Source organism: Taudactylus pleione, unplaced genomic scaffold (genome assembly GCF_031769625.1).
Source record: "Taudactylus pleione unplaced genomic scaffold, aTauple2 ptg000043l, whole genome shotgun sequence".
In the NCBI taxonomy this organism is placed as follows: Eukaryota; Metazoa; Chordata; class Amphibia; order Anura; family Myobatrachidae; genus Taudactylus; species Taudactylus pleione.
The window spans coordinates 12,072,035-12,211,514 of record NW_028284445.1 but is presented as its reverse complement, the minus strand read 5'-3'; the positions used below and the strand labels follow the sequence as shown (position 1 = coordinate 12,211,514).

At 45.1% G+C, this 139,480-nt stretch overlaps 2 protein-coding genes and 3 non-coding genes across 6 annotated transcripts; 2 read left to right on the top strand and 3 right to left on the bottom strand.

Annotated features, from left to right (window-relative positions):
* The first annotated feature begins 36,409 nt into the window (after nt 1-36,409).
* USPL1 (ubiquitin specific peptidase like 1) lies at nt 36,410-71,937 on the top strand. 2 transcript variants are annotated; one of them, XM_088460257.1, is made up of 10 exons: nt 36,411-36,505; nt 38,728-38,842; nt 46,481-46,651; nt 48,274-48,402; nt 48,523-51,430; nt 54,527-54,613; nt 62,509-62,638; nt 63,916-64,041; nt 67,656-67,810; nt 68,955-71,937. In XM_088460257.1, exons 3-10 carry the CDS (start codon nt 46,526-46,528, stop codon nt 70,571-70,573), a joined length of 5,280 nt encoding a protein of 1,759 aa, XP_088316383.1. In that variant the 5' UTR covers nt 36,411-36,505; nt 38,728-38,842; nt 46,481-46,525; the 3' UTR covers nt 70,574-71,937. The 2 variants fall into 2 exon arrangements, with proteins under 2 accessions (XP_088316382.1, XP_088316383.1); XM_088460256.1 differs by lacking the exon at nt 38,728-38,842 and having other exon boundaries at nt 36,410-36,505.
* A 13,219-nt stretch (nt 71,938-85,156) lies between these two features.
* On the bottom strand, nt 85,157-85,229 carry TRNAV-AAC (transfer RNA valine (anticodon AAC)). The gene has a single exon. It is a non-coding gene; the product is annotated as a tRNA-Val (tRNA).
* A 496-nt stretch (nt 85,230-85,725) lies between these two features.
* TRNAN-GUU (transfer RNA asparagine (anticodon GUU)) lies at nt 85,726-85,799 on the bottom strand. The gene has a single exon. It is a non-coding gene; the product is annotated as a tRNA-Asn (tRNA).
* Nucleotides 85,800-86,079: 280 nt separating this feature from the next.
* Nucleotides 86,080-86,151, bottom strand: TRNAE-UUC (transfer RNA glutamic acid (anticodon UUC)). The gene has a single exon. It is a non-coding gene; the product is annotated as a tRNA-Glu (tRNA).
* An 8,054-nt stretch (nt 86,152-94,205) lies between these two features.
* On the top strand, nt 94,206-121,753 carry ALOX5AP (arachidonate 5-lipoxygenase activating protein). Its single transcript, XM_088460155.1, has 5 exons — nt 94,206-94,350; nt 109,749-109,848; nt 119,102-119,172; nt 119,789-119,870; nt 121,469-121,753. Exons 1-5 carry the CDS (start codon nt 94,281-94,283, stop codon nt 121,629-121,631), a joined length of 486 nt encoding a protein of 161 aa, XP_088316281.1. The 5' UTR covers nt 94,206-94,280; the 3' UTR covers nt 121,632-121,753.
* Nucleotides 121,754-139,480: the final 17,727 nt, after the last annotated feature.

The window sequence follows — 139,480 nt, the reverse complement described above, 5'->3', positions numbered from 1 at the left end:
ATGCTCAAAATGTCCATCTCTGGTATTAAAAGCGGTCTTCCATTCATCGCCAGCTCGAATACAAATGAGGTTGTAAGCCCCTCTCAGATCTAATTTAGAAAAAATGACAGAGCCCTTGACCCTATCAAACAACTCAGTAATCAGGGGAAGAGGGTATCAATTCTTTACAGTAATGTCATTAAGGCCTCGATAATCGATACATGGTCTTAGACTACCGTCCTTCTTGCCAACGAAGAAAAACCCAGCTCCGGCAGGTGAAGTAGAAGAACCCCTTTGCCAGGTTGTCCCAGATGTACTCGGTCATGGCTTGAGTCTCAGGCAAGGACAGCGGATAGGTACGACCACGAGGTGGTATCTTATCAGGTATCAATTCAATTGGACAGTCCCATTCCCTATGAGGGGGTAAGATATTTGCTTGTTGTTCAGAGAAAACGTCGGCGAACATCTGATATTCCTTGGGAATGGCAGAAGAAACTAATGGAACTGTCTTTCTCACAGGTCGAATTTTTGGAAGACAGGATTTCTGACAGTCCATACCCCATGACAGAATCTGCATAGAACTCCAATCAATCCTGGGATTATGTTGACGTAACCAGGGTAGACCAAGAACAATTTCTTGAGAGGCCTCTGATATCACCAGGAATTTTAAGGACTCAGAATGAAGTGCCCCAATTCGGACCAACACTGGTTGAGTCTCTTTGGTGACTATCCCGTTAGTTAGAGGGCGTCCGTCTATAGAGGTCAGAGAGATGGCATGGTTGAGAGACAAACAAGGAATCTGAAATTTATCTATGAAACTAGACGTTATGAAATTTCCGGCTGCTCCCAAGTCGAGTAGAGCAGTAGCAAAGACAGGTTTGTGTTTAAGATCCAAGGCTAGGGTAATCGTGAAATGTAGGGTAATCGTGAAACCTGCATAGGCTCCTCTTCAGTAGGAGAAGGAATGGGACGGGTAGAAATGGAGGGGGTAAATGACCTTTGCCGGTCAGTTCTGTTTTTTTCAGCCTGACGTTCCCTGAAGAGTAGGTCAACTTTGATACACAACAAAATCATGTCGTACAGATTAGTAGGAAGCTCTCGAGTGACTAGATCATCCTTTAGTCGGTCTGACAACCCATGCCAGAAGGTCGAGGTGAGGGCTTCCTCATTCCATTTGAGCTCTGATGCTAAAATTTGAAATTGCACGGCATATTGACTGACAGGACGGACCCCTTGTCTCAGTGTCATGATGTTTGATGATGCTGATACAGTACGCCCAGGTTCATCGAAAATCCTCCTGAAGGATGTCACAAAGCCTGCGTAATTATCCAGCAGCGGATCTGAGCGCTCCCAGAGTGGGGAAGCCCATTCCAAGGCCTGGCCAGATAACAGAGAGACTATATAAGCCACTTTAGTTCTTGCAGTTAGAAAGTTGTCAGGCTGCAGGGTAAAATGTATGTCACACTGATTTAGGAATCCTCGGCAGAGTTTAGGATTGCCGTCAAATTTATTTGGTAAAGGAAGATGTAAGCGGGGAGATGATCTGCCTCCTGTATTCCCAGACACTGATACGGATGTAGATGCTGATACTTCAGGGGTAGAAAAGGAAGTTTGCAAACTATCCTGTCGCTTGGACATCTCTTGCAGAAATTGAGCCATCTGATGCTGCCTGTTTTCCATATTTTCTAAACGCCCAGAAATGCCCCGGAACAAATCCACTCCTGACTCCTGATCCGTGGCCGGCTCCATGGGGCCAGTGCAAACTGTTATGTTCTGGGTTGTTTGTGCACCCGGGGTGGTAGCAGGAGCGATCACAGAAGCAGATTTGAAAATAAAACTAGGATTTTTAATAAGTGCTTGAGTAGACATATAGGCCCTGATTCAGAGCCGGACGCTCTGACCAGAGCGCTCGCTCTGAATCAGGGCCCTCCTCCATTAAAATGGAGCGTCCTCCTGGACGCTCGTATAGCTGTGGGTCACCACCCACAGCATATACGAGCGTGCAAAAAGATGGTCGCGATGGTCTTGACCATCGCGACCATCGGACTTGCGAGGGAAACCCTGCGGTCGGGTTTCCCAGCCACAAGCCCTGGAGTGATTTTGGCTCTATCAGAGCCAAAATCACTCCCACTGACATCACTAGTGATGTCAGTGGGCCGGCTTCAGACGGTAGGCGTTGGGAACGCCTCCATCTGGCAGGCACGCCCACCAAAGGGGGCGTGCTGTCAATCAACATCGACAGCACGCCCCCTTTGGTGCGAGACCCCGAGCGATGGAAAGCCCGTCGCTCGCCGGGTCTCGCGCATGTGCACGACGGAGCTCCCTCCGTCGTGCACATGCGCAGTGGGGAACATCGACCCACTTGCGAGTGTACTGCCGCTCGCGAGTGGGTCTGAATGACCCCCATGTGACAGTAAATAAAAGTCCAGGAATATATAAATGTGCACAAGAGTTCTGTGGAGGGAGTAAAGGGTTAATGTCCAAGTAGAAACAATTAGAGCTGTCCAGGTGTGCAGGTAGTGAAACTGAAAATAATCAAACCAGGTATGCAGGTAGTGAACTGAAAATAATCAAGCCAGGTATGCAGGTAGTGAACTGAAGCGCAGGATGTCAGCAGGCTCAGGCACTCAGGTATGAGCAAGGGTGATGGAGGAAGCGGGGTAGTCCAGTGGGAGCTAGGAGCTGACAGGCAGACTGGCAGACAGCAAATTCACAGGAACAGGATAAGCACAGAGAACTCCCTCTCAGCTAGGCTGAGAAACATGTTGCACTGGCAAAGAAGGAAGGCACTGACCCTTCCTAAATACCCTATGCCATGCTGTTACTGCCCGGAGGGAACATGTGACTCACCAGGATTGGCCAGCCGCATCACCAGCGCAGAGTGACAACAGGCCCGCACAACAACGCGCGCAGCCAAAGCCCCCCGCCAGACACCAGCTCCGCCACCAGACAGCCCGCGCCACAATGACCTCACAGGTAACTCTCGCCTAGCGCCATGCTGAAATACCCTGGCCGTGACACTGGTCCACCACAGCTTGTCTTAGTCATGCTTCCCAAAATGTTATGTGTGTGCTTTCTGCAGAAAAGGGAGCATGGTAAGGCGGAATCGGTATGAATGACCGGCAGACGGGATGCCGGCGGTCAGAAGACCGACAGAGGCATCCCGATGTGCAAAATACCGACAGGGGCTGGTAAGTAGACTAACCCTCCCCCTCTCCCCCCCTAATGTTCCCCTAGTGGTGCATAACCCTAACCCTCCCGTGGTAGTGCCTAACCCTAACCCCCCCTCCACGTAGCCTAACCCACCCCGGTTGGTGCCTAACTCTAGCCCACTCCGGGAGGTCCCTAAACCTAACCCACCCCATCCCCGGGCTAACCCTAACCCGCATACTTACCTTTGGGATGCCGGCGATAGGGATGCAGATGTCGATATATTGATCTCTTCGAGATAGCGGTGTCGGCATTCTGACGGACGTCAGGATTCCGTCGTCTGTATCCTGACATCCGGCACCCCATTCGCCGGCATCTTAACTGGATCCCGCTAAGGCAAATAGGATCATGGCTGTGCCAAGGGGCGTACCTAGTGCTTCCTGAGCACTAGGCTGTCCATAAATCCCCAATGTACCCTAAAACGTGTATTGCTGCCAGCACATGCCTACTACCTGTCTGTGTGTCCCAATATAGTAATAATTTTATACCTATATCAGTGATTCCCTAATCTTGCCAGAATTGGCTTTATAGGTATTTGCTATTAATAATGACACCAGTGGGAATACTACATAAACCCTTCCTCCTGTCCATTAGTGATATAACTGAGATGTAATTGATAAGTTTGAAAGTGGATATGGCCCATCTGCAAATCAGCATTATTCAGATTGCATATTTAACAGCACTTTTAATTAATAATTACACAGGTCTGCAATGAAAAAAGCTTTTTTAACGAATGTATGTGATACTTACAGATTTTTGGCTTCTGAACACGAAAATGACTCCCGATTTTGCATATCACATCACGTTTTTCTGCAAAAACGTGTATTTATGAATGTAATTTTTTTCATATTCTTTTAAGTAATCAATGTATTCTGCCTAGATTTATTATAAAACATTGTCTTAAATGAATTCAGTTCGCTAGTATAGAACGTTGCAATTCAGTTCTCGTCATAAAACTTCCCCCCGTCCAGTGCCAGATTAAGGTTCACATGGTCCAGGAGCTGAAATTTAGAAAGGGCCTAAACCCCATACTGTCTAAAGGAACATTACATACACACAACAGTCTACAAGGTGAGCTGGCGAACGAGGAACCAAATACAACAGATGCAACACAGTTTTGCCCTGTGCCGGCTAATTTTAACCCCTACCACCACATATACACACACACACAGTACACACTACACACACAGTACATATACAGTACACACCACTCATACAGTACAAGTGATTTCAACATTTTTAGGCAATGTCAAGGATCCAAACTACAAATAAATTGTCAGGGAAATGCTTAATAGTTACAGAAACCTTGGCTGCAATATGAGTTTAAAGGTACATTTTTTGAATTCCTATATTGAGCATTTCCCGAATAATATCGGAGATTACAGTGAAGAACAGGATGAACCAGTGGCGGAACTCCCGGAGACAATGGAGTCATTTGCCGCCGGGTGTCAGCCCTGAAGGGGGCACCTGGCTCCATTGTCCCCGGGAGCTACATGGAGAAGGAGCGCCGCTGATCGGCGCTCCACCTCCATTGGCGTAACTACGGAGGGTGCAAGGGGTGCGGTCGCACCCCCTGCACCCTCCATTTGCCGGGCGCCCGCTGAGTGTGTTACCAGCGAGCGCCCGGCTCCTATTCAAACCCCCGGCGGCAGTCGGAGGACGGAGCTCCCTCCGTCTTCTGGGTCCCGCAGTGTACTATGGGAGTGACGTCATAACGTCACTCCCATAGTGCCAAGGAGCGGATGCCGGGGACAGAGCTCAGGAGTGAGCTCCGTCTTCCGGGTCCCGCAGTGCACTATGGGAGTGACGTAATGACGTCACTCCCATAGTGCCGAGGAGCGGACGCCGGGGATGGACGGCAGCAGCACTGGAGCGGGAATAAAGGTAAGTGTTTGTTTTTTTTGTGTGCGCGCGCGCGGTGGGGGCCATCACACTGGGGGCAACTACAGGGGCTCACTACTGGGGGCAACTACAGGGTGCTCACTACTGGGGGTAACTACAGGGGCCTACACTACAGGGTGCTCACTACTGGGGGCAACTACAGGGGCCTCACTACTTGGGGTAACTACAGGGGCCTTACTACTGGGGGCAACTACAGGGGCTCACTACTGGGGGCAACTACAGGGGCCTCACTACTGGGGGCAATTACATGGGCCACACTACTGGGACAACTACAGGGGGCTCACTACTGGGGGCAACTACCGGGGGCTCACTACTGGAGGTACTGCATAGGGTGACCATTACTGGGGAGCACTACATAGGCGGGCACTGCATAGGGGGACCACTACTGGGGGCATTATACAAAAGGAACTGCATAAGGGGATCGGCGGCAGCTGGGGCTGGCATAGATGCTGGGGGTGGTACATTTTAGTTTGGGGGGGGGCAACAACATTTATCTTGCCTCCGGGCACCTGGGATGAAGTTACGCCACTGGGATGAATGGTTCCACCAAAACGTTAAAGATGTAGAAAGAAGATACCAGAGTCGTTGGAACGTCAGCATGATGGCTGACTACTGCTGGATGATACACAGAGAGGACAAAGAAAAAGTTTATAAGTGAAAAGCGACAAAATTAAGTTTGAAGACAAAAAAACAAGATATTAATGATTTTTTCAATAATTATGGTTTTGTTTCTATTATTGTTTGATTTTATTGTTATTTTGTTATGTAATTAAAACAAAAACAGTGATATCATCTACACTTATTCGTATTTCACAATAAATATGTCAAAAACAATTAAACTTCTTGTTGTTTTTTTTTAAATGTATGTAACCCCTTTACAGGTAAATGTGATGTGGTCATTTTTTTTAATATACTATTCTTCATGTACACAGGAGTATAATTAAGAATATAAAAGTATTATTAAAAAAGCTTTCAATACCTTAATTTTACAGACCTGTGTTATTAAACCTTTATTTGCTATATATCTACTATACCTTAGTTACTCTTTGTAGTATATGAATAACATGCTGATACAAACCTATCTGAATATTTAATAGAGGGTGTTACCTGGGGTACATTAATTATGTACAAATAGTCCTGTATGTAAATAGTTTATTTTCTGTGGATTAGCTGCATGCACCATTTTACTTGACTCCAGGATATTGGTAGGCAAAATCTGTATTCAATGTATTAATTTTATCTGCTTACATATTAAATATTAATAGCAATAATAATAGGCAATTTATAAATAAGACTCTGACAAGATTTTGTTTTAAATATTACATTGATCATTTTTCTTTTCTTTTTTTAATATAGTAATTTTTATTGGAATTTTACAATGAAATCGAATAAGCAGTTATAAAAAAAAACATACATATTGAACATGGATATTACACAGATATCATGTATGTAGACATGAATGATGATATATTATTCAAAATATTCCAGATACAAGGGTGATACATAAAATTGGCACAGAAAAAAATGTCCCAAGATAATGAATGCCAATCATGAGAATTGTAGGCATACCATTACAAATGGAAATACATCATATAGTATGTCGAAGCTGGATAATTGGCTGAGACAAGATCAGCTTAAAATTAGATCGAAACGACGCCATCTTGCGACTGGCCGCAAGACAACATCTTGAAAATGAGATCTGCAAGACGCCATTTTGCGAATGGCCGCCCAGCGCCATTTTAGCTAAACTCACACTTAAGTACATATGGCGATGCTATTATTATCATCAGGTGATCGCATCTTTTACCATACCACATACACACATTAATACACACAGTTGCACTGTTAACATGTCGCACATTAGCGAATGCATAATACCCCGCATGCGAACGCTGTTTATTAGCTTTGTGCGTACGCTTCTGCCCCAAGTTAACCAGCGTCTTTTCCCAAACCCCTAACACTCACACACTGCACATTCACGTAAAAGGTTCCATAGTTTGAAGTGTAAGATTCAAGCTTTGTTCATTTATTACAAATGCTGTGAAGTAAAGGCTATTTAGTATCTAAGGTTTAATACATGATAAATAAGCCGTGTTTGGTGTTATACTGATCTGCACTTTCTCAACAGCTTCCTGGTATCATCGGTGTGAAGATCGCAACATGCATTCTCAACTTATGGACCGTAGAAAGTTAAAGCACCAAAATGTACTTTGTAAAGCCAACAGCCTAGATTTGCATGAGGCGGGAAAACGGAGATAACCAGCTGTCGGAGGCTGGTCTGTGTCTATTTGAATCAACCTGTTAAATGTCCTGTAACAGAAGCACCGTGATGGGGAGCCAATGGGATCCCAACGACCCTCTCTATTGTGTAGTCTATTTCTGTGGGGGTATAAATATGTGTGTTCTGACCCCAGTCTTCATGCTGATGCTGTTGATGGAGGTTTCTTGCTGATGCCGGAATCTGGTCCCAGAGCGCGTGCGTATGTATAACTGTATCATGGGTCTGTGCGTATGTATAACTGTATCTTGGGTCTGTATAATTTCTTTGTGCTAAATTGTACTTAGATCACAGCGTGTAACTAACTGTACTTTGCTTGAAATAATACTTTGTGCTTTGGAAACACATGTCCAAGGTCTAAGGTCTTTATTTTACTGTATGACTGCGTACGCAAATAGCATAAATGTAAGAAGGTATAGGTAGGTTTTTAGAAGGTATAGGTAGGAGCGTACAGAGGTTCAAAGTCAGTATCCTTAGTTGGGGGCTCGTAGAGTGAGGTCACTTACCTATTCACATGATAAACATACGGTTGTCGATATCTCACCAAAGGGTGGATAGTGGCCACACGCAGTTTACCTGCAACCACTCGGTGCTGAGAGATCGCTATCCGTTATCGTTTGAGTCAGGGTACGCTGACTAGAATCCAGGGACAAGAAAGGAAGAATTTCACGCTAAAAAGGGTGCTGCTGTATTGCGCACGTGTCTGAGTCGCATTTTTGCGCGCGTAATAGATACGCACTTCTGCGTACGCAGCTAACGTTAAGTCATACGGTTGTGTAGTAGTCGCATTATTGTGTATGCGACTAGTCGCACAATAGCGTATACGTACTTCCGGTTGTGCTGCCACGTGTTTAAACAAAGCCGTTAAGGTTACATTATCAATTGTTGCCAATAACTGGGTTAACGTGTATTTTTCTGCGCAGGAAAAAAGTGTGTAACTGTGAGTACTTGTTTAGGGTGTAACACGGGACCTAAATGTTAAGGGTATCGCAGGACCCTTAAGTGCTAGGCGCAGGAAGTTGGCCTAGTGACTCGGTAGCAGCTTACCGTTTACTTTACACAAGGCAGGTGTATGGGTTGTTATTTTTGTTAGGGTTCGGCTCCCAGCGTGATTATAGTGTTCAGTAATCAATGTGTGTGATCTGTTTTGAACACTATAATTGAACCGCATAATTTTGGTTAGATTATGATTGTGAGCTGGTGAGAGGGGGACGAAATCAACTGGAAAACAAAGGGTACTTTGCTGCCCCCTAGCGGTTAAAACGTAGTCAAAAAGGGATTTCTGCGTGGGAGCTGCTTTTCTCCCATAGGTGAGTGGAGGCGTCTAGAGGTCCTCCATAGGGTTCGTGGATACACCCTTTTACAAAACCGTCCGCAGGTAAGTGAAAGTATCTTGATTGTCTTTCACCAGTTTAAATTTTTATTGAAAAACGTAGGAGTTGTCCCAAGATGGGAGCCACGCAAACAATAGAGATGTTAGACAATGATGTGCTGCTAATGGAAGCGCCGCTTGGATCGGCCCGTCGTATTATGCATACTAAGTACGGTGCTTATGCAATAAGGTATTGTGACATATGGTTTAAGATAACGATGAAGAGTGTTAGGCCGTTTCCCAGAATTGGTAGTTTTGATAAAGATGTATTGGATAATGTCCGGGATCACATCAGTCTGATGCGTTCTCGATTGAAAAAGGTAAAACATAATGAATGTTTAAAATTGTGGAAGCATGAAGGGGATGCGTGGCTTAAAAATGTGCAAGCGACGCAAACTAGCGTTGCGAACGCATTGCCAGAAAATACACCCGCGGCGCTAAATTGCAATGCGTGCGAGCTGCAAAATGGCACGCAAGTGCGGCAAGGTAGCGCCGCGGAAGGTATTGCCAGTAGTTCACGCACCGTTATTATATAGGATTAGTGGATTATACCCAGGCATGTTTACCTGTCTATAAAGTATGACATTACCATAGACATTTTTTCATTCCTATGAGCCGTGTCTTACTCTTCATAACAAGTTTAATATATATTGAAAATGATATGCGGCAGATCTATCTATTATATTTCTCATACTCATGTAGCATATGTGATACTCCTATTTAGCATGTGATATTAGAGCACTATCATCTAACAATACAGACCACACAGAGTGGAAAGTATATGTATACACACTCATTTTCTATATTATTGTGTCTGCTGATAAACAGACATATGAAGATATTATATGTTTAGATAGGATATTTGTATCTAATCATCTGTATCAGGACTGTATCCTGTTGCTACAAGTGACTCACAGTGTTTTTCAATATATACACTATAATTGTCGTCTATTAGAAGAGTGTAAACTGTAGACGTCTATAGAGACACTCTCATTGTATGTTATATATTTACATTTTAGTTGTAAGTATTTGCCCTTGAAAGTTATAGTGACTATTGATTACATACAGTACCTGTGATTGTTATATGTCAATTATATGAGACGCCTAAAGAGACACTCTCATTATATGTTATATGTTTTAGATGTGAGCATGTGCCATTGAAATTAACAGTGGCAACTGACTATTTACCGCATCTGTTTATCTGTGATAAATTTACATTCAATAGACCTGTGGATCAAAACATACAGCAAATGAGGAAGGTCCTCCCAAATTATATGAATAATCAGTTAACTGTGCAAACAGGTGGTTGTGATTGGTATCATCTTATCAATTATCAACCATGTGGTGATTTACTGTGACATTCTATTCACTTCATCTGCTTTTCTGAATTTTCTATTAACTGCGGGCTATCTCAATAAAGTAATTCTCTCATTGTGTGTCCGATGCTTCATGTATGACACTCAAAAGCAGAAACGAAATATGAGCAACGTCCCTGTTAGTCTGTTGCAATTTGTCCTCCGGTAATCTCTCACTCCTTATAGATAGCCTATTGCATAGGTAAGGAGTAGCAGAATGAGGAGTGACAACTCTATGCCTGGACTTTACTAGAATTTTCTTATGCCCACGATCCATATTGAATTTAAGTATTAATGGGTACTACTGCTATAAGATTATATATATACTACTGAATTTAGTCTTATTACAACATACACTTCGTTTGAATACTTCGCCAGCCTCAGGGTGTTATCAATTTTTAATTGTGATTAAAATAATATGTATTGTCCTATGTACTTTGTATATTGTATATGTACATGTTTTTTTCTTATTTGGATATCTATCAGATATTCTAATGATTTTTCTTTTTTAGACAGATGTAATAAAAGTTAAATTTTAGGGACTCACTTGTATGTCCTGTCTTCAACAATCAAACATAAGAGTGCTCGCACAACAGAGTTTCTTTTTCTGTTTCCTTTTCAATTGACTATTACATGACTCTAGTGAGCACCGCCACTTCTCCTTTATCTGATTTACTTTATTTGCAGTATAAATAGATGAGATTAGTGGTTCTCATGTATATGTGCAAATACTTGTACATATAGGTACTGTTAAACCGTTAATTATACTAACAATTGTTCATTCTTGCCTGTGCGACAAATCCTCCTGTCCCTTTTTCCCTTTGTTACAAACCAGCAAATATCCAAAAGGGACCAGCTCCAATTGTGCCCGTTAATGCTTTATTGGAGAGTGGGAGCCAGCGCTAGGGGTCAGGTCATACCTGTAGTCTACAGATAGTCAGGTTAACAGGAGGTACTAAACTAGGGAAGAGCCAGTCATGATGGTTGATGTAGCTGGTACTAATTATCCTTTTCTTGTAGACACAGGGGTGACCAGGTCAGTGATAAAATCTCCCGTTAATTTACAGGTAACCAATGAGACAGTCCCAGCAATGGGCGTAACGGGTAAAGTGCAACATTATCCTTTAACAAAATCCATGGAGGTTACTATCGGGCCACTGCATACCAGGCATTCTTTCCTTCTGGCTGCAGCGGCTCATACTAACTTACTGGGGAGAGATTTGTTATGTAAGATGGGATGTGTCATATATTGTACCCCTGATGGTGCATTTTTAGATATCCCAGAGAGAGTTGCACATGAGGTGAGGGATATGTTGGACACTCCCCAAAGGATAATGTATCACTCTACCAGTGTAAATGAAAATCCATCTCAGGTAGATCAAATGTTATCCCAAATTCCAGATTCACTTTGGACCAAGGATGGACAGGACACTGGATTAATTAATGGCAAACGTAAGCCCCGTAATGGTAAATTTAAAAGGCAGTAGGCAGGCTCCAAAAATTCCTCAGTACCCACTAAAACAGGAGGTAGAATTAGGGGTTTATCCAATAATTGAGTGATTATTACAACAGGGAATTTTAGTTTGTACATCTAGTGTAGCCAACAGTCCCATCTTTCCGGTGAAGAAGAGTGGTGGGAGGTGTTATAGGCTGGTACAAGACCTTAGAGGTGTTAATAAGGTAGTAGAGAGCCAATTTCCCGTAGTGCCAAATCCAGCTGTCATTCTTATGCAGATCCCACCAAATGCAACTCATTTCACTGTCATTGACCTCTGTTCTGCTTTCTTCTCTGTGCCTCTTCATCCTGTCAGTACCTATTCGCTTTTACATACAGGGGTGTACAATACACATGGACACGATTGCCCCAAGGTTTCATAGACAGCCCAGTATCTTCTCCCAGGCCCTGCATGACGGTTTACAATCTTTTCAACCTGCCAATGGGTCTGTTCTAATTCAATATGTGGACGATTTATTGTTATGTTCTGATTCGCTTATGTCATGTTTAAATGATACTAAACTTTTGTTGCTTCACTTCTCGCACACAGGACACAAGGTTGTTAAGGACAAACTACAGCCGTGCCAATCCAGAGTAAAATATTTGGGACACTGCCTAACTCAGGGGTTACGACATCTCACAAATGACAGAATCCAGGCCATACAGAACATGACACTGCCGCAGACCCAACAGCAAATTCGTACCTTCTTGGGAATGTGTGGATACTGTAGAATGTGGATCCCAGGTTTTTCTATTTTGGCCTTGCCATTACACGAATTAGTCTCTTCCTCAAAGCCCAATCGTGTAATACACACAGAGGAAACAGAGCAGGCTTTCCTTAATCTTAAGGATAGTCTGACAAAAGCACCTGCATTGGGAATACCTGATTATGAAAAACCTTTTGATTTGTATTGTACGGAAGCCGATGGTTGTGCTGCAGGTGACCTCACACAAAAACATGGTGATGCCAGTAGGCCCGTAGCATACTACAGTGCCCAATTGGACACTGTGGCAAGATCACTCCCAACGTGTTTAAGAAGTGTGGCAGCAACGGCTCTATTGGTTAGTAAAAGTGAGGACGTAGTATTGGGCCATGATATGATTGTCTATACTCCCCACGCTGTATCTGCTCTGCTGAACTCTGCCCAAACCAGACATGTTTCTTCAGCTAGGTTTACCAAATGGGAACTAGCTCTAATTGCACCTGCAAACATCACTGTTAAACGATGTAATACGCTGAATCCAGCAACATATTTACCATATGTACAACATGATGTACAAAGGGTGAAAGGAGACGGGTTGCTAGCGGGAAGTGAGTTCAGCGTACATAATGATACACACGATTGTATGGAATATCCGAATCAGACCTTTACTGCTAGACCTGACATACGTGACACACCTTTAGAGAATGTGGATGTGACATTTTACATGGACGGGAGTTGTCATAGACAAACAGATACAGGTGAATTATGTACAGGTTATGCTGTTGTAAATGACACAGACATCATAGAAGCTGGACCCCTTGGTCCTCTTCACTCAGCCCAGGTGGCAGAGTTAGTAGCACTAAGAAGAGCGTGTGAACTGGCAGCAGGCAAATCTGCTAACATTTACACTGACTCTAGGTATGCGTTCGGAGTGGTGCACGATTTCGGAGCTCTATGGCGTCTGAGAAATTTTATGACAGCAGCAGGCACACCAGTTGCACATTCCAAACATATAAAACAATTACTAAAAGCAATCCAACTGCACAAAACGGTAGCAGTAATTAAGTGTAAAGCCCATACATGTGAGGATGATCCGGTGTCACTGGGCAACAACAGAGCAGATGAAGCTGCGAAATGGGCAGCAGGGTTAAAAATTACGATACCAATGGAACAAATTATGTCTTTTCAAACAATTGATATGTTGAAACTAATTGAGATGCAAAATTTGTGTTCAACCCAGGAAAAGTCAGTTTGGAAGTCCAAGGGATGTGGGCAAGAGTCCACCGGCTCTGGAGGGACAGACAAGGTAAGCCAGTAGCCCCCAAGGAATATTACCCCAGCCTGGCTGAGGCAGCACACGGTCTGACTCATCTGGGAAAGCAAGGTATGTGCAAATTGGTGAGAGCATACTGGTGCACACTGGGTTTTTCTTCACAAGCAGAAAATAGAGCAATGTCCTGCCTGACCTTCTTGAGGAAGAACATAGGGAAAGCGATCCCTACCGAACCATCCCACATTCCACCGACTGACGGACCTTTCCAGGTGATACAAATTGATTTCATCCAATTACCACCCTGCAGGAATCTCAAGTATATATTAGTGTGCACTGACGTATTTTCCAACTGGGTTGAGGCCTACCTAGCGGCCACTAACACTGCTGTGTTTACTGCCAAGAAAATAGTACAGGAGTTTGTATGCAGATACGGTATCCCTAAAATTATTGAGAGTGACAGGGGTACTTATTTCACAGGTGATGTTTTTCAAAATATGTGTAAACTGATGGGTATTAATAGTCGACTTCACACCCCCTACCGACCGCAGGCCAGCACCAAGGTAGAGAGGATGAATGGTACTATTAAAAATAAGTTAAGTAAAATCATGGCAGAGACTGGACTAGGATGGCCAGAAGCATTACCGTTGGTCCTACATAGTATAAGGACCACCCCTAGACCCCCCCTAAATCTGTCCCCCTTTGAAACACTGTTTGGTAGACAACCTCATTTGATTATAAGTCCACAGGAAGACTTGAAGGGTAACAATGAGGTAACTGTAAGGTATCTTATATCAATGAGTAAACAGTTAAAACAGCAACAGCAGAAACTGAAATTGTTGTCCCATGATATGCCTGAAACTAACTGTCATGATATTGAACCTGTAGAATATGTTATGATCAGAAATTTCTTGCGTTGACTGATTGGTGGGAAGGCCCGTACCAGGTCTTACTGACAAGTACCCCATCCTTGAAGGTGGCTGAGAGAGATACCTGGGTCCATTCCACTCACTGCAAAAAGTCAACCAACCGGTGGATAAACAAGGCGGAGACAAGGCTGATAACGTGGACCTGACGATCGCGAGCTTGTTCCGGGAGGATTGAAAGGTTGTAGTGAGATACCTGCACTAAAAGAAATTTGCAGGTCTTTGTTGTGGCAATGGACTGGCCTGCTGTGTTCATTTTCATATTCTTTTCCAGATTTTTCACCATTCTGGTTGGTTCGGGAATGTCTGGTTCCTGTGACAGGGGACCGATAGAGGAGATGGTAGCTGATGGCAGTGCTGATGGAGTGGAGTCAGAAGGAGGAGTGCTATGCCAATCAGGGGAGTGTCTGACCAATCCTAGTACTGTAATTGTTAAGAGAGCTGCTATTCCGGATACTCGGGGACGGTGTGGAGGTTTATCGTCTGAAGATTCCTGTATTTGTGAGCTTTGTGGGTCCCTAGTTGATGAGAACTGTATCCAACAGTGCCAGCCTAAATATAACCCGTACTGGGGTGGGTATCCTTTAGAGGATTATCATAGCATGGTAGGCAAAGAACTAAACCAGACTGATTGTTGGGTGTGCCCACATGTGCCACAGGGTCAGCATAATGTAGGTTTGGTGCCATTTCCGCTGAATATTACGGAAATTTTAGAATTGCAAAAAGGGAAAACATTGGATGGAAAATTCCTCTCATCCAAAACACCTAATTTCAAACTATATCAATTCCAAGTAGATAGATCACTTTTGTGCTTAAACATAACCAACCCCAATAAACCCAGGAGTTGGGAAGTGACGAGGAATAATCAGACGATGACCTTCTCACTGAGAGCTGATAATGAGTCTATGAATCATGATCTGTTACGCTCAATTAGATCTAATGGGAGACATTTTAGGTATCGGTATACATTGAGTTCCACCAAAGAAATTATTGGTAAGGTACCAGATGGATATTGTGCTAAGATAATACAACCAGAAACTTGCATACACCAGATGGAAGAGCCTGAGATAGGATTGTTTGCAAGGGAAATGTGTTTAATAATAATGATGCATTCTATTCCTTATGTTCTCCCAGATAATGTATATTTTATATGTGGAAGAAAAGCGTATAATGGCTCTCCCCGAGTTCCGAAGATTTGTGTTACCTGGGAAGAGTAGTCCCAGAGGTTATGACCCTCACACATGTTGAAATGCTTGGTATTCATAAAAACACACCGTCACCATATCTTCACACGCAGTATGAACACAGAGGCAAAAAAAATATGATACCTGGTGACGTGTATAAAGCCACTCAGTTAATTAGTGAGACAACTGGCTTTCAAGTTTTAGTTGCACTGGATCCCACCAGGATCGCTCAGGGTACATAAAATTTTAGATATATTCAGGACCTTGCTAAATTGATAGATAATATCACCGAGATGTATGATGACATCTTCAGGTATACAGGTAGGGAATTGCAAGCGTACAAGAAAGAACTGGCTAGTGTTAAATTATTTAACTGCTGTCACTGGAGGATACTGAGTAACTTTGGCCACTCAATTTGGAGTGAATTGTTGCACCTATGTCACCAATGATACCAGCGACCCCAAGGAGGTGATAGACCGTAAGATGGATGAAATTCTGCAGCTAAAATGGGAATTTCGGAAGAACCACAATGCTTCAGTGGCTGAAGTAGAGGAGAAAGTAGAGGAATGGGTGTCATGGTTGAACCCCGTGAAATGGTTCTCAGGCCTAGGGAAATGGGCCCAGGAAATGATCGCAAGCGTAGGTAACTTCCTGATCCTTATACTGGTTGTCATCATAGTAATTGGCATATGTGTCTGGTGTGTTCCTACTGTGGTGAAGTGTGGAAAATGTAAAGATAAAGTAACACGAAGGAACGAAATTATGATGGTGGTCAGTAATGACAATATGAATACTGAGGTAAATCTAGAACTGCATTACAACCCTGAACTAGGTAATACCATCATATAATGTATTATGTTTAGACGTGCATAAAATGTATTAAAATGTTATTTTTAAATATCTCAAATAATGTAAGTCCCTAATCCCCCTCAAGACTTCCTTTATAGGACTGGTGCATTCCCACATCCTTTCCCATGATCTCCCAAGATCCGCGGTGTGCGTATAATGGTAGTTTTATGTCCCCTCCCAGAGACACATTATTGATGGATTAAGAACCACCTTGTGCCATCCCATAATAACGTTAAATAATATATAAATGTATGGCTTAATTTTAACATCAGAGTGTTATAGCATGTTGTTCGCTATCAAAGGGTGGACTGTCGAAGCTGGATAATTGGCTGAGACAAGATCAGCTTAAAATTAGATTGAAACGACACCATCTTGCTACTGGCCGCAAGACACCATCTTGAAAATGAGATCTGCAAGACGCCATTTTGCGAATGGCTGCCCAGCGCCATTTTAGCTAAACTCACACTTAAGTACATATGGCGATGCTATTATTAGCATCAGGCGATCGCATCTTTTACCATACCACATACACACATTAATACACACAGTTGCGCTGTTAACATGTCGCACATTAGCGAATGCATAATACCCTGCATGCGAACGCTGTTTATTAGCTTCGTGCGTACGCTTCTGCCCCAAGTTAACCAGCGTTTTTTCCCAGACCCCTAACACTTACACAATGCACCCTCACATAAAAGGTTCCATAGCTTTAAAGTGTAAGATTCAGGCTTTGTTCATTTATTACAAATGCTGTGAAATAAAGGCTATTTAGTATCTAAGGTTTAATACATGATAAATAAGCTGTGTTTGGTGTTATACTGATCTGCACTTTCTCAACAGATTCCCGGTATCATCGGTGTGAAGATCGCAACATGCATTCTCAACTTATGGACCGTAGAAAGTTAAAGCACCAAAATGTACTTTGTAAAGCCAACAGCCTAGATTTGCATGAGGCGGGAAAACGGAGATAACCAGCTGTCGGAGGCTGGTCTGTGTCCATTTGAATCAACCTGTTAAATGTCCTGTAACAGAAGCACCGTGATGGGGAGCCAATGGGATCGCAACGAACCTCTCTATTGTGTAGTATATTTCTGTGGGGGTATAAATATGTGTGTTCTGACCCCAGTCTTCATGCTGATGCTGTTGATGGAGGTTTCTTGCTGATGCCGGAATCTGGTCCCAGAGCGCGTGCGTATTGGGTCTGTATAATGTCTTTGCGCTAAATTGTACTTAGATCACAGCGTGTAACTAACTGTACTTTGCTTGAAATAATACTTTGTGCTTTGGAAACTCATGTTCAAGGTCTAAGGTCTTTATTTTACTGTATGACTGCGTACGCAAATAGCGTCAATTTAAGAAGGTATAGGCAGGTTTTTAGAAGGTATAGGTAGGAGCGTACAGAGGTTTAAAGTCAGTATCCTTAAGTATATTTGAACTACAATTCATTAACTGCGAGAAATAAATGTTTAAATAAAATAAGAAAACATAAATAAACATTAAACAATACCTAGACATAAACATAGAACAAAGCCACACCCAGTGTAGTGTCTCACAAGATTAAAAATACACAGGTATATCTTTTCTCAATATATGCTAGACAGACTGCGATTTCCCCACTGCGCATGCGCAAAACGCTGGAAAAATGGCCACGGTGGCCATTTTCCAGGTGTTTTTTGCAGGGCTGTGACAGCAAACGCGGCACTTCGGTGAGGTGAGTATTAGAAAATATTGGGTGCAGGGTGTGCGGTGTGGCCCCCCCCTGGACCCAGGGGCCTGTGTGCACCGCACACCCTACACCCATTATAGATACACCTCTGGGTCCAACCCATCATCTTCTTTAGCACCAAGGCTACACAATTTATCTGTATGCACTGTAGAGGGGATACCAGCATGGGTCGAGGCAAATTATCATTGTTCTTTTAATATTTTGCTTAGTAATGGGGGAGGATAATTGAAAGATGTACATGATTTTAATTGTACTGAAATACATTTTTCAAAATTATTATTTTACCAAATTTTGAACATAAGTAATCCACATGAAACAAGGGTACAAAACACTAGGCCTGTAACCAGAGGCAATGAAAGATGTTCAGAAGTTCCCGAATTGCTTTGAAAAACACCTCAAAGGGTTGAAATGCATTGACTGCAAGAGTGTGTACAGTGTGGACCCGGAATTTCTGCACATCTCTCATCACCCCTGATTACAGGCCCAGGGGCATATTCAATTAGAAGCGAAAAGCCATTTTCGGCGGAAAAGTTTCGCTGGTGACATCATTTTTCCAGGTGAAAACTTATCCCCGTATTCAATTCCAAAGGGTTTTCGCCTACGCGGAAAGTCAATGCATTGGAATAGGCAAAAAAATTTGCCTATGAAAGCAGGCAGAAAAAACTGCAGAATTACGGTTTTGGGGTGCAAAGGTGGGGAAACCACCCTGCTCCCTGGGACAGGCCCCCAAAGGTTAACTGCGTCAAAAAAATCCTAAAAAAAATTGAAGAGCACCCCAAAAAATGACTTTGAAAAAGTGGGCGAAAAAGTTCAAAGTTGGGGTAGAAACTTAAAAACTAGCAAAATAAGCTTCTGGGGGGTCTGCAAGTATGGGAGAGGTGTTTTTTTTATTGCAGGTGCTTGCTGAAGGTACGTTTTTAAAAACTTTTAACCATGCTTGCACCCATTTTCATGTACCCCAAATTTGCTGGGACTAGTTATTTTCTCCCAAAAAAACGGCTAAATGCTATTCTTCACCACTTGTGCAAAGAAGCTAATTAGTAGCAATTGAAAGCATTTAAGTACCCCAAATAGCTTCAGTAGGGCTATTCGGGGGCATCTACATTGATCCCAAATGTTAGGGCATCTTTTGGGGGGTATCAGGCTGATTTCCCCAAATCTGACAGCACTTTTCGCCTGTTTGCGTTTCGCCGGGTCCCGTTTTCACGTCCTTTGGAATTGATTAGGGCGAAAAGCGGGGCCGCGCACGAAAAGTTTTCGCCTCCAAAACAAGTGAAGTCGTCAAAAAGTACAGCAGGCAAAACCTTTCTGACTTTTCGCGTCTAATTGAATATGATCCTTAATCTTTTTGCAAGTATGCTATCAGCTATTTTTGTTTTGTTTTTTAGTAAATAAATGGTTTTACACTATATTTCCATCTCTTGAAAAGTGAAATATTACAGGGTGACTTTGGAGAAAAAAACAAAAACAAGAATAACCTTCTGGAGGAGTGTGATTATTATTACATGCCTGAGTTTTATCTGCTTCTTGTACGTGTATCACCAAAAGGGAAGACCAGATAGTAGAATGATATTTCATGCCTAAGTTTCATCTGTTTTCTTGTAAGTGTACCACCAAAAGGGGAAATCAGATGGCAATGGCAACTTTTAACATGTGACTAATGAAGAAGCACTAAGAATTATTTCACTTTTCTACACAATATTGCATGATCTATTGTAAAGTACACAAGTACCATTTAAAACATTCATTGGGTTCTCTCTGCAATGAGTCCGTAAAGAAAACATTCATGGGGTTCTCTCTGCAGTGGGTCCGTAAAGTACTACCCTTATTGTTTGAACATATTATACTATTGTATTTTTTTTCATGTGACATATGATGGGAAATAAAAGCTCATTATAGATCTAAATTATATGAGATTGATTATCATGACAGAGGACTCTCTTTATTAGGCACCAGGTTTAAATAGCCTAATTTGCATATTGTGTTAAAATTTGGAAGTGAAGGGACACTTCATAGGACATTGAACATTGGCAGCCTTGTGGCACAATTTTATGGTTACAGTTTATTGTGAGATCTTTGCCAGTTGGCCAAGAAGTTACTTTCTACCATGAGAACCAAAATTAGCACTCTGGGCCTGATTCATTACGGATCGCCAAGGCCGCCACCAGGAATCACGGGGGCCCAGTACAAGTGGATCATGCAGGCCCCCCCCCCTCCCCTTCCCAAAGCCTGGAGGGTGCAAAGGTGTGGTGTAGAGTGCTGAGTGAGAATTGTACTTACCTGCCATAGATTGAATTATATGGCGTTGAACTTGGTTGTGCTTCTCTTCATCCATGCGTCTTCTGATCGCCAGCCAATGGCCATGGTTCTATGTAGTACATTCAGAAGATTAGGATGGAAAGACATAAAGAGTGAAGTGGAAGATGAGGGGGTAGAAAGGTGGGACATAAGAGGGAAGTGAATGGTCAGGGCAGATAGGAAAAGAAGGTTGAAAAACAGATGGAATGGGGAGAAAGATGGGATAATGCAGGCCTGGACAACCTGCAACTTTCCAGCTGTTGTGAAACTACAAGTCCCAGCATGCTTTATTAGCTGATCAGTGGAAGAGTATGCTGGGACTTGTAGTTTCACAACAGCTGGAGAGCCACAAGTTGGCCAGGCTTGCATTGTGACACAGAGAAAGAGATACAGAGACAGGGGTCAGAGGCGCATAAGTGGAGTGGATGAGGGGCAGAGGCACTCAGAAGGGAGGGAAGTAGGCGCATAGGCACACATGGGGAGTGTAGTGTCAGGCAGAGACACACATGGGGACAGAGGCACACATAGTGAGGGAAGTAGGCGCATAGGCACACATGGGGAGTGTAGTGTCAGGCAGAGACACACATGGGGCAGAGGCACACATAGGGAGGGAAGTTGGCGCATAGGCACACATGGGGAGTGTAGTGTCAGGCAGAGACACACATGGGAGCAGAGGCACACATGGGGTGTGTAGTATCAGGCAGGGACACACATGGGGGCAGAGGCACACAGGGAGGGAAGTAGGCGCATAGGCACACATGGGGAGTGTAGTGTCAGGCAGAGACACACATGGGAGCAGAGGCACACATGGGGAGTGTAGTGTCAGGCAGGGACACACATGGGGGCAGAGGCACACATAGGGAGGGAAGTAGGCGCATAGGCACACATGGGGAGTGTAGTGTCAGGCAGAGACACACATGGGGACAGAGGCACACATGGGGAGTGTAGTGTCAGGCAGAGACACACATGGGGACAGAGGCACACATAGGGAGGGGAGTAGGCGCATAGGCACACATGGGGAGTGTAGTGTCAGGCTGAGACACACATGGGAGCAGAGGCACACATGGGGTGTGTAGTGTCAGGCAGGGACACACATGGGGGCAGAGGAACACAGGGAGGGAAGTAGGCGCATAGGCACACATGGGGAGTGTAGTGTCAGGCAGAGACACACATGGGAGCAGAGGCACACATGGGGTGTGTAGTGTCAGGCAGGGACACACATGGGGGCAGAGGCACACATAGGGAGGGAAGTAGGCGCATAGGCACACATGGGGAGTGTAGTGTCAGGCAGAGACACACATGGGGGCAGAGGCACACATAGGGAGGGAAGTAGGCGCATAGGCACACATGGGGAGTGTAGTGTCAGGCAGAGACACACATGGGAGCAGAGGCACACATGGGATGTGTAGTGTCAGACAGGGACACACATGGGGGCAGAGGCACACATAGGGAGGGAAGTAGGCGCATAGGCACACATGGGGAGTGTAGTGTCAGGCAGAGACACACATGGGAGCAGAGGCACACATGGGGTGTGTAGTGTCAGGCAGGGACACACATGGGGGCAGAGGCACACATAGGGAGGGAAGTAGGCGCATAGGCACACATGGGGAGTGTAGTGTCAGGCAGAGACACACATGGGGCAGAGGCACACATAGGGAGGGAAGTAGGCGCATAGGCACACATGGGGAGTGTAGTGTCAGGCAGAGACACACATGGGAGCAGAGGCACACATGGAGTGTGTAGTGTCAGGCAGGGACACACATGGGGGCAAAGGCACACATAGGGAGGGAAGTAGGCGCATAGGCACACATGGGGAGTGTAGTGTCAGGCAGAGACACACATGGGAGCAGAGGCACACATGGGGTGTGTAGTGTCAGGCAGGGACACACATGGGGACAGAGGCACACATAGTGAGGGAAGTAGGCGCATAGGCACACATGGGGAGTGTAGTGTCAGGCAGAGACACACATGGGAGCAGAAGCACACATAGGGAGGGAAGTAGGCACATAGGCACACATTGGGAGTGTAGTGTCAGGCAGGGATACACATGGGGACAGAGGCACACATGGGGAGTGTAGTGTCAGGCAGAGACACACATGGGAGCAGAAGCACACATAGGGAGGGAAGTAGGCGCATAGGCACACATGGGGAGTGTAGTGTCAGGCAGGGACACACATGGGGGCAGAGGCACACATGGGGTGTGTAGTGTCAGGCAGGGACACACATGGGGGCAGAGGCACACATAGGGAGGGAAGTAGGCGCATAGGCACACATGGGGAGTGTAGTGTCAGGCAGGGACACACATGGGGACAGAGGCACACATGGGGTGTGTAGTGTCAGGCAGGGACACACATGGGGGCAGAGGCACACATAGGGAGGGAAGTAGGCGCATAGGCACACATGGGGAGTGTAGTGTCAGGCAGAGACACACATGGGGCAGAGGCACACATAGGGAGGGAAGTAGGCGCATAGGCACACATGGGGAGTGTAGTGTCAGGCAGAGACACACATGGGAACAGAGGCACACATGGAGTGTGTAGTGTCAGGCAGGGACACACATGGGGCAAAGGCACACATAGGGAGGGAAGTAGGCGCATAGGCACACATGGGGAGTGTAGTGTCAGGCAGAGACACACATGGGAGCAGAGGCACACATGGGGTGTGTAGTGTCAGGCAGGGACACACATGGGGACAGAGGCACACATAGTGAGGGAAGTAGGCGCATAGGCACACATGGGGAGTGTAGTGTCAGGCAGAGACACACATGGGAGCAGAAGCACACATAGGGAGGGAAGTAGGCGCATAGGCACACATTGGGAGTGTAGTGTCAGGCAGGGATACACATGGGGACAGAGGCACACATGGGGAGTGTAGTGTCAGGCAGAGACACACATGGGAGCAGAAGCACACATAGGGAGGGAAGTAGGCGCATAGGCACACATGGGGAGTGTAGTGTCAGGCAGGGACACACATGGGGCAGAGGCACACATGGGGTGTGTAGTGTCAGGCAGGGACACACATGGGGGCAGAGGCACACATAGGGAGGGAAGTAGGTGCATAGGCACACATGGGGAGTGTAGTGTCAGGCAGGGACACACATGGGGACAGAGGCACACATGGGGTGTGTAGTGTCAGGCAGGGACACACATGGGGACAGAGGCACACATAGGGAGGGAAGTAGGCGCATAGGCACACATTGGGAGTGTAGTGTCAGGCAGGGATACACATGGGGACAGAGTCACACATGGGAAGTGTGAAAGGGGCAATGACACACAGGGGATGTGGAGTGGGAGGCAGAGTCACTCATGAGGAGTGGAGGGGTTAGAGGCACTCATGGTGTGAGGCAGAATCACCCATGGGATGGGATGAGGAGGGAATGGGAAGAGCAGGGAGGGGCAGAAGCACACATACTAAGCTACATAGTGTAGATTAAAATACAGAGTACAGACAGGGGAGAAAGACAGATATTAAGGTGGTACAGAGGGAACATAGAGCTACAGACACAAGTGAGATTAACGTATTTACTGTGGTGTGTCTGCAGCATTCTTCTTCCTGGGCTGTGTGCGCCTGACAAAACACCTGACCTCCAGAGAGTCCAGGCTCCAGTGTCAATCACAGGTCTGCTGGGGAGTCCAGCATCATTCTAACAGCACTAGCTGGTGTGCTGCCAGCGCTGGCCGGAGTTACTCATCACATACAGCTGAGCTCTGTGCTGAGTCATTCATATAACTCCGGCCAGCACTAGCAGCTTGCCATACTTTGGGTTAGGGCAAAGATTAATCAATTGACTCTGCCTGCAGGAGGGCCCCCCCAGCTGTTGGGACTGGTACAAGAGTACTTGCTGCCCCCCCCGATAATGGTCCTGCTGATCGCTATTGCAATTACGCATGCAGTTCTGCTGCGAAAATATGCTAATGTTTGCAACTGCTCATCCAGCATAGATGCCCACTACCGCTTTCTCACATCCATAAAACCATGCAGTCCTGCGTAAACATCGGTAACATCGGCCCCTAAAGCAGAATTACAGCAGGTCTGACCTGTCTCAGAAATTACAAGTCTCGTCGCATGCAGTGAGTACTCAAGCTGTGTATGCCATCGCAGTGGCTAATTTATGCAAGCCCGGGAACCAGGAAATGGCGTTCAAACAGACAGGCATACCTTTGTTTCTCCGACCACTCCCTCGTCACCACCCCCAAACGCTGACGTAACGTCACTCACTCTGCAATGGCTTTCTGTCTGGGAGCGTGATCGCAGTGTGATTGCAATCCTAACCTGCACATGTGCACTGCAGACGTATGCGCAGTACGCACCATTGGCCGATCTGCGTACGCTGTTACAATCCGTGATGAATCCCCTGTACCCTGGAGCAAAGGTACGTAATTGGGCATTACAATTGTTCCAAGTGCTCTGTCACTGGGATGCGGTTAATATCCCTACGATCGGGATTCAGAATGCCGGAATCCAGATCACCGAGAGAACGGCGCCGGAATCCCGACATGACTGGGAATGTCGACATCGGAATCCCGGCAGTCGGCATCCCTATCGTAAGGACACCGGAGCAATGTAAGTATCAGCGGGGGGGAAAGGGTTAGGTTTGCCACCCCAGGGGGAATTAGCATTATTCTGCGGAAGGGGGGAGGTTAGGTTCAGACACCACTGGGCAGGAGGTTAGGGTTAGGCACAAGGGGGGAGTGTTAGGTTTAGGCACTTACCGGGAGGGTTAGGGTGCGGGGAGGGGGTGGTTAGTATCAGGGTGCAAAAAAGGAGGGCTAGGGGTAAATAGGGCAGGGGAACAGTACTTACCATTCCCCTGTCGGGATTCGAACCATCGGGATGCCGCTGACAGTGTACTGACAGCCGGCATCTCCTCCGTCGGTATTTCATAACCGATTCCCTCTCACTATCTGCACCACTGCAGCTATTCTTTCTTGCATCTGAGCAACATGCTGAATAATTGTCTTACAAGGACTGGGTTGCCTCTCCTATGCCTCTTTTGCAATTCTCAGCAATCATCTTGGGTGTCACCCATACACCAAATCAAAAGGCGAGAACCCCCATGGAAGATAGTGAAACCTTTCTAATGGCCAGCAATAAATAGTTTAATAAATAATTCCAATCTTTCCCATCTTTATCCATCAATTTCTTCAGCATATTTTTTAAAGTTTTGTTAAACCTCTCCACTAAACCATCAGTCTGAGGGTGATACACGAGGTCCTTAGCTGAGTAACTGTAAACAGGAGGCACAATCATGATTCTTGCCATAAATGGGGTACTCTGATCAGTAAGGATTTCCTTAGATATTCCCACTCTGCTAAAGACGTACTAGTTCCCTGATAATTGTCTTTGATGATGTATTGTGCAATGGTATTGTTTCCAGGTATTTGGTTGCATAATCCATTGCCATTAAAATATACTGATGAACCCTAGCAGACTTTATTAGAGGTCCAACCAAATCCATAGCTATTCTCTCAAACGGGGCCTCAAAATTGGGTAATGGGCCAAGCAATTTCTATAATGTGGCCTGGCGTCTAGGTACTGACACTCAGGGCAGGATGCACAGTAGTCAGATACATTTTTATGAACCCCTGGCCAGAAAAATTCTCTCAGAGGTTTTCTCTACCCCTAGATATCCAGCAGTTATGTGACCACGAGCTAGGTCCAACACCGTTCTATCTGCCTTAGGAACTATCACCAACTCGGCTATCACACTTTCTAGACTTCACGATCTTGGCACTGCTGCCTCCAGGTTTCCTCAGTATGTATTTCACATTCTGACACACCCTTTATCAGCCTCTCACCGGTGGTCTGGCAATCAAGGCTGCAAATCAGCTTTCGTCTACCTGACAGAAGCTAAAAACCTGGGGAGTATATATCTCCCCTTGATCTTTCAGACCCTGATATTATTGTACAGAAAGATTATAGTTGGTATATTTACTAAAGTGAGATGTTGCCCATAGCAACCAATCAGTTTCTACTTAACATAGCACCTTCTAGAAGATAATCACTAGAATCTGATTGGTTTCTATGGGCAACATCTCCATTTCTAAAAACTCTCACTTTAGTAAATTTACCCCTGGCCAGAAAAACAATTAATTTCCTAGATGTACGGGTGACTCTGTCCTCCAATACTCTGCATGCATCAATCTTTCAAAAACCCACTGACTGCAACACAATCCTTCCAGTGGACAGTTACCATCATACACCTTTCAATAGAGGTTTGCCGTATTCCCAACTTTACTTATCTATCATAGTGTACCAGAAACCATCAAGCATATGGATCTAATGACTGAAAAAATTGTTGAGAGGGGTTATAACCCTAAATAGCGTTCCCGCTAGGCTGTTTTAGCGGGGCGCGGCGCCCTGCCCTCCTTCTGGAGGGCAAAAAGCACCCTGCCCTCCAGGAGGAGGGCAAAAAGAGCCCTGCCCTCACAGCCTGCGGGTGCCGTTCTCACCCGCGGGACGCAGTGTCCCGTGGGTGGAGAAACATGCGGTGTCCCGTCACCGTCGGAGAGTAGACGCCGGGCGCATGCGCCCGGCATCTATTCTCCCTTTCTGCAGCGCTTGGGGGCTGCCCGGCATGTCCGTAAAGCGCCAGGCACGCCCCCAAGTATGACGAAAAGGGGACGCGTCTTATAGACACGCCCCCTTTTCATAACCATGCCCTTTTTGGGCGCGCGCATAAGGTTGCCCTCTCTAGCTCCGGCGCCTAGCCTGCCGCCGAAGCTAGAGTGAACACTACTAAAGAATTGCACAGTACCAAACAGAAAGTCCTATCTATGATTAGATGTCCACGTGGATATCTATATATAGGGAAAACTTCACGTAAATTCAAGGAACACATGGCGCTCCATCAGTTGGCGATCCGTCAGGCCCTTGGATGGCAGAGATTGTGAACAAGCTATGGGGTGCCATTTTAGGTTGAGACACAATTTGGCATCCCTTAAAAATAAAATCATTGATTTTGTCCCCCCAAATTTAAGGGGAGGTGACAGGTTATCGTGCTCTCATTCAGCTGGAAGCATGCTGGATTTTCAGGTTGAATACTGTGCAACATGGTTTAAATGAATATGTATCCTTTAGCTGTTTTATATAGTTTTGCATAATTTTCTTCTTGACCATTTGGTAGTCTATAAAGTCTTTCTCACTAGTCTAAGATCATATATTGAGGTCCTGAAGTACGTGTTTCTAGGCCCAGGTATGATGACTCATGTTTTTGTATAGCTGCTAGGTTACAGTATATAGCAATCTCCATTTGTTATTATTATTATTATCCTTTATTTATATGGCGCCACAAGTGTTCCGCAGTGCCTTACATAGTACATAGAACTAATAGGTGAACAAGAAACAAGTAACATACAGTACATTACAGTACAGGACAAGGACACAACTTATATACATTGCTGAAATAGTGATTAAAGCACTCACAATAAGCTGCCGGGAATTGGCGGTCCCGTGTTAGGTGCCCTAATGGGGAGTAGAGAGTAGAAGAAAATGTAAAGAGAAGCACATGAGGGAAGAGGTCCCTGCTCGTGAGAGCTTACATTCTAAGGGGAGGGGCAGACAGACAGGCGTGACACAGAAGGGGAAGATGGGAAGGAAAGAGCATGAGGTGGGTTAGGATGACAGCTGGAAGGCCTTGATGAAGTAGTGGGTCTTGAGAGCCCATTTGAAGATTTGTAGAGAGGTGGAGAGTCTGATGGGGAGAGGGAGAGCATTAAAAAGGTAGGGAGCAGCACGGGCAAAATCTCGGATGCGGGAGTGGGAGGAAGTAATCAGTTGGCAAGAGAGGCGGCATGCATTAGTTGAGCGAAGTGGGCGGGCGGGAGTGTGAAGGGAGAGAAGGTCAGAAATGTATGCGGGAGAGGATTTGGTGAGGGCTTTGTAGGCGAATGTAAGAACCTTGAATTGGCATCTGAAGGGGAAGGGGAGCCAGTGTAGGGCTTGAAGGAGAGGGGAAGCAGATGTAGAACGTCTGGAGAGGAAGATGAGCCGAGCAGCAGCATTAAGAACAGATTGTAGTGGAGAGAGGTGAGAGACTGGGAGGCCAGCTAGGAGAAGGTTACAGTAGTCCAATCTGGATATGACCAGTGAGTGGATGAGGGTTTTAGTGGCATCCTAGGTGAGGAAGGGTCTAATCCTGGAGATATTTTTTAGGTGAAAACGGCAGGACTGCGAGAGGTGCTGAATGTGCGGTTTAAACGAGAGGGAGGAGTCTAGGATAACTCCAAGACAGAGCACTTTGGGGCTAGAGGAGATAGTTGTGCCATCAATAGATAATGAAATTGTGGAAAGTGATGTAGTGGAAGAGGGTGGGAAGATGATCAGCTCAGTCTTAGACATGTTAAGTTTAAGAAAGCGCTAGGACATCCACAAAGAGACAGCAGAGAGACAGTTGGAGATACGGGTAAGGAGCTCAGGGGTGAGCCCAGGGCTGGAAAGGTAAATTTGAGTATCATCTGCATAGAGATGATATTGGAGGTCAAAGGAGTTAATGAGTTCACCCAAAGAGGATGTATATAGGGAGAAAAGGAGAGGTCCAAGAACAGAACCTTGGGGAACTCCTACCTTTAGTGGAAGTGGAGGGGAAGAGGAGTCATGAGAGGACACAGTGAAGGAACGATCAGAGAGGTAGGAGGAAAGCCAGGAGAGGGCAGTGTCACGTAGACCGAGAGAGTAAAGGATTTGCAGGAGGAGAGGGTGGTCTACAGTGTCAAATGCAGCAGAGAGGTCAAGGAGAATGAGCAGAGAGTAGTGGCCCTTGGATTTGGCAGCAAGGAGGTCGTTGCTGACTTTCGTGAGGGCAGTTTCAGTGGAGTGGAGAGATCGGAAGCCAGATTGAAATGAGTCAAGGAGGGAGTGGGAAGAAAGAAAGGTGGTAAGGCGGTTGTAGACAATACGCTCAAGGAGTTTGGAAGCAAAAGGGAGAAGAGAGATGGGTCGATAGTTGGAAAGTATGTTACTATATACAAAGCTCTCTGATTGTCTCAAGTCTATGTATTCCGTAGGTATATAGGGCCTGATTCAGAGATGGAAGCTAATGAGATTTTTACAGATTGCGCGAATGGTTGCCATTGCACATGCATATAAACCACACAGCACTCACAGTCATAAATCACAATGTCTCTTAACAGGCCTGCTGCCTCCTTCCCCAGGCAGAGAGATACTGAGTAAAACCCCCTGACACACTTTTATCAGCCTCTTACAGGTGCAAGTGCTAATTAGCCTGTTCTCAGGCTGAAGACCCGAAATGGGCCTAATTGATAGAGCCCGCCTTCACTCTCCATCCATAACTCTAGGAACCCCTTTCCGGCTTTTACTAAAGCCCAAACACTATCAGGTCTGTTTTGCAATCACAGACATTATCCTGGGGTTTTCAATATATATAGGTCAGAAATAAAACCATAAGCTTATTTTCCATATTTAAAGGACAGTGGGCCTGATTCAGACCTGCTCGCAAGCGTTATGCGCTTGCGAGCGGGTCGATGTTTGGCCACTGCGCATGCCGGAGCCGGCTACGACGTGCGCATGCGCGAGATCCCGCTAGCGGCGGACACTCCGTCTCTCCGGGTCTCGCACCAAAAGGGGACGGTTGTCGATTTTGATCGACAGCTCGCACCGTTTTGGAGGCGGGTCGGGGGGATTAGCTGGCCAAACTAAGGCGTTCTTGACGGAACGCCTGCCATTAGGGGGCGGCCCCACTGACATCACGAGTGATGTCAGTGGTCAGCTTCCGGCTCTATTAAGAGCCAGAAACTCACTGGGGCTTGCGGGAACAAGACCCTACCGCAAGGGTCTCGTCGCAAGCCCCCAATGGTCGAGACCACCACGGCCATCACCTGGCCGCTCGTAATAGCTGTGGGTGGTCACCCACAGCTATGCGAGCGGCCAGAAGGCCGCACAAAAAGAAAAAAAAAAAACGCCCTGACTCAGAGTGAGCACTCTTTCAGGGCGTCCGGGCAATCAGGGCCAGTGCTCGCTATATTGTGAAGAATGTTTAACCATCTGGAGATCTTTCAGAGGTTGATGTGATGCACCCTTGCTGATGGAACATTGTAATGTATATATGTGTGTTATCTGTATATGTATATGTGTTTTAAGCAGCTGCTCATCCAAAAGGGAAGTGAGTGATGTCAAGCCTTCCCTAAAACCTACAAATAAAACTAGTTGGAGAGCGTTCATAAATACTAAATGGAAAAAAAAATCCGTAATTATATTTGTATAGGTAACTGGCTTGGTTGCTACCCTTTTCAATACTGCTCTTTCATTTGCTGTGAATTTTATATGTTCTATATTTGATGTTTTATGCTTCTATATTTTATACATTTAGTTTGTGATATAGGTATTAAACCTTTTTTTAATCTTATTCATCTTCTGTAAATCATTCATGGTTACAAATATAATTACGTTTTTTTTCCATTGATTATTTATTATTAGAGCTCTCCAACTAGTTTTTGTCTAAGTAAATCTGGGGTTTTCCAAACTGACACTTGGCAAATTTACCTGTTTGTCATTCTTGCAGTGTCAATAAAAAGACAAAACTGCAGCCTCAAGGCCCATAGCAAGGTGGTTTGTGCCACAGATCGAGATGGCATATAAATCTGAAACATAATGGCCCATTATCTCTGAATTTCCAGAACACTCTAGAATTTGGAGGAGTTTTTCCAGCTCTCAGGAGTGTGGACAACCATCCCATGTCCCGCCACATTTCTGGTGAAGTGGGTAGGTGGCATAATTATGCAACTCGCTGTGAATCATCATTGCAGCCCTACCCCCTGCAATGCCATGCCAGGAATCATGACAAAATGTCATGGAGATGGGGCTGCAACAATGCTATTCATTGCGCCACACTTACACCCTTCCCGTCTAATCTTCCCCCTTCCCAGGTCTCTTGGAGGCAAGAACAGAGAAGTAGATGAGAGGAGGGAAATATCTACCTTGTTCACTCAACTAGAGGAATGGTGCCATTGTAGGCAGCATTTCCTAACACCTTAACTCCGTTGATATACAAAGCAGATAACTGGGTGTCAACTAACCATTCTCACATTCTAGTCATATCTCACATCACAGAGATGTGAGGGAGAAGTATGAAAAGTAGAAGGAGCCGCGATGTTGGCAGCATCATGTGGGAGGAGTAAGTCATATGATGATGGCCACTGCATTCTTATATGCCCACTAACAGGGTGATAAAGACTTGCACCTGGTAAGCGTTGTTGTAGGAGAACTACCTGCTCAGCAATAGGGATGGTCATCGACCATCAATGGTTAGCAATCATTGATGGTCTGCCACAGATGGACGATGATTTTTCCATCAATGGCGGAGAGCCGATAGTTCTCAGCTATTGATGGCAGACAGGGCACTGATAGGTTTTTTCCTCCCCCAGTGCTAAGGGTATGCCACTCACCTCATATTCTCACCCCCTTTTCAAGTTGACCTGTTGTCCGTGTGTCCAACCTCCTAGCTCTTGCCTGTTCTGTGATGGTCATCGATGGTCCAAACCACTGATAGTTCACTGTCGATGGTCTCCTGCCATCTATGTAAAACATTGATACTGATGGTGGATCCTTCAATGGCCATCCCTACCGACGAACATCAATGGAACCATCGACTGAAGACTCTTCAATGGCCATTCCTACTGAGGAACATCGATGGCGCCATCAACTGAGGACTCTTCAATGGCCATCCCTACTGAGGAAAATACCGGCCAACTTTCCATTTCTCACTTTTGAGATTTATGAAAAGAGGTAGGTGTAGCTTAATGACATAATTTTTGTCAAGTGCACTGGGTGATATGATGTCGCTAAATATTCACTAAAGTCTGCAGTGGTTTGATGACAAAATGTATCATGTTGGTTGATCTGACAACACAATTTATTTCATCATGGCACGTCTCTGCCCACTTGCGGACAGATAAGTGAACTTTCATAAATTCTTAATCTGTGCATCTCCAAGACATTTGAAGTGTAGGCACCTATGCTTTAGACTGGAAACACAGGGGCATAGTCAATTGGGTGTGAGATTTTTGCGGAAAAAATTAATGTGCCTATTGCGCTCAATTTCCTATTACCGCGGCTATGCACGCTATGAAATCTCGCGCTATTCAATTTAGAAAACTTGGCGCAGTAATTTTTTTCTGCAGAAACCTATGGTAAATGTAAGAAAAAATAAAAAAAATTGGGGAAATCAGCCTGTACCCCAAAAAACAGGCATATTATTATTAGTTAACATCATACATAGATATTGCAGTACAAAAGCAAAATATTTGGTGCTCTTAAATGGCTGATTTAAGAGCACCAAAGGATAGAGAGCTATTATTCTATTATTGTTTTAGCTGATAAATGCTCTTGTTATTTTAAGGGGTGCTTAAAAATGCCTGTCAGCCAATGTTTGTAGTAATTTTAAGTCACTTTAAAAATAAAAAAACACCTGTCCCATCACTACAACTTCCCCATATAGTTGCCCCATATCTTTTGACTTATTATTCTGCACTTTGCAAAATTTCACCCCAATAATGACATGTAATTATTACCCTAATTAAGCCAACTATAAACTTCTGATTGCCCAATTGATCATTAAGGGGGGGGGGTGTTCCAGGAGTTCTGAACCAAGGACCTGATTCAGACCCGCTCGCTAGGATGCGTTCGCTCGTAGCTGGCCGATTTTTTTATTCTACGCATGCGTACACAATGCAGTGCGTGTGCGCTAACCAATGCTAGAGCTCGGGAAGCATTCGCTCTTTGCGAATAAACTGCCCAGCAGAGTGAGTGTCAGGAGAAACCATTTGTAGGTGGTAACAGGGGCTGGCCATTAATAATGGGGTTGTGGAGATGCGAACGCAGGCGTGCCTGAGCGTCTCAGCGCCGTTTCAGAGGCGTGCATAAATAATGTAACCTGGCTGGTTTTGACACGGAACTGCTAGCAGTGCTTGCGGCAGGGTATAGTCAACCTCAAGCACTGCACTCGCTTCCGATGGTACCCGATGTACCGATGTTTGCATACACTTCCTGGAGATGACATGCGCAAAAGGGCGTCTTAAGACAGGCAGGTCGGCGTCTGCATACACAAAGCGATTACACGCCAAGACATAGTAGGCGTGCTTATGCCTTGCCGTGCGATCGCCGTCATTTAGCCGAATGTACATATGCTGGGTGCGAGCGTACGCATCTAGCGTGCGGGTCTGAATCAGGGACCTCATTCAGTCTCTCGCAGGCGCTGTGCGCTCGCAAGCGGCCTGATGGTTTGCGAACGCGCACGCTTCGTTCTGTGCGTGCGCGAACTACTCTGTGCGAGTGCAGCCCGCTCGCCCAGCAAAGACAGCCCAGTGAAATGAGTGACAGGAGAGGCCGTTTGTAGGTGGTAACAGGGGCAGGACACTAATAACGGGGGAGTGGAGGTGCAAATGCAGGCATGCCTGAGTGTTTCAACGCCGTTTTTAAGGCGTGCATAATTAACAGGCAGCGTCATAGTACACGTCACATGCTTGTTTTATACACTGAAGTCCTCGCAGTGCTTGCGGCAGGGTAAGGCAACCACAAGCACTGCGATAGCTACCAATGGTGCTCGATATACCATTGTTTTAATACACTTCCTGGAGATGATGTGCACTAGTGGGCTTCTCAACATATGCTAATGGGTGTCTGCATACACAGAGCGATCGCTCGCACAGCCAAAGTGGGTGTGCTTATGCCTTGGCGAGCGATCGCTTCCCATGGCGTCACTTTGAAAAATTTGCATACACTGGATGTGAGCAAGCGGCCACTTGTGAGAGACTCTGAATGAGGTCCCAGGTCCCAAGTCAGGACATTCTTACCTTAAAATAGCCATTTTCTATGACTTTGCACCTGTTCTGAAGTTGCAAGAAAAATTAGCGCCAAATTCTAGGCTAAAATTCTTGCGCCAGATTAGATACCAAAAACCCGCAGCTGGCCGCAATTTCTTGCAGAGAAGAAAATGACCGTGCCCAATTGAATATGCCCCATAAAAGGTCAGTAAGCTTAGGACACACTTCTTCTTGGTAGTGGCTTGCCTCTCCAGGGTTTTCGTCTTGGCAGCGACCATTCCATCCTTCTTGCCTTGCGCCCTGGGCGGCACACCCCTTGTTACGGTCCTGAGTTGGGTGTCCAGCCAACTGAGGAGCAGAAAATGAGCTCTATTGCCACGGTTGAGTCTAATCTAACCTATTGTCATGGCTGCACACCAGAAAAGGAAATTTATGTAATATAATTTTCCTCTTTTGTAGTGAAACACCTTAGAGAGTACAGGGATTAAAGCAGGCTTGCCTACCCTCCCGATTTGGTCGGGAGCCTCCCAAATATCGGGTGCCGCTCCCGACCCCCTGGAAAGGCAGGCAAGCCTCACGGCTGCCGCCTACCCCCCCAGACTACTAGTAAAAACCCCCGCTGCCGGGGGGCCCGATGAAGCGATTTGCGCTGAATCGCCTCATCGTGGCTCTGCCCCCTGCTTCACAATGCCTTTTTTTCGGCATTGTGAAGAGGGGGCGGGGCCACGATGACGCGATCGTGCGGTCACGCCCCGCCCCCAAAACGGCATCATAGCCCGGCCACGCCCCCCACAGAATGCAGGCATTCAGCTCCCTCCCGAAGGATGGAGCTGAATGTCGGCAAGTATGGATTAAAGTACTTCTGGACACTCAATGGCCCCTTTGTTAATCTGTTGTCACAGGGCCTAATTCAGCAAGGATCGCTATTCTGCTAATACGCACGCAACTCAGTTTCTAACACCAGCGTTTATATGTAAATAATTGCATTCGCATTGCGATCGCAGCCTAACATAAGAACGCCCACTTCCCCTTACTCACATCTGTACACTTCAGCACATAGCAAAATAATCGGTAACATCGAACCCATACGTACAGTTAAGGCACGGTCATACCTCACACTGCTAACTTCAGCGCAAGCTATGAGGCCTCAGACTGCGTATGGTCGCACAGTGGATAATTTATGCACGCCCATGCAACGGCGTTGAAACACACTGACACGCTGTGTATGGCCAGCATAACCCTCCCCTAACTGGCGATACTTACCTTGGGGATGCCATCGGTTGGGATACTGGTGCCGGGATCCTGACGCAGTCGGCATTCCGTGCACCGGGATGCCGACTACATCCCGCGAACAGCATCTTTTCTCAGTGTAGGGGGAGCATGGGGGTTAAGGCCCCCATAGATCAGCAATTGCTTGCAGCAATCGTGCAATTTGCAATCGATTGTGTATAAAAAATTTTCCCTTTTTAAATTGATTGTGGCAATTCTGCAATCGATTGAAAAAGGGAAGCTTTTTATACACAGTCGATTGCAAATTGCACGATTGCTGCAATCAATTGCTGATGAATGGGGGCCTCTAGACCAGTATCAAGAAGATTGCTGGACACGCCCCCACAATGGTGTGTACGGAGGCTCCGCCCCGTCCACTTAGACTCCGCCTCCTTTTGCCCAGCGAGTATAACCATGACATTACGCTGGATTTGATGTCGGAAGCTCGACAACCATTCGATGCCGGGCTTCCGATGTCCGTCTCTAGACATGCGTATTTGTGTTACTGTATAGCGCCGGATGTGTGGAAACAGCGGCACAATTATTATTTTTTTAATTCTGGAATTACCTTCTGGAAATGGGGCTGTGATATCTTTGCTGCAGACGGAAGTGGGGCAGTGATGTACATAACTACTGCCGGAAATGGGGCAGTGATGTACATAACTACTGCCGGAAGTGGGGCAGTGATGTACATAACTACTACCGGAAGTGGGGCAGTGATGTACATAACTACTGCCGGAAGTGGGGCAGTGTTGTACATAACTACTGCCGGAAGTGGGGCAGTGATGTACATTGTTGCCGCCGGAAGTGTGCACGTTGGTTTAACGTAGTTGGTCTCACGTGTCGCCGGCTTGGTGATCGTCTGTGAAGCGGGCTCACTAAGAGGAGACCGGCGGGGCACAGCATACCGGTGAGCGCAGCACGGGAAATACTGGCACTCTCCTTATAGTGCATATACTGACTGCACCCTACTTATACCCCGTATACTATCCGTATGGGCTAGTACTGCCACCCTTCATTCCCTATTGGCATGCAGAGACTGACAATAGCACACCTATTCATTAGGTGCTACCATTACCTGATTTCAGAGACTGGCACAGTATACATCATGTTATTACAGGCTCTGCCACACCTATATGTTACTTACTAATACACACACCACACATCAAGGTAATGCCACCCCTATATCGCTTACTGTACTCTTGCATTATGCCCTTACAGGTGCTGTCACCTCTATACATCATATATTATTTCATATACTCCTCTTACAGGTATTGTCACCCTTATACATCATGTATTACATATACTGCAATTACAGGCCCTGCCATCTATTACATATACTGCAATTACAGGCCCTGCCATCTATTACATATACTGCACTTACAGGCCCTGTCATCCTTATACATCATGTATTATTACATATACTGCACTTACAGGCCCTGTCATCCTCATACATTATGTATTATTACATACATTGCGCTTACAGGCTCTGTCATCCTTAGACATCATGTATTATTACATATACTGCACTTACAGGCCCTGTCATCCTCATACATTATGTATTATTACATACATTGCGCTTACAGGCCCTGTCATCCTTAGACATCATGTATTATTACATATACTGCACTTACAGGTGCTCTTTATTTATAATGTATTATTTCATGTACTGCACTTACAGGTGCTGTAACCCTTATACATCATGTGTTATTTCATAGATATCACATTTGCAGGTACTGCCATCCCTTATATATCACTTATACACATACTCTGCACTTGCATGTGCTGTCACCTTTATACATCCTGTATTATTTCATATACTGCTCTTAGAGGCACAGCCACCGTTATACATGTTTTATTACATACACTCTGCACTTACAGGTGCTGTCACCTTTTTGGTGTTATAACCCTTATACATCATGTATTATTACATACACATTGCGCTGACAGTCGGTCACCAATATACATCATGAATTAGCAGATAGTGGAACGACAGTACGATTACAACATTGCAATCGTACAGTCATTCCTCTTCCCCTGCAGTGCCTACACCGAATGATATGTCAGTCAGTGTAGGCACCCTCCCTCATCCATGAACATGGTCAATCTGTCGTTATCGGCAGATTGACCAGCATGTTCAGGCGATGATTGATGTCGAAAACGACCAGCGGGAGCACGCATCGCTGGTAGTTTTCGACATGCACGATTAATGAGCGATTGAGCGATGCCATTATCATTCTATTGCTCATTTTAATCGGCCAGTGGATACACGGCTTTAGACTTTGGGGTTTTTTTTGCAACTCATTACTAATGTATATGTACCTCCCACGAAAAACTGAAACCTGAGATTTCTTTCCAAGCTAAGATGGTGGCACCCGGAAACGTTGTAATTTCACTCATATTTTCGCTATGATTAAGTTTTTTTCAGGTATGAAAAAAAAAGTAAGATAAAGTAAGGGCCCCATACATCTCCGATGGCTAGCTGCGATCAGCATCGCAGAAATCCAACATGTTGGATTTTTCCGTTTTGACGATCGCGATAAAAAAATTATCATGATTGTCTAATCGAGGACATTTAACATGTAAAATGTCAGCGATCCTGCGACGGATCGCTGTACATTGATGCTGGGCGGTCGGCGTTTCCACCCGGGAGATCAGCATTTCCGATCGCATTGCTACATCCTGACAATCTATCGCAGATGTATGGGCACCTGTAGTCAATGTGAGGACTAATAATGCAGGCCAAACTTGGCTGAGAACAATAGTATTTATCCCAAGCCTCCACTACACCTCAGTCCTGAGATATTTGCGTAAACTTTGCAAACATGAAAACCACTGTCCGCCATGGTTTAAAGAATACTGCTATTTCTGAAAGCAAGCGAGAATAAGAGACACAAATATTTGTGGCTTTGAACAATTGGAATATAGGGGTATTAAGTGACAAGAAATTACTTTTTTTAAATGGTCATGTAACCCATGTTGAACCACTGAGAGACTTCAAAAGACCCATCAATCTCCATCTAATATGTTATTGTTTTGGTACTATTAGGGTCTTTTTCAGTACCAGACAGTAAGTCTAATATATACACCGATCAGCCATAACATTAAAACCACTTCTCTAATATTGTGTAGGGGCCCTTTGTGCCACCAAAACAGCTTTGACCCATCGAGGCATGGACTCCACAAGACCTTTGAAGGTGTACTGTGGTATCTGGCACCAAGACCTTAGCAGCAGATCCTTTGTCTTGTAAGTTGTGAGGTGGGGCATTCATGGCTTGGACATTGTTTGGGTACTGGTACTTTTCAAAGTAACATCCACATGAATGCCAGGACCCCAGGTTTTACAGCAGAACATTGTCCAGAGCATCACACTGCCTTCGCCAGCTATCACATAGTGCATTCTGGTGTCATCTCCTCCCCATGTATACGACACACACGCACCCATCCGTACATGCGCCTGCATCCATTCACCGGCGGTAATCGCTATACCACCGTTTTCCCCACCCACGGGACACTGTGGCCTGCGGGTAGGAACAGCACCCGCAGGCTGTTTTAGCGGGTCAGGGAGCGCCGCCCCACTGAAGCAGCCTAGCGGGAATGCTAACGTTATAACGATTTGAATGGAATTAAATATTTACATTGTTAAAGACATGGCTTTTTTAGTGTTCTAAAATAAAAAATATATATAGCCCCTGGTGCTTGAAATAGGACAAAAACAAATATAAGTAAATAAACTATAAACAATTATGTACTTAAAAATAAAAATATATGGAAATGGGATATTTTTTAGCAGCAGTTAAATGGTTGAAAGCCAAAGTATAACTAGAGAACAAAGGAATAACTGCGCTTATATCAGTATCCAATATACTTTCAATTTTGTTCTATATGAACAAATGTACATATGGTCTATAGTAAAAAGTACATTCAATCTAGGTGTGAAATTAAAAAAGAAATTTAGTAATCAATAGTAAATCATAAAAGCTCAAATGAATCACAGCAATGTACATGTAATAACCCATTAAATCATGCATATAGGAAATTAAACATTGGCCCTCATTCAGAGCCACTCGCTAGCGGCAGTACGCTCGTTCCGAGCGATGTTCGCACATCTGCACATGCGTACGGTTTTTAGTACGCATCCGCGAACCGGTCAGTGCGGCCGAAAATCGTTGGTACGCAATATAGCGAGGGCCTGCTATTTTGAGTGACAGAATGAGGCGTATGTGGGTGGTAACAGGGGAAGGTGCTTGAAAACGGGGAGTGGAGATCCGAACGCAGGCGTGCTTAAAGGTCAAAACGGGCGTTTTAAGGGAGTGCATAATTAATACAGCAGCGTCATTGACCACGTCACTTGGTTTTTTTTAACTCAGAACTGCTCGCAAAATAGCGGTTGAAAACACCAACCACAAGAATAGCGAGCAGTTCATACGCTGTACAATGTACTCGATTAATCTAATAAATAGCGGACATGACGTATGGTGCGTGCGGCCAGGGGGCGTTTTTATCAAATAAACGAGCGTATGTTTTGCTCGCTCGTTCAGACTTAGAGGTGGGAACAGACTGCAATTTGCGAACGGATCATTTGAATAGCCACCCCTTGTTTTTGAACGAACGACCACAAATAGCGAACGGCTCTGAATCAGGCCCATTGTTTCTAACAATGAATGGTAGTAGAAACAGAATAACTAAAAGTCCCTTAGCTGTGAGCTCTGGTAGAGCGCATACAGTATATATAAGTAAAACTCTGCCGCGTCCTGCTGGAGAAGTATGTCTTAAAAAAAATATAATAAAAAATAAAACAATTCCAAAGATGATACTTTAATAGAGCCAAAGAAGGGTATATATTATGATATGAAGTACCCCCCAAAATTTCAATACATCAGTGATATCTTAGTGTCTCTGTGGAAATCCTGAAAACCTGCTTTATAGTATGCACACTGTATAGGAATTAATCCTGTATGGAGCACTGCACCACTTGGAATTGTGGAATTACGGAACAATCACTGTCCTATGGTGCAGATTTTCAAGCATGTGGTGAAATTCCACTATACCTTAGTGCGTGTGTGTAGCTCCTATTGAGTAACCAGTCAGTAAGCTGGTGGGCCGTGCTGAAAAGTCTGTGCCTGGAGCTGTTTAGTCCGGACGTTGGGTCTGCTAGCCAAATTTTAATGTAAGCGAGATATCGGCTAACAGCTATTCTCCACTCTGGGAGCAGTGTCATTCGTCCACACTAGCACTGAAGTCCGAGTGTGCATCGGCAGCAGGAGAGGAGACAGGAGATTCACAAGAGTAATGTCAGTAGTAAAGACTAACGCGTTTCTTCCATTAAGGATTTCTTCAGGGGGAAGAAAGTATCTTTGGAATTGTTTTATTATTGATTCTATTTTTTAAGACCTACTTCTCCAGCTGGACGAGGCAGAGTTTTACTTACATATATATGCTTGATTCAATGTGTTATTGCATGTACATGTCCATTGCTGTGATTCTTTGAGCTTTTATGATTGACTATTGATTATTAAATAATTTTTTCATTTCACACCTAGATTGAATGTAATTTTTACTACAGACCATATGTACATTTGTTCTTATAGAACGAAAATGAAAGTATATTGGATACTGATTTAAGTGCAGTTATTCCTTTGTTCTCTTTTTATAGTGTTCGACCTTGAAAGTGAATATTACATTGCAAAAAAGTCTTGCTTGTTTTTTTTTCCCCCTGAAAACTGTATTTTTGGGGTTTATTGTATTTCTTGATAGGAGATATATTGTTTAAATTGTTCTAAAGGGGCAATTCAGTTGATTTTGGGCTGCGATAACTAATGGGCATCCAATGGCACCCATTAATTATCACGCTTGTCTTGACCAAAAGAATTGACTTTAGCCACCTAAAGCGGCTAAACCCGTCTAAAGTCCTGGTTACCCAAGCCACGCACTTTTCGCACATTTCTGCTTGCCACCTCAGGAGGTTGTGAGCAGATATGTGGGCGCCTGCGGCACTCGCACCCGATCGGAGCAACATTTCAATTGTACTGTCAGGGGCCCATTACTGAGCGGCGCACAAAAAACAATTGAACCTCCCTCTTGAAATGAAAGTCTTGTCTCTTGGAAATAGAAAGCATATTCTGACATCTGTGTTATCCTTCCTGCATATGGTATGTCCGACATCTGTATAACACCATTATCCAGAGAATGGTTTCACATTATTAAGGTACCCTGCTTGTATAATACTGACATGCATGGTAAATGGATCCCCTGTGTTAGCTGTGCTCCCTTGGCAGAGGCTGCAGCCAGAATATATATTATGGACGTTGTTCCTCTTTATGGAAAACTAGTCTTCTGTACTCATTACCTTTTAAATGCTGGAAGCACCAAGTACCGGTACACATTGTCTCCCAGCACACATTGTCTCCCAGCACACATTGTCTCCCAGTACACATTGTCTCCCAGTACACATTGTCTCCCAGTACACATTGTCTCCCAGCACACATTGTCTCCCAGCACACATTGTCTCCCAGCACACATTGTCTCCCAGCACACATTGTCTCCCAGCACACATTGTCTCCCAGCACACATTGTCTCCCAGCACACATTGTCTCCCAGCACACATTGTCTCCCAGCACACATTGTCTCCCAGCACACATTGTCTCCCAGCACACATTGTCTCCCAGCACACATTGTCTCCCAGCACACATTGTCTCCCAGCACACATTGTCTCCCAGCACACATTGTCTCCCAGCACACATTGTCTCCCAGCACACATTGTCTCCCAGCACACATTGTCTCCCAGCACACATTGTCTCCCAGCACACATTGTCTCCCAGCACACATTGTCTCCCAGCACACATTGTCTCCCAGCACACATTGTCTCCCAGCACACATTGTCTCCCAGCACACATTGTCTCCCAGCACACATTGTCTCCCAGCACACATTGTCTCCCAGCACACATTGTCTCCCAGCACACATTGTCTCCCAGCACACATTGTCTCCCAGCACACATTGTCTCCCAGCACACATTGTCTCCCAGCACACATTGTCTCCCAGCACACATTATACATTTCTGATCTCTATTTGTGGTTAACTGTAAAATACAGATGTGTTCTCATATAATATTGCTGCAGTGGTGCCAAATTGCCCTTCTCAGTGCCCCATGCCCATGCCACTCGGCTTGCACTTGGACATCTTTTTGCCTGAATGTGCGTTTTGACCACAGCGTGATTCGACAAATTGGCTTCATGCGACTGCACTGATAAATTTGCTATGCGACACTTGTATATCTGTGTGTGGCACGAATTGCTACGCTGCAGCGCCCGCTACTTTTTTTTTTCTCCACTCGAGTTTCGTTGTACAGAGTCAGACTCTGTCGCACACAGATATACAAGTGTCGCATCGCTTTGCGACTAAGATGCACATTTGAGCGAATGACGCTACACCACTATAACGCAGCTCACTTGTCCCGGGCTCTCACCACATGGCATATTGAGGCTGGGGGGTAAATTTACCAAAGGTCGATTTAAATCAATTTAAAATCGATATACATCGAATGGCTTTCCGACCATAGAATCCACATATTTATCATCCGTAGGGTTTTAACTTCAATTGAATATGCGAAGTTTGTGGTCAGATAGCCCATCGATTTAAATAGACCTTTAGTAAATATACCCCTAGGTGTATGAGGACACATCTGTAGGGTAATACATGTCATGTTAACTAGTGTATGTCTTTAGTCAAGCACAATGTTTACTCTAATTGAGGTATAATGGGCAGAACTGTAACTTCTTAGATCATGATGTACATTTGTATTTATTTCTCATGTGTACTTTTCCTAAAAGAATAAAATCAAGGTAAGTCAATTAACTTTATCACCGTGTTATTACGGTCCAGGCAGTGGGACATGCAACCTACTATTGAATGCGTTCATTTAGTGAGCTGAAAGTATCATCTGTGCATGTCACAGCTGTCTCTTCCTGAGTGCACAAGCATATTAATAGACCAGGCTGGGAAAATGTGCTTCTGCAGAGCCAGTATATAATGTTACTGGCTTACACTGGCAAGGACTACAGACACCGAAAGGACCCTACTTGTTTTATTCCATTTATGCCTCCTGTAATGGCATTGACTGCCAGGCTGGAATCGCAGATCTTGCTCATCGTTGCTGTGTTGTCAGGCCCCATGCCTGTCTTAAGGTGCCCATACACGGTGCGATATGCACCTTGCTATGCGACTTGTGATCCAACAGCCGACATATCGGGCTGTCCCCACACACGGAGTGATCTGGTGGCCGACTGCCCGATATGCCTGCACCCCCCACCCACATAGCGCTGCATGGGATCGTATATCTCATCCCCAGATCAAGTGAACATGCAGTAAGATCTGGAGGTGCGATGTACGACCCCACGGGAGCGCGCACTATCCAATATCATGGCCATACACAGTACGATATAGCAGTGATATTGTACCAATCCGTCGGATCGGCTGCTGTATTGCACCGTATATGGGCGCCTTTACTGAGCAGCTGCATTTCTATAGGATCACATCTGTGTACAATCTGAGCACATATGTTACTCTGTTGATTTGTAGTCTTATTGTTTTCACTTTATGAATCAAGAGTGCTTCAGTACAGTCTTGCCACCAAAACGGTCATTTTGGGAGCGATTCAATTGTTAGATGGGATTTTTCTATTCAGCCAATTCCCATGTTCCTATGTAACATTTCAAGTGAGAATTCATGGGATTAGCTGCATTAAGCAGCTTCTTCCATGCTAAGTGCCAGACGGGAGGCAGTTACAGCGCATCTGACACTCACAACCAGCCCTGAAGCCCTACTTACTGCGGATTTCTGCTCGCACCTCAGGCTGCAATAAGTGCAGCCTCCTGGCTGGTCTCTGTTAAAATTGAATACTATCTGGGCACTTTCCCCCGTAACATTGAATTGCCCCATTTCAGTGCTTTCCCAACATTGGACAGTTGTAGGAATATTAGAACTTAATTGTATAGTTACAATACACACCCTATTTTTTATTTTTTTTTATAATGTTTTATTTGTGACACCACAAGGGTTCTGTAACTGCTATTCATAGTGGATGGAACATGCCACAAAATTGCATAGTACATGGACGATTGGGTCACAACATTACAAACGTACGTAATTACTTAGGAGAGAAGGGGCCCTGTTCTCCCTTCAATTGAGGTCTTCTTTCTGCTCCCTTTTGGATAATATGTCACCTTGGGGTCAATTTACTAAGAAAACATGATGTTTTACTCAGCAACTTAAACCTGCATTGATATCAAAAGCAAAACTCTCTGTGCCTGATAACCTAGGGCCTGATTCAGAGATGGACGCTGATGCGATCGCAGCTGTGACTTTGCACGGAAAGCAGCTGCGAAAATATGCTAATAGTTCCAAAGCTTACCCGAGCATAGGGACACCCATCGCTGTCTTCTCATCTGCGTCCTACGTCGCATACCAGCGTAAAAATCTGTTACATCATCCAGCCATGCAGCAGGTCTGACCTGTCTCAAATACAGCTGCTCCCCTGACATGCAGAGCGCTCTCAAGCTGCGTTGAAGATCGCAATGAATAATGTATTCATGCACCATGTAACGGCGTTTAAATGGTAAAACACACAGCAGTGTTTCTCTGACACCCCCCACCCCCGTTACCTCTCCCAAATGCTGACTACCTGTCACTCGCTTTGCAAATGAATCCTCAGTGCGAACATAGGCAATTGCAGCTCGTGCGCAGTGCGCCTGACAGCCATTCGCGATGGCAAACATTCGCTCAGTCTGCATAAAAAAAATCCTCATTGCGTCCATCTCTGGATCAGGTGCCTAGTAGCCCCCTAACATAAATGGGTTATTAATTTGATAAACTGCACAATTCTATTGAGTTATTTGTCACACCTTGATTTCCTTAACAATGAAATAATCTGATTGTAATGTGTCTGGCCAGTTTAACGTGCGCTTAGAGATGTATATTTATATTAGGGATGTGCAGGCTCGGATAGGTTAGAATTTGCACGCAGAGTTCGGATTTTTCCCTCCAAAAAAAGTGTCTCAGAGCGAGGCAAAACGTCATCTCTCATGGACAAACCTCATCATTCCTGGACAAAAGTCCAGGGAAAAATCCAAACTCGACGTGCAAATTCGAACCTATCCAAGCCTGCACATCCCTAATTTATATAACCTGGTATTTTTTTAAATCCAGTTTTTGGATGGTGTACTATGTTGTAGGTAAGCAATAATCCTCATTTTGCCTTAATTAAATCCATTCCCTGTGTAGCTATTCATGATTAAATAGAAATATTTTTTCTATATTTGCAGTTTCTGTTCTGAATAAAAGTGATTTTATGTTCTCAATTACATAACCTAGCCTAAAGCAGGCCACTTACATAAACTTCGTTGATGCACTACAGAAGCAATTTCAAACTAAAAAAGACTTAATGAGTAGATATTTATAATGAGTTATAGTTTTTGTAAGAAGGGTTAAGTAGCTGGGCTGCCATTAGCTTTGTGTGTGGTCACGTGGCAGCACTTCTATTTCAAAAGAACAGCTTAAAAAAACAAATATATACAATGTTTGTGCATTAAAATGCAAGGAAGTGTTTTTAGGTTTTTATTGTGCAAGCAGCATGTAAAGAACTGGATTGCTGCCCCGTGATAGTGACCAGTATTCAGCTCTTATAAAAGCCTCGGTTCTTCTGGCTTTAATGTGCATCTCTTGAGCACTACCATGTGACCCGCCGATATATAGCTGGTCATCTTCTACCCCTGATCATTATGAATGTACTGTTTAGCTGTGATTCTCATTCTCTGGGTGTTTTATTACATGTTGTTTAGTTCTTCCTAATGCCATGTGAATAACGTATTCCACTCACTTGTCTTTCAGGGTTCTTTGACCTATCCTAAACGGTGCTGGCATGTTACATGTGATATGACAAAAATAAGTCAATGGGTGACCACAATGGCTTCAGAGACTCCAGGATCTACAGTGTCATTGGTTGGACAAGGGTCATTTTTAGATAAACCTTCACTCCACATGGTGGGGTACATGGGAAAAGTCAGTGAAACCTTTTTTGTTCTGTGTTTTTTTTTCTACATTTTTATATCTGCGCATACATTTATAATGTCCTGTTTTCGGGATGTTTCGGTTGTTTGTTTTTTTTTTTTTCTCCACGGAAATCTTTAATAAAAAAAAAAAAAGGCGAAAGATGGTCTGGAATGGAAAAATTGACATTCCATGACTTTGGTGCTAGCTCTTTGTGATCATAATATAGGTTTCTTATCAGCAATAAAACTGTTTATTTGCTCTAGTTTTAAAATTAATCAATTGTTCTTTAGGTATCTAAGATGTATGATCTTTACGTTTACTAATTGTTTACCATTTCCAGTCATCACCAACATGTAGTCTGCTATAATGACCTATTCAGTATCTAGAGCTGCCTTGCCTAGGGTAAGAATGTACCCCTGTACCCCGACTTACACTGGCTATTAACCAGTCATTGCAGACTTGATAGTCCTGTATAATTAGACTGTACATTCATCTACGATTGGCTTTCAAGTAAATGGCTCTGCCTATAGGGAGAAGAGCAAGTAAATTGTTGGAATTATTCATCATTACTTATATGTTCAGTAAATGGGTGTTACCTCTTGTGCGGTAACTGTGCATTGCAGGGCAGTTGTTACATAAGTAGACATTACCTTGTGCATCCAGTTAAAAACACAAAGAGCTACCAACTTGCAGTCGCTACCTCATATAAGGTATTTTGGGAGCTTTACCCATGTGCAATGCATGTAGGCTCTGTGTCCTTATCTAGTAGAACATTTACTCTTTCTCAGCAGTCTTCTTTTTGGTGATGGCTACGGTACACTATAAGTTGTCCTGAAGTAACATGAAGTGATTGTTATAATGTGTTGGACCAGAGTAAACCGTGTTCTAAAAGTGTCTCCTAACATGCCTTCTGGTGTAACTTTGGTACAGTATATATTTAAAGATTTAAAAAGCATTTAAAGGAAACAACCATACATTACACACACAAATAAACATTGTATTCCTCAAATGCTATAATATGTGTGTTCATTGCAGAATGGACCTGCCAAGTGATGGCTAACAAACCCACCCTGTTATAGCTTAGTTTTTTTTATTTTTTTACTTCAGTGCTTTGAAAATGAATAAAATACTTTAAAATAAAATTAAAAATCAGCTAACAAAATAAGCACAGTACAGGTACCAGATCTCCTCCTGCTGCTTATATCCCCAAATGATTTCTGTTGAAATGTGATGTATATAATACTGGGAACTTGGGATATATAATTGCCAGTGATTTGTGTTTACAATGTAAATGTCAACCTAATAGCATCACCCTCTACCCCGCTGCATCCCAAGTTCAATCCCTGACAGAGTGGTGAAAATCTTTTGGGCCTTATTTAAAAATGATGTCCTGGTCTCTCTTTCAATTAGACAACTTCTCATTAACCCAGATGCGTCGCACTACTGTTTATATTTTCTCCAACAAATTGTGCCAAATTCTAGTTTGCTGCTGTTCCACTTAAAGGTCTACAAACGTCTTGTTGCTTGAAATGGTCCAGTATGATTTTGGTCTAGAAAACTGGTGTTTGTGTTTTTTTGCTAACTTTTCTGACAGCATATGTTGACATCTGAGTAATATTTTTCCATTCTAGAACCCAAACGCCTTTAAAACTCCTCCTGATGGATGTTGCCCAGTGTGTAAGTCCAAGGGCCAGTCGCAAGCTCTCAAGACATACCGCATTAATTTTACTCAGTCAATATTCCTCTGCTCTAATCCGCAGGTAAGGTGCCATTCAATTTCATGTGTGGTTCATATCGTTTTAAATGAAACAATTATGAGTTGATCTTCTCTTGTGGTATTTCTATTGTTCTTGACATTTATTCTGTTTGCTTTTTTCCAGTGTATTTTTCCGTTGGGATACACTCCCTTGGATAACATAATTGCAAACACTGGGGACTTAACGAAGAACTCTAGCCCCAGAAAGACGAAAAAGCGAAATATCTCGGATGTGTCACCGGTTCCCCTCCCTTGTGAGAAGCGACTGAGGAACGATTTGCCCATTTTTGGGGAATGTCTTCCAATAAATGGTTCTCCTTCTACCCAGTCTGACCAGGGAAAACCTGTGCCCGTTTTCCCTACACTGGAATATGAAATTGGTCCTCTCAGAACTTCACAGCTTTATCTGCCTAATAACCAAAAGATTCAGGTTCAAAATGTGTCGGGGACAACAAATTCATACAGCAGTTCCACTTCTGGTCTGTATGAGAAGCCTACCTCTACATTTGTACATATGGGGATACACAATGGGCCAGTGTCTGACCAGTCAGAAGCACTACTTGCAGATCAGGATAGACTTCAAGAACGAGTCTCGCAAAATGAAGTTGGTGAAATGGCCACGTTGGATAATGGTCTTCTATACCATTATGAGAACCCTAATAAAGACCTACAGAATTTATCAGAAACTCTCCGTACATTGAGCAGCGATGACAAAGAGCAGGAAACTTTAAAGCTAAACTCAGACATAGTAAACACGGTGGTTTCAAATGGAGATCCAGGTATACTAAAAAATTGTGTATTCACTCCAGATCATATGTTCTTTATTAGACCTACCACCCCACCACCTTTGTTACAATGTCATCTGCTAGAGTGCCACGTGAAGGACAGTGCACCCAAGATGGTGTCCAGTCAATCATTCGGTATTGTTGATGATGGGCCACATCTGGGAAATGATTCTGTCTTGGGATCTGGATTACCACCATCCTGTGAAGTCATTCAGAACAGTCTTTGTGATAAAGTGGAGGCATGTTTGTTACAGGACAACTGCCCTAAACAGCAAGTGGAAGACATGTGTGCCGTGGTTATCGCTGGCTGTGCAGAGGCTCCTCAGGACACAACAATATGTGAAGTTACAACCTCTCCTGGTGTGCAGCATAATAAGTCTGATCAGGAAACAAATGTAATCGTCTTGCCAAAATTAAATCCACCGCCCATTACTCTAGTAGGTGCTGTCGAAGAGAACGGTATTGTAAATACGGGTGTCTCACCATTAAAATCTGGGTTATCAGAACAAGATTGTTGTAAAATGATGCCTCCCTCTCAGTCGTTGCAGGATTTGCAGCAGGTGTGCTCAACAGAAGATGGTACTTTGGATGTCTATGAGCTCACTTGCACTAAATATTCTGTTGCGAAAGACAATAGTGTAGAACTCACAGCAGCATCTTGGAAAGTCTGCCACTTGTCACAATCAAAACATTTGGCAGAGGACAAAGAGAAAAGTCAGTGTGGGACAGCCACTCCATCCCACTTATTAGAGCGTCATCTGCTGCCCGTAAGCTTGTCCAAAGACGAATCATTGTCACGTGTGAGTGATGCTTCTTGTACGACAGATTCTACCGGAGAATACAGGTGTAATGTAAATGTGGCACATCCGGCACTGCCAGATTCTAACTTTGCAGAACCACAACAGATGGTCCTGGACTGTCAGTCAAGTATTTCTGCAAACCCGAATTCTTTGCAGATCCTTCTGCCTGACTGCCAGTCAAAAGAGAAGTCCTTGAGGGTTCTGCATGACACCCCAGTGTCTGTTGTAAGTGACCAGCCTAGTGTGACCTCAACAGCAGAGCCATTACTGGAAAATCCGATGTCTGAACTACTAGATTTGGTCCATGGTTGCCAGACAAATAACATTGCCAAACCACCTAACTCCTTAGAGGACGTTCAGCCGGTGTGCCACTCTGACACTAGTTCCATGTTGTGTGTTTGTGACCCTCTTTGCACTACAGTGTCTGTTGTGAAAGATGGCTTTAATGTAGACCCAGATGTTGCATTATTATCAGACCGTTCTTTGTCAGATTCACAAAACTTGGCACAGGACTGTCTGAAACCTTATTGTGTAACAAGTACACCATCTCCAGGCATTCAGGCAGCACCTCCTATAGATGACCATTCCATGCTTGATGTAAAGCTTTCCTCTTGTGACATGACTGCTGCTCTGGATGATTGTGATAATGATGATACATCAGGACCCCAGTTATCAGATAATCATTTCTGTCTGATGGATAGTTGTGAAACTACTGTGATACCAAACTCACAAATAAACAATGTGTTAGACAAAGAATTCAGTTCTTCATGCGATACAGGTATTACTATGGAAGACCGTGGCAATGTGAAACCACCTATTCTATCGGACTGTGATGTATCAGTGCCCGAGCAGGGTACGAAGAAGACGTTTTATGAAAACGCAGTCTTACCTGACTTGTTACTGGACATTCAGCCTGAGCATCGGATGGAAGAGCCCTTAGCAGCAACCCCCCCATGTCCTGCATGCCACGTACCTCTTCTATCAGACGCAGAACCAGTAGTACAAGGTCATTTGCTGCAGGAAAGCCAGGCTACACAATATGATAAATCAAAGCTGAATGACTTGACTGATATATCCAGCACAGTAACCAATCACAATGGCCTTTGTGACAGCAGTTCATTGTCAGAAACACTTTCTTTAGAAACTTCATTAAACTCTGACCGTTTATCACATGATGAATCAATGGATACAACAAGTGTGGATTCTAAACCGGTTCCGAAGACACCCGGAAGTAGAACTTTCCAAAATAACCAGAGATGTCTGCAGTGGAGGAACAAACATTCTTTATGCTGGTTAGATTGCATATTATCAGCCCTGGTCCAGTCTGAGATGCTCAACAATTTTGTGGCTAAGGGAGATAACAAGGAATTAATTATTCACCATCTTTTTGAACGATACAAGGAAGCCAGCTCCATGCTAATGCAATGCACCAAGAAAGTAAAAACAAGTATGCTATTTTCTATTATACATTTCTTTCTCCATCTTCTCCCATTTCTAAACAAAAAACGATTGTCAAGCCTCTTGGAGCGCATGCCATTTTTTTTCAATCTAACACCATATAATAAATAAAGTTAACACTAATATAAAATGTGGTGCGATCATAATCCCGACCGCTGGGAATCTGGAGTTAGAGTGCCGACCGCTGAGTACTGCAGTTAGCGGGAGGTTTAGGATGGGGGGGGTTGGGTTTAGGATGCGGGGAGGGTTAGGTTAGGCCAACTTTCATGGAGACGTCAGGATTGTAACCTGGTCGGGATCCCGAGCGCAGACATACTGTACCTGGGATGTAGTAAGGAGACTGGTGGCCATACTCAATACTGACAGGGAAGTCCAGACAAGGATCTTAATCCCAACGCCGGAATGCTGAAGGGCGCCAGCCCGAATGAGGTAAGTCCGGGCGCCCTTAGCGTTACCAGCAGGGGGGAGGGTAAGGTTTAGGGAGCGTAGCGGGGTTAGGTTTTTTTTTGGGGGGGGGAGGGTTAGACACCTCTGGGGGGGGGGGGGGTTTAGGTGTAGGCACTAACGGGGAGGGTTAGGGGTAGGCTACAAGAAGGGAGTGTTAGGAGGGGGGAGGGTGAATATACTTACCCTGACCCCTGTTGGGATGTCAAACATCGGGATGCCGCTGTCGGTATTCTGACAGGAGGCATCCCAACTGCCAGTGTTACATACCCATTCCCCGTACCCATCCCATATAAAATATACATTAAAACTGCAAGGTCAAAACATGCTAGATAGAGCTCCCAATAAAAGGGTACCTAAGCTCTCAAACGAAAAAGTATAATGACTCTGAAGCCAAATAGCATAGGTAGAAAGGGAAATTTAATGTAACTACATTTTTCTAATGTACAGTACTGTGCAAAAGTTTTAGGCAGACCTTACTACGTGAGTGGCTAATATACACTACGTGAGTGGCTAATATACACACAGATTGCTGTTGTTAGTATATTATGTGTTTTGTTTTTTTATATTTACAGTACTGTGCAAAAGTTTTAGGTAGGTGTGGAAAAAATGCTGCAAAGTAAGAATGCTTTCAAAAATAGAAGTGTTAATAGTTTATTTTTATCAATTAACAAAATGCAAGCCATTCCAACTAGGGGGAGAAATCAAACATGTTTGATTTTTCCCAGCTTGTTGGGTAATAACCGTTCAGTATAGGGGAACTCCCCCCAACTGAATTATTTTAACATAAGAAGACGGACACTCTGCTTCTACCATCGCTGGCAGGGTCTGCTGTTTAGGGGGCAAGGTAGCATGTAAGAGCTGCTCTAACTGTCCCTGCTCCTGCCCCCCATATTAATTTGCTGTATAGGGGTTGAGGGGATTTTGTGACCAGATGCTTTGGAGAGGGAGAAATTAAGTGACAAACTGTGGTGAAGGGGGAGATTGTGACGAGATGTGGAAAGGTGTGATGTGCAGATGGGGGGGTATTATGTGACAAGTTACTGTGCAAATGGGGGCAGTATCATGTGACAACTTATTGTGCTGGTGGAGATGTGTGAAAAAAGCTGCAGAAGAAGAATCAGATGGAAAGTGTGAAATGCATTTTTTAGTTGTTTTTTTTTTTTTAAAAAAGTCGGATGTGTCCACATACTTTTGAGACGTCAGAAATGTTCAGTTGCAGAGAAGTTGGCTGTAGTTGGTTAGATGCAGAGAAGTTGGCTGTAGTTGGTTAGATGCATGGTGTACCATTTTAGTTGGACAGTTGGTTAGTTGAATGAAAGTTGGACTAGTGTATGGCCAGCTTTATTCACATAATTGACATTGGGGCACATCTACTGGAAACACTTTGAAACTCGCACATGGCTGTACAAGTTTGTTACTGTTCACCCTTTAGCTGTGAAGGGGGTTGTGAGCTTGAGACTGATTAAAAGCTGAAATGACCACAATACTACAGTAGTGGTTATTCTAGCACCCCGCACATGTCGCAACCTGTGCAGTTCCTCTTCCCTGATTGGGGTGTCTCTTTCTGCTCTGGTGGTTCTAGCACACTCAGCTGATGCAATGAACTGCTGAGATACAAACCAGAGTGCGCTAGAAGCACCAGAGCAGAGAGAGACACCCCAGCCAGGACAGAGAAACTGCATGGGTTCTGACATGTGCAGGGGCTACAATGAACACTACTACAGAATGCGGCTTTTGCGTTCTGCCAATTTAATTTACGAAGTCTCTGACTCTTAAAATTGTCAAGTTGGGGTTCAGCTGCAAATTTTAAATGTCATTAGATCAAAGTTCATTGCCAAATAACATGCTAAATCCTTCTGAAATAATTTTTTATTCCCCTAATTTGGATCAGTTTCAGTATGTAGCATTTATGATTTGATGTGTATCAGTTTAATTTATAAATGTTTACTGCAGGTTTTTTTTACACAACTATTCCGCTACCAAGTCTATAATTTAAACAGCTTCTCCATGAACTTCCCTTTTTGTGTAAATGGGAAATATATGGGTTAGGGGGATGTAGTTATGAGACTGGCAGCTGCAATGAGTAAAGTTTAGGGAGTGTAGTGGGTTTAGATTTTTTTTTGGGGGGGGGGGGGGGGGGTTAGGCACCACTAGTGGGGGTTAGGTTTAGGCATGAAGGGGGGAGACTTAGGTTTAGGCACTAACAGGGAGGGTTAGGGTGCGGTTTAGGCTACAATAAGGGAGGGTTAGGGGGAGAAGGGGGAGGGTGAGTATATTTACCCGACCCCTGTCGGGATATCAACCATTGGGATGCCGCTGTCGGTAATCCGACAGCCGGCATTACAAATAACAGTTCTGGGTCAGGGGCTTCGATTTAAGCCATTGTGTAAAGAAGGACCTTCTGGGTGAGAGAGCAGAGGATCTCCTGTGATGGACTGATGGGTGCATTGACCTTCCTCTGGCAGTAATAGTCTGCCCTTTACCACCTTAGAGTCACTGAAAAACACAATTTGAATTGTCGGTGAAATATCCCTTTAACTATTGAACCTTCCACCGTTTCTCTCCTGCACCCTTTTTTCTGTCGTTGGTTTGCTCCCATCTCCCCAGCTAAACAATCTGTCTTTTGCGCACCTTGCAGGAGGGACCAATAAGTTTGAGATAGTCCTGAATGACGTGAGAATGCACATCTTTGACAAACTGAAGCCACTTCTGAAGTGTGAATTAGGTATGTACAACTCTACGTACTGTACTTGAACCGGGACCCCTGAAAGTGCAAGCGTACATGTTCACAAATGATTTTGTTAAGGTGATGCTGTGTCCAAAGTTTAGAGGGAAATAAGCTTATTACAGACCTAATATGTAAAATTTATAAACTCCCAACATTACGCTTGTAGCGTCTGCTTATAGTAAACACAAGAGCAACTATTATAATGATGAAAAGTGTTTTTCCCAGAATATGCAGCTGATATACCTTGAGAATATAGGTTGTCCTCACAAAGGAAAAATGAGCAGCTGTGCTATTAATGTACATGTAATTGCCTATGAATTTCATGCAAATTAGGAATTTACACTCAACTTAAATTACTTTATGAGCATAACTTTTGGGGATCACCTATCATTGCATCATTTTTGGATCAATTGAGACTCTGCTTGCAATCAACTGTATGCTGCAATATTTTATCCATGTTCCTTTATATGAGTACTCTAAAACATTCTATCCTCTACATACCCTCTTTAAATTTCAATTCATCCTGCCACTGTATACCTGAGGCAGGGTGCTCAAATGGTTTCCAGGACCCTCAGCAAATATTTAGAAATGACTGCTATGTTACCAGTGTCCTGCAAATTAATGCCCCCATTATGATACATATTGATTGCAAAGATTATAAACGTACTAAATCTGTTTGCCAGTCCCTCAATATTTTGTGACTTTGTCAGTGGCAATCATACAGATGTGTCCACATACATCTATCCTGCATGTGCCACAAGTCGAGTTACACAACGTGTGAGCGCTGTTTGATTTAATAGCGCTGAGCGTCTTTCCATGCTGCTTTCTTCTTTAGGGTCCATAGGGCTCCACAGGGAGACATTGGGATGTATGGTGGGACCTGGAGGACCGGACTCCACCAGCAAAGGTTTTCAATCCCAGGATGCTCCGGTCCTGAGGGCATTTCAGTTTTGTGGGTGTTCGGCAGGAGCTGGACCACAATTATAACCGAGGGCTGCATTAAGCAGCCCAAGTTTTAATTTTATGATTATTTTTTTTATTTTCTTCTACTATACCCTGACATACTAAGGTTTTGGGGCTCATTGTACCTCACATCTGCTTTATAGGTGTCAGGGCTATCACGTACTATATACCGCGGTTGCAAACTACACTGTGCCATATATAGCACGCTTACACACTACATTGTGCCATATTACACACACTGCAAGGTGTTCATTGCACTGTATCATACTGTGTATTCTATTATTCTTGGGACTATGGCTGGCAGAGGAAAGCATACCAAGCAGCCTGATGCTGCTGCTCCTGCTCTGGTGTCTTGTAAGTCTTGCTCTGCAGGCTTAGCCACAGAGTCCATCAGCCCTGTTGTCTCTCCCCCAGGACCCACTATGGGATGGCCACAGCAAGTACCCCCTGCAAATCCTTTGCCTCCTCCATGGTTAGACGTACGGTCTACCTCAGTACAGAGTGGCTAATACCTCTACGGTTTTTCATCAAATAATGTAAAAAGAGAAACCTTTGCCTACTAAACGTACTATATCATCACAATCCACACCGTTATCTGATCCTGAGATATCATCTGGGGAGGCAGAGATGCAGATCTCTCACTCTGACTCTTATGAGAAGAGGAACTACCCTCTAAACTAAATATACCGGCTCTTGTGAGAGCTGTTAAAACTATTCTACAAATAGAAGAGGATGAGCCCGCTCCTGAGAAAAAACACACACTTTATAAGCATCAAAAGGTTTTACCAGAGTTTCCTCACTCTGACCAGCTATCTGATCACGAGTGAAGCTTGGAATATGCCGGTAAAATGTTTCAAATTCCAAAACGTTTCAGTTCCTTTTACCCTCTTCCAGTACCTGATTGTACTAAATGGGAAGTTCCCCCAACGGTGGATTCTCATGTAACACATCTGGTTAAAAATGCCACCTTGCCCATTCATACTGCAACCTCCTTGAAGGAGACTACTTACAGATAGACGTATAGAATCTTGTCATAAATTTATATACTCTCTTACAGGAGCTATTACTCGTCCTGCTAGGGCTACGGCCTGGGTGGCAAAGCCATTGAGAGTTGGGCCGAGGCCCTAGAAGAGGCTTTTCCCCCTGATGCTTCAAGGGAACAGCTATCCTACATAGCTCACATTAGAGATGCAGCCTCCTACTTAGGTGAAGCAGCTATGGATATGGCTCTCCTAGCCTCCAGGATATCTGCCACTTCGGTAGTGGCCCACCGTATTCTTTGGCTATGTTCCTGGAAAGCAAATTCTGAATCAAAACGGGCTCTGGAGTCTCTGCCTTATGCAGGAGATGTCCTATTTGATCCAGAATTGGATAAAATTGTGACTACTTTGGTAACTAACAAGATGGCGTTCATGCCCTCTGCATATAATCCAAAGCCGCGGACATCATCCTTTCGCCCTCAAGGCAATGCCAAAGGTCAGTCCTATCTACAGCAACAGACATCAGCCAAGGCCTCCAAGCCTAGGGCCAAACAACCCTGGGATACTAGAGGTCCATCTGCCAAGTCTAAGGACAAGCCTGCAGCCTTATAGGGCGGGCCTCTCCCTGGGTGGGAGGCAGACTTCTTCAATTCGCCCAAGTTTGGCATCAAACTACGTCAGATGCTTGGGTAAGAGAAGTTGTCTCCCACGGATACGCCCTCTCCTTCCTGAGGCGACCCTTCCTGAGAGGGGAAGGCCCCAACAGTTCTTTTGCACCAGCCATTCCGTCCTCACTGAATTCAGGAGTAATAATTCGGGTCCCCTCCTCACAACGGGGCAAGGGCTATTAATCTACCCTTTTCTTAGTTCAGAAGCCCAATGGGTCTCATCGGCCTATCCTCAACCTCAAGTCCCTGAACAAATTTATCAGGGTGCCCAGGTTTCGTATCAAAACACTCCGTTCTATTATCCTAGCTATGGAACCTGGAGATTTTATGGTATCCCTAGACATTCAGGATACTTACCTACATGTACCTATAGCGCCTTCTCATCAACAATATCTCTGGATTGTTACACTGCACCAACATTACCAATTCCAAGCACTCTGCCATTTGGTCTCAACGGCCCCTGGGGTCTTCACCAAGATCATGGCAGTTAAGGCGGCCTCTCTTCATCGTCAAGGGATCAGACTGTTCCCGTACTTGGACGATCTCTTGCTGTTGGCAAGCTCCCCAGAGACTCTTCACAGCCATCTGCAGTTAACCGTTACCTTTCTACAAATGCACGGTTGGCTGATCAACTGAAATAAGTCTTCCCTGTCACCCTCTCAAAGGATGGTACATTTGGGAGCCCTCCTGGACTCTCAAGTTCAGAGAATCTTCCTGACAGCAGACAAGATTTCAGTGATACAGTACAGACTATACAGACCGCTTCACAGTTGCAGTGTGTCGATTCACTTTGCAATGCAGGCCTTGGGATCAATGGTGTCCATCTTCGACATGGTGGAGTTCGTCCAGTTTCATTCCAGGCCCCTCCCAACACCTGATCCTCTCCAGGTGGAACGGGCTACCCCGTCTGCTCAAATGCCAGATGATGAGCCTCCCCCCAGAGGTACGCCTGTCCCTTTTTGATCCCGGACTGGGCTCTCCTCATCACAGAATCATGCCTCCAAGGGTGGTGCGCAGTAACCGGCCAGCACTCCTTCCAGGGCTGATGGTTCCCAGTTGAGGCAGTGTTGCCAGTCAACATCCTGGAACTTCGAGCCATCTACAAAGCTCTCACTCTGGCTCAGAATATTCTGAATAACGGGCCAGCACAAGTAGTCAGACAACCCCACGGCTGTGGCCTACCTCAATCGCCAAGGGGGCCCTCGAAGTCAGTATGCAATTACAGAAGTGTCCCGCATTCTCACATGGGCCGAACGCAATCACCTAGCCATCTCTGAAGTGTTAATTACCGGTGATTCTCAATTGGGAGGCGGATTTCCTCATCCGTCATGACGTGCATGCAGGAAAATGATCTCTACATCCAGAAGTCTTTCAGATTCTAGTGGGCAAATGGGGTCTTCCGGAGGTGGATCTTGTTGCCTCCAGACGACAACAAACTTCCAGTTTATGGAGCCAGAACAAAGGACCCCGACGTGGCCGTCATAGACACATTGTCGGTAAAATGGAACTTCCAATTAGCATACCTCTTCCCTCCAATATCCCTGCTTCCTCGAGTGCTTCGAAAATTCAGACAGGAGGGCGCCACAGTCATGTTAATCGCTCCGGCCTGCCCAGACATCACTGGTGCTCCAATCTGCAAAGGCTCTCCATAGACGTTCCTCTTCAGCATCCTCTACGAGTAGACCTGTTGTCTCAGGGTCCATGTCTCCATCCGGACCTAGCCCATCTGTCTTTAACGGCTTGACTCTTGAGACATCCCTCTTAACGGCTAAGGGGTTTTCCAGCTCTGTGGTCCAGACCATGCTAAAAGCACGTAAACCAGCCTCAGCCAGGATTTACCACAGAATATGGCATACATATTTCCAATGGTGTGCTCCAATAAACTGACCCTCAGGTGTTTAAAGTTACTAGAATTCTTGCCTTTCTTCAAGCTGGACAGGATCTAGGTCTCCGCCTAGCGTCTCTGAAAGTACAGGTCTCTGCTTTGTCTGGTTTCAGCGCACAATTGCTTCTATACCGCATGTTCACACCTTCATGCAGGGTGTTCTACGAATACAACCTCTCTCTATCCCTCCTGTGGCTCCATGGGATTTGTCAGTGGTGCTCCAAGCACTTCAGGAGCCTCCATTCAAACCCCTGGAATCAGTTGATATCAAATGCTCACTATGGCATCTGCCTGTAGGGTATCTGATTAAGGGGTGCTTTCATGTTGCTCCCCATTTTTGATATTTCATCTGGACAGGGCTATTCTTCGAACATGCCCAGGCTTCCTTCCCAAGGCGGTTTCTCGCTTCCACCTGAATGAGGAAATTGTGGTTCCGGCCTTTAATTCACCAGACCTCTCGGCAGGTGAGGCCTCTTTTGGATGTGGTCCGTTCTCTAAAGATCTACGTGGACCATACTGCTTCCATCCGGAAATCAGACTTCCGCTTCATCTTCTATGGATCCCATAAGAAGGGATGGCCAGCTAACCGACTCTGGCCAGATGGATTTGCATGATTATCTCGCAGGCTTACACGCAGACGGACCTTCCTGTGCCGACTACTGTCTCTGCTCATTCTACTCGCTCTGTGGGTCCTTCGTGGGCAGCCCGACGTGACGCCTCAGCTGAACAGCTATGCAAGGCGGCCACCTGGTGTTCTGTCCACACCTTTCTTGGGTTTTATGCCTTTGATACATTTGCCTTTCAGGATGCTTCCTTCGGGCGTAGGGTTCTTCTGTCAGCTCATGAGCGTTCCCGCCCTGGAAAAGCTGCTTTGGGACAACTCCAATGTCTCCCTGTGGAGCCCTATGGACCCTGAAAAAGAGGAAAAGGAGAGTCACGGTAAAACTTACCTTGGTTAACTCTTTCTTCAAAGTTCACAGGGCACCTGCCCTGACACTCCTAGCTTCTATGGGTTTTCTTCTTCTGGTCACTTGTTTCCTTCTCTGTGTGAGAGAGTGATTCCTCAGTGTACCAGTCTTCCTTCTCTCCTATCCTGCTCCTGTCTCGGTTTTGTTAACAAAACTGAAGTGCCCTCAGGCTGTGGGCAGGGTATAGGGGGAAGGACCGGAGCATCCTGGGATTGAAAAGCTTTGCTGTTGGTGTCTGGTCCTCCAGGTCCCACCTATACCCCAATGTCTCCCTGTGGACCCAATGGACTTTTAAGAAAGAGCGTTAACCAAGGTAAGTTTTACCATAGCTGTAATTTTTTTCTCTTCAAATGCGTCTTATTCGCACACCCCATGTGAATAGAATGCACAAGCAGATGCTGATTAAAATATGCGGCATGCCTATATTCTGTGTGCGACCGGCTGTTGTACTATGTAAGGCGCTGCGGAACACTTGTGGCTCCATTTAAATAAAGGATAATAATCTGCATGTGAAATGCTAAGTTAGTGTCAGCGGCTGTGTCACTGTAACGTAGTATTTTGCATGCAGATACACCCGCACTCACAAACAGAACATAGGCATGCTGCATATCATTTTAATCAGCAGAAGCTGCTTGTGTGTCCTATTCGCATCGCTGTGCGAATAAGACTCATTTGAAGGGAAAAAGTTGCACAAAAAGATGCTCAACGCTACCGAGGCATGGCTCGACTAGAAGGGCTGTTCAACGTGCAAGGAGGACACATCTATAATTGTGTATTTACAAAAAGAAATTTAGGGACCGATTGTATTCCAGAACGGCACATTGCAGCCATCAACGTTCACAAGTTCTCTCCGCACCTCATAGAGGAGTGCAGGGAAAACCTGCGATGTTGAGCTACCTAAATAGGCAAATATGTGTCCAGTCGAACATTGCAGTGAATTGAATTGGCCCCTAAGAATAAATTTCTTGCATATTTTTGTTCTTATGTGCTCTGCCTTTTTATCATTCTGATCTTTGTGTGACTGGTTGCAGTTATCGGTAGTCCTTGGTACTGAGTTTGTTTAGAATTTTTCTCCCCATTATACAGAAATAAAAATCTATATGGGGGTATATGTAATAGCCTGCGGACTGTAGGCGTTGGCGAGTCCCGTGTGAGACTGCCCTATTTTTTTTAATTATTATTTATTTAAAGTAGTCATTTAAAAGGCAAAATCAACCTGGTTTTGCCTTTTTAAATGACTTCTACTTTAAAACATTGGGCTGTCTCGCACGGGATTTGCCGATGCATGCAGTACGCAGACTATTACATATACCCCATTGAGTGTTCTTTTGTTAAAGATCAGCAATCTTCTGCATATCCCTTCCTAGGCCGACCATAGAAAGGCATCATGGGAAATGTAGTTCCGCTAAACAGTTGACAAGTGGAAAATGAGCAGTGTCTATGAAGTGCTTTTAGCAGTAACGTGAAGGAGGAGTATTTTTAAGGAATGGTGATAGATACAATATATAGTGCAAGGCTCGCCTCCTAGAGATCACCCCTTAACCCCTTCAGCACTGGGAGCACCTCTATCACATTGATTAAAACGTTCATGTGCAGTTTATTTTTAATTAGGTGGCACCCCTTCATTGCAGGTGTCTGAGAAGTGACTAAAACGTTTTTGGACTTAATGGACTACGTACTAGTGTAAGTGGAATAACATCTGCAAGGTACGGATTTTAATGGCTACGCCATCTAAAATGAACTTTGCCGGATTACATCCGCAGCAAAACACTCCAGTCTTACTGTGCCCTTGTCTCCCCACGTTTAATAGTATATAAGGGGTTTTTTTTATACCTGTGTAAAGGATAGTGTGCCATTTTTTAAAACCTCCAATTTTAGGTGCATTTTGCTAAGTTGAGTGCACCTATTGAAGTTATTCTCCAACAATGGGGACACACACACACAACCAACGACCTGTAACTAGAGCAGGGTAGATGTAAGGCATTTGTCAGACTGGTGCAGGATGATTTTAGTGTCAGAATCTTGCTTATATATCCAGTTTATTAGTGGCGTTGGCGTGGTGGTTCTTGCTGGGTACGCTGCTAAAAAGTCCATGCAGTAGTAGAGTAGGGACTGCCAAATATATATATTTTGTGTCTACTGCCAAAATTGAGTTAATTGTAAGTTGCTAACACAAATAAGAATTACAAGGTGTTATATAGAAGTGTAAATGTGTTATTGATGCACAGTGATGCCTACCCATTCTGCAACATGTTCAATTAAAATATATAGATGTGTTATGTACCATCATTTTCTTTGCCTTGCTACAGAATGGATTATTTGCGAGATATAGATAGATAGATATACATATATATATATATCTATCTATATTTGTATTTTTTATTTGATGGTTGCCTTATGTCTGTCTAACCTTTCCTTGTCACTACAGGACAGAAAGAGAGCCCGGTCTTTGCGTTTCCTTTACTACTGAAACAGGACCTGGAGGTTGAGAAACTCTTTGTGCACACTTACACGTGGGACTTTAAGTGCGAGCTCTGCGGATATAGTTACCAAGATAGGTGAGCGAGCATCTTTTACATGCAGTGATATGGGTAACATCAGTGACTCTGTAACCACTCAGCCTGGATTGTTGCAAAAGCTAAAGAAATATTTAGTCGTCACACATCATATCGTTACTACTCACTAAGGGGGGAGATGTATCAAACATCCTATAAGGGACAAATAAAGGTGGTGCCTGTAGCAGTCAATCATATTATAGCTAACATTTATCTAGTACCTGCTATATAATAACTATAAGCTGATTGGATACAATGGGTAACTCCTCCACTTATCATTTTTCGAATGTATTCTAAAACTCCCCCATAGTCTGTTCTAAAAAAAAAAACAAAAGTTATTAATCTAGGAAGTTTATGGCATGAAAGATAATTATTGACCTATGTATAGTATTATGTACAAAAACAAGGGTATAAATCGGGGATGGACAAGCGCAATAGATTTTAGGATCCGGACAAAAAGGCCATATATAGAAATTACTCTAAAGGGGCACATCCACTAGACGATCTACTCCCTGTCCAATCTCTAAACGATTTTCCCTTGATTTTTTTCTCTTGAAATTTTCTTTCAGTCTGAACGATTTGCAAACAATCTTTAATAGATCAAGTGAAATTGACCTGCATGTTCAGACGACTGACGAGACGACCAGCGGGAGCGCGCATCGTTGATCGTTAACGACCAAACACTGCACGATTTATAAACTATTTTTAAACGATTGAACGATAACAACGTAGTTATCGTTCAATCGCCTGCTAAAATCGTGTAGTGGATGCCCCCCTTAAGAAGTGTTGGGGAGATGTAGCATTTGGCGACTAATGGGCGTTATTTTTGTGGACCCGCTTTATCTCCAGTGGTGAAGCGGGTACTGATAACGGTTGCATGTATTAACAAAACTTTTGCCGAAGAGGGAGTGTGTTAACTCCCTTTTCCGGTGAATCACCGTCTCAATCTTTGACGGCACATAGCGGTCATTCTGCTCGCTTCCCTGCATTACTACATACAGGGAAGCAGTAACTGCAGCACTTAATGTGCGCACTTACGGTTTTCACCCCCCTATTACCCCTTCATACATCTCCCCCTATATTTTTGGTTCGTCCTGGCTTCTGGTATTTGTCCATCCCTTTTATAGAGTGATAAGATTTACTAGAAGTGTATAATGAATATTGCCTGATTGCTGTAGCTGGTGAATGCAGAATGGATTAGGCAGGGCAGCTGGTTGTGATGGTGTATGCCTGATCATGGCTATTTTTTTTTCTTTTGTGATTTGTATATTTACCTGCAGATGCCAGAAAACACTGACCACTTTCACAAGGGTGGTCCCAGAATGGCGCCCCCTAGACGCCGTGCACACCGCTCCATGCAACCAGTGTCAGAACGCAAATCAAAGACGGTCAATGCGTTTGGAAGAGTAAGTTGCTGTGTTTTACAGTCCCGTAGCCATAATGTATTAAATCATCCTTTTATTTCCCATTAAACGGCTTTGGTCTCATCTGTTGAACAATGCCGTAAATGAATTAAATCGTGACATTTTACCTAAGGAGATACTGTATACATCTGACCCACAAATATGTGCAGGAAGTAACTTTGTTGTTCCACATATCATACGTAAGCAGTGGGGGGGTTTCCTCTACAAGGTTCCTAAATATAACATGATGTTTTATTTTTTTTCATTTAATCGTTGTTTACACAGTAAACTTGTCTGTTTTCTCATTCATAGTAAGACTAACTTGGCACTCTTGTAGTCTAAAATATGTTGGCTCAATAAACCGTTTATTAGGGTAATAACCATTGAGTGTCCTAGGATATAGGAAAATACATTTCTCCTTGTTCCCTTGCCACTCGTTCCAAAATCCCTGTCTAATCCCCAGTGTTTAACAAGCTGCCTTACTTACTCCTGTATGGAATCAAGTTAGATTTACAGCATTCCCAGCCCCCACAATATGCCCTTTTGTTCGTATTGCTGCCGGACTACTCTACTCCCCACTATTTATTAATCATGCACTAATTTTGTATATTCAGTTCTTTTTTTTTTTTTTATTGAAACACCATAAAAGCAAATCATCCTATTTTCATTTCTTAATGATGAGAATACAGGTTGTCTTCCATATCCGAGATGCTTGGGACCAGAAATATTTGGGACTTTTCCGTAGTTTGGCTTATTTGCATACCATAACGAGATATCTTGGGGGATGGGACCCAACTCTAAGCACAAAATGCATTTGTTTCATATACACTTTATACACATAGCCTGAAGGTCATTTCATACAATATTTTTAATAATTTGGTGAATGAAACAAAGTTTGTGTACATTCAACCGTCAGATAGCATAGGTGTCGGCGACCAAAGAATTTCGGTTAAGGAAGAATCGACCTGTATCAATATTTTAGCAAAAAATAAGATCTTGCAACTCTTAAAATGTCCTTTACTGTCTGTAAGTCTCTCTGCTTCTACTAGCTGGTGACCAAACTACACCCATGCACCTAATTCAGGGAGGAATGCCAGCAATCTCGTAGCTGTCACCATTTCCCATCTCTTTAAGACCCTTTAAACGTGCTCTATGGAAGTCGTGCCCTGTCTGCAACAAACTAATTTCTATCTATAGTCTCCTCTCAAGCAACCTCAGCTATCTAGCAATGGCAGACACTTTGCTCACACTATCACATGCTGATTCCATGATAAGTATTATAAAAAAATATTATATATTTATATATATATATATATATATATATATATATATACTACTACTAGCGTGAGATGTCAGAGATAAAGCTGTGGTCATGGGGCGAGATACTGTCCAACATGCAGCAAAACATCCTGTTAGTATTACAGTCAGGGACTTTTTTTTTTTTTTTTTACGTTGCCTTTTGCAGTGATCTTTACTGTAGAATCCCTTTCGTGATAATGAACGGGAAGTTAATAAGCTTAAGCCTAGGTCTCGGTTTAGAACTGATGAGAAGCACACTTATGAATACACTGATGGCATTAGTAATAAACTGGTAACCTAATAAAAGCTCATTGACAACATGCACTAGTAATAAACAACTGTGCCTCAGTAACTTACGCTGGTGATCTACATACTGACCTAGATCACATCGGTCACTCACAGTAACTCAAAGCTATTGGGAAAGCTATTTCAGCACAGTTATTTGTTACATAAGTATTAGAGCTCACTGATATTGTACCAGCCTGCCACCAGCGCAATACAATCGGTCACTACCTTACCGTGGATGTCAGGACATGTAATCCTCTCCAGTAAATACATTACTTTGAGACTGGTACAGGGGGTTCGGGATGTCCCTCCACAGTGACTGTGTGACAGTCCAAAATTCAAATAGGGGAACCACACCTAACTGCCAGTGAGACCCGACCGGCGATGTTTGGGGTGGCAGTTGGTGTGGTTCCCCTATTTGAAATTTGGACTGTCACACACTTGGCACACAGTCACTGCGGAGTAGTCGCTGTATATTGCCCATCCCTTCCACAAACTCAGTCTTCCAAAAACTGAGCGTCTTTCTACGGTCTACGGATGCTACTTGACACCAATCTGTTGAGAACTTGAAAGTAAACCCTGCGCCTCATGCTCACTGCCAAGGTGCCATCATTGTTCTCCCACATCCAAACTGTCTCAAAATCCTGTTTCATACATGGAAGAAACATCTCCAGGAGGGATGCAGTCAGGAAGCCAACAGTCGAAATGCCGACCGCCGGCTTCCCGAATGTCAAATCCCGGCAGGGTACCTGTCATTATACCTATGCCGGGAGCCTGACGCCCGGCATACCTAACAAATGTAGGTAGGCCAGGCGGCGGGTGCGGACAGCCGAGGGGGGTGTTACGGTAAGGGCTCCCTGGGGCGGGCTTAGGGTTAGGCACCCCCCCCGAGAGGGTTAGGCTCGGGGAAGGGGAGAGGGGTGTTACGCACCCCCGAGTGGAGGTTGGGGTTAGACTTGGGTTTAGGCTGCTGGGATGGGTGGGGGTTAGGTTTAGGCACTAAGGGGGGAGGTTAGGCTTAGGCACCACTAAGGGAGGGATAGGGGGGGGGGGTAGGGTTAGTTATACTTACCTAAATCCCCTGTCGGGATTTTCACTGCTTTTGGGCTGTCGGTGTCAGGATTTGGCCATAGGGCCGGCGGTCATTCATACTGATTCCCTCCAGGATATGCACGTTTCTCTCTCACAAGACAATACAAAGACTTCTATTAATGTTCTCATGAACTTCCACTAGTGCTTTTCCTTTCCTACCAGTCTTTCACCCCTACACCCTAATTTGGAGTGCAGCGACCATACTAATTTTCTGTGTTTTAAAGGTGCTGCTGCTGCTCCATTCTGTCAGTCCCTATATTGGTGATATATATTTTACATGATCCTGTGTTTCCTCTTATATAAAAAGTCTATTCCAAAACTCTACCAACATATCCAGTATATCTCTTCCCTCGACTCAAAATATCTCCCAACTTAATCCTTCTGCTATGCCTAAGATCTGTGGCTCTCATCCTCACTTGTTTCTTTCTCCCATTCCTAAGTGCCTGATTACTATCCATCTCTATAAAGTTCACTCACAACTTTACACTCTAATCACCAACTGGACCCTGAATCCTCATTGCTGTGTCTGCTTCCTAGAACTCCATTAACCACTTCTCCCATTGCAATCTGTCTGGACGCGTATTCAACCTTAAACATCAAGTTACTATTTTCCTATAGATGTTGCGAGTCCGCGAAAGTGCCCTCTTATATAAAACAAGACTGGGCACTAAACCTGTCTGTTCTCACACCAAAGAATTGTGAAATGTGCCAGCGCTGTATAAATGAATGTTTTATTATGGTTGAAAATAGTTTAAATGTGTACTGAAGACTAATGGCACATAAGCCTGCTATATTGGGGAAGGGGGATTATTTGTTTTTTTATTTGCAAGTAGAGTGAAGCATTTTGTAATTCCTTGCAGTGGTGGTTTCGCCCTTACAGTCCTTTCAATGTGTGTGTGTGTTATGATACTTTGCATTGTAAAATTTTGTATGTCTTGCAGGCTGCGTTCTGTATTTATGATGCACTTTGTGGAGGGTTTGCCGACCAATGATCTGGAGGAGTATTCATTTCAATTTAAAGGCCACATGTATGAAATAAGAACAGTAATTCGGTATCGGTACGACCATTTTTCCACTTGGATAGCCATTGATGACGGTGAGTGGTGCCAATTGCACATAAATGTGGTGGTTTTTTTTGTTTCACTCATGAGGTCCATATTCTTGTTTCCTGACATTGTATAGGTGATTGCTGGTATACGGTAAAGGGAAACATCTGAACTCTCATTTCCCTGTATGTCTATGAAAGATTAATTGTATAAACAAAAAACAAAGAAGGAAGTTATAAAAGAAAGATCAATGTGTTGAGTTAAAGTTGCAGGAGGGCTTTTAAAAGTCAATAAACTGAGTAATCTCAAGATGAAGATCCTTTTAACAGTGAACCAGGTTAACTTTATATATCTATAATCTAATGTGAAGCAATGTAACCGTTCTCAGGGTCCCATACAGCAGACTGCATGGTTTGGTCTGTTGGAGCAGGGGGTTGATTCTCTAATTTAGGGTTATAATGGGGCTCTTGAATGCTACAATAGTTTGTTTATAAAAAAAAACAATTTCTATTTTAGTTGTTGTTGTCCTGTTAAAGTCTTGGGGGCTTATGTAAGAGGGTGCGATCTGGTGCCACTGTGGGAGCTCTTGCGAGTCTTCCCGTATTTTTAAAGCAGAAATAATTTTAAAGGCAAAATCAAGCTGGTTTTGCCTTTAATAATGATTACCACTTTAAAAATATGGGAAGACTCGCAGGAGCTCCCACAGCGGCACCAGATCGCCCCCTCTTACATGAGCCCCTTAGACTATGTTTAGACGCATGGCCGGCGGTTCAAATCCCGGCAACGGCAGCCCGTCAGAGGAGGAAATCCCAATCGTCCTAAAGCAAAGTATAAACTAACCTAATTCTACCCCCTAACCCTCCTTTAGGGTGCCTAACTCTAACCTCCCCCACTCCCCCCTGTGCCTAAACCTAACCCCCTTCCCCGCCGCCTAACCCTAACCTCCCCCTGGGGATGCCTAACCCCCCGTCCCCTAGCCTGACCCTAACCTCCTGGGGGGGTGCCTTACCCTAAATCCCCCCCCGGCAGCCCTAAACCTAACCCTCCCCTCCCCGCGGCTGTCCGATTGAGATGTCCACTGTAACAGGCTGCATAATTTTAGTAATCTAAAGTGAATGTAGTTTATATTTTAATGGCAAATGCAGTAGATGGTCCTGATTTATTTCTGGTATAACCATACATTTCTCATTGCAGGTACTTGGCTAGAGTCAGATGATCTTAAAGGCTCATTCTGCAGAAGGCACCAAAAATTCAGAGTCCGTGCGGAGGACATCCATGTGGTCATGTGGGAGAGGCGTAAAGCAACGACGACTGCAGAAGAGAGTACTCAGCTTAGTGCAACAGTGCATGAAAATAATGAGCTTAATGCAGAAAATCAATCCACATCGCCTCAAGATCAGAACCTGTATCTGGCTGCTTCTGCTGACGCTCCCGCTCAGGCCGTTCCTGCAACTGGGTGTCTAGACTTAACAACCACCAACCCGCTTGCTGGAATGGAAGGATATGCTGATGATGACATCATAACCCTGACTCTCGTAGAAATCCCGATGGATGCTACGGGCAATCCTATAGATCTTAGTCCACCTGATAATTGTGCAGCTGAAATGGAAACAAGTCAAGTAGTCTTTCCCCAACCTGCTCAACTGAAAGTGCCCAATGATCCCTTGCCGCTGCCTCAACCTGACGACCAGAGGCATGGGACATTGTCATCACCCGTCTGTACCAGTTCTACAGCAAAGACTGTTCCTTCTGTGGATTGTAAATCTCGTCTCAGTCCTGTTAAACAAAATAAGGTGACAAAACCGGGTTTTAACATGCAGGCTAAAGCCACTGCAACTTCCACCCCTGCTCCGCAGCCCTATAACACAAAGAAAAGCATAGTCGGCACCTGGATGATGAGTTTGGTAAATAAAGATCATTCTCTTGTAAATTCCAGTCTTTGTGGTGCAAATAAGAAAAGTCCTGCAATCAAACCTTGCCCTCCCCTGAAAGTAACCGAAATAGACGGTGTTCCCAAGAATGCTCAGAACTTTAATGGTTTCCAACCGAAACGTCTGAACACAACTGCTAATCCATTGGGATCCATTGTATGCCAATCTAAGCCTGCAAATCCGCCTAAAGGCAAGACTGCAACGTCTCTTGCAACCTTTTTAACACCCGCTGCTCCTAGCCATTTGAAACCTGTGAGCAATGGGTTAAATTATGAAAAACTGTTGAAGGATGGGAGCTCACCCAGCGATGATAGAATTCGAAAACTTAGGCTGAAGCTACTGAAGAAGCTGAAGGCCAAGAAGAATGAACTGGCCTCTTTAGAAAGGATGGCAAAAATACAACACAGCCACCCCTGTAGCGAGCAGTCCGACGCCATCCCCCAAGGCAGGTTGAATCGGCGCGAGCACCTGCGCGGCTTTTTGCAGGAGCTGCAGGATCAGATAGACAATGCCGACAATGAATCCATTTGCACAATGAGCTCCACCACCTCTATATGCAGCAGTCCCGGAGATGCACAGTTCTTTGCAGAGTTTTTCTCACCACCGCCGATGGACAACCCATCAAACGACAGCAGGTATCTAGAGATGTTGGCTGATGGCTATGGAATATCAGCTGACCAGTCACAACAGGCAAATGGCCATGACCTCCCCATGAACAGTAGTTTCTCCCAGCAGTCTACCTCAGGAAGTCATTCCTGCCTCAAATCCGGCACACCTGACCGCTCCATTGGCGAAGAGTCTCTTGATCTCATGTCATCTTCTACTTTAGCGATGTTGGACGAGGACACTGAATACTTCCCTCCTTTTGATTATATTTTCTAAAATATTGGAAATATTAATTGGAAGCTTGTGTTGCTTATCCTTCCCGTATAGTCCTCAGAAGCTGCTGCTGTTTTCTTACATCACACCCATTGCCAACAAATATTGGTACAATTCATGTCACAACGTGTCACGCCTCATGTACTATGTACTATTTTCTGCATTCTTATCATTTAGTCCACACAATGACTACATCATAGTCAATGTATTCTTTATACCAGGAGTAATCAACATGCGGCGCTCCCAACTGCTGTGGAACTGCACACCCCAGCATGCTCTGCCACAGTTTTGCTATTAGGGAATGCTAAAACTGTGGCAGGGCATGCTGGGATGTGTAGTTCCACAGCAGCTGGCTTGCCTGCATGGTGAAACCGCTGCTTTATACCAGCTATATGTCACTGTTTTTTTCTTTTCTATAATGTGTGGCTCTTGCACCTTCTCCTTAAACTTCATTCGAAATTGTAGTGATACGAAGCATTTTAGTACGGTGTGGAGAAAATGCGAACACCTTTGCTTGTCAATAATCAATGCTACACAGGTTAATTCTAAAATGTGTGTTCAGTCAACAGCAATATTTATTTTATGCACTTATTATTTGTATTGTGTCAGGGAATGCATTACCAGCTCTGCTGTACAGTGACACGCGGAAAGTGTCCTGTATGTAAAAGTGTCTGAGCGTTTGCTATACTTTGTTCTTAATAGTGTTCATTCCAGCACCCTGCACCTGTCACAACCAGTGCAGTTCCTCTTTCCTGCATGGAATGTTATTCTCTGCTCTGGTGCTTCTAGCACATTCAGCTGATGCAACAAACTGGTGAGATACAGGCAGGAAAGAGGAACTGCACGGGGCTGACACAGGTGCAGGGTGCTAGAATGAACTCTACTGGAACGTTTTAATCATTTGGTTTTTTTTCTGTTTGGTCTTTCATTAGGGTCATGATGCAATGCTAAACTACAATGTGTGTGTAAATTCTTCTAGCTTAAACGCTTTTACAAAACATTAAAAAATTAAATGAAGTGCGCTTAGAGGAATGCAGGGCACACAGTGTTTGAGGTGGAATTGTCACTTACGATCATCGGGTAAGGGGGTAGCCATTTTGTGTGCTAGACTCATTTTCATGGTTTCTAGCAAAGTGATAGGTTGCATACTGGTTCCGCCCACAAAATGGATTCTTTCCCGGTTTGTAAGGTGACAGGTTTACTAACTCATACATGTCAGTTTCTCTCCAAATGAGGTTTGGTTCGTACATTTCCTGACTTGACTTGAAATTTTTACGTTTTGTTTTTTTTTGTATATATATATATTTTCAATGTATTTGTTAAATAGCAAAAGGCTGCTATATTAAAATGTGTAAAGGTATTATAAACTGCCTGCCGTGTGATTTGTTGATGCATGTATTTATTTTCATAGATTTTATACGGTTTTATTTATGTTCTTACAGGGTCCAGATAACATATCACACACATACTTAGGGGGAATGTAATTAGCTGCCCTATTAAATAAGTTACGGGAACCCCCATGCACTAAGCACCAGACGGTGGCTTTTTCCTGGGGAGCTGTGAGGAAAACATTGTTAAAATGCAAACTTCTGCATTTAATGCGCTGGGAAACCCATAGGTGTCAGCACTTTACACATAATCTATGAGTTAGTGTGCATTAACCCATACTTTACTGCACAGGGAGCTTTTCTCCATGCTGCAAACCCTGTGTTTAATTGAATTCCCCCCTTAGGAGCAGATTCAGTTCAACACATTGCACATGTTTCCAGCTATTATGGTAGTCAGATTCTGCTCATACCTCCATAGGCTGTGAGCAGAATCTGCCTCCTGTAGTTAACGCACAGATGTCGCCGAAACGGGCACCTGGGGCCTCCGCACTTTATTCAGTCTGCCCCTTAATCTAGATCCAATCAGATATTTATGCTATTCAATTATCCATAGGAATTACTGGGAATTTTTGTTCACAGCTCCTGATCAGGTGAAAAGTAAGAAAAATTCCCTGTTTTGAAAATGTCAAGACCTATCCATCCAGTCCAGGTGAAGACTACGGTGTATATTTACTAAAGTGAGAGTTTTTAGAAGTGGAGTTGTTGCCCATAGCAACCAATCAGATTGTAGCGATTATCTTCAAGAAGGTGCTAGATATATAAGTAGAATCTGATTAGTTGCTTTGGGCAATATCTCAACTTCTAAAAACTTGCACTTTAGTAAATATACAACTTGTATTTTCTTATGTGAGGGTTGTACTGCTATTATGAGCATACAAATCTGATAAGATCAACTGAATTAAATGTTGCACTACTATGGGAGATAATTGTCTATTCATGACTTTTACCCAAGTCACCTGCCTCGTACAAGTCTGAATGTATACACTGCAAATTACCCATACAGTGCATCCGGAAAGTATTCACAACGATTCACTTTTTCCACATTTTGTTAGACCCCGGGCCTGTTACTATGTTAAGTCACTATTATGTAACCTAATTCATGTGTCTGTAATCCTTACTACATGAAATAATATCAAATATACGGGCACGCATGGCATTATCACTGTAGCACACTGAGCATTTACTATAGATATATATTTAGGAGTTCATACTTTTAAGCCCACACTAAAGCTGGGTGCACACTGGACCTCATTCAGAGCCGGACGCTATTTGCGCTCGCTCGTTCAGAAAAAAGGGCTGGCTATTTAAATTGAGCGCTTGCCATTTGCGGTCTGTTGACACCTCTATTGTAACAAGAAAGTTATTGTGTTTGCCAGGTGGCGCTGGATATACAAAAAGATATAGACCAAAAATAAAATAAGTGAAGGGGAGATACTCAATCTGTTTCAATAGATGAAAAAGGTCCTTGCATAAGTCACTTTCTGTGGGAAATCCAAAGAGTCTCCGGGGATTAATCCAGTTGGCACATAGAGAAGAAAAAAATACAAAAACAAAAAAGACCGTCTTAGTGGTCTAATATTGTATTCCAAATGATATTATTAATGCATCAAGCATGGGGGCAGAGTGATATCAACTCCGTCAATTAATTAAATTGGTGCATACCCCAACTCAAGTCAAACGTAGTGGGGTTCCCAGAAAGGTTTCTTTATATCTCCCACCCGCTCAATGGTTCCATCCAATTCTGCTATAGTCATGTATCATAAATGAAGACAGTAGAATGATGCATACCCTACTTACATATTACAGACGTAATATTCTGCACATAAAGGTTTCTTTCAGTAGTTCTCCAAAAAATTCTTGGGATTAACTCCTTCTTTGATATATCCTCATACAAAAAGAGGGATAGGTAGTGTAGCTAAAAGTTCTCTTTAATAAAAAATGTACATACAAAACAAAAAATAACATAAATCAGAAAAAATATCAATAACAAAGTACCGATAACCTGAAAGTTGGAGGTGATATAAAATCCGCCACCTCATCAAGGAGCAAGTAATAAAGTCCTAATCTTAAGATTCCTGTTAACCAACGCGTTTCGACCTGTCAACTGCAGGTCTTTTTCAAGGTATAAGGAATCTGACCCACACTAGGGCTTTATAATACCCTGTGTCTTTAATTCATCCATTAATTGCCCAATTTAATGTATTGGTCATACACAGATATAGAGGCTTAAGTTGCTAAGGGTAGATAACACATTCCCAGGCGGAGGTAGATCAAGTTTGGTTAATTACCTAAAATTACTCAGCCGGATATCCCCCGGAAATGACGCATCGCATGTGCTGCTTAATCGAGACCCCGAGGTCTCCGTCCACCTCGTGCACGCTGTCAGCATCCTCCCAGGAGCCACGCGGCGCACAACCGCGGCACCCGGGGGATGCTGTAAATACCTCCCATCGTGAACGTCGCGAGGCTGGAAGTCGCCTCACCGGCGTCCAGCACCAAGTGGCATACACACATGGTACCCGGCGGATACTGTGCACGGCTCCTACCATAACTGCCGTGAAGCCGGAAGTCATCACACAAACATCTAGCGTACTTCCGCTCCCCGGCAAAGAGTGGTACAAAATATATAAAAATATGAGATATGGTAAGAACTTACCCTTGTTATCTCTATTTCTACGAAGTCCATAGGGTTCCACAGGATACCTTGGGGTATAGGTGTGACGTCAGTCGCAGGGCACCAAAGAGTTAAGCTTTCAGCCTCCCAGGATGCACTAGGTCCCCCTCCTATACCCCGCCCCCAGGCCAAGGCACCTCAGTTAGTTACTAAGCCATAGGCCGGAGGAGGAGAAGGAAGAGAGAGAACAAAGATCTGGACACATACAAGAATCACATTCTCACCAGAGGGAGACGGAAAACCGGTGACCAGAGCAAAGCCCATCTGCAGCACAGGTGCGACAGGGCGGGAGTCCTGTGGAACCCTATGGACTTCGTAGAAATAGAGATAACAAGGGTAAGTTCTTACCATATCTCATATTTTCTACTTCAGGGTCCATAGGGTATCCACAGGATACCTTGGGGATGTCCCAAAGCAGTATCCTTTAAGGGTGGGGACGCTCCTGTGCAGAAAGGAGAATCCGCCGCCCGAAGGAAGCATCCTGAGAGGCGAAGGTGTCAAACCTGTAATACCTCACGAAGGTATGGACAGAAGACCACGTAGCAGCCTTGCAGATCTGAACTGCCGAGGCACCACGTCAAGCTGCCCACGAAGGACCCACAGACCTAGTGGAATGAGCCTTCAGAGAAGGAGGGACCTGTAGGCCTTCATGAAGATAAGCTTCAGAAATAGCCATACGGATCCAGGCTGCCAAAGTTTGCTTTGAAGCAGGCCAACCCTTTTTACAGAAGCCATAGAGGACAACAAAGCGTCCGACTTCCTAAACAAAGAAGTGCGGTCCACATAAGTCCTTAAGGCCCGCACAACATCCAAAGAGGCCTCACCCACGGAAAGACCCGGTGAGTTAAAGGCCGGAACAACTATTTCCTCGTTAACCTGAAACTGGGAAACAACTTTGGGGAGAAACTCGGGCCGAGTGCGGAGCACTGCCCTGTTCCCATGAAAAAAACCAAGAAAGGGGGTCTACAAGAAAGAGCCCCTAACTCAGAAACACGTCTGGCTGAAGCAACGGCCAGAAGGAAAACAGTCTTAGCTGTTAGCCATTTAATATCCACTGAGCCCAGTGGTTCAAACGGCGGTCCTTGGAGAGTCCTCAGGACCACAGCCAAATCCCAAGGCGCCACAGGTGGAACAAAGGGCGGCTGAATACGGAGAACACCTTGCATAAAGGTGCGCACATCCGGGATTGTAGCAATCCTACGGTGAAACCAGACAGATAGGGCCGAAACCTGTACCTTCAAAGAAGCAAGGCGAAGCCCATGATCTAGTCCCGCTTGCAGGAAGGCGAGAATCCGAGACAGACGAAACTCCCGCGGTGCATAACCTCTCGGTCGACACCACTGGAAGAACGTATGCCACACGCGATGGTATATCCTCGCGGAAGACTGTTTCCGAGCTCGTAACATGGTACACAGCATAGAGCTGGCAAACCCCCAGGACCTCAGCATGGCCGTCTCAACAGCCACGCCGCCAAAGACAGCCGAGTCCGGTCCGGGTGAAGACAAGGACCCTGAGACAGAAGGTCCGGTCGTAGCGGCAACCGCAGAGGACTGTCCACGGACAGACCCTGAAGGTCTGAGAACCAGTGCCGTCTGGGCCACGCGGGAGCTATCAACAGGAGCGTCCCTCCTTCCTGTTTGAATTTCCGGATTACCCGTGGAAGAAGGGAGACCGGAGGGAACAGGTATGCGAACCTGAACGTCCACCGGACGGACAGAGCATCCACCAGAGACGCCCCTTCGTCTCTTGTGCGAGACCCGTACACCGGCAACTTGTTGTTGTGCCGGGACGCCATGAGGTCGATTTCTGGAAGACCCCACCTGTCCACCAGTAGTTGAAAAACGTCCGGGTGCAGGGACCATTCCCCTGGATGAACGTCCTGGCGACTTAGAAAGTCCGCCTCCCAATTTAGCACTCCCGGGATGAAGACCGCTGATATGGCCGGAAGATTGCGCTCCGCCCAAACCAGGATCCGAGAGACCTCTACGAGAGCCGCCCGACTGCGAGTTCCTCCTTGCCTGTTTATGTAGGCCACGGTGGTAGCATTGTCCGACTGGACCTGCACCGGGTGACCCTGGAGAAACCGCTGTGCCTGCAGGAGAGCATTGAAGACCGCACAGAGTTCCAAGATATTTATTGGAAGCTCCGCTTCTGTCGGTGTCCACCTGCCCTGGAACAAGTGTGGACCCGAAACTGCTCCCCAGCCTCGAAGACTGGCGTCCGTTGTCAACAGGACCCAATTTGGAACCCAGAACGGACGTCCCTTGTTGAGGTGGGTCATCTTTAACCACCACGCAAGGGACAGGCGAACCTCCGGGGTGAGCACAATCGTCTGGAACTTCAGAGACTGAGGCAGCCCGTTCCACTTGGACAGGATCAGGTGCTGCAGAGGTCTAGAGTGAAACTGGGCGTATTCCACCATGTCGAACACCGACACCATGGAGCCCAGTAACCTCATCGCCGAGTGTAAGGACACCCGGCGGCTGTGCAGACAACTGCGCACCCTTGACTGTAAAGCAGAGATCTTGTCCTCCGTCACGAAGATCCTTTGCTGTCCCGAGTCCAATAAGGCTCCAAGATGCAGAATCCTCCGAGACGGGATTAGAGTGGACTTCTGCCAGTTAATTAGCCAGCCGTGCCGTTGCAGCAGTGCAATGGTCAGGTCCAAGTGGTGTAACAGGAGCTCTGGAGATCCTGCCACCAATAACAGGTCGTCCAAGTACGGCAACATGCGGACTCCTTGCAGCCGCAGAGAAGCCGCCATGACCGCCATAGCGTCCTGTATGTCCAATGACACCATGTAGTCCCCAGGTTCCAGCGCCAGAATGATGGACCGTAGGGTCTCCATCCGAAACTTCGGGACCCGCAAAGACTTGTTGAGTGCTTTGAGGTTGAGAATCGGACGATATGACCCATTGGGTTTCTGTACCAAAAATAGATTTGAATAGAAACCCTGGCCCCTCTGGGAGAATGGAACAGGCACTATAACTCCAGCCTGGAGCATAGTGTGCAATACCTTCCGCAGCTCCGTAGCCTTGTTCCGGTCTGATGGTAGACCCGTGGTGAAGAATCGAGCCGGGGGTCTGTGCCGGAAGGAGAGGGCGTACCCGTGAGAGACCACCTCCAGAACCCAAGTGTCTGTCGTAGTGAACGACCAACACCGGGAGAACTGCAGCAGGCGGCCTCCCACCCTGGGATCCCCCAAGGGGAGACCCGGACCGTCAGGCCGCAGGCTTGTCATCTGGCTTGGGGGCCGGACGTCTGGTACTCCATGCCTGTTTCCGGGGCTTGCCCGATTTCTTAGGGCCAGCCTGTCGAGGAAACGACTGTGGTTTGGGCCTGCCCTGGGCCCTAGATGACCGAAAGGACGATGGTCCAGAACCAGAAGGAGCAGCGGCCGACGGGAGACAAGCAGATTTGGCTGCCGCCAGCGTGGCCACAATCTTATCCAGATCCGGACCGAAGAGAACTTCTCCGGTAAACGGCAACGCTTCCAGACCTTTCTTGGATCTGCGTCCGCCTTCCAGGATCGCAGCCACAAGGTGCGACGAGCAGCTACCGCTGCTGAAGAAATTCTAGACACCAGAGTACTAATGTCTAGAGCCGCCTCGTTGATGTAGGTGGCCGAATCACGGAGATTGCCAATCAACTCCGCTTGTTCGGCCGGACAGTCGGATTCAAAAGAAGCCTCTAATGAATCCGCCCAGCGCTCCATCGCTCTGGCAACCCAGCAAATGGCCATAGCCGGCCGTGCTGCCCCCCCTGCAAGGGAATAAGCGGACTTCAGGCAGATTTCTACCTTGCGGTCCGTAGCATCCTTAAGGGAGGACATGGATGGCATCGGCAATGTGGCACTACGGACAAGACGGGTCACGTGAGAATCCACCTGTGGAGGGGATTCACACTTAGCAAAATAATTATCCGCGAACGGATAAGCCACCGCCAGGCGTCTCTGCGGCTGGTATCTTTTGCCAGGTTGTTTCCACGCCTCCTCTAAATGGTCCACCAACTGACCCGAAAGAGGAAAGACTGTGGCATCGCCCTTCACATCTTTGAAAAAGGCATACTTAGATTTAGCCGCTGGGGGAACTTCGTCCTCAATCACCAAGGCTGTGCGGACCGCCCGAATAAGTCCAGGAATATATACTTTGGACTTAGCATCAGCGTCCTTAGTATGGAAAGGTTCCTGATCGTAAGGATCCAGAATCTCCCCATCATCAGACGTCCCTTCGTCATCCTCATAAGGAGCGGACAGAGACGCCACCGGCCTTTTATGAGGCCGCATCACAGACTCCCCTTGCAATACATCCGACAAGTGCTGTAAAGAACTCGTCAGGGAGTTAACCCACGCTGGCTCCTGAGAACCCGGGAGCGGGGAAATAGGGAGACTGTGGGGTACCACCAATTGTCGTGGGAACCCCTGCATGGGTGACGACACCACAGACTGCTGGGACAAACCCATCGGAGTAAACGCGGGCTGCGGAGCTAACTGGCCCACTAAAGCTGTTAACGCCTGAGCGAAACAAGCCCAGGGCGGCTCCTGTACCGGTGCTGTAACCGTAATAGGCCGCGCCATGGACAACACTGCCGGCAAAGGCCCTCCGCGCTACCCTCCCCCTCCGCTAACGGTACTTTGCACGTGGTACACTGTAGCCGGAGGGGAAAATCACTTTCAGACATGATGGCACCACGTATGTGACCTCTCTCACCAATTAAGTATTAAATAGGCGAGAGACCACCCTGCAGCACCGCACCGCAAGGGCTTTAGCAGAAAGAACAGGGACAGTAATAAAGCTGACAGTTTAGTGAAGAATAGTTACAGGCAGCGCTAGCACAGTCACATACAATGCAGAGAAATAACAATTCCTGCACTAACAGCGCTGATCACTCAACTACACAGACACAGGGCCTGGTAGGACACAGCGCTGCATACACAGACCTGAGCCACAGCGTAGGAGAGGTATGCGGGGGGACCCAGACCACGATGCTTCCTTCCAGACTTCCAGCAGCGTTCACCATGCGTTGCAGAGAAGATGGCCGCCGAGGAGCAGAGAGAAGCTGGCCTGGGGGAGGAGCGCTGACACAGGACCAGTCAGCACAGTGCAGAGAGGGCTGTGTGCAGCGGGGGAGGCGCCGGCTGTGAGACAGGGAAGGCGCGCTCCCCTGGCATGCATTTAACCCCTGGGACGCCGCAGCGCTACCGCTCTGCTGCGGTCCGCTGTCCCAGGGGGTAGTGGAAGCGCAGGTTGGTCGCCTGGCTCCACGCTGCAGCCAGTCCCCAGGGAGCCCCCTGCCTGGGGACTTAGGACCATGTGATCAGCGGGGACCCACCGCGGGACCCCGCTGCTTACCTCTGTCCCCCTTGAATCCGGCCATGGTCCGGAACATCTGGGGTCACCGCTAGCTGTGACCCCAGATGCCCACCAGCATCCCCGGATCAGTACCGGCGTTCTGGTACCGGCGGGGTGTAGGGAAGACAGCATGGACGTCAGGACTGACTGTCCATGCTGTTCATCCAGTTGTGCAGCCACAGCTGCATGAAGAATAAGCTTCAGGGGCTCTTCTAGCCCCCACTCCAACAGGTGCACCCGACTCCGGCCGGGCACCAAACTAAACTGAGGTGCCTTGGCCTGGGGGCGGGGTATAGGAGGGGGACCTAGTGCATCCTGGGAGGCTGAAAGCTTAACTCTTTGGTGCCCTGCGACTGACGTCACACCTATACCCCAAGGTATCCTGTGGATACCCTATGGACCCTGAAGTAGAAAATGTCTCCATTGACTGGGCATCCATGTTGTAGCCCCAATATTGTCAATAATCTATAGCTAATTTAAAACATATACACATAAATCAAACAATATAAAATCCCTAAAAAACATATCAAAATTGGGAATGCTAAAAATAGAATAAAAGAGCTTATAAAAGGCCAGGGCATTTGAAGTAATGTAAAATGATGTAGAATAATATCTTAAAGGACCATATCGTAAAATCAACATATAGAAAAAATACATGAAATCTAGACTATAAAAACCACTTAAGTTCGAAGTCCTGATTCAGACCGCCAGGGATCAACGTTTTATATTGGTAGATCATCTTCATTTCTTCCCTGGCAATCGATCCTATATTATCATTGGAACGTACCGAACCTTTAATTATTCTGAGTCCCAAACTTGATCTACCTCCGCCTGGGAATGTGTTATCTACCCTTAGCAACTTAAGCCTCTATATCTGTGTATGACCAATACATTAAATGGAGCAATTAATGGATGAATTAAAGACACAGGGTATATAAAGCCCTAGTGTGGGTCAGATTCCTTATACCTTGAAAAAGACCTGCAGTTGACAGGTCGAAACGTGTTGGTAACAGGAATCTTAAGATTAGGACTTTATTACTTGCTCCTTGATGAGGTGGCGGATTTTATATCACCTCCAACTTTCTGGTTATCGGTACTTTGTTATTGATATTTTTTCTGATTTATGTTATTTTTTGTTTTGTATGTACATTTTTTATTAAAGAGAACTTTTAGCTACACTACCTATCCCTCTTTTTGTATGAGGATATATCAAAGAAGGAGTTAATCCCAAGAATTTTTTGGAGAACTACTGAAAGAAACCTTTATGTGCAGAATATTACGTCTGTTATATGTAAGTAGGGTATGCATCATTCTACTGTCTTCATTTATGATACATGACTATAGCAGAATTGGTTGGAACCATTGAGCGGGCGGGAGATATAAAGAAACCTTTCTGGGAACCCCACTACATGTTTTGACGTGAGTTGGGGTATGCACCAATTTAATTAATTGAAGGAGTTGATATCACTCTGCCCCCATGCTTGATGCATTAATATCATTTGGAATACAATATTGGACCACTAAGACGGTCTTTTTTGTTTTTGTATTTTTTTCTTCTCTATGTGCCAACTGGATTAATCCACGGAGACTCTTTGGATTTCCCACAGAAAGTGACTTATGCAAGGACCTTTTTCATCTATTGAAACAGATTGAGTATCTCCCCTTCACTTATTTTATTTTTGGTCTATATCTTTTTGTATATCCAGCGCCACCTGGCAAACACAATAACTTTCTTGTTACAATTGTATAGTGGAATATAGTGAGTTTCCCATTTTTTGTGTTACACCGGAGGCAGCAGGTTTGGCGCACCTTTTGTAATAGTATTGTTTTGTATTGATTCTCTGTTGACGCCTCTATGTCTGAACGAGCGTCCGAAACATGCGCTCGCTATTTTGTAAGGACGCCCCTTGGCCGCTCGTATCATACATCATCTCCGCTATTTATTTGATTAATCGAGTACATCGAAAGGCGTATGAACTGCTCGCTATTCTTGTGGTAGCATTTTCCTACCACAATCAGGCGATCAGTTCAGGCTAAAAGACAACAAAGTGACATGGTCGATGACGCTGCTGTATTAATTATGCACACCCATAAAATGCCCGTTTTGGCACGCCTATGTTCGGATCTCCACTCCCCGTTTTCAAGCACCTTCCCCTGTTATCACCCACAAATGCCTCATCCTGTCACTCAAATTAGCAGGCACTCGCTATTTTGCGAGCACACGATTTCCGACCGCACTGACTCGGCGCATGCGCATTACGACCCATACGCATGCGCAGATGTGCAAACATCGCTCGGAGCGAGCGGCCTCTTATGAGTGGCTCTGAATCAGGCCCACTGTACGATGTATATTATGACGCAGATCGGAAACTATATATCCTACACATCGTATAGTGTGTGTACGCCTGACCCTTCGTTCGTTGCATTGTCCCATCTGCTGTTCTGCACAGGAAATGGGACAATGCAATGAACGATGAGGTACATACAGCATGTAATGATACATTGCGCCGTTGTACACTAGGTCGTGCAGTGTGTACGGCTTGCTCGATTTATCGTCACATCGGGTCGCACCATCGTATGGTGTGTACCCAGCTTGACGCTAACCTCAGCGCTTGTGGTCAGTCTGTCCTTCAGTTCAGTTTTATTGAATTCCATATACAGTATACAGACATAATTCACCAATTCTTGGATGTTCTAATGTTCTCCAGATAAGATAACATTATCCACATTGCACAATAGCTGCAGTAAGGATATTCTTTTGACAAAACACTGTTATAATAATCGCTTCTGATTTTTGTTACAGTGGAAATGTCTCTGGATAAATGTTACATTGCTCTTATTATAGGGCTTTAATAAAACAGTGAAGAAAAATATATTACCTGGCACACGTCTGATTGTCCCAAAGCTACGGCAATGAAAAGGAAAATCAATCCAAATACCATTCTCAAAGAAACCAAAATAATCATCCTTAATGCTGGGTACACACCGCCGACCCAAGAACCAGCAGACCGAGCAGCCGATTGGTAATCCAATACACGCTTACCACTCTGCCGCTCTGTGTATCTGCGCCGACATCACATCTGGGCGAGCATTTAAATTTGCCTGCTCAGTTGCGATGTTGGTGTCGGCGGGTCCCTGCAGCAAGTGTACAGGCCACCCGTAGGCACAGCTGTACCAATATACCTGCAGGATGCATCAGCTGTGCGGCAGATGAGATACGGTATGTCTGTGTACAGCCATATTGTCTGTACACAGCCGCTGATGCACTACAGATGTGTCGGCTGATTGAACAACATATCGCATAGTGTGTACCCAGCATAAAAGTGTGTTTCACATAGACAGCAATCGGGTGGTAAGCGGCGCGACCCAGGTCATGGTGACACTGGTCGGATCGTTCACACTACACCGTGACTCACCTCATCTTCCGGGTAGGATTACTAGGTCAGTTGAGCTGGATCATTTTCCTGATCCCTTTCAGACTAAGCAAAATTGATGCTCATTCACGTGAAATAACCCTGGATTTTGCTGCTAATCTGAAAGGGCTGTAAGTGTTAGATGCTCTACAAGTGAAATACCAGTTTATGATGGTTTGTGTCTCATAATAACATTCTATCATTCCGAAGCCATAATCATATCCCACAGTAATGGCGGCCTTAATGATTGGCGCAACATGAAAAAAATAAGACCAGTTCTTTGTGTGGGGCGCTCTTGAATTTGCATTCAAAATTAATTCTTATGTCACATCTAATGATCACATTCAGATATTCTGACTGAACAACATTGATTTTTGAGAAATTAACTGCTGTATAAATGGAGATACTGAGGGGTCTATTCAGCATTGATTTTTTTTTTTTTTTTTTACATAAAAAAAAATTCGGAAACTATGATTTCCATATTTTTTTATGTAACTCCCCTATTCAGCTTTGGGATAATGGAGAAGGTAACGCAATTATCTTCTCCATTGATTCCCATCTCGCAGAGTACCACACTGTAGGGGTCAGCCATTGATATCTACAGTGCTTTAACACTTTTTGCTATTCAGCATAGCAAAAAGTGTTAAATCACTCGATAAATCATTACTTTATATAACGCCATTTCAGAATGGCGTTATATGAGGAAAAAACTTAAATATCCCGAAAACTGCAGGGACAGAGGGAAATTTTCCCATAAGTCCCTGCAGCATCTTGAAACTCCGCCCAGTCTCCGTTCCTGCTTCCCGGTGATCGGCGACATATAAGTCACTGAGCCTTTTAAACCACCTGAAATTGATTGACATGTGTATACAGGCTTTATACTAGCCTGTATACATATATATTTATGTGCTATTATATTTAACATATATAAATGCTAAATATAAAAGCACATAAATATACATGTATACAGACCAGTATAAAGCCTGTATACACATGTCAATCAATTTCGGGAGGCTGGAGCTGTACTTACCCCTCCGCGGTCACAGCAAGCAGGGACGGAGACTGTTCCCAAGCGCATGACAGAGCATGCGCAGAGGAACAAACAGAAGGGATTGTTTTCGGAATCCCTATAACAGTGTTGGCTAACCTTGACACTTCAGCTGTTGTGGAACTATATATCCCAGCATGCCCTGCCACAGTTTTAGCATGCCCTAATAGCAAAACTGTAGCAGGGCATGCTGGGTTATGTAGTTCCATAACAGCTTGAGTGTCAAGGTTAGCCAACACTGCCCTATAACAATACCTTCTATAACATCGCAGGGAACGCTGTCCCTGCACAAAAGATTTCTGCACAGCTTCCATATTTTATCATAATTGATAAAATCTCATGATGATGTTGCCCTGATAATATTGTGGGCAACATCATCGCTCTTGCTGAATAGAACCCTTAGAAGCACTGTATGCAAAATTGTGCAACATAAAAATAGTAAAATGCCACATAAAAATAGTAAAATGCCTGGTTCTCAGCGTGAGCTCTAGTTCCCATATAGAGAAGAATGATGATTACACTGATGTGTTACTTCACATGGCTTTAACACACTTTAAAATTATTAATATGTGCAAAATAATAAAAGTTTAAATGAAACTCTTATGGGGGAAACTACTGAATTGTGCATTAGAAGTAAACCTGTAGAATAAAGAATAATAAAAGCACACTATCAATGTAATGGGGAGAGGGTTTGCAAGAAAATTAGAAAATGTGTTTCCGCCCGGTTTCGAACCGGGGACCTTTCGCGTGTTAGGCGAACGTGATAACCACTACACTACGGAAACTGCCTCGTGCTCCTGCACACCTAACTTCCTCATATCACTGCTGTCATCGTTCATATTGAAGCATACGAAGTGTTTATTGTTTGAGTTACACAACGTTCTTTACCAGCATCTTGCAAATGCATCAACACAATCCTTATTACATTAATATAATCCCAGTGATTATAGTTCGATGTACCAACTAATAAAAAAGCGTGAGATGAGTTTTCCTCCAACGTGCCAGACATAACACATAACATTAACACTGAAATAATTTACTACAGACCCAATGCATGTCTGGGTAACATATTCAGGTGTTCACACATTAAGCCCACACCAACAACTCTATCCTCGGTGCTTGTAATTAGAGTAGGTCTTGCTTCAGTTCATTTTTAAATTGCTTTGCGAAGGGGACAATTGAAGGATCAATAAATAATTTGTCTACACGCTTTCAGTGATGTTATACAAGTGAAAAGAGTAGGCAGCCAAAACATCAAGTCAATAAAATGGAAAACAGAAGCGTCCCTGGGTGGGCTTGAACCACCAACCTTTCGGTTAACAGCCGAACGCGCTAACCGATTGCGCCACAGAGACTGCGGTGGTTTTGGCTGATCAGTAAACATTCTATAAGACATTCCTAGTGTATCTGTATAGCAGAGTATTGAAGTGGGCACGATGATTTAAAATGGACATGCTCAAAGCATGAGTTTATGTAAAGAGTGAAAGACAACTTGTTAGAAATAGAGAGATATTTCCAATGACAAACTTAATGTATATAATATGCAATGTCATTTAGTTTTTTTACTTATTTCTATTTAAGCAGCAAAATAATAATTGCCATGAATGTAAAAACATTTAAAAAAAAAATATTAACTTCCCATACCGGGAGTCGAACCCGGGCCGCCTGGGTGAAAACCAGGAATCCTAACCGCTAGACCATATGGGAGGCCGTTGCCTTACACTCACTGGTTCTATCTCTATGCCTGATGTCACAGTGTACTCAGTGAAATTCAGACCTCACACTGTTATTTTGTCTACTTAAAATACAAATGTATTGGTGGTATTTCATTTTTCAATACTCTCTTCCTATGCACTGGGAGGTGCTTTAATTTCTGCTGAACCTTTGGACAAAGCAAATTAGAGTTGCAAATGTACAGCAGTATATGGTAAAAAAATGTCAGTATCACAAACATCTTCAAGTTTATGTAGGCTATATACAGTCAGGCAGCTGTTACAGTGGGACGCAAGGCCCTATGCTGGATGCAAACAGATGCTTTTGCTGACGATAGGACTTTGGGGACTATTTAGCAATAAAAGTGGTACACTTAAATATTTTTGGACAATATCATCGCTGTTATTTTTTATTTTTCCTTACCTTTATCTGCAATGCCGCACAGAAGGGCCTATGTACTAATAATCACGGAACTGCCGTCATTATTATCTATCCATATCGCAGGGGATATTTTAATCTTTTATGAAAATATCCCCGTTATGCACAAAGGGGAACTCGCAGGGACAGCAGAGACTTCTCCGAGTGAAGCTGACACTGCGCATGCGAACAGTGGGTATGATTCAGACCCGCTCGCAAGTGGTATGCACTCGCAAGCGGGTCGATGGTGGGGCACTGCGCACGCGCGGTGTGCGCAATGCACATGTGCGAGCCCCGGAGCGAGTGAGAAATTCACTCGCTCTAGGGCTCGCTACAAACGGGGCGGCTGTCAATGTTGATCGACAGCTCGCCCGTTTTGTAGGCGGGGAGGGGAGGTGGCTGGTCAAATGGAGGCGTTCCTGGGCGTTTGTGGACGGCCCTACTGATATCACTCGTGATGTCAGTAGTGAGCTTCCTGCTCTATTAGAGCAGGAAGCTCACTGGGGCTTGCGGGAACGAGACCCTACCACAAGGGTCTTGTTGCAAGCCCGAAGGTCGCGATGGTCGCGACAATCGCGAACATCACCTGGCCGCTCGCAAAAGCTGTGCGAGCGGCCAGGAGGCCAGATAAAAAAAAAAAAAACGGCTGCCCTGATTCAGAGCGAACACTCGGTTTTTGCGAGCGCCTCTGAATCAGGCCCTGTGTCAGCTTCCGACACGAAAGATTTCTCTCCTGCACCTGGAGCCCCCATAGGCTTCAAACAGTTTACACCTTCTGAAGATGGTGTAAACGAATGAACGGTACCAAACTACCAAAAGCTTCACTTTTTGGAGTTTGGTACATAGGGGCCAGATAGTAGTCCCTATCGATTATAATGGGGACACATTCACACATCCACCATCCATTCAGAGCCTGCAATGTCTCTTATAGCTTATCTCTGCAGGGTGTGCAGTGTGGGCCCCCCCTTACCTCAGAGACCCATGTGCACCATACACCCTGCACCCATTATATATACTTACAGTGCCTATGTTATTGATATAAGCTGATGTTGCTTCATGGTTAGCATGCTACATGTTACAGAAACCTAAAACATTTAATTGTATCTCATGTATTTCACTGCATCCTCCATTCTCCCGTTCTGTGGCAGAATTGCCAGATGCAAGGACATATGTACAGTAACATGTAAGAGCCAGTTTAAGAACCATTTATGCCGCCTCATTCTCTCTCGTCGGTTTTTGCCTGTCCAGAAACCAAATGCCAGGTTGTGGGGAGAGATAGGACATTTATTGCCATCAATATCATCATCATTGATTGTTTATGAGGGTGCCACAAAATCCACTGTGCCAGTCAGAGTAGCAAATCATACAAAATTCACATGGCACATACAATAGAACAAGGTACATATGAGGAGGAGCCATGAGACAAAGGGAACAGTGGGCATGGATCTGTAGCTGGCAGGACATGCAGAGAGAGTATTATCAGGTGGGGGATAAACTATAGTAAGATTAGTCTAAAGATTGGAGGCTAAGGGAGAGTCTGCACAGGCGGGGTATAGAGCACCATAGTGAGAACAGCACAGGAGAAGTCTTGGAGGTGGCAGCGAGGGGTGATGATTAGAGAGGAGGTGAGGCTCAGATCAGAGGACAGAATCAATCGGCAAACGAGAGTGTAGCTCATAATGAGGTCAGAGGTGTATGCAGGGCCGTCTCAAGGGCCGTTGAAGTAGAGCACCCGCATAAGGACGCCACCCCGTTGGGGGTGCAGAGTGTCCGCCACTTAAGGTTACCACAGGATGTGTCCGGAAAGAGATCATCCCCTTTCTGGCTGCAGCACCCTCTACCGCCCCTCAGGCCCTCTACGCCCTCCTTCTCCTGCCCCACAGCCCTTCTACACCCGGCATTATCCCACAGGATCAGTATGATCCCGACAGCGGAAGCCTGGCAGTGAAGATCCCGACAGGTAAGTATTTTCTGTGTTTGCTAACTTAACCTCCCCCCTAATCCTAACCCTCCCTTAGGGGTGCCTAACCCTAACCTCCCCCCAAGTGCCTAACCCTAACCCCCCCCCTATTTGCCTAAACCTAACCCCCCCTTCCCCGCAGCCTAAACCTAAGTCTCCCGGGGGGGTGCCTAACCCTAACCTTTCCCCGAGGGTGCCTAACCATAACCCCCTTCCCCTAGCCTAACCCTAACCTCCTGGGGGGGTGCCTAACCCTATTTCCCCCGCGGGAGCACCTAACCTAGACCTTCCCCCCCCCCGCGGCTGTCCGCGCCTGGCTTACCTTCGATCGATAAGCCAGGTGTTGGGCTCCCGCCGTACGTCTAATGACAGGTGTCGGGATTTCGATGCCTGTCATTAGACACTTGCCGGGATTAGACAGTCGGGATGTCGATGGCCGGCATTTAGACCGTCGGCATCCCGACTGCATACCTCTCCCACCCCACAGCCCTTCTACGCCCGTCTTCTCCCTCCTCACTGATATCCACCCTCCTTCTCCCTCTAAGTTCCGACAGCACTCCTCCCCCCACCATCTGCTACCCCAGCAGGTGGCACACAGTCCTTCTCCGCCCGCATAGAGCACACTGACTGCAAACAGGTACCTGATAGCACTGTGCAGACCATGCTGCATTTGTCTTTACAGAGACCCCTGGCATTATGAACATCCATTGCTCTGCATCTACCGACGGTCCTGCCACCTTCTATGGGACGTCCGCACATGACTGCTATTGCCCACATTATTGCCTCAGGGCTGTTACTGACTGTCCACCAAGGGTTCAGTGACTGGGCAGTAATGGTAATTAGTGGTGAGTAGCATACAGTGCACACTGCACAGAGGCTGCTAGGAAACATCCAGCTCCAGGTTTACATAACCATGAGGGGTTTGCTTATTTTTTTCAGCTTTTTCTTGGAAGCTGCTGGATAAGCTGGAGACACTCTGCTGTGCAAATGTGTGATCGTTGACCTCTTATTATACAGCATTTCATGCAAATGAACTTCAAATGAACTCTTCAGGGCTTCCACCAAGCCTCCTGCTCCAGCATTAACTGACTCCTATGTTTATTCATATTCTGAGCATCTCAGCCTGGCTAGCTTTTTGTCTTGATTACTCATTAATCTAATCAATAAGATATGACTTATAAACTCTATTGGATTCTAAATGCTGGTAGCAGCCCCACTAAATGCGTGCTTACCCTGTCACTGTTATCAGGGGCAAATCAATGCCCAAGAGGGCCCCCTCCTCTGAACATTGTCAAAACATTGAAAGGCAGTGCATCAACATAGAATGTCAACATTAGGGTTAGGCTGAGGGTGGGAGGACGGGTTAGGGTCAGGCTGCGGGCAGGAGGGTTAGGCTGTGGGAGGGTTAGGGTCAGGCTGCGGGCAGGAGGGTTAGGCTGTGGGTTGGAGGGTTAGGGTCACGCTGCGGGCAGAAGTTAGGGTTAGGCTGCTGGGGGAGGATGTTAGGGATAGGCACATTCTCATGTCGACATGATGAAGACCGACATATCATACCCAACCCCATTAGAATGATATGGGCATTGTATTATGTTCACTATAATTGTCTCTGCTGAATATTAGTCAGTTGTGCTGTCAGGTGTTGTATTTGGTTATATACTTTAGCCTAACCAATTTGTTTAGATTTTATAGGCTATAAACCACCCACACAAACTATGCCCGCACGTTCTTTGCAATGATAGTGAGCTGGTATAAAATCCTGGGCCACTAGCTTGTGCATGCCCCACAGATTAATAATTGGCAGCAAGCCCGCTAGCCCCTATAACGCATGACCAAGGAATTACAGACATGCTCAGCCGTGTATGATTACCTTTAATAAGTTGCATGGTGCAGCATTATCTATTTATTTTTCATGCCTGCATAAATGCAACAACCCTCTGAGATGATATCATAGCTTCCTAAAAGACTATGGCAATAGGGAGGACCCGATGAATGATTTCCTGGACTTACGAATCAATTAAAATAAAGAATATGTGATCTGTAATGCAAACAATACAGCAATAGGGTGATATGTCCTATGAGGTTCCACAACAGCTGCACAGTGACAGGAGGGCCTTGCCTGATTTACATGATTGCAGAAATGTCCATGAATGGAGCTACACCGCGGTGCAACAGAGGATGTGTGCGGTCAGGAGGATCATTCTTGCCTCAACATTATTTCTGCAAAGGGAAGTTTCAAAACCTCAGATGAATTTGTGAAATTTCTGGTTTCCTGTTTGCTGTATAGTAATATGATATTATTTACAAAACATCCTATAATAGACTGCAAGGCTGTAAGAGCTTTCTAGCACGTACTGGGGCCCAGTTATTAATTATCACATTTCTAATGTGATCTGGGCATGATATTACTGCCCATGAACGCTTTGCAAGATGTGATCATAGCGCAGGAATGTATTATCTGGCAACCGTTGGGACAGGGGCTCCGAAAGGATCCCATCCCTGAGATGTGTCCAGAGTGCTGCCGGGGCTACTGTGCATGTGCAGTCTCGCTGACTGCACATGCACGGCCTCTATTGCCAGGGGAACCTCTCATGGCTAATTAAGCTAAGTATAGCCCATAGGCTACAGTGACTAACGCCATCTTCAGATGGCGTTAGCTGCAGTGGCCAATCTCCAGGATGCATTGCATTCCAGAAGTTGGTAAGTATGGTAGGATCGCATCACCCCACATGGGGAGTTGCGCTGCCGGCGGGAATGGAGGGATCGGAGATATCTGCTGCAGTGCCTCTGTCATACATTTGGGGATACTAAATATTTGTGGTTACACCTCGAAAATGGGTGTTTTCGGGGAATAAACCGTAAATATTTATTGATAAATGGGCCCTGTATGGTTTTAACATGCTGTAAAGCTGGTGTCCGAACTAAATACCCTTTTATAAATAAATAATTACCCTATTACCCTATTGAACGACACTTCGGGGAGTAGTTTGGTGCACAAAATGTCTGAAAAGAGACAGCAATAGTTTGCAGTGATACACTGTAGATAACAAATACAATTGAATATTTTGTTATGTCATTGGCAGGGCCGGCTCTAGGGCTGTTCAACCTGAGCGTTTCGAACAGGGGCACCACCCATAGAGGGCGCACCCTTCCCAGCATCCCGATTTCAGCGGGACAGTACTGTCCCGCTGTTCCACTCGTAGGCAAAGGGGCCCGCGGGTGGTCAAAACGGGGGGGGTTGGGGATCCCCACCGCCTCAGCTGTGCAGCGGTGCCGGGACCCCAGAACCTAAATGGATGCTGCGCGCATGCGCGCGGCTTCCATTCAGTGCCGTGAGAGGGCTGGGGGAAGCCCAGCTAGTGAGGCTCCACCCAGCTTGACGTTTATTTGGAGACGTGCCATGCGGGCACACCCCTCAGATAACATCACGTAAGGAGGCGTGGCCTATGGTAATTAGGTCACAATCCCAATTTCGTCCACACACGACAAGGAGCGAAGAGCACTCGGCCGGCACAGGGCGCTATTACCCCTGGACCCGGCCCTGGTCATTGGAAATGTTAGGATGACCACACACAGAGGCCAATCCTACCATTCTGATTCAGAGATGGTCGGAATAACAGACCTACCTACACTGCCAACTGATGGTTGATGCCAGGATTGCGATGGTTACCACACAGTAGAGCTCCTTTGCACATGCGCAAGCTTCAGGTGTCCACAGCATATGAGCACTAGCAAACCTATGATGGCTAAACCATTGCATGGTTAATATGCTATGGCTGTGTGCCATTGCAGGGCAGGTTTTGTTTGTGGCAACAACGCCACTGTGTGATGGCCCCTTTACGGTGGCCATCCCTAAAGTAGACTAGCCTTCCCCAGTTAAGTCTGGGCATGGCCAGATTATCCATAAAGGCAGAGTAGGCAAGCACCCAGGGCTCAGTGGACCATCTGGGGGAGCCACCTGTGGTTCACTGCTGGCATCACCAGAAATCCTTTTTTTCCTTTTTTTGCATAGCCAAAATGAGTAATCAATGCATAGGGGTGGGATGGAGGTCGGGTGCTGCAGCACAACAATTGCCCTGCTGGCACCTCAAAGGTTAATGCAGGCTGCAGAGATCCAGCCGTTACACCCAGGGTTGCCGAGAAGGGGAAGGAGCAGGTACTAATCACCTTGCTGGAGGGGCCCAGGTCCTGGACTCCTCCCCCTTCCCATAACATTTCTTACCTATCAGTGGTAGCAGCCTCTCTCCCCAGGTAATACACACTAACACAGCGACCTTTGGAAAGATGTCACCGCTGACAGCAGCTATAGGTAGAGAAACGTTGTAAAAGGCCCTCTCATAATACATTCAATGTTGAAAAGTCTCCATTGGTTAAAGTTGCCGTCTGGGTACAGAGACAAACCCAATCCCCTTCACTTTCCTTCTATTCCTTTTCCCAACCCCCATATATGTTAATAAAACTGTCACCTCAGTGTAGTCCACTTGCATGTGGGCTGATATTCGTATTGTGTTGTTTTGTAGTGTTGCTCTATAGCAGGGGTGGGGAACCTTTTTTCTGCTGAGGACCATTTTGATATATATAAAATTATTTGCGGGCCTGGTCTAGGCCATGCCCCCTCCATGTGGTGTCACATGGGGGCGGGGCCACAAACGCACAGCAATGCCTGGAGTATCCTGAGGATGTTCCAGGGAGCTGTAAGGGCAGCGGTGTGACCGTCTGAAGTGTCCTAAGGATGCTCCAGACGACACTGCTGCATAGATTCTGGCTGCAGGGTGCCATTCTAGGCACCCTGCTAGCCAAATGAGGCTAGCAGAAAAAAGCTCTGAGGGCAAGACAAAATGATGTCGAGGGCCTTGTAAGGCCCCCGGCCAGGAGGTTCCCCATCCCTGCTCTATTGTATATTTTCTATGAATTTTATTTGTGGCTTTATTTTGTATTTATTGAAGTCCCTGCTACTGTAAGCCTGATGCTTTTTTCTTTTTTGTAACTTGTGTCTTTCACTTTGTGTACCACCTGTTGTCAAAAATAAAGAAAATTCAAAACAAACATTAAGTGGCTTATGTCCTAATAATCGTGGCAGTGCCGCAATTATTAAAAGTCCGTATCGCAACAGACCTTTTTATTTTTAACAAGAACATTTCTGCTATGTACTAAATGTAACTCGCAGGGACCTTGATTGCAATAACTGTTGTCCCTGCAAGTTACATCCAGGCCACATTGGAGGAGTCTTTCATTCACTTATTTGAAAGACCCTTCCTGAGAATCTTACACTGCACATTCAAATAGTGTCAATTTTTACAGCCAAACAGAGGATTGTAAGATCCCTCTCCTCCGAAAATGCCTCCTTGGGCGTAAACGGGTTTACACTTCGCTTTTCATAGTTTGGGACTGCGGTCTGTAGCACTAATTAGCCTACTGCAAAATAAACATCAAAGGATGCAGAAACTGCAGTTTCTACTTAATTTTATGGGAAAATAAAAACCTTGACATCAAATAGGTCCCTATATCTCATGACATTCCCTCAGCCCATCTTATTGCTTCACCTCTTAAAGGCACTGAAGATTACCTCACTTTAGTTCTCTGCATGTGAAAAGATGTTGGCCGGGCTGACAGAACTGACAGAGATATTAGTGTAAGATTAAAAAAAACAGGCAACTTCCCCTTTTCAGAAGCATCATCTAGATTATAGCGTGACACTAGTCCCCTGTCCAGCACTTGCTACTAGACAATTGCTGCTGCCGTCTGAAAAATGGAGCAGGAAATTCTCGGGAATATTGTCCTCTTGGCAATCGTGACATTGATTAGTGTTATCCAGAACGGTAAGAAGACTGTTTGCTTTGGGATTTGGGTAGGGTTCATAGCTGATATCCATAATTGTGACCCCTTGATTATATTTCAGATGGTGTTTAAAAAAAAAAAAAATTCTGATAAAAAAGTAAAATTCCCACTAATTATATTACTCTATCTCGGGGCATAATAAGTGTATTTCAAGGAAAACGAGAGTTTAAGATTATTTTATTGGGTCTTTTAGTACTAAAATACTTTAGTCCTAAATGTTGGTAGTCACCAGAAGGGATGATTTTCTGATACAAAAGGTCCTGGTCACTCCACAACTGGTTCAGTATTTAGCAGTGTTTTAGCAATATACTGATTTTCATTAAAAAAATGTCTTGAATCTTTAGGAACATTTCCCTCAGTAAAAGAACTTGAATTTTGCCCCAGATCTTTTCAGGTCTCATCCCAAGTTTTAGTGGGGATCGTTTTGTGTCTTTGGGGCCCATTTATCAAGGAATGCTTTTGCAATGCGATCAGGGCATGCCAGTAACGCCCCTGATCGCATTGCAAAAAGCGTTCCTATCGGCCGGATGTATTATCCGGGACATGCAGGGACACGGGCACATGTGCAATCACACTGTCAGGGTATTATTTTGCCAAAAAATACCCTGAAAAGTGTGTGTAGAGGATTAGCAGGGACAGAGCTTTCTCACAAGCTCTGTCCCTGCATGTGATGTATTCAAATATCACATTCTGATATTGGGCGAATTAATCACATCTAATCCGCATCTGAGATGCTGATTGTGATGAATAGTCCCCTACATGTCTGAACCGAACAGTTTATTTACCCGGCAGCCGGCAGCGCACTGAGGGTCTGATTCAGGCCCACTTGCGAGTGCTATGCGCTCGCGAGCGGGTCGATGTTTGCCCACTGCGCATGCGCACGCCGGAGCCGGCTCCGACGTGTGCATGCGCGAGACTCGGCTAGCGACGGGCGCTCCGGGTCTCACACCAAAAGGAGGCGGCTGTCGATTTTGATCGACAGCTCGTACCATTTTGGAGGCGGGCAGAGAGGGTGGCTGGCCAAACGGAGGCGTTCCAGACGGAACGCCTGTCGTTTGAGGGCGGCCCCACTGACATCATGAGTGATGTCAGTGGTGAGCTTCCGGCTCGATTAAGAGCCAGAAGCTCACTGGGGCTTGCGGGAACGAGACCCTACCGCAAGGGTCTCGTCGCAAGCCCCGATGGTCGCAATGGTCGAGACCACCGCGACCATCACCTGGTCGCTCGCAATAGCTGTGGGTGGTCACCCACAGCTTATCGAGCGGCCCGGATGCCGCACAAAAAAAAAAAATGCCCTGATTCAGAGCGAGCTCTCTTTCAGAGCGTCCGGCTCTGAATCAGGCCCTGAGTGCAGCCGTAGACTATGTGCACTAGTCTGTGCTAGAGTCTACTGTGCATGACGCGGGCCTCCCTGGACCCTGGGGACTGTGTGCACCACACCCTGCACCCAATATAGATAGAGGGTTTAGCTAAGGCTTGCCTACTCTCTCGATTTGGGAGGGAGCCTCCCGAATGTTGGGTGCCTTTCCCGGCCCCCTGGATTCTCGCTGAATCCCGTCATCGTGGCCCCGCCCCCTGCTTCACAATGCCGTTATTTTCGGCATTGTGAAGAGGGAGCGGGGTCACGATCGCGCGCCCTCGTCCACGCCCCCAATGCGGCATCATTATCCGGCCACGTCCCCCGCTGTGCACAGATATTCAGCTCCCTCCCGGAAGGAGGGAGGGAGCTGTATGTCGGCAAGTATGGTTTAGCTGTAGAGTATGGTTTTGTACAGGTAATGAATAATTGCTGCATATTTTAACAATTGGGGAAAGAACAAGGTACAGGGCCGGATTAAGGTCTGTGGGGGCCCCTGGGCAACAAACTTGTTGGGGCCCCTATATACCACCGTTTCTTGTCACCCTAGGAACATTTCTTTCTATCTATGGGGTCTATTCATCGTAACTAACATTTCTGTGGAGGTAATTAGGTTTAGAACTCGCATGGAGTTTTACCTAATTACCGGAGGAATTCATCATTCCTCCTCTCCATAACTATCTATTTAGAAAAGCTGTCATTTTTGCGATGACAGCTTTTCAGGAAATAGATAGTTTTCCCTCTCTACTCTACCTTACCGCAGCTGTAATCAGTGCTGCGCGTGCGCTGTTACATCCATAAACGTAGAGCATGCGCACCACTGCCTACAGCTGCAGTAACTCTGTGTGCCCCCTCCAACCCCCCTGCCTCTGGCTCCGCCTGCTCTTTGGACACTGGACCTGATTCAGACCCGTTCGCTAGCAAGCGGCCGCTCGTTGCAGACGACGTTCGCTAATGCACGCATGTGTAGTTCGCAGTGCGCGTGCGCAAACTAGTACAAGCGATCGGATTTTGCTTGCTCGCCCTGCAAAGACAGCCCAGTGGAATGAGTGACAGTAGAGGCCATTTGTAGGTGGTAACAGGGGCAGGGCAGTAGTAACGGGGGAGTGTAGTTGCGGACGCAGGCGTGCCAGAGTGTTTTCACTGTTTTAACAGGCAGCGTCATAGTACACGTCACCTGGTTGAATTATACACTGAAGTGCTCGCAGTGCTTGCGGTAGGGTACAGTCAACCACAAGTGCTGCGGTCAGATCCGATGGAATCTGATGTTCCGATGGTTGTATATACTTCCTGGAGATGACTTACGCTAATGGGCGGCTAGAAACAGGGCGACTATAAACACAAAGTGATCGCTCGCCAAGACATAGTGGGCGTGCTTATGCCTTGCCGAGCGAGCGGCTGCCTTGACGTCACTTAGCAAAATTTTAAAACGCTGGGAGCGAGCTTCCGCATCTAGCGAACAAGTCTGAATCAGGTCCACTGTGTTCTCCAGGCAGAACACAGCAAAGTTTAGAAAGAAAAAAAAAAGTGTTTTTTTTCTAAACTTTACTGTGTTCTGCGTGGAGAACACGTGTCAGAACAGCCACCGGAGCCAGAGGAGAGACCAGGGAGTGGAGGAGGGAGCGGTGGAGGACCTGCCCACGCTGACACAGGTAAGTGTCACCTAGGCTACTATACGCCACTTCACAGTGGCGTATAGTAACTCCATCAAATTCCAAAAATACATAATTTTCGGAATTTGATGAATAGCCTAATTTCCATATCCCCATACTAATGTACTAATGTATGGGGAGTGTGGAAATTAACACAGGCGGACTTAACCAGGAGATATCAGTGATATCTCTTATGTTAAGTGTCTTCATGAATACAAAAAAAACTGTAATTAACGAAAATGTCCTTAAAAACATTATTTTAGTGTTGATGAATAGGCCCCTATGCACCTTAATGCCCCCAGTAGTAATGCCCCTCTTGCACTCTTGCAATGCCCACTGTAGTAGTGCCCTTTATGCAATGTCCCCAGTAGCAGTGCACCCTGTAATGGTCCCCCCAGTAGTGGGACCCCTATGCAGTGCCCCCAGTAGTGCCCCTTATATAGTGCCCCCAGTAGTAGTCCCCCCTATGCAGTGCCCCCAGTAGTGGTCCCCCCTATGCAGTGCCCCCAGTAGTGGTCCCCCCCTATACAGTGCCCCCAGTAGAGGTCTCCCCTATGCAGTGCCCCTTATATAGTGCCCCCAGTAGTAGTCCCCCCTATGCAGTGCCCCCAGCAGTGGTCCCCCCTATACAGTGCCCCCAGTAGTGACCCTTATATAGTGCCCCCAGTAGTGGTTGTCCCCCTTATGCAGTGCCCCTTATATAGTGCCCCCAGTAGTGCCTCCCTATGCAGTGCCAGTGCCCCCAGTAGTGGCCCCCCTATGCAGTGCAAGTGCCCCCAGTAATGGCCCCCCTGTGAAGTCCAGTGCCCCCCCATGCAGTGACCCCAGTAGTGCTCCCCCATTGCAGTGCCAGTGCCTTCTTACATATATACAAAAATAAAAAAAATCACAAGTTACCTGAATCCCCGCTCCTACCGTGACTGCTGCTATCCGGTCCTCCGGCCGGCTCTGTGGGAGAGATGTCATGAGGAGAGACGTCATGACATCTCTCCCATCATCCACTGCGGGAGCTGTAAGGCGGAGCTCATGAGTGAGCTCCAGTCCGGCTCCCTCTGTGGGTGCAGCAGCCAATGAGTGTCTGTGTGACGCTCATTGGCTGCCAAAACAAACACACTGTCTCCGGGTGACGGCGGCAGTGTGTTTGTAGTAACAATAATAAGATCCATGGGTAAGAGAACAATAATAAGATCCATGGGTAAGAGAACAATAATAAGATCCATGGGTAAGAGAACAATAATAAGCTCCATGGGTAAGAGAACAATAATAAGATCCATGGGTAAGAGAACAATAATAAGATCCATGGGAAAGAGAACAATAATAAGCTCCATGGGTAAGAGAACAATAATAAGATCCATGGGTAAGAGAACAATAATAAGATCTATGGGTAAGAGAACAATAATAAGATCCATGGGTAAGAGAACAATAATAAGATTCATGGGTAAGAGAACAATAATAAGATCCATGGGTAAGAGAACAATAATAAAATCCATGGGTAAGAGAACAATAATAAGATCCTTGGGTAAGAGAACAATAATAAGATCCATGGGTAAGAGAACAATAATAAGCTCCATGGGTAAGAGAACAATAATAAGATCCATGGGTAAGAGAACAATAATAAGATCATGGGTAAGAGAACAATAATAAGATCCATGGGTAAGAGAACAATAATAAGATCCATGGGTAAGAGAACAATAATAAGATCATGGGTAAAGGAACAATAATAAGATCATGGGTAAGAGAACAATAATAAGATCCATGGGTAAGAGAACAATAATAAGATCCATGGGTAAGAGAACAATAATAAGATCCATGGGTAAGAGAACAATAATAAGATCCATGGGTAAGAGAACAATAATAAGCTCCATGGGTAAGAGAACAATAATAAGCTCCATGGGTAAGAGAACAATAATAAGCTCCATGGGTAAGAGAACAATAATAAGCTCCATGGGTAAGAGAACAATAATAAGCTCCATGGGTAAGAGAACAATAATAAGATCCATGGGTAAGAGAACAATAATAAGATCCATGGGTAAGAGAACAATAATAAGATCCATGGGTAAGAGAACAATAATAAGATCCATGGGTAAGAGAACAATAATAAGATCCATGGGTAAGAGAACAATAATAAGCTCCATGGGTAAGAGAACAATAATAAGATCCATGGGTAAGAGAACAATAATAAGATCCATGGGTAAGACAACAATAATAAAATCTATGGGTAAGAGAACAATAATAAGATCCATGGGTAAGAGAACAATAATAAGATCCATGGGTAAAAGAACAATAATAAGATCCATGGGTAAGAGAACAATAATAAGATCCATGGGTAAGAGAACAATAATAAGCTCCATGGGTAAGAGAACAATAATAAGCTCCATGGGTAAGAGAACAATAATAAGATCCATGGGTAAGAGAACAATAATAAGATCCATGGGTAAGAGAACAATAATAAGATCATGGGTAAGAGAACAATAATAAGATCCATGGGTAAGAGAACAATAATAAGATCCATGGGTAAGAGAACAATAATAAGATCCATAGGTAAGAGAACAATAATAAGATCCATGGGTAAGAGACCAATAATAAGATCATGGGTAAGAGAACAATAATAAGATCCATGGGTAAGAGAACAATAAGATCCATGGGTACGAGAACAATAATAAGATCCATGGGTACGAGAACAATAATAAGATCCATGGGTAAGAGAACAATAATAAGATCATGGGTAAAGAACAATAATAAGATCCATGGGTAAGAGAACAATAATAAGATCCATGGGTAAGAGAACAATAATAAGATCCATGGGTAAGAGAACAATAATAAGATCCATGGGTAAGAGAACAATAATAAGATCATGGGTAAGAGAACAATAATAAGATCCATGGGTAAGAGAACAATAATAAGATCCATGGGTAAGAGAACAATAATAAGATCCATGGGTAAGAGACCAATAATAAGATCATGGGTTAGAGAACAATAATAAGATCCATGGGTAAGAGAACAATAATAAGATCCATGGGTAAGAGAACAATAATAAGATCCATGGGTAAGAGAACAATAATAAGCTCCATGGGTAAGAGAACAATAATAAGATCCATGTGTAAGAGAACAATAATAAGATCCATGGGTAAGAGAACAATAATAAGATCCATGGGTAAGAGAACAATAATAAGATCATGGGTAAAGAACAATAATAAGATCCATGGGTAAGAGAACAATAATAAGATCCATGGGTAAGAGAACAATAATAAGATCCATGGGTAAGAGAACAATAATAAGATCCATAGGTAAGAGAACAATAATAAGCTCCATGGGTAAGAGAACAATAATAAGCTCCATGGGTAAGAGAACAATAATAAGATTCATGGGTAAGAGAACAATAATAAGATCCATGGGTAAGAGAACAATAATAAGATCCATGGGTAAGAGACCAATAATAAGATCATGGGTAAGAGAACAATAATAAGATCCATGGGTAAGAGAACAATAATAAGATCCATGGGTAAGAGAACAATAATAAGATCCATGGGTAAGAGAACAATAATAAGATCCATGGGTAAGAGAACAATATAAAGCTCCATGGGTAAGAGAACAATAATAAGATCCATGGGTAAGAGAACAATAATAAGATCCATAGGTAAGAGAACAATAATAAGATCATGGGTAAAGAACAATAATAAGATCCATGGGTAAGAGAACAATAATAAGATCCATGTGTAAGAGAACAATAATAAGATCCATAGGTAAGAGAACAATAATAAGATCCATGGGTAAGAGAACAATAATAAGATCATGGGTAAGAGAACAATAATAAGATCCATGTGTAAGAGAACAATAATAAGATCCATGGGTAAGAGAACAATAATAAGATGCATGGGTAAGAGAACAATAATAAGATCCATGGGTAAGAGAACAATAATAAGATCATGGGTAAAGAACAATAATAAGATCCATGGGTAAGAGAACAATAATAAGATCCATGGGTAAGAGAACAATAATAAGATCCATAGGTAAGAGAACAATAATAAGATCCATGGGTAAGAGAACAATAATAAGATCCATAGGTAAGAGAACAATAATAAGATCATGGGTAAAGAACAATAATAAGATCCATGGGTAAGAGAACAATAATAAGATCCATGTGTAAGAGAACAATAATAAGATCCATAGGTAAGAGAACAATAATAAGATCCATGGGTAAGAGAACAATAATAAGATCATGGGTAAGAGAACAATAATAAGATCCATGTGTAAGAGAACAATAATAAGATCCATGGGTAAGAGAACAATAATAAGATGCATGGGTAGGAGAACAATAATAAGATCCATGGGTAAGAGAACAATAATAAGATCATGGGTAAAGAACAATAATAAGATCCATGGGTAAGAGAACAATAATAAGATCCATGGGTAAGAGAACAATAATAAGATCCATAGGTAAGAGAACAATAATAAGATCCATGGGTAAGAGAACAATAATAAGATCATGGGTAAGAGAACAATAATAAGATCCATAGGTAAGAGAACAATAATAAGATCCATGGGTAAGAGAACAATAATAAGATCCATAGGTAAGAGAACAATAATAAGCTCCATGGGTAAGAGAACAATAATAAGATCCATGGGTAAGAGAACAATAATAAGATCCATGGGTAAGAGAACAATAATAAGCTCAATGGGGCCCACACTGCACGCCCTGGACCCACAGGCAGTCGTACTTACCTCCGCCGACTCCCAGAAGTGCTGCTCTGCAGCGCCGGATCGGCGCTGCAGAGCAGCAAACATTCTCTGGGAAAATGGCGGCGGCCATTTTCCCAGTGATCTCCGCATGCGCAGAAAATATGTCCCCGGGTAAGTAGGCGCGGACGCCATTTTCCCGGACACCAGAAGCCAGAATCTACAGCGCTCAGTGCCGCTCTGAGCCGCCGACAGAGAGGAGGGGGCCCAAACGGAGGCTGCACACGTGCCCCCTCCTCTCTTAAAACGCCCCTGCTCAGCTCTCAGTAATAAAGTACTTAGATGAAGGCAATTTTCTGCCCCTGACCATTCTCCTCGTATAGCATTGAGAAAAATCTTCCTATCATAGTGGAGACCAGGGCTGCCATCAGAAATTGTGGAGCCCGGTACTGACATGGGATATGGGGCAGAGGTGGGCGGTTGGTCTAGGGGGGCAGGGCAGCTATGGCAGGCTGGCTGGCTGGACAAGGGCACGGAGCAGGGAAGGCTGGCTGGACTAGGGGGAGGAGGCAGGGAAGGTTGGCTAGACTGGGGGGGTGCAGGGAGGGCTGGCTGGACTGGGGGTAGCGGGGAATGCAGGCTGGCTGGACTAGGAGGGAGCAGGGAAGGCTAGCTGGACTGGGGGTGGCAGGGAAGACGGGCTGGATTGGGAGAGGGACAGTGCAGGGAAGGCGGGCTGAATTGGGAGAGGGACAGTGCAGGGAAGGCGGGCTGGATTGGGAGAGGGACAGTGCAGGGAAGACGGGCTGGACTGGGAGAGGGACAGTGCAGGGAAGGCGGGCTGGACTAGAGGGGGGGCACAGGGCAGGGTCAGCATACCTGGTTTCTTATGCCAGCTGCATTTCCGGAAAGAGAGGGGGGGCCGGGTGGCAGCGGTGTGGAATGCAATGGGCGCAGCCAGGGAGACAAAACAGCATTGGAGGCATTTGAAATATGGCGGTCGGTCCTGATTGACTGCCGTTCCGCGAGCTGCGATTGGCTCGGGACCGGCTCCATATTTCAAATGCTGTCGTCACTGATGCTCTGTCTTCTCCCTGGCTGCAAGCCTGCCACCTGGGCCCCCTCACTCTCCGGGCCCGGGACTGGAGTCCCGGCAGTCCCCCCCTGGTGGAGATACATTTAATGTTATCGGTAAAATCAGAGGAAGGTTTAACACAGGCCTGTAATTTGGAATTGCCAGTTATTCCAAATTGTAATTCTCCCTTATGACATGGGAGGACAGGTAAATCATGCCTGACTAGCAGGGACAGGTTTGTAAGAAGTTTGAGGGGAGCTTGTGAGTTTCTGCATAGCAGAGGAACAAGGCAGAAAGTCAAAGAGGACGAGATCGTTGGTCCTGATTCAGATTTGGGAATAGAGTAAGATAGAGCAAGAACAGTAACTGTGCACCTAGACAAACCATGTTGCAATGCAAGGGGTGCAAAAAAGCATATATATATTTGCATTCAGGGTTAATACTTGGTGATTTTGCATGTAGCCCACAAATACTGGACAGCTTTAATGTTAGATTGCAATTTAGATGTCAGTTTGGAAACCCCCCTCCCAAATCTAAATCTCTCTGCACATTTAAATCTGCCCCACCTGCAGTGCAGCATGGTTTTACCAAGCTGCACTGGGCCTGATTCAGAGACGGACGATATTGCGATCGCAGCTGTTATTTTATATGTGGAACCCTTGTGGCGCCATATAAAGGATAATAATAATAATAATAATATGCAACGCAGCAGCGTAAATATGCTAAGGTCTGCAAAGATCACCCGTGCATAAAGACGCCCACTGCTGCCTTCTTACCTGCGTGCGACGATGCATACCTGCATAAATATTGGTACCATCGACGCACATCGGCGGCCACCTTACCCTTGTGCAGTCTGACCTGCTGCAGCCTTGGGAACTCTTGTGACATGAAGAGCTGCGTATGCACTTGCACTGGCAAATTTATGCACGCCCCTGTGATGGCATTTAAACGGACAGATACGCCTACATTTTTCTGCCACCCCCATCACCCCTCCCAAACACTGACAACCTGTCAGTCACTTTGTGATGGGATACTCTGTGCATCCGTAATCGCCATGTGATAGCTGCACACGCGCAGTGCGGCTTATGCACATGCGCGATGGCAAGAATCCTGGTACCGGCAACCCGACCACCGGCACCCTGAAGGTAAGTAGTGGGGTTACGGGGTGGGTTAGGCACTAGGGCGATGGTTAAGGTTATGCACTAGGGGGGGAGGGATAGGATGCGGGGAGGGGGAGGTTAGGTTTAGGCACTAGGGGGGAGGTTAGGTTTAGGCACCAGGGAGGGAGGGTTTGGGATAGGGAGACCAGGGGCGTCGAGAGGGGGGGGGGGGCACAAATTACCCGGGCCCGGGCTTGCTGGAGGGGCCCGGCGGGGGCCCGGGTTCGGTACCGCTCCCCCCCCCTCTTTCATCACAGCAGCCCAGCACACTTTGCTGTGTGCTGGGCTGCACTGGAAGACTGCTCGCGGCTGTTATGAAGCAGCCACAGCAGTCTCCTATGCCTGTGGGGGGAGCGATTAGGCCATGCCCCCTTTATCCAGGCCCGCAGCGGCTTTCAGCAGGCCTGAGGGAGAGGAGAAAGGTTAGGATACCTACCGACAGGTCGGGATGCTGGCGTCAGGATTTTGACCGTTGGGATCCTGACTGCTGGCATTCCGTACCTAACCCTGCCATGAATTAGAAATCAATCTAATGGCAAGTTGATACCGACTTGTATTATCTTTAACCATTTGTCTATGGCAAGCTCTCTAGCTCTGAAAGTACGATACCCTTGCAGAAAGGCCTTCATTTGTAAGTAATTGTAGTTAAATGCTTGTCCCACAATAAAGTAGCCCTGCATTTTGAAGGAAGTGAGAAAGTGTATCTAAGAAGCAGACAGATTATCCATCCTTTTTTTGCCTAGAACATGACATATAGCAGAGGCACTGGCATCACTAGGGGGAAGCGGAGGGTGCGGGCCGCACCGGGTGAAACCATCCAAGGGGGTGACACCAAAATAGCAGAACTGTTCTGCTATTTTGGTGTCACCCCGTCAGATGGTGTCACCGAGAAGCTAGAATGCGGAGAGAGGCAGAGGAGAAACTGTGGGCTGCCCCAGCAGCTGCAGGAGCACTGGGTAAGCCTACTGTGAGCCGAGAACGGGAGCGGTAACGCCCCCCAAGATCAGCACACATAAGGGGGCATGGCTTCGCGGAGCGATGTCACAGCTCCATCTGCTAAGCCACGCCCCCATTTCGCATGCATGCGTGAAGACCTTACGACCAGCCAGGTGCCGCACCAGGTGTCACCCGGGCAGGGCCGGTGCAAGGCTTACGGGCACCCTAGGCAACAATTCATCAACCGCCCCTGCTCCCTCCAATTCATACTATGCCACACATCAGTCTCCCCAGTTAAATAACATGCCACACATCAGTGTCACAAATTCATAATATACTATATAGAATATAACACACAGCAGGGCACCAAAATCATAATGTACCTTATGGACTCAGTGGCGCCCTCCAATGGCCAGCGCCCTTAGGTGGCTGCCTAAGGTTGCCTAATGGTAGCACTGGCCCTGCACCCAGGTAAGTGATGCCTCTGAGCAGAGGACCTGCTGCGACTGTAATTTTAATTACATTTTTCTCAGAGTCTTATCTGTGAAATCAGCAGTTTTTTTACCCAATAATACATTAAGAACTGTGTAAATATCTGACAGAATAGAGTTGGCACATCGGGCAGGCCTATGACACTCCTGAGCACCATATAATACTATTTTATAATTGTAGACCTAAATGCCTGTTTGGAAATTTTAAACCCCTGGTCAGAAGGCTCATGCGCAACCCAGCACATGGAGTATAGGTTAGGCAGAGGTGTTCTGGCAGCTAGAGCTAAGCTTGCCATCTGGTTTTAGGATTCCCATTCAGTGGTGTAGGAATTATCAGGAAGGAATAGTGTTAGTGAGATGGGCTAGCAGTCACAATGGGTTGGGTACGGGATCCTGGTGGTCCGGATGCCAATGTTCAGAATAGCAACAGCGACATCCCGACAGTCAGAATCCTGACAGAATTTTGTAAGTATAATAAGTATAACCTTAACCCCTAACCCTCCCACTTACCCACCTCCCCCCCAGCCTAACCCTAAACCCCCCCCCCACCCTGCCGACTAGCCCTAACCCTCCTTCCCCTAGTGCCTAACCGTAACCCTTCCCCTAGTGCCTAACCGTAACCCTGAACTCTAAACCTAACCCTAATACTGACCGCCAACATACCGACCTCCATGATGCCGACTACATCCCGTCACATCGGCCCTGATTCAGAGCCGGACGCTCTGACAGAGCACTCGCTTTTAATCAGGGCCGTCCTTCCTGATTTTAGAGCGACCTCCTGGCCGCTCGCATAGCTGTGGGTGACCACCCAGAGCTATAGCCAGCGGCCAAAAAGATGGTCGCGATGGTCAAGACCATCGTGAACATCGGGCTTGCGACGAGACCCTTGTGGTAGGGTCTCGTCTGCCGCAAGCCCAGGAGTGCTTTTGGCTCTATCAGAGCCAAAAGCACTCCCACTGACATCACTGTGTCAGTGGGGCCAGCTGACACAGTGATGTGGCCGTCTGGCCAGCCACGCCCCCGGCACGCCCACCAAAGGGGGCGTGCTGTCACTCACCATCGACAGCACGCCCCCTTTGTAGCGAGACCCATAGCGACGGTTTGCCTGTCGCTATCCGGGTTCTCGCGCATGCGTACGACGGAGCCGGGTCCGTTGTGTGCATGCGCACTGGCCCAAAATCGACCCGCTTGCGAACTGTCAGTGCTCGCGAGCGGGTCTGAATCAGGCCCATCATCCCTTATTCAGAGAATGTGTTTCCAACTGTTTTCGCCTATTTCACGCAATATCATGCAGCTTTGTGTCTGTGGCTGAGCTGGCATCCCTGTGAGGATTTATTGATTTATTTTTAGTGGGAACACCTGTCTAGAACATGCGTCTGCCTCAGAAAATGGTTCATTATAATCAGAATCTATTTGTACCTCAGAGTCTGAGGGATTATTTTTCATTTATTTACCGTCACCCCTCCACTGCCTTTACTTCTGGCTAGCAGGGTTCCTGGAATGGCATCCTGCAGTCAGTATTGCTGCGACAGTGCCGTCCATAGCATCCTTTGGATGCTACAGACATACATCCTGCCATGTGTACAGCTGCATGGAGCATCTTCGAGATACTCCGTGCACAGCTGCACTTCCAGGTGCTGGCATCCCCACCACCGTCATGCGCAAAGGATATGGGGATGGCACAGGGCGCCGTAAAGCCCTTGTTATGGCATTTCAAGCACCAATATATCTCTTGACATTTCTCCAAAAAACACTTAACTGGGGCAAGAGACACATTAAGGTGTGTGGGGGTCCCAGGGTAACTAACTTGTGGGGTTCCAACCAATAAAATTGTCAGTATGATATGCTGGCAATGTTTTTGAAAAGTATAATGTGTACATATTCCAACTACTGTAGAGCCCCCAGTATAATGTGTACATATTCCCAGCACTGTAGTGCCCCAGGTTCACAATATACCACATAGAAACCCCGGTTCACATATGCCACAGTCCTCTCAATCCCAATGATGTAGCTATGTGTGCCACCACCCACCTCCCCCATGTGGGGGCCCCTGGCTGTGCGCCCCAGCTGCCCTATTGTTAATCCAGTAATGCTGGGGACACTCCCAGTGATGGTGCCAAAAAGGAACATTGAGGGCTGGCTCTAGACCAAGTGGAGGCCAGGGCGTGAATTCCTTTTGGTGTCTTGGTGCCCCCCACCGCACTGACTTGTTCATAGCCTTACACACACACACATACACTGCCCCATAGCCTCACACACCCTACCCCATAGCCTCACACACACATACTGTACATTGCCCTGCCTGCATAGCCTCACACACACACATTGCCCCATAGCCTCACACACACACACTGCTCACTAGCTTCACACACACACACTGCTGACATAGCCTCACACACACATGCTACTCCCATAGCCTCACACACACTCACTACCCCCATAGCCTCACAGACACTAACTGCACGTACAGGGCACACTTAGCACCCCCCATTGCAGGGCACACTTAGAGCCACAATCACTGCCCCCCACCTCTCTTACTATGCACACTAAGCACCCATCCTCCCTTACTGGGCACACTTAACTCCCCCCTCCTTACTGGGCACATTTAAGACTCCCCCTTACTGGGCACACTTAACACACACACACTTCTCTGTTACTGGGCACACTTAACACCTCCCCTCTCCTTACTGGGCACACTTAACACTCCCCCTTAGTTGGAACATTTTGCACACTTTACAGACCCTCCCCCTGGTTGCATGTATACAACCACCATGAGGGGGAACTGACTTTATAATGGTAGGGTGGGTACTTCTTTGCATGGATGCCCAGGAGCACCAAGCTCCTTGGATTCTGTCCTCCGTGTCCAGTCACCACCACTCCAACGAGTCCCGCTGTGTGAGCCCTGTGTCTGTGGCTGAGCTGGCATCCCTGTGAGGATTTATTGATTTATTTTTAGTGGAACACCTGATTGGAATGTGTCTGTCTCAGAAAATGGTTTATTATGATTAGAATCCATTTTTACCTCAGAGTCTAAGGGATTATTATTAATTTATTTACCGTCACCGCCCAACTGCCCATGCAGCACCACGACTCCAACGAGTCCTGCTGTGCGCCGCTGCCTGTGACCCTGACCCAGATTTTGCCCAGCACCTGTTATCAAGAAGGTTCTTCTGGGAGGCGAAGGGGATCTCTAGCGGCAACCATTCATCAGTAGGGATGGCCATTGGCGGACAGTCCATCGATGGCCACCATAGATGGTTCCATCAGTGATTACCATCAATGGTACAAAACCATCTATGGTAAACCATCAATGGTTTGCACCACTCGATGGCCACTCCTGCTGGCATGCATGGTAGCCTGCAGGCCAATCAGAACAGGGTGCGGGGCTTAGCAGGCTGCCAGGCGGTGAGGCTAAGCTCTGTGCCACTGGGGAGTGGGGGAGCCATTGGGTTCTAGTCTGCCATCGATGGCAGAGAACCATTGGATCTCTGCCATCAATGGCAAACCCATCGCCCATTGGTAGTTAACCATTAATGATTGTTAATTATCAATGAAAGATGGCCAATCCTATTCATCAGGTGGCTTAGGGAACAGGGCTGCAGTCTTCAGTGTACAGCACTCTCGGCGATGGCTCTGTTAGCCTGTGCCTTCAGCCAACCCTGCCTGCTAGCCAGATGCAGGGACCCCTAGTTACGGCCCTGGTTGTAACCGCCCCATGTCTAGGTGTAAGATATGTCATATGCACAATCCTCATCTAGAAGGGGCTTCAATACAGTTCCCAACATAATCAAAGCATTTTCAATAATTTCACTAATACTTTATAGATTCATTTATTAGCCTACCATTTGACAGCTGTATTTTGATATATTTTGTATATATAGTTACACAACTAGATTCCCCCATGTTCAACTTCTTAAACATCATCATTTGTTATGGAAACAGCAATTAGTTTTTCAGTAGCCATCTATATCTATTTCTGCAATATTATGTATGCACCTGGTATATTATTGTCTGCTCTGTTCATGTTTTAGTATCATTTGCGTTTAAAGTGGAACATGAATCAAAGAACCACCATGCAAAGAGCTTCCAGAGGATCGGCTCGCCTAGCTTCGAGAAAGTATACACAGCAAAGTGAGTTTATGTGACTTCTAAGTAATGTCATGTTACATTGTTTAGTCATTTCATATATTGTAAATTGCTGTAGTATTGAAAGAGTTCACTGCATACAGCACAAAATGGGTTTAGAATTTGTGTTTTCTTTCTATTGTTTTATCATTTTATTTTTTTTACAGCTAATTCTATTTTTAAAACAAAAGGTGATAAATAGAAGAACTGTACGTTCAAATCATCATTTATACAGCTGCAAATATATTTTGAATAACTTTTTTGTTTGAGTCAATGACAAAATATTTTGTACTCAGGGGCCTATTCATTAAACGTAAAAATTCAATGGAGATAATTAGCTTTAGAACTCTCATGGAGTTCTAGCTAATTATAGGTGGAATTCATCATTCCACCTCTCCATAAGTATCTATTCCGAAAAGCTGTCATTTTTGAGATGACAGCTTTTCGGGAAATAGATACTTTTCCCTGCCTACACTACCTTATCGCATCTGGAAACAGTGCTGCGCATGCGCTGTTACATCTGTAAAACCAGCGCATGCGCAGCACTGCCTACAGATGCGTTAAGTTTGTGTACCCCCCCCCGATAATTTTCAGAATTTGATGAATACCACAATTTCCACATCCCCATACTAATGTATGGGGAGTGTGGAAATTAACGCAGGGGAACTTAGCAAGGAGATATCTGTGATATCTCCTGTGTTAAGTCTGTTCATGAATACCAAAATAACGTTATTTAAGGAAAATGTCCTTAAAAACGTTATTTTAGTGTTGATGAGTAGGCCCCTCAATCTGCCCAAAATTTGCAAATCATAATGTGAATCAAACTGCCAGATAATTACTCACCTTTACCTGTATGTATCCGGTCTCTGTGACTGGTTCAGACCCACAGGCAAATGCCATCGCAGCTGCAATATCTCAAGGATTGCAATTGCGAAAATATGCTAATGACTCATTTGCCGTTCAGTGCTTACAGAAGCCCAGTGACAGCATCTCACATGCGCCGCTCATGCACAAAACCGGTAACACAGATCCAGCGGCCATCAGCCTTCTGAGAAAGTCTAACATCCTGCAGCGAGCAAGGACGCACTGGTCGATTTATGGAAGCTCAGAAAACAGTGTTTAAATGGTCAGGCACCCTTGTGTTTTACTAACCTCCCCCTGTTACCTCCTCAAACACTGACTACCTGTCAATCACTCTGCCAGTGAATCCTCTGTGCGAGCGTAATCGCAGAACAATCACTGTGTGTGCACAGTGCAACTTTCACGCTGGCGCAATGGCTAACAATCGCTCAAACTACGTAAATATCGGCATTGCGTGCAAATCTGACTTAGGCCTTAGGGCTATACCTACCCATGCTGATCTTCAGTTCCCTACCATGTCCTCCTCCCCAGGGGCGTTTCTAGAGAGGAGGGGGCCCGTGTGCAGTCTCCGACATGGGCCCCCTCCTCTGTCTGGCGGCAGCCAGCGCCGGAGTTATAGACTCTGGGCACTAGAGTGCGCCCAGAGTCTATAGAGGTTGCGCTGGTCACCGGGAAAATGGCGGCGGTGGCCATTTTCCCTGTACTGCGGACGTGCGAAAGGACGGGAAAATGGCCGCGGTGGCCATTTTCCAGTTGTTTTTACAGTGCCGGACCCCCGACGTGGGACTCCGGAGAGGTAAGTAATTCTATGGGTGCAGGGTGTGCGGTGCGGGGCCCCCCTGGACCCAGGGGCCCGTGTTCCCCGCACACCCTGCACCCATTATAGATAATCCCCTGCTCCTCCCTTTAGACAGCTCGTACTGAACAGTAGTAATTTATGAAAGGAAATTAGGGGAGAACAATACTCTTCTTCATGCAAGTTATTGGTATACTGACTTTTTTGTTTAACTGATAAGTGTAAAAGGAACCATATGTTAATAACAGAACATGATTTGGGAAGATCATTCCTAGCCACAGCACCTGTTCTCCAAACCTATTCAAATTTATAACACTTCCAACACACTTTTGTATTATACATCTACAGAATTATAATCTTGGGCCTGCTCAACCACAAAAGTCAAAAGCAGCTGTCCCCTTCACACTGTGGGCCTGATTCAGATCCGGTCGCTAAGCTGCGGTCGCTCGCTGCCAAAAGGGGCCGGGTATGCAAATCCCGCGATCGCACTGTCTGGTTTAAGAACGCCCTCTATGGCTTAGAGAGCAACAGAAGTGAGTGCACGCCGGTATAAAGACGCCCACTTTTCATTCTTAACACACGTCGTCTCCAAGAAGTGTTTGAATAATCGGTAACATCGAGAGCCATCGGAGCAGCTCGCAGCCCTTGAGGTAGACCCTATCCCACCGCAAGTACAGCGATCAGTTCAGGCAAAGAAAACAACCAAGTGACGTGTTCAATGACGCTACTTTGCTAAACCCATTAAACTCCGTTTTGACGCTCAGACACGCCAGCATTCGCACCACCACTCCCCCGTTCACAAGCACCTTCCCCTGTTACCACCCACAAATGGCACTATCTGTCACACAAAGTAGCGCTCAGTCTGTGTACAACGAGTGCACGATTCCCGATCGCAGTGACTAGCTTGCGCGCGCACTGCGATGCATACGCATGCGCAGATGTGCGATTATCGGCCTTAGCGAGCGAGCACAGCTTAGCGACCGGGTCTGAATCAAACCCCGTTTGTGCAGCCATTTTGTGACCTTAATCAATATTTAGAAGAATGCAATATCATAAATATTGCTCAGACCTCCTGATTATTGGTTATGCAGTGCCTCAGTGATGTCACTGATTCCTGATTCTATGGTAGCACATTCTAATAAATGATGAAGCACTCTGTATGCACAGAATAGAGGGCCTGATTCAGAGCCGGATGCTATTTGCGCTCGCTCGTTCAGAAAAAGGGGCCGGATATTTAAATAGAGCGCTCGCTCTTTGCGGTCTGTTGACGCCTCTATGTCTGAACGAGCGAACAAAACATGCGCTCGCTATTTTTTAAAAAACACTCCCTGGCCGCTCGCATCCTACGTCATCTCCGCTATTTATTAGATTAATCGAGTACATCGAAAGGCGTATGAACTGCTCGCAGTGCTTGTGGTAGGACTTTCCTACCACAATCATGCGAGCAGTTCAGGCTAAAAGACAACCAAGTGACATGGTCGATGACGCTGCTTTGTTAATTATGCACACCCTTAAAACGCCCGTTTTGACCGTTTGGTACGCCTGCATTCGGATCTCCACTCCCCGTTTTCAAGCACCTTCCCCTGTTAACCACCCACAAACGCCTCATTCTCTCACTCAAATTAGCAGGCATTCGCTAATTTCCGACCGCAATGACTGGTTCGCGTATGCATATTACAACCCATACGCATGCGCAGTTGTGCGAACATCGCTCGGAGCAAACGAGCGCCCGCTTACGAGCGGCTCTGAATCAGGCCCAGAATGCCTTGGTTTTACACCGGAGTACCTAGATGGCCAGCATACTTGCTGACTTTTAATTTCTCATCTCCGAGGGAATCCTGGAGAGGAAATGCAGATGACCAGTCGAAGGGTGGGATGTACTAAGCATCGGTACATCCTGCCTCTCATCGGATAGATACCATGGTATGTACTTAGAAATGCAACTTAAATCGCAAAGGACAGCTCGCCGATAAGAAATGTCCTTTGCGATGCCCTCGGATAGAGGGATTTGCTGGTGTAACTCCTAGAAGTCCCACTGGCGTCCTCCTCGCATGCGCAGAAGGACGCCAGTGCAAAGGGGGGAGATGGGAGGGATCTGATTGGATCCCTCTCAGGGGGTGTCCCAATAAGTAGCCCATAAGCTTCTATTGGGTTATACCACCTAAAGATGGCGTTACCCACAGGGACAAAGCACCGGAATGCATCGCATTACGTTGCTAAGTACATATGGGAAATGCGGTAAACCCCCTGAAAACTGCATTTTCAGGGATTTTATCGCATTTTTCACTTTAGTACATCCCGCCATGGGGGCAGGGACGGACTCTTCATGTCTTTAGGCCCCGCCCCTGTCATGAGAAATAATATTCTTGTAGAATCGCGCCATATTGTCCCCGCCCGCTGGGGACTACATTAATGATTTGGGAGTCAACCGACCTTTTGGGAGAGAAGGTAATTATATGATGGCCAGCTGTGAGCACTTTAAGGCAGAGCCGGATTTAGACCTCAGGTGGCCCTAGGCAAGTTACCGGTTTGGGGCTCCCCTCCCTCAAACAATCCATAGCACTATATTGTCCCTAATACCTTAACCCAAAACCCCTAAACTAACACTAACCCCTAACCCCTAACGCTACACCAACCCTAATACCCTATACCTTATACCCAAACCCCAAAACTAACACTGACCCAAACTGCTACATCAACCCTAATACCCTATTCCTAATACCTTAACCCACACCGCTATACCAATCCTAATACCCTACACCTTATACCCAAACATCAAAACTAACCCTAACCCCTAACCCAAACTGCTACACCAATCCTAATACCCTATCCCTAATACCCAAACCCCTAAACTATCCCTACTACACTAACCCTAACATTTTCCCTCTTAGTACATACAATACAAAGTATTGTGTGTTACTGTACCCAGCTTAGTGCAACGATGGTGATGAGTCATCACCAGACAATGGTGCCGTCCGTCCACCACCAAATTTTTTATTTTTTGTAAAGTACACTATAGGATTTATTATATTTTATGATAGGTGGGGAGTGGACAGGAATGCCTTATAGTATAAGTATATTTTACAAGTAACATAAAAAAATACCATCATCCTGAATTAATGTACTAATAATACCATGATCATCATAATGTATATCACAATATACTTGTAATATAAGGCAGCCCTGTCCACCCCCCCAGACCCCACCTACCATAAAAAAAAATTCCTACATAATTCAATCTATATTACAGAGTAATTGAGAATATCACAATATATTACAATTATACTAAAGTATTCTTTGCAAAATCCATGGTACTGGATTCTTGGGGCAAAGGGGCCCATCCACGTGCCCCTTGGGACCCACTAGGCCCTAGGTGAGCACCTAGGTTGCCTTGTGGTAAATTCGGCCCTGCGTTAAGGTGCACGTAAGTGGTATAGACAGGGCTGGTGCAAGGTTTCCGGGTGCCCTAGGCAACATTTCATCAACCTCCCCTGCTCCCTCCAATTCATAATATGCCGTGCATCAGTCTCCCCAGTGAAATAACATGCCACACAGCAGTGTCTCATATTCATCATATACTATATAGAATATTACACACAGCAGAGCACCAAAATCATAATGTACCTAATAACACTGCCGCAAATTCATAATATGCCACTCAGCTGTGCCACAAATTCAGCTATGATTTTTTTTTTTGTGGACTCAGCGGCGCCCTCCAGTTGTTGGTGCCCCTAGGTGGCTGCCTATGGTTGCCTAATGGTAGCACCGGCCCTGGGTATAGAAGATGTATTGGAAATTCGCCAAGGCAGCCTTGATGTTTTACCGTAGGAAGTAGTATCCACCCTTCGTAAACATATAAGAATAGAAAAGCAAAAGTTTCACCTCCTGGGTGCCTTTAACTACACAAAAAGTCAAATAATAATATACTACACAAAAAGTCAAATTATCTTATCCTTAAGCAGTAATTTTCTCTTTATTTGTTTCAATCTTCTGGTTTAACATTGTGATAAAAACTCCATACATTAAGACATATGGAGATAAAGGGCAGAGCCGTAACTAGACTTTTTGGTGCCCTGTGCCAGAGAGAGCATTGGCGCCCCCCCATTTTTCAAATAGTGACATATCGCACCCAAAAAAGGGTCATAGCCTCATGGGGAAGGGCCAGGGAAGAGATAGTGGAGGCCAGGAGATGCTGGGGATGAAATAAGAGGAAGCTACAAGTGAGAATGATAATAAACAGAAAATTGACAGGTCTGAACAGTGCCCCTTGTCCTGCTGTGCCCTTCGACATAGAAACAGGGTCAAATCGACTCAACTATGCACGAAAACATAGGAACTGGGGTGCAGAAAATTGGCAGCAGGTGTTCTGGACTGATGAGTCAAAATATGAAATATTTGGCTGTAACAGAAGGCAGTTTGTTATCCGATGGGCTGGAGAGCGGTACAATAATTGTCTGCAGGCAACAGTGAAGCATGGTGGAGGTTCCTTGCAAGTTTGGTACTGCATTTCAGCAATTGGAGTAGGGGATTTGGTCAGGATTAATGGTGTCCTCAATGCTGAGAAATACAGGCAGGTACTTATCCATCATACAATACCATCAGGGTGGCATCTGATTGTCTCCAGATGTATTCTGCAGCAGGACAATTACCCCAAACATAAACATACAGCCAATGTCATTAAGAACTATCTTCAGCGTAAAGAAGAACAAGGAGTCCTGGAAGTGGTTATATGGCCCCCACAGAGCCCTGATCTCAACATCATCAAGTCTGTCTGGGATTACATGAAGAGACAGAAGGATTTGAGCAAGCCTACATCCACAGAAGATCTGTGGTTAGTTCTGCAAGATGTATGGAATAACCTCTCTGCCGAGTTCCTTCAAAAACTGTGTGCAAGTGTACCTAGAAGAATTGATGCTGTTTTGAAGGCAAAGGGTGATCACACCAAATATTGATTTGATTTAGATTTCTCTTCAGTTCATTCACTTTGCATTTTGTTAACTGATAAATATAAACTATTAACACTTCTATTTTTTATAGGATTCTTACTTTGCAGAATTTTCTCCATACCTGCCTAAAACTTTTGCACAGTACTGTACATTAGAAAAATTTAGTTACGTTAAATTTCCCTTTCTACCTATGCTATATACATATATATGTATACACAGCGTATAAAGAAAGTGGTGCAGCACTCCAGGCGTCTTAGAAATGAAGAACTCTTATGCAGCATATGTGAAAAAGGCAACGTTTCAATGCCGTTTATTGTGGCATTTTCGTCAGGCTAAAGACAAACAATTACATCTTACCTTAAATAACCCCGTGAAGTGAACGCCGGAAACGGGACCACACGCCCGTTCAATCGGCGCACAAAGGATGACGTCATCAACAGATGCGTCATCAAAGTGCTACCATCACCATAGATACAAAAAAACAAAAATAAACCAACACAACAAAAAATATGGGTAATAGGAACAAAGCGCATGTATATAGATAGAATAGATGATCATATCAGGGACATAAAGCCATGGAACAATATTATATATGGCCAATAATTATAAAGTAAACAACAATATAAAAAGCGATTGCAATATAAAGATCAATTAGATTAATAATAACTAACACAAAGATAATAGGTGCAAAAAATTATAGAAAATTACTGAGTCCTAATTGCTCATTAAGTCCCTTGGGAACAAGAGTACCCAGGCGAAAGATCCAGCGAGTTTCTAGTTGAAGCAGCTTAAGTGACCTATTACCGCCGCGGACAGATAATGGAACCTGGTCAATCATCCTATATTTCAAAGTGGTAAGGGGGTGATGAGCCTGGCAGAAATGACGTGCAACAGGCTGGTCGCTATTGCCACTGAGGAGAGATGCTCTGATGGATGACCTGTGAGCTGCCATACGTTCTTTGAACATACGTTCTGTTTTCCCAATATATGACAGCCCACAGGGACAAAGCAGTTGATAGATAACAAATTTAGAACAACAAGTCAATCGCTGGCGTATAAATAATGTACGTCCCGAATGGGGATGTTGAAAAGTGTCACCCGGAATCATGTATTGACAGGTGGTACAAGTGCATTTAATGCATCCTTTCTTTGACGTTAGAAAAGTTGTTTTGTTAATAGGTATGCGTGTAATATCAGATTTAACTAATATATCACGAAGATTCCTACCTCTAGTATAGCAGGGCATCAAAGTTGAATCACTTAATCCCAAATCAGGATCGGTTTTTATAATCGGCCATAGGTTCTTGGATATACTATTAATTCCTGAACTAGCAGGATTAAATTGACATACCCAAGGGATCCTGGATGCATTGCCTGTCTTACGATTATATTGCAATAAAGTATTGCGATCTAATTGTAATACTTTTTGTTTAGTTTGTTCCAAAAAACTAGAATGATATCCTCTTTGCTTAAATTTTTCTATCATGGTATCCATTTGTCTTTCTGCTACAATAGGATCAGATGTAATTCTCTTAATCCTTAGTAGTTGGGAATAGGGAAGGCCACGTTTTAATGGTTTAGGATGAAAGCTACTATATTGCAATAAGTTGTTCCTGTCAGTGGGTTTAGAGTACAATGCTGTGTTAATTCTACCCTCAGTTAGTGAAATTTCAACATCCAGGAAGTTAATTGAAACATTACTCATGGTATACGTTAATTTGCAATATAGTAGCTTTTGGGAAAACAGAACGTATGTTCAAAGAACGTATGGCAGCTCACAGGTCATCCATCAGAGCATCTCTCCTCAGTGGCAATAGCGACCAGCCTGTTGCACGTCATTTCTGCCAGGCTCATCACCCCCTTACCACTTTGAAATATAGGATGATTGACCAGGTTCCATTATCTGTCCGCGGCGGTAATAGGTCACTTAAGCTGCTTCAACTAGAAACTCGCTGGATCTTTCGCCTGGGTACTCTTGTTCCCAAGGGACTTAATGAGCAATTAGGACTCAGTAATTTTCTATAATTTTTTGCACCTATTATCTTTGTGTTAGTTATTATTAATCTAATTGATCTTTATATTGCAATCGCTTTTTATATTGTTGTTTACTTTATAATTATTGGCCATATATAATATTGTTCCATGGCTTTATGTCCCTGATATGATCATCTATTCTATCTATATACATGCGCTTTGTTCCTATTACCCATATTTTTTGTTGTGTTGGTTTATTTTTGTTTTTTTGTATCTATGGTGATGGTAGCACTTTGATGACGCATCTGTTGATGACGTCATCCTTTGTGCGCCGATTGAACGGGCGTGTGGTCCCGTTTCCGGCGTTCACTTCACGGGGTTATTTAAGGTAAGATGTAATTGTTTGTCTTTAGCCTGACGAAAATGCCACAATAAACGGCATTGAAACGTTGCCTTTTTCACATATGCTGCATAAGAGTTCTTCATTTCTAAGACGCCTGGAGTGCTGCACCACTTTCTTTATACGCTGTGTATCTTACCTTGTGCGGGCACCCGACGCTGCTGTATGTCATAAGGGAGAGCCGGACCTTCCGCTGTATATATATGTATACATATATATGGGAGGTCACAATTGTATATATCTCCAATGGCCAAACATGTGCTTTTTTTGTGTGTTTTTCAGCCAAAACTGCATTGATGCATATCCTACATTCCTGGCTGTGCTTTGGTGTGCTGGAATATTCTGTAGCCAAGGTAATGCTGTACAAGAAATGCTGTAGCTATATACCCCAGTGTCAAATGTAAGAGTTTTTTAAACCCCCTAGTCTGTTTTACTAATATAAGTACAATCTAGTTTGTATAATTGGTTAGATGCACTGTCTTAATCTCCCCATTTAGTACCTAACCCTAACCACCCCCGAAACCTAACCTTAACCTCCCCCTAGTACCTACCACTAACTTCCCTCCCTGTAGCATAACCCTAACTTCCCATAACCCCTTACCTTAATCTCCCCCTAGTGCCTAACCCTAACCCTCCCATCCTGTAGCCTAACCCAAATGTCACATTTGGAAATTCTAAAAATGTCGACATGTTGCCTGATGATATTTTAACTGTCGACATCATAACTGTTGACATTGTGGTGTTTTCATTGTTGCTGTCAACCTAGTGACTACATCCTCTACACTCCGCACTAACCCTCATCATTCTATATATTCTGCATCAGTTACAGAGGAATTGCACCCTGCCTTCCTGTATATTCTACTTGTTGTGTCCTTGCTTTATCCAACAGTCTCTGGCAGCAAATTCTACCTACCCAAGTGATTAAAACTTGTGCCAAACTGAACATTGTATTTCTGTATTGTAATTTAGCACCTGCAGCCTTCGCTGGCCTCATGTATTTATTTGTCCGCCAGAAGTACTTTGTCGGTTACCTGGGAGAGAAGACACAGAGGTATCTTCGTATTTTACTGTGACTGCTTCACTCTTTCAGTATTTTTAAATGTTAATAAATCTTATTCTGTTACAACTTTAAAGACATTGGGTGGTATATTTACTGAAGTGAGAGTTTTTAGAAGTGGGGATGTTGCCTATAGCAACCAATCAGATTCTACTTAACATATATTTAGAAGATAATAGCTAGAATCTGATAGGTTGCTATGGGCAACATCTCCACTTCTAAAAACGCTCATTTTAGTAAATATACCCCTGGTTGTGAGGATACAGAATTAATTTGATCACTCAAGTAGACACTTGGCAAGTATAGATACAATGCAGTTTAACAGGTACACTTCAATAATAGTGAAGTCTCAACGGCATAACAGGCACAATCAGGAGTCGCCAGGTGGGCACAGAGTCCGGAAAGTGGCAGGGCACAGAATGACAGTACTCTGACCAAAGCATCAGGCCTCTTTCTTTTTCTATACCTCATTCAAAACACCTGTGGGAACTGACAGCCCCCTATCAGTGGAAGCAACCTGTTTGGAGTGGCCATAGATCTCCGGCCACTTCCAGCATATGGTTAGGGTTATTTTGACATCTTGTTTAATTGTGATATGAGCTACTGGAGAATGGGTACCAGACGGGGTAACCTTTATTGTTAATGTATGATACCTGGTTTCCTAGCATCGGGCTAATAATTAGATAATACTCTTGTCTTGTTGTAATGTTCCTCATTTTGGGTCTGATTTAAAGTTGGAATGTAAAGCATACGTGCACTTGTGGCACCCTAGAAACGGACTCTGGGAGTGCAATTTACATCAGTTGGGTTGATGTACTGTAATACTGGGTTGATGTACTGTAATACTGGGTTGATGTACTGTACTTCCACTGTCCACTACAGATTACTAAAAAAAAAACAATACCTAAAAAAGACACATTTATTAAAGCTTTTAAAAAAGAAAAGTGAAGGTGTTGCCCATAGCAACCAGATTCTAGAATTCTATAATTTCTCTATTACATGCTAGAAAATGATAGAAAGAATCTGATTGGTTGCTGTGGTCTAGACCACCACTTGTCTGTTTTAGAAGCTTTATCTACCCCATAGGGATCATGTCATAAGAGGTCACAGTTTATCAGCTTATTTGATATGGTGGCAAAGTAAGCATGTGCAACTGTTAGCACCAACCAGAATAAGAATAATAAAACTGTCTTATCGCTGTAAGCCTCTGGCGCTACCAAGTCGGAAGTTGGCTTCGGGTAATGGGGTTTTCCCTGGGAAAACTGTCCATAACTGCTATATGGAGAGGGGGTGTTCATGTTATACGAGGAACAATTGTACAAACATGGACAACTTACTTGTATACAGGTACTTACTATACCATGAGTAAATTAATGCAGACTCCACCCTCTTTGCTTTTATTTCATCCATTTTATGATGATCATTTCATATCATTTCAATATCAAACCTCAGTGCACAACTTTTGTTTGATGAAAACTCCACGATATTGTTTTCCTCAATAAAATGTAAAACAATAATTTAGTTGAATGTATATAGTCCCCTGCTATATGGTCATTTTAACTTATTTGTTTTTTATCGTTATTTTGCTTTAGCACTCCCGGCTACGTTTTCGGAAAGCGCATTATATTTTTCCTGTTTGCCATGAGCCTGGCTGGGATCCTGAACCATTACATTGTGGTCTTCTTTGGAAGTGATATGGAGAAATACATAAAGACAGTCAGTGGCACCTTCACTCCGTTACTGCTTATACCATAAATGTAATGTCAGTAACAGATACCGCAACATCTGTATATCAATTCTTTCTTATGTATATCTAATAAGGTTCCTAGTGTCAAAAACATTTTACATGTTATCATTTGTTTTACATAATTAAATAAACTTTGACTGTTGTACATGTCTGGTTAGAATTTATCCTTAATTACTGCATGTCACAGACCGTTAAGGCTTATTAGGAAGTTTGATAAATGTAGTACTTAGCATGACTAAATAGGAACACTTCAGCCAAACCTTTGCTCGAGACAGGGCTGTAACTAGGAGTGTGCGAGCAGTGCCACCGCACAGAGCCCTGTAGACGAAACCGCCGTTCACCGATAGCCCCTGCATCTGGCTACCAGGGTGCCTGGAAAGGCACGTTGCAGCCAGAATCTCTGCAGCAGTGCTGTCTGGTGTGTCCTTAGGATGCTTCAGACATACATACACACCACCTGAGGATGCTCCGTGCATTGCTGTAATTCCCAACAATTGTGGCCCCGCCCCCTCCTTATGTTCAATGGCCTATATTGAGGAGGGGTGAATCTGTGACCAGTCTTGTGTGGGTGTGGCCAGTGCAGTGTGGGTGTGGTCTGTGCAGTGTGGGTGTGGCCAGTGCAGTGTGGGTGTGGTCAGTGCAGTGTGGGTCTGACCACCCCCTACACTCTCAGTCCCTCTGTCTCCCTAAATACATAAACAGAGAAAAATTGCAGAATTTTGCAGAAACAAAATAGAAATACCATTTTAATAGTTAAGATTTATGGCCGACTGTTTAATGCAGCTGGTCACCATCCTGCTTCCACAATGATCGGCCTATTTTTATGTGGAGGAGTGGAGCTGTAGCTCCATCCACCCCATTGTTAATCTGGCCCTACTAACAGGAGGAGAACAACTGCCCCAAGTCCAGCAGCTGGGAAACTCCCTCACATAGAGGAAAGTCCTGTCTACTCGGTTACCAACCAGCGTGAGGATTCACCTCTGTGGGGATTAACAGAGTCCCAGCCAATAATACCTCCCCTCCTCAAAATGTTATTGACCTCCTCTCTGATAAACAGAGTGAGGGAAATATTACATAAACATCCAAACACGCAGTGCACATATGAAGATCCTTTCATCAAACTAATAGAAACACACGTTATTTATGCCAGCAATCAAAATACAATTGTGATTAAACCAACTCAGGGATACTTAATTTGGCTTTCTCGTACTCACGTCTGCAGAATACTAACTTTAATTAGTGGCAAGTTATGAGAAAACATACCTCTATATAGTAACGTAAACCAAAATACTGGCTAATTTTACTAAACTATAGGAAACAATTACTTAAAATACTGATGTAGACTAGAATAACTATGCACACCTAAACAGCAGGGCGGATTGGTCATAGGCTTCACTGGTAGATACATGTAATTTGCTTTGTTCAACATGCAACAGGAATTGGGCAACAAGGTCTCTATACTTGTGGCGGTGACTGAGATGCTGTCTGTACTGTATGATGATCACTGGGATCAGGAACATCGTAATGCTGGGTACACACTGACAGATATATTGGCCGATCAATTGATCGGCCAATATATCTGCTGCCCGTCGGCCAGTGTGTACCCGCAATATGTCGGTGAACGTCGTCGTTCGCCGACATATCGCATTGGCTGTGCTGCACAGCCGATGAACAGATATGCATACATATCTGTCAATCGGCAGGTGTGTACGGGCGGTCTGCTGACCGGCCGTACACACACAGCGGCAGCCACGGGGAGGGGGGAGGGATATGCCCCCGCCCCCCTGGACACAGATGATGGCCGTTCAGTGTGTATGAACGACCATCATCTGCAGATATATCTGTATAGTGTGTACCCACCTTAAGACCTAAGCCCCCCCTTCTGTGTAGTTTATTTATTTTGATAGTAAATGATCTCTAATATTTGCACTATCTGCCTATTTAGCTGACATGCAGGATTAAATTAATGGCGATTAGCATATAGTAAGCATTATAAACGGAAAATAAAATATTTAAAAAAAATTATATATATGGGGGAGATTTAATAAAGCTTGGAGAGAGATAAAATTGGAGATAAATAGCACCAACCAATCAGCTCCTAACTGTCATTTTTCAAACACAGCCTGTAAAGTGACAGTTAGGAGCTGATTGGTTGGTGCTATTTATCTCCAAGTTTATCTATCTCCAAGCTTTATTACATCTCCCCATCCTAAATGTTTATGATATAACATGGTATATATATGAAGGCTATGGTTCACTAATAAATCTGTTAGTGAGGAGAGATGGAGGCAGAGATGGCTGAGCCAGTGACAGCATCACTCAGAGGCGGCCTGGGCCCCGTAACAGCCCCATTCTCTGCACCTACTGTCTGAGATCTGCTGCAAAATTGCACAGCTGTGTAGGCATATATTGGGTATTGAATCTGTGTCCAGGTCTCCAGTAGGATTGTGTCAACAGTCTGGTCTGGAGTTGGATCATCAGAGGATTGGACAAGTGTGTATCCATATTATGTCATGCAGCATCATATCAGATGAATAATTTGCTTTATCCGTTGTTTCTTAATTAAAAACTGCAGATAAGATGGAGGGAGGTTTCTGAAGGGGTAAGGGTGACAGGCTAAAATTTGTTATGTAGTCCTGACTCCTTACCTGAAGATGTTATTCAGATTCTTTTTCTGTAGATGCTGCTGTTCAGGATCTAACTGGAAGATATAATCCAAAGTTCACGTCAGTAGTTGTTATCCAAAGTCACCTAAATAAAGCAGGAACTACTCATAGTATCAATGTAGGACAAAATGTCACCACAAAATGGCTGCCAGTAGCTTGTCATCCTTTATATAGGGCAGTGACCTGCATTGTGACATCACAATGCATGCAGACAGCAGCTAGTGATGGCTGTAGCTTAGATCAGCTCTGGGCCCAGATGCCCTGCAGCAGCACTCTGGTGAGAATAGAAAAGTCGGGGCTCAGGAGATGGCAGTGTAACTCAGGAAGAGGCCCGGGCCTCAGAGGCGGCCTGGTCCTCGTAGCAGCCGCACTTTCTGCACCTACTATAGTTACGCTTGGCTGGGATGCTGTTTGTGCTGTATGGCAGGCAGAAAGATGCTCTCTGTATTGTATGGCTGTCAAGTTGGCTGTTTGCTAGCACCACTTATGTTTATGTTGGGGCACCTACAGTTTAGGTTAGTTTTACGCTAAAATAGTACTGTTGACATTTGACTGTTGACTTTCACAATGTCAATATTCGGAACCTGTTGACATTATGTCAGTGTTTGCTTTGTGTATGTCAACATGGACCTGATTCAGAGTTGGGCACAATGCAGATGTTTTGTTGAGTGACTATTTTTGCACTGCGCATGCGTCTGAGTCGCACTGCACAGCATCCCGATGGATTACTGACGGTGGTCGCAGTGAGGATTTGGACGCAGAGTGATTTACAGTCAATGAGTGTTTGTGGGAGGTAATGATGATTCAAATGCAGGCGTGTCATGACCAGCAGTGGCTACTGCTCTCTTACGTGAGGGGGGCTGACGCTGCTGCTCTGGTCGTGGCCGTCCGAGTCCCGGCACCTGTGCAATGAATCTGGCAGGCGCCGGGACTGGCGCATGAGAGGCGGTGGAGCCGCGCATAACACTGGCTTCTGGTGGCTACATTGGTTGCACGGACTGCAACTGGTTCACTGAAGTAACAGATTTTACTCAGGGGGCGGCAGCCTCACAGCCACTAGGTAAAATCCGCAACTGGTCATGACCACTTCCAGGGTGTGTCCCAACCTGCAACTGCATCTGCGCACGCAGTTGCAATAGCTCCACTGGCTGACTTATGTCTGACATTCTGAGTAACCATAGGGTTAAGATTGATGGTGCTACTGATGATGCGTCTTTGTTCACAAACAGTGGATGGCATCTCTGTACAAATCCCGGCGGCTGCGTCATTTGTATATTTTCGCAGAACCGCTGCATAAGGAATCACATTTGTGCCGGGATTTGTGTGCACCTCTAAATCAGGCCAAATGTTATTTGTTGACATTCTGAACATGGTGATATTATGGTGTCCACATACTGAGGGGGAGATGTATCAAGACTTGGAGAGAGATAAAGTGGAGAGAGATAATGTACCAATCAATCAGCTCCTAACTGTTATTTTTCAAACACAGGGCATAGCGCTCGCAAGCGGCTTGATGTTTGTGATCTGCGCATGCACCACGTCCGTCGTGCGCATGCGCGAGCCCCGTCGAGCAACTGAAGTTCAGTCACTATGGGGCTTGCTACAAGACGGGGTGGCTGTCGATGGTGAGTGACAGCTCGCCCTGTTTTGTAGGCGGGGAGGTGGGTGGCTGCACAAATGCAGGCATTCCCTTAGGAACGCCTGGCGTTTGAGGGAGGACCTACTGACATCATTACTGATGTCAGTAGTGGACTTCCTGCTTTATTAGAGCAGGAAGTCCACTCGGCATTGCGGCAGCCAAGACCCTACCACAGGCTCTCGTCGCAAGGTCGATGGTCGTGATTATCGTGACAGGCTCCTTGCCGCTCGCACAAGCTGTGGGTGGGCTCCCACAGCTTTGCGAGCGGCAGGCGACAAAAATAAAAAACAAAATGCCCACATTACCTGCGAGCGGCCGGCCCTTACGAGCAGGTCTGAATCAGGCCCTCAGCCTGTAAACTGACATGAGCTGATTGATTGGTACTTTGTCTCTCCACTTTATCTCTCTCCAAGGCTTAGTACATCTACCCCTATATGTTGACATTCTGCATATTGCCATATCATTACCTATCACTGTAGTAGACTAGACGAAGGCTGCATAAGCAAGAGATTATATAAGAGTTCTCATTTTTTGTGATGGGTAGCTTTAGGGAATCTGTTGCTAGGTAGTTTTCTAGTTTGTGAGGTCTTTTTCCTTAGTTCATGGTTAGCCAATTAGGGTTGATGGGGGTGGGTTCAGTTAGGTTTACTATTAAAGGCTGAATTTGAATTTGAATAGGTTCAGCCTCTTTTTCAGTTGGAAGCTAAGTAGAACCTGTATCACTTTTTGCTTTACCTCAGGAGTATGCAGTTTTTCCTGTCCTCCACTGTTTAAGCCTATCCTTTTCTTTATCCTTATCCTTTCAACCTATACTCCCTTTTAAGTCCCCTTTCTTTATTTTACTTCTTTTTTCCCCTCTCCCTTTCTCCTCATTGCCCCTGTCGCCCTAATTTTCTCATCCATTATGCCCCCTCCCAAGCGTTCTGCACCCCCCCTCCGTTTAGCAGAGGCAGCCCGCCCACTCGCGGCCGCGGGTTACCGTCGGACTTTGTTGCGCGCACTTCCACCTTCACCCGGGGAGCTTGCCAAAGTCCCACCCACCCCCCAGGTGGGCGGTGAGGCGGCCCCCCGGGATGCTTTGTCCGGGTCTCTGCCGCTTGTCATGGCGGCGGCCGGGCTTAAAGACCTTGGCAGCCCGGGCGCGCCCGCGAACCACCGGTGCGTCCCCGGGGCTTACAGGGAGTGTTGCACCGGAGAGGTAGATTCTCCGGCTTCGGTACCACCGCTGCCCGCTCTGCTTGCTGCCTGTCCTGGTGTCCTGCGAAGCCCGAGATTCATGATGGTTCTCGCTGTGAATGCTGGGGCCGGAGGTGGGGGGTCATGTGATGAGGCGCTTGCAGGGGACAGGGAATCCCCGACTGCGCTGCCCCATATACATGAAGCGGCCATGGGTTCAGGGACCCCTGGCCTCTCTGCGGAGGTCTTGGGGCCCTTGCCAGCCGGTACCCCCTCAGGCGCCATTTGGGGGGCTGTGGAGAGGAACTCTGTAGCTCCTGAGATGGCTGAGACTTTAGGTTTGCATGTAGCACCACCTGCTGTTTCTACAGCGTATATGCAAGCCATTAACACTGGAAGCTCATGGTCATGCCGTGCAAACCACATGGTCATTAGGCGCGCAGCAGATTTTTCCCCAGCATCCCATTTATCCCCCTATAGCGGTTTCTTACCCCTCCTACACCTCTCGGACCGAACTTTTAGCCAATTTCCCTATGGTCAGCGAATTTTTCTGGGTCACAACAGCCATTCAGCCATTATGGCCCCTGGCAGCCTGCTTACGCTTCACACGGGGCTTGGTTACCAGCATAACCCCCGCCAAACTCACTGCACCAGAGTTTTCCTCGATCCCCAGCAGTTCCCGTTCCTTACTTTAGCCCTGTTTCCCCATTGCCTCAGGCGGCTCCAGTCACTGCCCTGCAGGCGTCTCCAGTTAGGACGTATGTGCGGTCCTTTTGATGTGGAACCCCTGCCGTTTTTGTAAATTCCCCCCTGGGGGTGGTGCCCAAAAAAGAGGCAAATCATCTGTCTCATCTGCGCGGGGGCTCTTTCAACTACGCCATTCCTGAGGAGCTTTGCCGTGTGCGATATAAGCTGTTTGATGATGCACTGAGTTTGATTCACAGCTTTGGCCCTGGAGCGTTAATGGCAAAGTTAGATATCGTATCGGCTTTTCGGCTATTGCCATTGCACCCCGATTCCATTAAGTTGGAGGGTAAGTTCTACATTGATAAGTGTCTGCCCATGGGGTGTTCTGTTTCCTGTGCCTATTTTGAGAAATTCAGCATGTTCCTTCACAGGTGGATTGTCGCGGGTACAGGTCAACATGGTGTTGCCCATTATTTAGACAATTTTCTCTTTATAGGTCCAGGTAACAGCAACATTTGTCAAAAAATTTTGTTTTCAGCTAGCTCATTGCTCCAAGTTTTGGGGGTACCGGTTGCGCAGGACAAGATGGAGGGATCCACTTTTTGTTTGTCCTATTTGGGTATTGAGGTCGATACCAAGGTGGGATGCTGCTGCCTCCTGGCGGATAACATCCAGAAGCTTTTGGGGCAAATCGAGGAGAGTTTGCAGCTAGAAAGGCTCAGTTTGAAGCAGCTGCAGTCCCTTTTAGGCTCTGTTAATTTTGCTTGCCGGATTATTCCAATGGGGCAAATTTTTTGCCGTAAACTAGAGAAATCAACAGCAGGTGTGGTAAAGCCGCATCATACCGTCCGCCTCTCTAGGGAAATCAAGGATGACCTTAGAGAGTGGTTTTCCTTTTTGTTAAATTTTAATCGGAAACTTTTATGGCCCTCTAGTGCGGTTTTTAATACCACTATGCAATTATTTACCGATGCGGCCGATTCTACTGCTTCTGGTGCATTTTTTCAATGGGAATGGTGCATTTCGCATTGGCCGCAGGCATGGTTGCGCAGGGTTTCACGGCCAATATATTGTTACTGGAGCTATTCCCAAGAATTGTGGCTGTGGAGCTTTGGGCCACCAGATTGGCAAATTAGAGTGTGGTATTTCAGTGTGACAATTTGGGGGTAGTCCACGCTGTTAATAATCAGCGTTCCTCTTCCCCTCAGGCTTTGCGGCTTCTGAGGCATTTAGTGCTGAGGTGTTTGCAGTTTAACAAATTTTTCAGCAGAGCACGTGCCAGGGGTTGAAAATTACATAGTGGATGCTTTGTCACGTTTCCATTTTACTAGATTTCGCTCTTTAGTGCCTGGTGCTGCCCCTATTGGCCTACTGGCTGGACCAAATGCACCTATCCTTGTGTATCAATGCCTAATTCCCTATAGATTGTAAGCTTGCGAGCAGGGCCTTCCTACCTATATATCTGTCTTTAATTACCCAGTTTTGTTCTATCAATGTTGACAATTGTAAAGCACAACGGAATATGCTGCGCTATATAAGAAACTGTTAATAAATAAATAATAAATAAATAATAAATAACATGTCCTCCTTATGTCTGGCAGATTATCGAGCAGGCATAGCTGGGCTGGCGCGTAGGTCTTTGGCACCATCTACTTTACGGGCATATACATCTGCGTGGCAGGACTGGGAGGCTTACAGGGCTAAGTATGGGGATGCGGGAAAGTCTCAGGAAGATTGCTTGTTAGCTTTTGTTTGGGGTCACTATGAAATGGGGAGGTCTAAGTTAGCCATGGCTGTCGCATTAGCGAGTATTTTATCATTTTATTCGAAAATCTATTAGCTACAAGACCCCACCAAGAGTTTTGTGCTTTCCAAGGCCCTTAAGGGTTGGGCCAGAGACAGACGTGCCCCTGCAGATGGCCGCAGGACCATCGGTTTGTTATGGGACCTTATGTCCATCTTGCAATCTGTGGCTTTGAGCGAATTTGAAGTTTTGTTTTTCCAGTGTGCCTTTTTCACTTGCATTTTTCGGTGCCTTTCTGGTCAGCGAGCTGCTGGCTGTTAATAAACGTTCAGAGGTCACCGGCCTGCTGTCCTGAAATGTACTGATTAAAAAGGAGTCAGTCATTTGTAAAATCCCTCGTTCTAAGGCGGATCAGATGGGCGGCAGGAAATGGGTTTCCCTTAAGTCACACGCTATCCCTGAAGTTTGCCCTTTGCGACTTGCGACCCTTTACAGTCAATCCAGACCTGAGAAGTGTGTACAATTTTTTGCGCATTTAGATTCTTGCCCCCTTACAAAATTCCAGTTTGCGGCGGTTTTCAAGCAATGTTTGCTTGGGTTAAGTATTAAGAGCGAGGAGTATGGTACTCACTCTTTTCGTACATGCGCAGCGGCTGAAGGTTTGCCGGCAGCAGCTATTCAGGCGATTGGGAGGTGGAATTCCAATGCCTTCAAGAGTTATGTTCGTTGTGATAAGCTTTGAGTTGCTCCTGTTGCGCTAACCCAGAAACGTTGCTTACCTGTCAGTTTTTGAATGATTAGCATTCAAAAACTGGGGGTGTGAAGGGATTTTTCATTTTTGCTTCGAGGGGGCCCTGATTCTAATTGGCTATACAAGTGGTCCACGGGAGGTGTTTTTAAGTTTTCTTCTTCACCTGGGTTTATGTATTAATAATATTGTATGTTGCATGTTTCGTTCATTTACATGGTTTTGGGGTTGCAGAACACTATTGGAGGAAATGATGTGGGTCAGATTAAGGGCATTGAGATGATCCTTAGAATTAAAGAAGATTTGGATAGGGTGTTGTCCCATTAACCGGGGGTGCATATAGTCTGGTCGGAGATTGTAGTCAGTTTTGTTTGGAGAGGGTCCAGAGATTTAGCTGCTTTGGACAGAGCCAGGAAGAAGGTAAACATTGCGGTGGCTAAGTTCGTGATGGCTGCTGGGGCTGTTGTAATCAAGCACCCTCTTTTGGTTCTTGAGAGTTTGAATTATTTTAGGGGGTGCATTTACGCCTTTGGGGATGGGAGTTTCCTTAAAGGTATTTTTCGGTTTTGGATTAGCTAGTTTTGTTGTTGGGTGGCAGGCTGCTGTTCATGGAACCTGGCGTTGGCGGGAAGGCGCTACTAACCAACGGCCACATGTGGCGTAAGCGGTTGTTGTGAGCCACTTGCCCCTTTGAAGGACGGCGAGTGGGTCCTACCTATGCGGGTTGGACAATTGGGCACTTTTTTTGCGGAAGTGTCCAGCCTGTGCAAAAGTAAGGGGCGGTGAGACTTGCACAGCGCAGGTTACGCATATTGAGAGGTGGGGTGTTTTAGTCGTCCCCCAGTTTTGTGGTAACAGTTATTTGGGCCAGAGCTGGGTAGTGGTAGCGCCTTTTTTTTGCCACCCTCTTTTATTAAAATTAATTTGCAATTTAATAAATATATTAATTCTAATTTGAACCAAGCAGTTGTTGTCAGTGTGGTTATTTATTTTAGAAGTTAAGCTTAGCATAAGAGGTTATCATGTTTGTCACAATAAATGAATGGACACCTTATGCCCCCGGGATGTTCTTTACACTTTGTAAGTTAGTGAGACAGAACAGTTGGTTTACTCACAGTTTAAATGTTCCATAGAGATAAGAGCTCCTTGCAAGCCATACTTCCCCATAGCTGCTCATTGTAGAAACAATTGTACTATAGCTATAGACAGCTGGTAGAAAATGCAAATAATTATTGAACTTTGAAAGATCATTTCAGGAAGTGATTCCAAAGTATTATACATAAAAGACAAGGTGCTTACAAAGAACTGATCATGGCAGATATTGTGCATTATTCGTCATAATCCTAATTCTATCTAATCAGAGAAGGTTTCTTTTTGTTATTTCATCATTGCTTAGGTTCAGTTCCTCCATTTTTATTTGTCATGCAAATGTTTTCCAAAACATAGAAACATAACAGGTTGTTTAAAACTCAAGATGCAATATATATCGGGAGAAGCTTAGGGCCCCATTTAACAGCAAGGCTAAATACGCAGTGATACAAACAAATTTGCCACTGGTATTCATCATTACTTATCTTGCCAGCGGTGTCCTCCACTTAGCTATTGTGAACACTACTGTGTGGTGTAATGTGAATAACGAATACTACTGTGTGGTGTAAATTACTTTAGTACTATTCTGTGGCCACACCCCTTCCCCATAAAACCACGCCCCTATGTTTTTGGCACGTGCCTTTGGCGCGCACTGTCCCTATTTTGAACAGAGTGGTGGGGCACCAATTCTCTTTCTGGCACAGGGCACCAAAATGTCTAGTTACGGCTCTGGGAACCAACCACCGGGCCTGATTCAGAGCTGAACGCTCTGACCAGAGCGCTCGCTCTGAATCAGGGCCCTACTCCATGAAAATGGAGCGGCCTCCTGGCCGCTCGTATAGCTGTGGGTGACCACCCACAGCATATGCGAGCGGCCAAAAAGATGGTCGCCATGGACTTGACCATCGCGACCATCGGACTTGCGACGGAGACCCTGCGGTTGGGTCTCCCTACCACAATCCCTGGAGTGATTTTGGCTCTATCAGAGCCAAAATCCCTCCCACTGACATCACTAGTGATGTCAGTGGGGCCGGCTTCAGATGGCAGGCGTTCCCATGGGAATGCCTCCGTCTGGCAGGCACGCCCCGGCACGCCCACCAAAGGGGGCGTGCTGTCAATCAACATCGACAGCACACCCCCTTTGGTGCAAGACCCGGAGCGATGGAAAGCCCGTCGCTCCCCGGGTCTCGCTCATGCGCACGACGGAGCTCCCTCCATCGTGCGCATGCGCAGTGGGGAATATCGACCCGCTTGCGAGCGTATTGCTGCTCGCGAGCGGGTCTGAATGACCCCCACAGTCAGCTAGTGCTAAACACCCTTCAGGAAAACTAAGCACAACAATAATCTGTCCACGAGTGTCACTGCTTGCAAGACCAGCTGCAACGGTGTTGCAAGTGCTCTTGATCTGCTGCAATGAATACCATAGTAACTGCTGCGGGAAGGATCATAGGATACTGACAATGTGTCCCCCGTGACAAGGCAACTATTAGGCACGTTACAGCTCCATCCAAAGATATCATTACTGGGGACACCTGGAACAAAGATTTGAGAGAAAATAAAGTATCATCTCGAGCAGCAGATATCAACAGTCTGGGCTGGACTCGTGAGAGCCATAACAGCTCTAACAGAACTCGTGAAAGCCATAACAGGACTCTCTAAGGCTGAATTTTCAAGAGCCAAGACAAGACACTTAGGTCTGGATGCTTGAGAGACAAGGCAGTCATCTTGGAGGAGACCATGGGCAAGACAATTAGCTTGAAGATCTTGGGTTTGGTAGTCTTCTTAGAAACCTCAGGTAAGTCAGTCCTCTTGGAGGTCTCAGCACGGCAGTCATCATAGAGAGCTCGGGCAACAGTTGTCTCAGAGACCTTAATCAGGGCAGACATCTATTGTAGGGCAGTCCTCTTTTGCAGGTTTTTTCGATATCAATCAGTGTCTCAGGGGCCTATTCATCAACACTAAAATAACGTTTTTAAGGACACTTTCCTTAAATAACGTTATTTTTGGTATTCATGTAGCCACTTAGCACAGGAGATATCACAGATATCTCCTTGCTAAGTTCCCCTGCGTTAATTTCCACACTCCCCATACATTAGTATGGGGATGTGGAAATTATGGTATTCATCAAATTCCGAAAATTATGAATTTTCAGAATTTGATGCAGTTACTATTCGCCACTGTGAGGTGGGGAATAGCAGGTGAAACTTACCTGTATCCGCGTGTGCAGGTCCCCCGATGAGTCCCTCCGGCGCTCTGCTCCATCCTCAGGCTCCGGAGGCTGGTCGGACATGTGTGCTCCCCAGCAGAGCACAAGAAAGTTTAGAAAAATTATTTTTTATTTTTTTTTCTAATCTGTCATGTGGTCTGCTGGGAAACCACATGACAGACCAGCAGGACGGAGCCAGAGGCTGCTGCGCGGACAGGTAAGTCAGGGGGGGGGGGGAGGTCGGGGTACACAAACTTAACGCATCTGTAGGTAGTGCTGCGCATGCGCTGGTTTTACAGATGTAACAGTGCATGCGCAGCACTGTTTCCAGATGCGATAAGGTAGTGTAGGCAGGGAAAAGTATCTATTTCCCGAAAAGTTGTCATCGCAAAAATGACAGCTTTTCGGAATAGATACTTATGGAGAGGTGGAATGATGAATTCCACCTATAATTAGGTAGAACTCCATGCGAGTTCTAAAGCTAATTATCTCCAGAGAATTTTTAGGTTTAATGAACAGGCCCCTCAGTGTACTAAGTAGCCAATTGTAGCTTTGAATAGTAACCAATGCTCTCATTTATACACTTTTCTTTATATGTATATATAGTAATGTATTGTGATCTTTATGGTTTTATATATGTGTTTGTGAATTAAATTATTACATATACCTAATTCAGCGCTGCTCCTTGTTCCTTTTTATATACAACTGGAGGCAAAATTGCGGACACATTTTGAAATTTGAATGTTTATCAACTTCAGATGCTTATAAAAACTGTTACACTTCATGCAGTGCAATGATTCATATATCAAATGAAAGGAAATGTAATGCTGAATTCAACACAATAAACAGAGGTCAAATATTTGCATTACAAGGGAAGTTATGCCGTGAAAACAACACTTAGGGTGAAAATCCCTGTGTACTTATGATGTTACTGTCCTATCAGTATTTCGTTGGGTATCCTTTATTTTTCAAGACCGCAGCATAGCGACGTGATCCAGGACTGTGGTGTTAAGTGAAAATGGTCTTTCGTATGCAGCAATTGCAAGAGAAATTGGTGGGAATGTGACAACATCAGGAGTACGAAAGTTTTGTTTACGCTATCAGGTAACACAATCTATACAAAACAAAGAAGGAAAAGGCCAGAAAGAGTGCACAACAGCTGTTGATGATAGGAGCATAAAACGAATTTGCGTCAGGGACAGATGGATGTCATCTGCGGCCATTAGCAGTAAACTGAGTGCAACTAATGTTTTTGTCAGTGCAAGAACGGTATGGAGAAGACTAACAGAGATTGGCCTAAAAGGTAGGATTCCCCGAAAAAAGCCATTGCTGAATAAAAAGCAGCAGCAGAAACGAATACAATGGGCAAAAGAACACATTGCATGGACAGAAGGTCTGTGGAAACAAGTGATATGGAGTGACGAAACTAATGTCAAAACTGGATTATTGGCTGAGACAAGATCAGTTTAAAATTGAAGCGTGCGCGACGCTATCTTGCAAATGGCAGCTAGACTCCATTTTAGAAACAAGAATCTGCAAGACGCCATTTTGTGACCAGCATCACTTCAAGTTACAACTCAGGAGCTAAGAACAGATGGCAATGTTTTTGTTAATCTACCAAGGGCAACTGGAAGAACAAGCTTCCTGAGTAAAAGTAAATAGAATATACAATGGGTATTTTTACATACAAATTTGGAATCCCTGGATGCAGACAAAGTATAGTCGTGGCAATTGTAATATAATCCAGGCATTGATCTACACAACTGGATTTGTCTGAATCCTAAACAGGTCTAAGCACCACACACAGACAGGATGGCCCCAACTTCACAGCTTGAGATGATAACACAGTTTCCTTTGAACACAGGAAACGGTGGGGGCCTGCTGACAGAGGGCATGTGGAACTATCTGGCTCAGCATGTCACATCTTCATACACACATTAATACGTCTTTATATCAAACCCTGAATACTCACACATTACATATTCACACATAAGGTTTAATAAGCTTTAAAGTGTATGATTTAAGTTGGTTCAGTTAGTTTAAATGCTGAGAAATAAAGATATTTGATAACTAAGGTATTATACATGCTAAACAAGTCATGTTTGGAGTTGTACTGATGCGTACTCTTTTTACAGTATTCCGGTGTTATCGGTGGGGAGATCGCATCATGCATTCTCGAGTTATGGATCGCACTGCCTACAAGCAACAAAATGTATATTTCATGAGCAACTGTTAGGATGTTGCAGGGGGCGTGAAGAGGAAGATCCCCAGCTGTTAGAGGCAGGGAGAGTCTATTTGAACTAGCCTGTTAAATGTGCTGTAACAGATGCTTCTCCCCTGGGAACCAATGACACCAGCAACAAACTTCCCTATTGTCCTGTTTATTCTGGGGGGGTATAAAATGTGTGCACGAACGCTGGTTCTCAGTCTTCGTGCTGAACGCTGTATGACTAGGGGTCTCTTGCTGATACCTATCTCCGGGTCTGGAAGCGCCTGCTATGTATACTGTACTTGGGTCTGTATAATTTTCCTTTTGCGCCTAAATTGTGTCTTGATCAATTGCGTGTAACTGTCTGAACTTTTACCTGAATAACACTTGTGCTTTGGAACCACAGATTCCACATCTAAGTCTTTATTTATGGTATGACTGCGTACGCAAATTAGCGTCATCCTTAGAGGTTTATAGGTAGGAATTTAGAAGGTACAGGCAGGGGTATATAGAGGTTCAATTTCAATATCAACAGATGGGGCTCGTCGAGTGAAGTCACTTACCTACTCACACGGTACATACGTCTAGCGATATCTCAGCAAAGGGTGGAGTGGCCACATACAGGGTTTTCCTGTAACTGCTTTGTGCTGAAAGATCGCTATCCGTTTTCGTGTGAGCCAATGAAGCTGACTAGAATCTAGGGACAAGAAAGGAAAAAATTTGTTTTCCTTTGTTGATAGAACCTAACGCTTAGAGGGGTGCCACAGTATTGAGTATGCGGCTGAGACGCATTTTTGCATACGCAGTTAAAAAAGTCATTATACGGTTGTGCGGTAGTCGCATTATTGTGTATGTGGCTGGTCGCACAATAGCGTATACGTACTTCCAGTTGTGCTGCCACGTGTTTGAACAAAGCCATTGAGGTTTATATTTTTTTTCTATTACCAATATCTGGGTTAACGTGTATTTTTCTGCGCAGGAAAAAAGTGTGTAACAGTGAATATTTGTTGAACAAAGTTAAGGGTATCGTATGATCCTTAAAGGCTAGGTGCAAGGGTTAGTCTAGCTGCTCGGTAAGCAGCTTTACCGTTCTATACACAGTAGCAGGTGTACATGATATCTTTGTTGTAGAGAGGTGCATGAGAGTAGCCGACGTATAAACTCTCATAGGTGTGGAAGTCGCCTTACTAAATCTTATCCGGGTGTGGAAGTTGCCTTTTTCAAATCTTATCCAGGTGTGGAAGTTGCCTTACTAAATCTTATCCAGGTGTGTGGGCGCCGCCGACTTAAATCATCCACAGGTAAATGAAAGTGTCTTGATTGTCTTTCACCGGTGTAAATATTTATAGAAAAGCTTAGGAGTTGTCTCAGAATGGGAGCCACGCAAGCAGTAGAGATGTTAGGCAATGATGTGCTGCTAATGGAGGCGCCGATCGGATCGGCCCATCGTATCATGCATACCAAGTACGGTACTTATGCAATAAGGTATTGTGATTTATGGTTTAATATGACGAGGAAGAGTGTTAGACCATTTCCCAGAATTGGTAGTTTTGATAAAGATGTATTAGAGAATGTCCGGGATCACATCAGTTTGATGCGCTCCCGAGAGAAAAAGGTTAAATATTTTGAATGTTTAAAACTGTGGCAGCATGAAGGGGATGCGTGGCTTAAAAATGTGCAAACGACGCAAACTAGCGTCGTGAGCACATTGCCAGAAAATACATCCGCGACGCTGAATTGCAATACGGGCGAGCCGCGAAATGGCGCGCACGTGCGGCAAGGTAGCATCGTGGAGAGTATTGCCAGCAGTTCATGCTCACCACCCCCACCTTATGTGGATGGAGGTGCAAGTACAGTTACCAAAAATACCCATAAAAATGTAACAAGCAACCCTCTCTTAAGCAACTATAAAGAAAATGTTCATGATGCGGATGATGAGCCTATTGTAATGTCTGCCATTTCCCATGCTGTGCAGATGATAGATGCTGCATCACCACAATCACGGATGGTGCCGCCATCTCCATCGGTAACAGCAAGGGAAGTGTTAACACACTCTGCACCAGTAGAGGAAGTTGTTAATACCATATGTAGCAGCAGCAGATTAAACCCCCAGCCAGGTAACCAGGTCAGAGGTAGCAACGCTGCCGGTCTGCATCCCATTCGGACAATAACTGTTCCAAATGGAAATGCAGACGCGAACGGTATAGTGCCCACGAGGGAAGTAGTAATGCATTGTCCTTGGACAAGAGCAGAACTAACATAAATGATTTCCCCGATCCCAAAAAGGAATTAGCCAAATGTCAAAGATTTTTGAGAAATTTGGGTAGTTCACATGAGCCCACTAATAAAGATTGGCGTGTGGTGTTAAGGGCCTGTCTGCCACGCAATACCGACGTGACAAAATTTATCACGGATTGTGTATTGGATGGTGACGTTCCCTTAACAGACCAAGTAAACCAAGGTAACATTTCCCGCATTGTAACTCAATTGGGTATATATTTTCCAGTAGTAGTTAACTGGAACAAAATTTTCACCATTAAACAGAAAGAGAGTGAGACTGCAGAAGATTATTGCGATCGGGTTCTGCAGGCTATCACCCAGTACACTGGGATAGAAGATATTAAAGATAGCACTCACCACAGGAGAATGATAGTCACGGTACTCATGGACGGTCTGAGAGACGACTTAAAGACTCGGGCTCAGACCTCACAGCCTGGCTGGAGGGGACTTACAATAGATAACCTCATAGAGTCTGCCATAGAACATGATAAAAATATCACAAAGAAGAGACCCAGAGCGAAAAACTAATGGCTGTCAGTATCCAAGCTCTGGAAGAAATGACAATAACATCACAGCCAACCGACACACCTGCACCCACACACACCTGCACCTAAACAATTACATGTCCTCACCAATCCCACACCACAGAAAACACATCCTTAGCCCACATATCATACACAACCACAGGTCCCATACTCATATCCCCCACAATATCCTTACCCTCCCTATCCTTACCCATACCCACCACCTTTCCCTCTTGCTCAAATCCCACAACAATCTTTTCATCCACCCCGTTCAAAATTATGTTTTAACTGTCACCAAGTGGGACACATACAGTCAGGTCCATAAATATTGGGACATTGACAGAATTTTCATATTTTGTCCTCTATTCACCACCACAATGGCTTTGAAATGAAACAAACAAGATGTGATTTAACTGCAGACTTTCAGATTTCATTTGAGGGTAATTACATCCAAATCAGGTGAACGGTGTAGGAATTACAACGGTTTCTATATGTGCCTCCCACTTTTTAAGGGGCCAAAAGAAATGGGACAAACTAAACAATCCTAAATCTAACTTTCACATTTTAATACTTTGTTGCATATCCTTTACAGGCAATTACAGCCTGAAGTCTGGAAAGCATAGACATCACCAGACGCTGGGTTTCATCCCTGGTGATGCTCTGCCAGGCCTCTACTGCAAATGTCTTCAGTTCCTGCTTGTTCTTGGGGCATTTTCCCTTCAGTTTTGTCTTCATCAAGTGAAATGCATGCTCAATCGGATTCAGGTCAGGGGATTGACTTGGCCATTGCATAACATTCCACTTTTTAGCCTTAAAAAACTCTTTGGTTGCTTTTGCAGTATGCTTCGGGTCATTGTCCATCTGCACTGTGAAGCACTGTCCAATGAGT

Coding starts and splice junctions, on each gene's coding strand:
- USPL1 (XM_088460256.1), top strand. CDS start 46,526: ATGACAAAAATAAGTCAATGGGTGACCACAATGGCTTCAGAGACTCCA. Junction 46,652..48,273: donor TGGTGGGGTACATGGGAAAA/GTCAGTGAAACC, acceptor TTTCCATTCTAG/AACCCAAACGCCTTTAAAAC. Junction 67,811..68,954: donor TTGGATAGCCATTGATGACG/GTGAGTGGTGCC, acceptor TTCTCATTGCAG/GTACTTGGCTAGAGTCAGAT.
- ALOX5AP (XM_088460155.1), top strand. CDS start 94,281: ATGGAGCAGGAAATTCTCGGGAATATTGTCCTCTTGGCAATCGTGACA. Junction 94,351..109,748: donor GATTAGTGTTATCCAGAACG/GTAAGAAGACTG, acceptor TTCATGTTTTAG/TATCATTTGCGTTTAAAGTG. Junction 109,849..119,101: donor GAGAAAGTATACACAGCAAA/GTGAGTTTATGT, acceptor TGTGTTTTTCAG/CCAAAACTGCATTGATGCAT.